The sequence below is a fragment of the Mobula birostris genome, chromosome 15 (genome assembly GCF_030028105.1).
Source record: "Mobula birostris isolate sMobBir1 chromosome 15, sMobBir1.hap1, whole genome shotgun sequence".
Classification (NCBI taxonomy): Eukaryota; Metazoa; Chordata; class Chondrichthyes; order Myliobatiformes; family Myliobatidae; genus Mobula; species Mobula birostris.
The window spans coordinates 61,454,787-61,568,215 of record NC_092384.1 but is presented as its reverse complement, the minus strand read 5'-3'; the positions used below and the strand labels follow the sequence as shown (position 1 = coordinate 61,568,215).

The following is a 113,429-nucleotide window of genomic DNA, read 5'->3' as shown; positions in this document are numbered from 1 at the left end:
GAGCAATTACAATTTTTATAATAATTTTGATCTGGTGCTAATCCACAATTGACCTCATGTATTGAATTCAGTTTTATAATGAACCATAAATGAACTCGATCCCAGGGCTGCTGTGTTGCTAATCTAGTTCTATAATCACTGCAGTACTCCACCTCCAATTTTGCTGACATAAGTATTATCATTTCACAATGAGCTCAGCACACTAATCTCATCAATTCCTTTTCTATGACTCTATTCATTTAATTAGGCATCCAATGGATTTACTGTTAACTACAATTTGGCCATTATTCAAATCACTCTGAGTAATCTAATTGGACAACTTTTCTCTGTGGTTCTCAAAGTATTACAGAGATCTATAGTCAGTACAGTGGGACACCATTTTATTGTAAACAGCAACCTCAGAGAGACAACAAAAACAACAAAGAATTTTATATAATCATAAACAAGCTTTTTACAATTAAGAGTTCTGACTCTAATGAAGTATTAACTAATGTTATAAGAAAATAGACTAGAATTTGCATTTCTTTAAAGTGGTTATACCTCAGTTAAACAGAGTCCAGCAGGCTTCTTGGCATTCTTCCAGCCTCAAATCAGTAGCTATAAATAGTGCCTTATATTCCAACATCATTTTGACATAAGAGCTGATTCCATAATCCAGCATTGCCAGCAAAAACAAAAATCGAAGTCACAGGCACCGCCTTTCAATAAACCATGTCATTGCAATGTAATTTTCTTCCATTTATCTTAATGCATAGAAAAATCAGGAATGGTGCTGCATGCTCAAGACTTGCTAGAAAGAACTCAGGATAAGCGGTTCCCAGACAACATGCCCTCAAAGGAATATCTGCATTTATATAACATTTTTCACAACTATAGTATGTCCCAATGAGCTTTATAGTATATTTAGTAGACCACACTTTGGAAGTGCAATCATTGAAATGTGTGAAATGCAGCAGCCAAAATGCACAGCATGGGTTGCCAAAAGCAGAAATACTTTTATTTTATCGGATGCTGGTTAAGGGATAAATCTTAGCCTACGGCTACCCAGAATAATGCTCTTCATTAGAACTGTAGCAGAGATCTTTTGTAATCCTCAACTTCAGAAATGGGACTTGAACCCACAAACTTCTGACTCAAAGGCTACACTAGAGCCAGGTACTCCTAAAGTAGATAAACCAAGCCTCAATTATTATTCAGTCTTTTGAGATCCTTTGACCAACCTTGTGTAACTATAAATTAACCTTAATCCTTCATAATTTCTTTGCTGGAAAAAGAAACAAGTGAGCCCAATTAATCAATTCTATTTCACAAATCATCCATTACTGGTAACCATAATGGATATTTTCTTCTAGGGAGCAACTCCACACCCCTCACCTAGCCTGACCAACCCAGCGGAAAGTCTTGTAAGCAATCTTTCATTACCTCTCCATTAAAATTTGCCATCTGGAAATTCCAGTCTATTTGATAGAATTTCTTGACATGTACACCTAGTTAAGTGAAAGTCTGTATCATTAGTGATCGACCTAAATCATATTCTCATTTCTGTCAATTTCCTAACTCTCTCATTCTCCCTCCCTCACATAAAATCGCTTCCTAACTTTATTTTTATTGATTCAGGTTTATTCATCACATGTACAGAACACTGAAACATACAACAAATACTCCCAGTGACGCGCCAGAGACAAGTGTTACCACGCATTTGGATGCTGACAATGTGCAGCAAAACAACACAGGCAGCAACAACAACAACAAAACCCTACCCACCAACAAGCATCCAACCCCAAGACTGGCTTCCTCTGGGCCTCCAGTTCTCGGCCCCAGACTCGCAGACATTGGGCCTCCAACACGAGAACAGGTTTTCCATATAAATTGTCTTCAAATAGTGGAAGGATTCCATGAACTCACATTGTTTCAAATACCCGTCTTATAAAATTTTCAGTGATCAGATCTTCAGGAAAGCTAATATTTGAAATAGGGATACAATATATATAGTTTTCAGTCTGTGGGTTTAGTTCCAGTATCTAGAATACATCTGTTTCTAGAATGTCCATCTAAGTAGTCATTGCAAAAATATTTGATTCCCCTGCTCAACAGGAGATGCATTCCAGATTTCAACCATCTTGAGAGAAATCATCCTTCCTCCAATCCCTTCTAAATCTCTCACATTTTACTGTAAACCTCTGCAATCAATGATGGACACTTCTTCAAGGCATAACCTTTTCATATCTACCCACATAGGTCCCCTCGCTTTCGACATCTGTATAGGAACTGTCGACCCCATCTACAAGCCCCTCAATTTTATATACCTGTCAGATCCACACCCCTCAGCTTCCTATACAGAGGGGAAACAAACCCAACCTATCTAATCTCTTCTCATAGCTAAAAATTCCATTCTTGGGAACTCCTTGCACTCTCTCCAGTGTTATTACATAATTTCTATACTTTGGTGACCAGACTGCAAAGACTACTCTAGCTGTGGCCTAACTTATGTTCTCTATAACTGAAGCACACTTTCCCGGTTCTTTTATTCTGTGCCCCAGCTAATAAAGGCAATTATCCCATATTTTCTCTTAATTAGCTTATATACCTAGTCTGTTAACTTCCAGTATCCTTGGTCATGTATAGCAATATACCGTACTTCTGTTCCTCAGTACCTCCTACAGCCCTCTTTTTATTGTGTATGGTCTAGATTAATTTGTTCTCCCAAAACACATCACCTCACATTTTTCAGTTTTAAGTTCTATTTGCCATTTCTTGCCCACTTTACCCACTCATCAATATCTTGCTGCAGGTAAAGACTAATGTTCTCACTGTAGATAACCTCACTAATTTTGGTGTCTATTGTACACTTATTAATAGCTACCGTATTCACATCCAGAGAATTACTGCATATAACAAACAGCCAAGGATATCAGTAGCAATTCATTTGATACATTGCTGGTCATAAGCTTTCTATCACAAAAACAACTCTTGACTATCACCCTCTGCCTTCTATCACCAACCTAGCATATAGCTTGTCACCCACCTTTTAGCCTAATACAGCTAATATCTCCTTTTTTAAAATGGTAATTTGTCTGAGAATTTCACCTCCCGCTTCCCGAATTCCCCAACTAAAATATCTTCTTCCCCATAGTGAATAGATAAGAACTATTTATTTAAAATATCACTGACACAGATTGACACTTTGGTCCCTAACGGATCCTGCTCTTTTTCTGCTTACTCTCTACAGCTTTATACTGTATACATATAATTAGGAATTTTCCTTAGTCTTGCCTGCTATTGTTACTTTGTATGCATTTCCTTGCAATTGCTAATTACCTTTCTAAATATCTCACTACATTTCCTATATTCCCATAAGGGTTTTCATGTTCTCAATTTTCTAATTCTGCCATAAACTACCTTTTGGCTTCATCCAACCCTTGTCTTACCTTGGAACAGGACTCCTTAGGCTTGTTGGCATGTATAACATCTCCACATCCTATGTAATCTGAAGGTATTATAGATCACGTTGCCAGCCCTGGCAGAAGTACCCTGTTGTTGAATAATCAGCTGAAGGCCAAAGCAATAAGCTCCACTACACGTTTGTGAAATGGTAGGGAATATTTGCACTGGAACCTTTTCACCCCTACGATGAATTCCTCCTAAGAATACAGAAGTGGGCCACACATTGTACTCAGAATGAAAGCAGTAAATATATCCAAAATTACCTGGCTTACATGGTACAATGATGAATGATAGATTCATATGAGCCTCCTCATTCGCTTAGAAATACAAGTTTCAAAAAAAAAATCGCAATATTCCAGAGACTTGTACAAATATTTAGTCTAATACTTCAGCTAATCTGTCAGATGTGTCATTTTTTGGATGATAATAGTCATAGTCATACTTTATTGATCCCAGGGGAAATTGGTTTTCGATACAGTTGCACCATAAATAATTAAATAGTAATAAAACCATAAATAGTTAAATAGTAATAATAAATTATGCCAGGAAATAAGACCAGGACCAGCCTATTGGCTCAGGGTGTCTGACCCTCCAAGGGAGGAGTTGTAAACTTTGATGGCCACAGGCAGGGATGACTTCCTATGACGCTCTGTGTTGCAACTCGGTGGAATGGGTCTCTGGCTGAATGTACTCCTGTGCCCAACCAGTACATTATGTAGTGGATGGGAGACATTGTCCAAGATGGCATGCAACTTGGACAGCATCCATAATGATAAACCTATTCCCTGTTACCCCTCAAATGGACATAAAAGGATTCCATTGTATGATCCGAAGAATAGAGGAGATCTCTTCAGTCTCCTTCTCAACATTTATTTACAAGATAACTCAAAAAAGGCTATTTAGTCCTAATTTAACTATTTTAACAATATTTTCTTGTGCATAACCTAGCTGCTACTGCACTAATACAAATGCTTTGAAATGATTGAAGCTGATTAAGGGAAATATTTAAAACTACCTCAAAGAAGCACCTCTATGTTTTCATCATTCCACCTGTTTTTCTTGAATTTCCTTTTGTAAAAGTTGCAGTTTACTTTTTCCAATCTTCCAGTATTGGAATTTTTCAATTTTTGAGCATTAACTTTTGTAAAATACAAATTAAATAATTCAGAATGTGGGTGTATTTTAAATATATTTGACGTCCATGTAATCCTCATCTCCAATGTTCACAATTTACATTGTATCTGTAATTATTTTTAAGATGCAGTCCTGAAGAAGGGTCTCGGCCTGAAACATCGACTGTTTACTCTTTTTCATAGATGCTGCTTGACCTGCTGAGTCCCTCCAGCATTTTGTGTTGCTGAGAACATGAGCTGTAGAGTTCTTAGAAGTGAGTCCGTAGGTGGTGGAATCAATTCAGCGTTGAGGTGAGTGAAGTTATCCACACCAGTTCAGGAACCTAAGGATTTAAGGGTAATAACTGTTACTCAGCCCAGTGGTAGGAGACCTTCTTCTGATAACAGCACCAACGAGAGCATGGACTGGATGTTGATGGATGCTGCTTTCTTATGGCAACATTCCTTGACGGTATGCTCAATGGTAGGGAGGGCTTTTCCTTTGATGTACTGGGCTGCATCCACCACTTTTTGTAGGCGTTTCTCTGGCATTGGTATTTTCATACCAGGCCATGATGCATCCAGTCAGAACACACTTCAGTGTGCATCTATAGGAATTTGCCAGTGTTTTAGATGACATACCATGGGCCATGACTCTAGAAATCCCTCCCTTAAAGTTCACAGTAAATTTAGTACATATATATCGCCATAAACAACCCTGAGATTTATTTTTTGTGGGCATACCCAATAAACACATAATAAATAATAAACATAATATAATCAACAAAAGGCCTCACCAACTTGGGTGTTCAACCAGTCTGCAAAAGACAACAAGCTGTGTAGATACAAAAATAAATAATAATAATAATAATAATGAACAATAAATATTGAGAACACGAGATGGAGACTCTTTGAAAGTACGTACTTAGGTTGTAGCAATGTTTCAAAGATAGGGTTATCTAACTGTTTGTTTTTGTTCTGCATCAGATCCAGAATGACAATTATTTTATTCTCTTTTACACTTGTGTACTGGAAATGATATTAAACAATCCTGAATATTTTGAAAAGTTTTTGGTGACATGCGAAATATACACAAACTTCTAAGAAAATGGAATCATCATGCTTTCTTTGAGATGACATTTCTGAATTGGACAGAACTTCTGATGTTAACACCAAGGAGTTTAGAGCTACTGATCCTCTTCCACCTCCATTCCTCTAATGAGGACTGGCTTATAGACCTCCAGTTTCTTCCTCTCGTAGTTGATAATCAGCTCTTTGGTTTTGCTGATGCTGAGTTGCTGTGGCACCACTCAACCAGGTTTTCAATCTCTCTCCTATATGCCAATTCCTTATCAGCTTTGATTTGACCAACAATAGTGGCATCAGCAGCAAACTTAAATATGGCACTGGGAGCTGTTCTTAGCTACACAATCATGAGAATAAAGTGACTGCGTTTAACTTTGTAGACGGGCTGAACACAGTCACAATAATGAAAGGAATGGATATTTAAAATAGTAGAATTTTGATGATTATTAGAGCTGCACTCATCCAGGTAGATAGATTTCATCAATTCCCTGACTCTTTCCCTGTGGGAATCAGTAGATTCCACTCATCATAGGACACTCTCTGTCTTTGAGAGGCAAAAGAATGCAAATGCTGGAACCTGGAGCAAAAAGAAAACAGCAGCTGGATGAACTCAGTGGGTCATGCAGGATCATGCTGCCAGACCCACTGAGTTCTTCCATCAGTTTGTTTTTCTTACCACTTGCAGCCTTTGACTTGCTCTTGTCATCACAATGGCTTTCACATTTGCTTCTGTTGTCAGTTACCTCCCACTCCTTCACTGTGGAACCCCATCCCACCAACCTGTAAAGAGGTACAGGAGAATCTAAGGTTCATCTTTGAATCTGGAATTACTTATGCTGGAAATGAATCTAAACACAAAATCAGAAAATATTTGATTCTAACTGCTGGGGAGTTGATTGATTCATGAATTCAGCACACTAATTCCACTTTTACATATTGACTTTTAATCTTGCATCATTTTAGACCATCAGCATTGGCAGGGAGTGTGGCAATATACATATGCTTTCATTTCCACTATCGTTAAACTTACATTTATTTGAAGAAGTGATACTGCTTGCATTAATCCAAAGACACAGTGGCACAAGTGCATACTTTACTGTGCATATTGTCTTGTTTATTATTTGTTGTAAAGCCTGCACTGTTTTGTGCACTTTATGCAGTCCTGGGTAGGTCTGTGGTCTAGTGTAGTTTTGTGTTGTTTTACGTAGCTCAGTGTAGGTTTTGTATTGTTCATGTAGCACCATGGTCCTGAAAAACGTTGTCTTGTTTTCACTGTGTACTGTACCAGCAGTTATGGTCGAAATGACAATAAAAAGTGACTTGACTTCTCTTCACTTGATCTGCTGCAAACCAGCATTTTTTTTTACTGCATTCCTTCTCAAAAAAAAAAGTGAAGCAGTCCATGCCTAATGTAACAAGATCTGGACAAAATTTCTAACCTTGCCAGTGACAGCCACATCCCAATCAATCAATAAGCCGATATAGACGCCCACGTGCATGGAGGATTTGGCGTTCTTTTATACCCAAATATAAAGCAAAGTATTTCAGGTGAAGATTTTTGTAAGTTTGAATTATGTCCTCTTCAGTTGCAAGTATTCGAAATTAAGAGGAAATGTGAACTTGGGAGGAATTGAAATGGATTCTTTACCACTGAACTTACCAACTACTGAGGCAAGGACAACAAAATACATTTGACTCCCAGTGGTTCCAACAGCAAATACTATACATGTCAACGTACTTGCTGGGATCAAACTCAGCCCGGCTGCTGCATTGAAAGTACAGCTGGAAAGGACTACAGTGAAACCACAGCGCATAGTAGATAAACACTGAATCTGTAACCCTTTACTCAGCAGTAAGGCAATAATAAGAACATTCCAAAACTACTACTTAGATATCCAAGCATCAGTTGGCTCTATTTCCTTTCTTTGATAGCTAATAAAAGTTACCTTAAGAATCATTCTAGTTTCTTTTTCCAACTTCTGGTTTCAAGTTCCATTTGTGGTTTGATTCTCTGCAGTATATGGTTTCTCTGAGCATTAAACTCCACTGGTATAGGAAGTAGCACCAAATAAAAATGATTAATTGGCTGAAAGGGGCCAGGGCTGGCTTCTGTCCTAGGAAGACCCACCCCATCTGCCTCGAGAACAGCTACTTTCCCTCAGCCACTGATCTTGAACCAAAGGGTAAAACTCAAATAACTACAGTGTAGTAACACTGCAACCACATTGCACTAAAATGCAGCTTTTTTAAAAATTCTAGTTCTGCTTTCTTGTAAAAATTGTGAACAATTTATATTTATGTTTTTCTTGTGAATGCTCCTTATATGATGCTGTGTGTCTGTGACGCTGACTGCCACAATTAAGTTTTTCATTGCACAAGTGCATATATGTAATTGTGGTTCTGATAATAAACTCAATTTTGAAATATTGTTGTAAGAAAATCAACGATGAAGATCTCAAGAAGACTGGAAAGACTCCTTGTTGTCTTCCTCAGACTGTGCATCAAAGACAACCTGGTGATTAAAAGGAGGTGGACAGCTCTGAAGTCCACTATAATTAGAACCTGTGAATAACTTCTGGCTTCTCCACTACATGATACCAGGATTAGTTTAATGAATATGGTCAGATTTGGGAGTTAAAAATTTAGAGTTGTAAAATTAATCAGCTCCAACATGGGTACTAGCCTCCATATTATCCAAAACATCTTCAAGGTGTGGCGGTGCCTCAGTAAAATGGCTTCCATCATCAATGACCCCCATCACCCAGGACATGCCCTCTTCCCATTGTTAACATCAGGAAGGAGGTACAGAAGCCTGAAGGCACACACTCAGCGATTCAAGAACAGCTTCTTCCCCTCTGCCATCTGATTTCTAAATGGACATTGAACCCATGAACACTACTTCATTTTTCTTTTTACTTCTGTTTTTGCACCACATATTTTAACTTAACTATTTAACATACTTAACATAATTCAGATTTTTTCCTCTATATTTATCATGTATTTCATTGTACTACTGCCAAAAAGTTAACAAATTTCATGACATATGCTGGTGATATTAAACCTGATTCTGATAGATATACTTTATTAATCCCGAGGGAAATTTGGTTTCGTTACAGCCGCACCAACCAAGAATAGAGCGTAAATATAGCAATACAAAAAACCCCAACAATCAAACACCAAAATACAAACTATGCCAGAAGGAAAATAAGTCCAGGACCAGTCTATTGGCTCAGGGTGTCAGACCCTCCACGGGAGGAGCTGCACGTTCGATGGCCACAGGCAGGAACGACCACCCGTGCTGCCAAGTGTTGTATCACGGTGGAATGTGGCCAAACTCCAACAGTAAAAAGTTCAGTATCCAGTCTGCAAACATGTTCCTCGATCGTAATATACCCTGGATTGCACCATCCGTTGTTAGCCAGAACAGTAAGCACCCAACTCCTTTACGCTTACCACTCTCAGTGCACTTCCGGTCAGCCGCAATGGTATTACCCACCGAACTCCTCTTCTCCAAAAGTCTCTGTTGTCTCGACCCGGTCCTCTTTCCTCGGCTTTGTGATCCCCCTGTGTGTTTTCCTCCGGATTTCAGCAGGGGTGTCCACCGCTCTGTTTGCTAAGCCGGCCGGTCTTTGTTGGTCTGTGGAATACACAATACGACCTTGCTTCTGTCCCGCGTGTCGGGATATAACCATTTCCAGCGCTAAAGAAAACCCAAATAAAACTCTCTCTACCAGCATGTTAGAGAGGGTGCAGCTTCGATGTGTTACCGTGAGAAAAAAAAATACAAAAAAGTAAAGTAAATTAAAAAGTAAGAAGAAAGTAAGAATAGATCGGAACGGCTGTACCAGGCTGCATGCACGACCGGCATATGCGCACTTCCAAATCACTGCAAATGCAAACTGTCCTCGGATTCAAAATGTTATCATCCACAACCTTAGGTGAAAGAATACTCTCTGAAGTACCCAAAAGAATACTCTCTGAAGTACCCAGAGGCTAAGGTATAGCAGAAAAATCATGACTCAAAGATGATGGCAGGTGGAAGAATGCAAGGCCCAGCAACTCACTGATTACCATTGTGAGTGTAATGTTTAATGTTGTCAATACCACCCATTGCCCAACTTCTCCATGGGCCTGCCCATTCTGAAAGCCAAGGAAAACGTATCAGTATCTGCTGTAAGTAAGACTTTAAATAAATCAACCATAGTTCTGTTGCACAGTAAACCATCCTGCGCACTACTACCACCGCCTCAGACTAATAAGATCGTACCAACTGAGAAACAAGGTAAAATAAACCTAATGGAATGTCAGGCACAAAATCATAAACTCATCTTCCACATCTGGGAAGAGAAGGATATGTCAAGAACACAAAAGTTCTCATAACTGTAACTATCTTCAAGAAAGGAGGCAAATATGATTATTAGATAGGCTCTCCATACGGTCTGCCACAGTTATAATCATTGCTTTCTCACCACCCTCTTCCTTCCAGTGACAAAAGGGCTATAGATTCTATCTGTCTGCAGGCACAATGTACATGATTTCCACCATGCCTCAACTCTAAAGGTGTAGGAAAAAAAAAATCAACCATTATACATGGTGTTCATTATATGGCCTCACAGTACACCTTGGATTCCAATCAGCTTTTTTCTCAAATTTGGCTTCCCACAGGATTTCGTCTCCACTTTACATCATCTTTATGCCAGGGAATAAACTATAATTTCAACCCGAGGTTTAACAGTAGTCCCAATTTCAGTACAGAATGATGTCTGACAAGGTTGTGTTGACTCCTTAAAACTTTTTCCAATCTTCTTCCAGTGTTGCACCTCATTGCTATCAAGCTTTCCAATGAAGTGCAGCTAATCTCCTAATCCAGTCACCTCTTTCATACCCATTATATACAGCCATTTACAAGGAGTGCTGTCACAGGTAAGCATCATTCATCAACAGGGATTCTTCACCACCCAGGCCATGCTCTCTTCTTGCTGCACGTTGGTTGCTTCTCTATCTGTCATGTGTGGTTTTTCATTGATTCCATGATACTACTTCCAATTTACTACAAATGCCCACAATAAGGTGAATCACAGGGTAATAAATGGTGACATACATGTACTTTGATAATACATTTACTTTGAACTATCCTGGGCAGTGCTTTCACATTTTTTGTACAAGTTATTTTGTTATTGTCACTTTGGCATTTCTTTTTGCACTACAATCTTTGAGAAGCACAAAACAACTTCATTCTGTAGCTTAGGGCTCATCATTTTATCTTTCATTGTATTTATTATAACCAAATTTACAGTTTACTCTATGCCCTTTATGGAAGCAAGGAATTTCATTGCATCTTGGCACATATACGACAATAAATTAATCCAAACTGGAAGCTGTTCAACCTACCTCGCTTTCTTTTCAAAACCAAATACGCTACAACTTAAATTGCATTGCATCGACAGTATTTGCACACACAAAACCAAACTGTTAACTACCATAGCACAAGAAAGAAATGGGCCTTACATGTAACATCTGCAAACATAAACCCCACTACCAACCAGTCCTTGTTCTACAACACCAGCGTCTATATATGAAGTTCCACAATAAGACATGGAAAACATGAGCCTCCTTCCCGCATTTCAAGCGTAAGCTCAAGCAAGGCAGACACTGATGGTGAAATTCACCAACACCTTCTGTGCCAAAGATGGATGTAATTATCTGTAAACACACTTAGCGGATTCACATTCTTAGAAGCAACATCTCAAGATTTATACCTAACTGCTTTTTGTTCTTACATTAAACTTTCCATATTCTATGGAAACTTATTTGTCACAAATGCTGCACAGGGCTCCCAGCTTCTTCTCACGAACCCGACCACACCCCGTGTGTTAGAGCTCAGCCGGCGATCGCTCCATGTTTTCCGAACCCACACGAATCCGCCCGACTTCCTCGACCAATTCCCCGCCTTTCTTTGGCTTCTTCCCCGAGTCCACACGAGCTTCTCCGAGTGCGCCCGAAGGCTCCCGAAGCCGTTGCGGAAGTGCGGCGCTCCGGCGCGTGTTCGGGGCTCGGTCGCTGTGGCGGAGAGGAGTTTCCTAGCACAGGGAGGGCGGGGGGAAAGATTAAAAAAAAATGGGAAACTCTTGTCGAAAGCGGTTGTGTTTGTTTTAACGTTGTTTCTATTTCAACTCATTTCCTGCTGCGGCATTTCAAGCTGACAGGTATGTATAATCTTTTGTATTGTTTGATTTAAGAAAGATCCGTTTTAATTATCGTTGCCCTGTCCGGCCTCACTTAATCTCAATCCGGTTTAGGCCACTGTCCCGCTTAAAATAAACAAAGTTTGATTATAATCTTTCTTTAAATCTCTGTTAGTATATTAGCATGCGTTGTGGAATCAAGCACAGTCTTATGTGCAATTATAATTTATTATTGGTTTTATTATAATATGATGATCTCTTCTAGTATGTGTCCCAACCTCATTGCAGCAATTCTTGCTTGTATTTCCCCCTTCTTTCTTTCCTAAAAGGGAACAGTTGGCTCTTTCGTCTCCAGTACTGAATGTGTGGCTTCGTCAGAATTCACAGATCTTTTCAGAAGAGCTGACTGGCTGCATCTTTGAATTCAGCACCAGATTGTAATATTTTCAGGTGTTTACACCTAAGAAATAATACCATGTAATTTACAGTGTTTGTATTGGCAGACACAGTGATTCCAACGTAAACTTTTTATGAATTCAGGATATTCTGCTTTATTTACTCTTATCTGACATGGATGTCAGATATATCATTAATCTTTAACTGAGTGTATAATTGTGAAAAATCTAGATTTTAGGTCACATATTGATTACATTCTTTGATCACATTCAAACATAAGCCTGTACAGTTTATTTCTGTAATCAACTATATGCGGTAGCAATCTGCATAAAACTAATTCGTTGGATTTACTGGAATAATGGACATTGATTATTTGTCAGGCATTGCTAACTTTTTTCACATTACCTGGCAAAGTAGAAGTAATTTATTATTATCATTTAGCATCGGTAGATCAACCTTATTTGACTGCTGTGATGCACAATGTTGGTGACACTCAAGAAGGTTTTATTATTTCAAACAATGTATTCTAAGAGAATGCAGCTTTAATAAATTGATTTTAAAATTAACATAGGTAGACATTATAGTAAAGGTAATTGAACCAGTGAATGGAATTGAACAGTGACTTTTACTGCACAAGTGTGGAACAATTTATATTTTCCAAACCTCTTGGTATATTGTTCTGTTTTCTTGACTTTGCACCCTACTGTATACCATTTAAAGTATTTAAATATTGACTAAGTGAAATAATATTGTTTGTCACTGCTTCAAAATTAAATTCTGGTCTGGTACCCCTTATTTTCCTCTGAAATTCATTGAGTGACTTTTTATATACCTCAACACCTCTTGGCAATCATCAGTTTTTACAATATGGCACTTCTAGTCATCCAGGATTGTATTTTGAAAGATGAAATGATTTGGTCTTTTAGGTTAGAAACCCATGGCATGATCATGGGGAATAGTTGGGGCAGTGGAAATAATGAAGGTCCAGCACATGATCATCACCAAATGGCCATATGTAAGATTCGTAATGTTGATAAAAACATAAGATTGTACGTGTGGAAGCTGGAACAATAGATGCTGGAGGCACATAGTGGTTCAGGCAGTATCTGTGGAGGGAAATGGACAGTTAATGTTCTGGGTCAAGACCTTTCATCTGGAGGTCTGCTGTCCATTTGGATGTTTTCAACATTGGGAGAGTGTAGGATCAAAGGGCACAGCCTCAGAATGGATGTCCCTTTAGAACAGAGATGAAGAGGAATTTCTTTAACCAGTGTGTGGTGAATCTGTGGAATTCATTGCCACAGGTAGCTGGGGAGTTCAAGTCATTAGGTGTATTTAAAGTGGGGGTTGATAGATTCTTGAATAGTAAACGGCATCAAAGGTTATAGGGAGAAAGTAGGAGAATGGGGTTGAGAGGGAAAATAAATCAGTCATAATTGAATGGTGGACCAGACTCAATGGGCTGAATAGCCTAATTCTGCACCTATGTCTTGTGGTCTTTTTGGTCATTGTCCTCCACAGATGCTGCTTTCAGTTGTTACAGCATCTTTTTTTGCTGTTGTGCTATAATTTTGTTGGTGCTTAAGCTAGGTAGCACATGTTCTGTTCTGCAGGAAGAGTAATAATCTAGGCTGATTGGTTAGAATGATGAAAAATATTGGGATGTATGTGTATGAAATTCCCCATTGAACTTCTCAATAGTGAAATCATATAAATTTAAGGTAATTGCAATAGAAGTAATAGGTGGTTGGGGGTTATGGTAGGTAGGTCCAGAAATCTATCTATTTTTCCAGTGTTAACAACCTTACTCATAAATTTAAGAAAAACACAACATGACTTTTTGTAGAGTCAGCTTCAAAAATGGTTTTGTGGACTCTCCTGTGTAATGTCATTCGATTTTAAGAAAATGGGGTGTTAGTGGTAGTACTTGTACTATTGAACTTTTCCTCAGAGCTCTGACCTCAGCATATAGCCCTTACAGGGTTATACCATTATATAACAATATTATAAAATTTACTAAGGATTGTTGGCAAGCAATGAATTCATGCTACAAGATGGAAGTTTGGTTGTAGAGTCTTGCTCAGATGGGCGTGGTGGTGGGAAGGAAGTCTGTGGATCTAACGTTGGTTTCTGAAAAACACATGCAAAAAGGAGGCAGTCTTGTGCAAAAGGTAACACGTACGAAGATGTCTGAGGGCATGAGTGAATGCTTGCATTGTAGTTAAATGTCCCTTCTGTGTCTGAACGCAAAAGCTTTATTTAGATCAAAAAGGAAGTTTCAGCAGCAAGCAGCAATGAAAAGCAAAATTCCTGACAGTGAGGGTGAGCCAAACTTTGAAAGTACTGCCGGTGCTTGTGTTTGTTTGCTCGGCAAAACCTTTTTACAATTTTTTTCTTTCTGGCATTCTTTCCACTAAATTTTGGAGGCACAATCTGCTGACACCAACTGGTCACTAAGTGGACATTTTTAGTGTGATAACTTTTTGCACCCTCATATCTTTGCCATTTTTAATTTGCCCAATTGACAACAATGATAATATTAATACTCAAACTGTGTTTTTGGTGAGATATGGTTGTGGCGATGAATTACAAGAATTCGCTAGTATGTTTATTGCACTTGGATTTCTTTGACAACACTCTGTAGAGTTGTTTTGCACTCTGCTTATGACTTGAAGAGGTATGCTTGATGACTCTTTCAGTAATGCTCAGTTTTAGCATTAATTAATAACAGCTATTTTATATGAGGTCAGTGTCAGTTGTGATTTAAATCAATATGGTTGAAAATCCCAGCAGAAACACACAATTTAGGTGTAAACATTACTATTCCTGGCATTTGGGCAGTGGGAAGCCAGGGGTGCCATGCTAAGGTACAAAGAGTTAGAACACTAAAAAGTCTGTAATTTTAATCACTTTTCTTAACTATTGGAATTGTGCTCTAAATTTGTTGGTGTGGTGCTAATGCAAATATGTCATGTTTTGTTTTGGATGTTGTGCATGTGAACTTCTAGGTCGTGATTCTGTTGGTTGTAATCAACAATTCCAGTGCAAATTTTATCCATCTTGATCGGTTGATTTTTTTGTGTGTGAAAACACACTTAGTTGCATGTGATAAAATGTAAAATGTCCCATGATCCAGTAATATTTTAAAATACAAGTTAAAAAAGAAAATTGCTTACAAAGATATTTCATGTTTATCTTTGGTACTTCGGTCAAGTTAATTACTGTTGCTAAAATGCTTTTTTGTAAAGAGCCATGTAAATCAGTTTCAATTAATCTTCTAGGAGTGGCTACCTTAAGTAATTAAAAGTTAAGATTTTTGTTTAGTAAACTTTTTCTTAAGCTAAGCGTTGATGGCTGTTTTCTTAGTGCATTGTTAAATTACTCTTTGAAAACATTTAATAAGGCATTTATTTGTGTGTTTTTAATTCCTAAAGTTTACTTTTATATTTTGATACATCCTTTATGGTTTACTTAAAACAAAGTATAAAAAATTTCAGTATGACTACTTCAATTAGGGATTATAGAAATGGAACTGAATTTCAGAAGTGGAGTATGCTATTATGCACTTGTCATGTAAGCATCCTCTAGGATCGCCTTCTCATTTAATTTCTTTTACACAGTTTCAATTGAACTTTTGTTTCCAAAGGGAAAGGCAGTTACTTTTCAAAAATATATTTTAAACACTTGTTTAAGATAAAATGTCTTGAATTTGAAATCTGCTGAATTATGTGTAATAGCTGAATAGTGAGAACTTCTGAATGGAGTGTTGTACACAGAATTGTAATTATAAACATAAGAAAGTCTACAGATGCTGGATTTCCAAAGCAACACTCACAAAATGCTGGAGGAACCCAGCAGGTCAGGCAGCATCAATGGAAATGAATAGATGGTCGACGTTTCAGGCTGAGACCCTTCTGCCTGTCATGCTGAGTTCCTCTAGTATTTTGTGTGCGTTGAATTATATTTATAATGGTATTGACTGTCTAAGCTCCCTGTTTTAGGAGGTGCAGTATTTAATTGGTTAGTTTCTATTGCCTTGTGAACCTGTAAAGACAAAGACAAATATGTTGAAGCTTGCTTTACTGAACCTGTCACACAGGAACACTCCCTTACAGAGCCTACTCCCATTTAGATAAGCAGGGTTGCCTGTGAGGATCATGTTTTTTGATTTCTCAAGTGCCTTGAATACCGTATGGCCCTCATTGCTGGGGGGAAAGCTCCATTCAATGCAGATCAGCACTTCCACTGTAGACTGGATAATGGACTACCTGACAGGCAGGCCACAGTTTATGTGGCTTCAGAGCTGTGGGTCAGACATGGCTAGAAGCAGCACTGGAGCCCCACAGTGACTGTATTAGCTCCCTTTCCTGTTTACCCTGTATACCTCGGAATCTAGATAAAACACTGAGTCATGTCACCTGCAGAAATTCTCTGATGACTCAGCAATAGGTCGGTGTATGAAGGGAGGATGAGGGGATGAATACAGGGCCCTGGTGGAGGACGTTGTCAAATGGTGCAAGCTGAAACATCTGCAGCTCAAAATCAGTCAGGCAAAGGAGATGGTGATGAACTTTAGGAAGACTAAGCCTGCACTGCTCCCTGTTACTTTTGATGGTGAGGACCTACAAGTACCTGGGAGTGCACCTTGAGTGAAGCACCAACACGGAGGCTGTGTACAGAAAGGGCTAGAGTCACCTGTACTTCCTGAGGAGACTGATGTCCTTTGGAGTACACAGGCCTCTCCTTCACATGTTCCACCAGCCTGTTATCGCCAATACAATCATCTCTGTGATGGTGTGCTGGGGCAAATACATCAACACAGATGATGCCAACAGACTCTATAAACCAATTAGAAAGGCTGGCTCTGTTATAGGAGTTAAATTGGACACATTGGAGGTTGTGATAGAACAAAGGACCCTAAGAAAATCCTGGCAATTTTGGACAATATTTCTCACCCTCTTCATGCCACCTTGGCTGAACAGAGGAGCACTTTTAGTGATAGGCTAAGACAACTGCACTGCTCCAAAGAGCACTATATACGGTCATCTTACCCTCTGCCATTAGGTTCTATAATGAGTCAACCTATAGCGAGGAAGTGATGACCCCTCCCCCCCGCCATTTGACTGTTTGAGGTAACTTATTTTTTATTCTTTCTTACTTCTCTTCTAATTGTGTATCTACACTTGTAATGCTACTATGACACTGTAATTTCCTTTGGAATCAATAAATTATCTATCTACCTGAAGTTTGATGCCAGGAAAAGGCAGTGCTCAGTTGGATTCTTGCAGTAGTCAAACAGATATGGTATGTCTGAATTAGTGATGTACATCTTTCAGTAACAAGTCCACTTTTATTTCAAGGTAGTTTTGCAATGTTGGTCTCTAGTCAGGTTGTTAAGAAAAGGAAGGACGTGGTATTATTTTTAGTGTCAAAGTTACTCAACAAATTTGATCGTGGTGATGTCATTATGATCTAACGATAGGGTTTGAATAATGTATTTAAGCTCTAACAAAGATGCTCGCACCACTCTTTTAGCACCTGCATATCAACCTCAAATTAAAATGGCACATTAATTGTTACTGTATTATAAAATAACCCTTGAATAAGACTAATTGAATATTTTTATAGATCACCTTTAATTCACGTTGTTTCAAAATCTGTCAATTGTTTTTTTTTCTTGATTCCATCTGTGTAATTTGCCTATATTGTTGGTGTCTAACCCCTCAATAGTTCTATACTGGCAAAGCTATTGAAGTTAGCAAAGAAGTTCTAAAAATCATTCTTGTTCTAAACATTTGGTGTAAACTAAACAAGCTTCAGAGCTGTGATTGATATGTGTAGCCAACTATAATCATTCCCCATTCAAGGATTAAACCAGAGACATTACTTGCCATTGATCTAGGCAATGAATTTGAATGTGATAAAGTCACTCATACTTGACACAACCTGCAGAATCCTCCATGAATATCAGGGAACTGGAGTCTAAATTTTAAGTGCTGTGCCACAACTAGTCAAGCAGTAGCCAGAAATTAACATATACTTCTGTGGGAATGTGACAGACTTTTTGCCATATTCTTTCAGTATAATCCCTGCCTATGTCCTGTCCTTAGCAGACGAGATCCACCACCAGAGATAGCAATGCTGTGACATGCATATTAGATGAGATAACCTTTGGAGCCTAACATTAAACCCAACCTAATGAATTTTCATAATAAAAATCAAACATGTGGAGGAATATGTTTTCCTGATTAGCACTTATTTTCTTTACCCAGCTAATGAATGTGCTTATCCTAACAAGATCTTGAAGGAACAAATGTATGCAATCTGTGTCCAGTTGTGACACCAAACAAGAGAAAATCTGCAGGTGCTGGAAATCCAAGCAACATACGCAAAATGCTGAAGGAACTCAACAGGCCAGGCAGCATCTATGGAAAAACATGGGCCAAGACCCTTTGTCAGAACTGGCGAAAAAAAGATGAGGAATCGGAGTAAGAAGGTGGAGGGAAGGGAGGAAAAAATGCAAGGTGATAGGTGAAACCAGGAGGTGGGGAGGAGTGAAGTAAAGAGCTGGGAAGTTGATTGGTGAATCAGATACAGGGCTGGAGAAGGGGGAATCTGATAAAGACCTCACCAATCAACTCTTTTCCATAGATGCTGCCTAGCCTGCTGAGTTCCTCCACCATTGTGTATGTGTTGCTTCCAGTTCTGATAACCTTGTTATAGTAAGGAAGTTGTTAAGCCAGAAAGGATGTTACTGGGACTATAGAGCTTGAGTTAAAAGGATATATAGGAGGAGATGTATATATTCTTGAGGAGTGTATATAAGGTGGATGGGTTACAATCTTTTTCCCAAGGTCTGAGAGTCTAAAAGTGGTGGACATAAATTTAAAGTGAGAGGGAAAGACTTAAAGGAACCCAAGGGGAAACTTTTTCACACAAAGGATGGTGAGTAAATGGAATGAGTTGCCAGAGGACATTCTGGAAGCAGGCACAACATTTAGATTTAGAATATTATAAGCCACGTGCAAGCAAACGAGACTAGTTTGGTAGCTATCTTAGTCAACGTGGATATGTTTGGCTGATTCTATGACTTCAGGATGAGGCAATGCCCATTTGGAATGGCTTGCTAACATCATCACTGATTGAATTCAGTCTGGGAAAACCATCTGCAGCAATTAATAAGCAAAATGATGTTACAAGCTGGAGGAGTTCAGCAGGTCAGGCAGTATCCATGAAGGGGAATAAACAGCATGATGACATATCAAATGGCTACACACATGCTTAATGTATCTGAGCTTAGTGATGCCACAACCAATGTAGTACATCAGTGCTTCACAGCTATGTCTCAATGTAAACATTTACAAGTTGAGGATGCTTCAGGAGCATCCTCTTCTTCAGTGATGTTTTGGCCCAGTTTCTAAGTACTAAAGAACTTTGCAATCATATTCATCCATGAGTACCATGAATAATCCATCTCTGCATCCTTCTGCAGTGTTCACCAAAGACATAATCTTGTCATCAGTCAATTTGATTTGCTGTCTCTGATATCTAGAAATAATTGAGAAATTGAATGTAGCACAGGCTGTTAGATGAGCCATCCTGGCTATAGTACTTGCACTCCAGTAGTACCCAGACCTGTAGCTTAGCTGTTCCAGTGTAATTACATTCTTGGGTAAGAACTAGACAATGTGTTAAACTCCTCTGATGTTTGCAGTTTACCAAAAACATGGTAATTCAAATCCATTCATTGCTTCACTATCTGTCCTCTCCCAATCATCAGCAAGCTAATGGAAGATGTCAGTAACACTCAAGCTGTATTTGACCACCAATGCCTGGTTTGGGCATTACTATGACCACTTGCCTCTAAATCTTAATTGACAAGGACTTGGACCAAACATCTGAATTCTAGCGATGCTTAAGAATGACTTCAGTGGAGCATTTGACATCAAGGAGCCTTGGCAAAATTGATGTCCTTGGAGACAACTGCTCAATTGGTTAAAGCCATGTATTGCCCAAAAGAAAATTAGTTTGGTTCTTGGAGGTGAATCATACCAACCCCTGGATGTCAATGCAGAGATCCATAGGTGTGTATCTTATACACTGCTGTTTTATCAATGAAGTAATGATGTTCATTGATTAATGCATCTTCAATTCCATTTGCCATTCCTCAGAAAATGAACTAAACAACATCTGTGGTAAAGCAAACAACACTCGGGCATGGGCATTTATATGGCAAATAATATCTGCAAGGTAAACCAGCAAGGCAAAGATCATATCTGAAAAGGGTTTCTGACCATTCAACTTTGAATGCAGTGATGTTACCATTGCTGTTTTTTTCACTATTAATGTCCTGGGGTCACCATTTGTTCTTTCAGAATGGCATTTAAATCCTGGAGCTCCCTAAGTGGGAATACTTGTGTGGGAAGGAATAAAATGGCTCAAGCAGGTGACTCGCAACAACCTTCTCGATGGGCACAAAATCTCTTTCTCAACTGGAAAGCCTATATCCTGAGAAATAAATTTAAGAGAGATATTTGCTCTATAGAATTTACACCTTCAGCTTCATACAAGAATTTTATTTTGTTCCATTTTGGTTGTTGATATATTGTTCGGCTTACCATAGGTTTCATCTCTCTTGAGGTACATTGACATTACAAAGGAAGCTAGGCTTTAGGTTATAATTACCAAACTAATGAATGGTGATCCTGTAAGAAATTAGAATCTTAATCTTTTGCCTCTAACAGAATAATTGGCTAGGTAAACTATCTTTTACTGGCCAGAACAAAGGGCAAAGGGAGCATTGTAGGCATGTGAAAATAAATTGTGAGTTCACAGGGAAATAAGAGAGGGGCTTGCAACTTCAGATTTGCTTTGCATGACCAGACTTTACAACCAAAATTACCTTCCCCTGTGTCAGTAAACTTAATAATTTATGTAGTGGTCAAAAATAAACAGTTTAAGTTGGACATATTCATCAGTTTACGAAAATCAAGAGAGGCGTTAGACAAGGGTGTGTTTTCTCCCCTGATTTATTTAATGTGTACAGTGAAACAGTATCACAAAAAATAAGAGACATCTTGGGAAACAAAGTTGGCAGTGAAAACATCAATAATTTCAGATATGCAGATGACACTGTTAATTGCAAGTACGGAGGAAGAAGTACAAAACTTAATTGATATAATTGTTGAAGAAAGTGCAAAAATGGGTCTATCTATCAATTGTAAAAAGACAGAATATATGGTAATATCCAAAAAGAAAGAGAATCCTATCTGCAGGCTAAGAATAAATGGGGAAGACATAAGACAAGTACAGAACTTTTGCTACTTAGGAAGCTGGGTGACATCAGATGGCAGGTGCGACATGGACATCAAAAGAAGAATAGGGATGGCAAAAGACACCTTTATGAGAATGAAGAGTATACTGACCAATACTAAACTAGGCATGACAACCCACCTCAGAGTACTGAAATGTTATGTTTATCCAGTTATGTTATATGGCTCAGAATGTTGGACAATATCTAGTAACATGAGGAAACGAATTGAAGTAGCAGAGATATGGTTTTTGAGGAGGATGCAAAGAATATCATGGACGAAACGAATATCTACTGAGGATGTCATGAACAGAGCAAACACAAAAAGAGAAATATATGAGATCATGAAAAGGCAACGTAACTTCACTGGACATGTGATTAGGAAAGAGCAGTTAGAATGCACCGTAATTATGGGAAAGATTGAAGGGAAGAAAGCAAGAGGAAGACAAAGACAAATGATAATGGAGACAGCAGCAAGAGAACTGGAAATGAATACCAACGAATTGATCCACCTCACCTGAAACACGAGTGTGTGGGCCACGGCAGACAAAGCTCAAACTGGACATGGCACCTGATGATGATGATGATATAGTATTGGAAGGTAAAAAGTGGTTTGATAATGGCAAGCCTTGATATGATCTCTTCGATTCTTTCAACTATTTTGTGATCATCCTCTGTTAAACTTGATTGAAATAAATATATTTGGTATACAATATGCATCACTTCCAGTGTTAGAAAGGGAGGGAGGGAGGGAACGTCGATTCAGACCAAGAGAGGCCTGCGTCGGGCATTTTCATGCCTTACAAGGCGCAGATTGGAAGTCTGTGGTACGCCACTCCTCACACAGACACTAAAGCAATGTGTGGTTAAGTGCCTTGCTCAAGGACACAAACATGCTGCCGCAGCTGAGGCTTGAACTAATGACTTTCAGATCACTAGACAAATGCCTTAACTACTTGGCCAAGTTCCCAACACACGTTGCTAGAAAAAAATGAATGTGTTATGTTTTCAAAGGTTGCGTTAGACCCAAGCCAAATAAAAGAAAGTAATCTTCAGGAGTTAATTGAGAACCTCTCTCACTGCTCATTGCCTTCTGACTCTTCAACCGTGTGCTCACCCAGACTCCCTCCTATAGCCACGAATCCTTCCTGGGAACTTGTCTTTGACACCATCTTGTTCTACTCGACTTCCAGCTCCAGCTCTTCGCATTTTCCACATATCACCTACGAGCCTTTTGCTTCATTCCTCCTCTTCCCCCTCCCCCCCCAAACCACCTGGCTTCACCTATCACCTTCTAGCTCAGAGGTTCCCAACCTTTTTTACGTCGGGATCAATATCATAAAGCAAGGGGCCTGCTTGTCCTCCTTCCCTCCCACTGTCAGTTTATTTTGCCATCTTCCCCCTTCTTCCCAGTACTGATAGAGTGCCTTGGCCCGAAACATTGATTGTTCATTCATTTCCATAGATGTTCCTGACCTGAGTTCCTCCACCATTTCATGTGTGTTACCCCTGTTTATTATTCGTGTGTTGTATTTGAAAGATTTTATGTTATTTCATGGTTATGTTTTTAAACCTGTTAATGAAGATATAAAAAGCCTCTTTGGGTTTCAAAGTCATCTGTAACCTACCACAGGATAAGTGATATAGGGTTCAGAATTTGTCCTCAAAAAAGCTTATTCGTTTTGCATCGTTTTTCAACTATATACCATTTAGTTATCTTCCAGGTAGCATAGCAGCTAGTGTGATGCTATTTCAGCTCAGGGCATCAGAGTTCAGAGTTCAATTCCAGCGTCATCTGTAAGGAGTCTTTATACCCTCCCTGTGGAATGGCCGGGTTTTCTCCGGGTGCTCTGTTTTCTTCCACAGTCCAAAGATGTACCAGTTAGTAGGTTAATTGGTCATTGTAAATTGTCCCATAATTAGGCTAGGGTTAAATCGGGGGATTGCTGTGTGGTATGGCTCGAAGGGTCAGAAGAGTCTATTCTGTGCTGTATCTCAATGAATAAATAAATACATGCAAGTCCATTAATTTGGCTCAATAATGAGACAGTACAACTTGGTTTGTGATGGCTACTTCTGTGCTTGTGGTCAATGGCATTCCTGGTGCCAAGTTATTAAATCACAGGAAGGTAATACTTGGCCAGCCATTTTGTCTGAGCAGGAAAGAATGTTTCTAAAAGGGTATACCACTTTTATCGGTTTACAACAGCTGATCAATGTGACCAGCTGCTTGAAGGAATCTGGTCTTTCCCACTTGGGACTTTGCTTCTTTCAGTCTTAAGAGCCATATGCACAGTGCACCCAAGACACCATTGACAGAAATTCCACTGGATTGCTGCTTTTCATCAATAATGTGATTATCAAAGTAGAAATATGAAACTTCATATTGTCAGTGCTGCACACATTCCTCTCAGGTCAGGATACATAGGCATCTCAATAAGAAAGTGGCGACGTGGTGTGAATGGATGCCTCCCCGATAGTGAGTTTAAAACAAAAATAAGGAAATTGCTTTTATTCCAAAATGGTGCCACAGTATTTTGAATTCAGTTTCTTCATTTCATTTTACCAGTTGCTAACAAGGCACTTAAAATCCTGTTCCTGTTGAGTAATTTGATGTGGCACTGAGTGGTCATTCGTGTACTTTAGAAGTCCACAGCCAAGGAACAATGAAGCAGGAAAAGAGGAAGAGAAATAACATTGATTTCATGAATTATAATTGATTTTTGATGAACTCAGCAAGGACAGAAACACACTATACTCTTTGTGATTTTTGAAATTTAGAAGAACACATTTGCAGTTGGTTCATTCATGCAGGACCAAAAGGTTTCTATGTCAGTAAAGGTAACTTGTGATATATTCAGAATTAAACCACTGGAACTACATACATTCAAATCTAAAACAGGAAGTAATTTTATGGAACATGTTCCTATCTTGATAAAGGTTTCTGGGATCTTCATGTTGTGATGTCTTTTAATCATGAGAATCTCTGCTGTTGTGTAAAGCCTGAATGGGAATTCTCCCTTCAACAGAATGATAAATTTATGTAAAAGGACCTTTCTGTTCAGTAATTCTTAGATGATTGTTGTATGGCCAGGTTGAAGAAGACATTTAATGTTGGTCTTGCATAGGCTAATTTCATTTTGTGAAGACTTTATGAACATGGTTGTAGAGCTGCCATGTGTTGGCTCAAAGTCATTCTTGGCTTACTGAATGCTCCCGGTGAGTCGGAAAATCACAGGGTCAAGGCCCACTCCACACAAATGCCTTGGAACCTTGCTGTTCTATCAAGCCGGATGGAGATGCGATCTTTCAGATGAGTAGTTCGATATTGGTCTCTATTTGCTGTTCTGAAACCATGCAGAGTGCATGTTGGCTCCTGTGCTTCCTTATTCTGACAGTATTTTACAAGTACTTCATCAGCTATTAAGTTCTGTTTAGATGCTCTGAGGTCATAAGTACTTAATTTTTTTTCTCACTGTATGTTTGTAGTGATGGTAAACTGATTTAAGAAGCTGTAAGTTTAAGATAATTATTTAACACATTTAAGATTTGACAGTACTGTAGGACAGCAGATGTTGCTTGTGCTTCACAGTTCCAAAAACATAGTTCAGTTCTGAAGTCCCCTGTATAGAATGTGTTTGCATGGTACCTCTGTGACTCTTAATGGCAGTTTTCCCTGGTACCACAGTTTTCTTTCATCCCAAAGACAAACTGTTTAGTATGTCATAAGCAAGATGTATTAATATGTGAAAGAATGGAAATAATAAATGAGAAAAATATCAGAAGATATGCTTATCACCTACTTTGACTCAACTCCAAGTTAATAAATATTTCTGTAACCACACCCACAGTTTAGTGTCAGTGTTTAAGTCATTGCAGATTTATGAAGTTACTGCGAGCAAACTCTTCGTTAAATTAGGTTCAGGTCAGTTTTTACCTACAATATTTTGCTTTTGGTTGTAAGTAACCCCATCTACCTGTGTTGATCTAAAAGAAGTTACCTTCTACCTGTTAACATACATTAAATATGATGAAAATTTGCTTATTTAATTTAAATATATAGTGTTGGCAGCTGAATATCCAAAATAAGCCAATCTTGTTTGTAAGATATTAAAGTGCCTTTGCATTTGTCTAGATGATCTTCAAAAGAGGATGTACAGCTATGAATTTTATTTCATTTGGGCTGATCCTTTGTGGCACAATTCTCATAGAATTCCAGAATTTTATGTTCATGTCAAGTTCAGTTATTCCTGTCAATACTTGGTTACTAATATATTTTTCACTAACATGATTATATTTATCTGAATAATTTGTCAGTTTGAAATTGCTATCCAATTTGCCTTCTCAGTGATTGCTAAAATTATAGAAAAGGTGAAGAGCAAATTGTGTGTGTTAATCTGTTGCCTAACAAAAACAAAGCAAATTGTAATGTACATGGAAGTGGATAGAAGCTACCGGTGTTCTTGGAGTCTCAAGGCTTGAAAGATTATTACTTCTAGGTTGAAGTAATAGTTGTTATATGTCTTAAACGGTAATTAGAGTTAAATTATAGCTGGTTGCCTGTTTTCTTCATTTTGGATAGTGGAGTTCATAAGTATCGCTATTTTTATGGTTTGGATCAAAAACACCTTGTGGTACAGCGCTTTTGTGCCCACAGATAAAGAAAATTCCGTTCCAATTTTTACATATGAGTTAACCAATGAGATAATTATTCAAACAATGCAGTATCAAGAAACTTCCAGAATCATACTTTGTACAGTAACCAGAGAAGCACACTGAATTTGCATATACATATTATGACCACTAGGAAGCATACTAAGCAGTTATATAAACAATTATGTAAAATACAAGCAAACAATTGTTAAACTGCAAAGAAAATATCAATTAAACAGTCTAAGAATTAAACAGTTGGATCCAATAGTGGTAACCAGAACTATTCAAAATATTCTAAGTGTGGGCAAATGAAAGTTTTATACAGCTGCAACATGGCTTTCTGATCTTTATACTCAATCCCCAACTGATGCTGAATTATGTTCAATGCCATCCTTATTACCCTAACTACTTGTGCCGCCACTTTCAGGGGACTATGGGCATTCCATCTCTCTGAGCGTTTGCGCTTCTAATGCCACTTACTGTATATTTTCCACTTGATGGGAGGAAGGAGTGGAAGCTGCCCACGAGCTTAAGAGGCTAAACTGCTCAGACCTGTCAGCTTGAGTGTAAGGAAGTTGGCTGGAGGACCATTATATACCCTGTGGAGGTAGGATGCTGACACTTCATTGACAAGATTACTCCATGAAATGGCAGTAACTGGAGCGACGCTCAGGAAGGCCACCAGAGAGATGGCTGAGGAGGGAGTAAAAGGCAGATTTTGGCTGTGGCTGAAGAGGAAGTACAGTAATTGGAGGATTGACTAACCCCCATTGAAAGTTGCAGGGGGTGGCAGGGAGATGTCCCTGTCATTGCTGGGTCACCAGGAGATGTACCAGCGCTAAGGCAGCAAGACATCAATGAATGGTGGTCTCTGGCTGATGACCTTGCAGCTGACCTAAAGACATTGTAGGAGGAGTGGCAGGCAGGAATTCCAAGCGGGAAACACCTTCCTGTAAATCTCACTGAACTTCCCAAAGTGTAATACCTCACACTTGTTCAGATTGAATTCCAGCTATCATTTCTTTGCTCACATTGCCAGCTGGTGTATAACCTGCTGAATCCTTTGACAACTTTCTTCATTATCCAAAACTGTCAATTTTCGTGTCATCTGCAAACTTAACAATCAGCTTACCTTTGTTTTCATCCAAATGTTACAACAGAGGATTCATCCTCTCATCCTCGAGGAAAATCACAGTTTCAGGCAGAGTAACACCTTTCCACTACTACCTTCTGAATTCAAAACTTGCTCGCCCAATCTACCAAATCACTGTGGATCAACCAATTTCCCCCGCGATCAATAAAGTATGACTATCTCATGTGCCGTAAAGTTCTGGATCAGCCTACCACGAGGAACCTTGCTGAACACTTTACTAAAGTCCATATACACAGCAACTAACTAGCCAGCCAGTGGTGTGGTGGCATCAGCAACAGACTTCGAGGCAAATGATCCTGAGTTTGAATCTGGTCGCTCACCTTCCATCCGTGTTTGGTTGAGCATTGAGCTAGCAGCGCGTCCTTGTACAAAGCAGTCAAATGCTACAGAAACAGGGGAAAAAAAACGCTGCCTGATGCACCACAAGGTGCGAAAAGGAACAACATATATAGAACATGTAACTGCTCTACCTTCATTAACCTTGTCACCCCCTCAAACAACCCAAACTTCACCCGACTGCATATACAGTATATACATTTTCCATACCACTGAAATGAGGCAGATCGGTTTATAACTTCCTGACTTGTCTTTAAGGAACAGCATTTGCTAATCTATAATCCTCTCCAACCTTGTCAGTGGCTAATGATACACAGATCTTTGTTAAGGACCCTGCAATCTCATTTCTTGCCTCTCAATAAACTGAAAAGATCCTATCCAGCTCAGCATACTTAGCTACTTTAATGCTCTTCACAAGTCCCAATAACATGCCCTCAATGACTTCAACATGGTCTACAATATCAGCATGCTTCTTCCTAATCTCACTATACTCCATGTCCTTTTCCATGATGAATACTGATGGTTAGCACTCCTTTTGTAGTTTAGTCACTTCCTCTGGCTCGAGGCATAAATTCCCTCTCTTTGTCCTTGAGTTTTCCTTCAACTTTGCTCACCAAGGACATTTGAAGTTCTGTCCTTTTTATGTTCCTCATAACCCTGTCCGATTTCACGATGGACTGTTTTTTATTACCGTCCTTACCCAATCATCATTGTAAATGTAGCCGTCTGAAACCTGTTATTGATCTGTCTGAGGGAGAAATACCAAGTGACAAGACCAGGACACAAGTGTTAATTCAGACCTGAGTGAAATACTGATCTAGAATGGCTTGACATGTTATGGTTAAAACAAAACATTAGCATATACTCCAGAGTTAAAATATTACCATATGATTTTGAAAATTTCACTGGGATACTGAATGCAGAACTTGAAATGTGTAGAAAAAGATAAAGACACCTTTTATTTATTAATGAACATTAAAGTAACAACATAGAGCACAGTTCTATAAGTTTTGTTAAATAACTGACATATTTAGAATAAAGAAATATAGGTGTAAGAATATCAGTGATAGAGCCAAAGACAAACCAATATGCTTCTGATGCTGTGGTTTATCACTAGTGCTGGAGATTGCAGGCAAAACTGTTTCAACATTGCAGAACTGGTAACGCAGCTGGATAGTTGAAAGTAAAGAAGGTAAAGGTGTATCAGAAAATCATGAGTACCTAGGATTAGACAAGTTGACCATGTGGAGGATACCCATCGTGAGAAGCTGGTTCAACTTTTTTTCTTCTCTTTCTTTCTTTTGTATTTGCACAGTTTGTTGTCTTTTGCACACTGGTTGTCCACCCTGTTGATGTAGTCTTTCATTGATTCTCTTATGGTTATTGGATTTATTGAGTATGCCCACAATAAAATGAATTTCAGGGTTGTAAATGGTGTCACATATGTTCTTTTATAATAAATATACTCTGAACTTTAAACTTTGGGCGGAGTGACTCTTTTGTAAAGTAATTTCTGTGTAGGTTGTAATTCTCTGTAGGTGGCATTTATAAACACCCATGGCTTGATGCTCTAATTGCTCTTTTACATTAAAGTCCTATCACAACATAATTTTGGACGCAGAATAGTGATAACTATTTGCAGTACAATCATAAATGATTGCTTTTAAGAATTTAAATTTGTCTGTTGAGATTCATTGAAGCTATATAACAGATGAGTTTAGACTATCATATCAGCATGATGTACGACTTTTAAAGCATAGCGTAAGGGTGATGTATTTTTAGTCATCACTCAGTTAAATGATAACAGTAGCTATGTTACACAAACAGCTGGGAAACTGTTGTTTGTGTAGTATAGCTATTATCACGCAAGAAATGCTGATGCTGGAAATCTTCAGCACATAGAAAATGCTGGAGGAACTCAGCAAGTCAGGGAGCATGCAGTGGAGGGGAATAAACAGTAGTCGTTTCAGGCTGAGACCCTGCATCATGACGGATGAAAGTCCTCGGCCCAGAAGATCTACTGTCTACTCCTTTTCGTAGATATTGCCCGACTTGCTGAGTTCCTGCAGCATTTTGTGTGTATTACAAAAGATTTTACATCTTCTTATTTGTACTATATAATGTTTGGCATGATTTTTCCATGTAATATTTTTGTAATTTACTTGTAATGACTATCAAGCTTTTAGATTGTTTTCTATAATCCAATTCCAGTAATAATTATAACCATGTGAAGAAGAATCTGTTGGGATCAAACTGACACAGGTGTTATTGATCTAAGTGGGGACTTGATCGGGGAGAAAGGATGGAGTCAAGTTAGGAAGAAAATACAGTTGCAAGAAAAAGTTTGTAAACTCTCTGCAATTCAATAGGTACATTTAATGTCAGAGAAATGTAAACAATATACATCCTGAAATTCTTTTTCTTCGCAAACATCCATGAAAACAGAGAAGTGCCCCGAAGAATGAATGAGTTAAAATGTTAGAACCCCAAAGCTCCCCCCTCCCACCAACATACAAACAGCACCATGGCAATGATCCCCTTCCATCCCAACGTATCGTCCCCCTTCTTCCCCCTGTCACAGAAGCGCTGTGGAACACTCATGTGGTCTTTTGCAAACTTAAGACATGCAGCAATGTTTTGTTTTGCAAGCTCAGTGGTGTCCTTCAATGAACACCATTCTTGTACGGTGTTTATTCCAATAGTGGACTCATGAGCAGCGACTTGAGCAAGTTCTGGAGATTTCTGCAGGTCTTTTGCTGTCACCCTTGGGTTCTTTTTCACCTCCTTCAGCATTACAAGTTGTGCTCTAGGTGTGATCTTTACAGGATGCCCACTCCTAGGGAGAGTAGCAGCAGTACTGAATTTCCCCTATTAGTGGACAGTTTCTCTTACTGTGCACTAATGAACACTCGAGTCTTTAGAAATGCTTTCGTAGTCTTTTCCAGCTTCATGTGGCTCTACAATTCTGCTTCTAAGGTTCTCTGACAGTTGTTTTGATTGAGTCATGGTCCACATAAACAGATCTTTCTTAAGAAGAGCAGGCTCTGTCAGTAACCTGACTGTGTGTCTTTTTTTTTATATAGAATAGGGCACCTCTGCAACCCACACCTCAAGTATCATCTCATTGATTGCAACACCTGACTCCAAAAAGCTTTGGTAGAAGGCGTTATCCTAGAGGTTCACATACTTTTTTGAACCTGGACTGTGATTGTGTAAATGGTGTACTCAGGATTGATGAGAAGTAGTACAGTTGTTTAGGAAGATTTTGTTTGTCTATTGTTGAGACTAAGATGAAGTTCAGACCACATTTTATGAGTAATTAATGTAGTAAACGTGTAGGTGTAAAGGGTTCACAAACTTTTTCTTGCAATTGTAGTTTGGTTGTGCTGAATCAGTACAACCAAACTCTAGGGTAGTCCTGCTTGTGGATTTTCATGTTCAAGTTTATTTTCATTCAACTGTACACATATATACAGCAAAATGAAACAATATTCCTCAAGGACCAAGGTGCAAAGCACAATACACACATCACGTACAGCACATAAAATGTTAACACAATAATATTAATAGAAAATATTCTGTAGATGTGCAAGTTGATAAAGTACATGATTTGTGGCAGAAGATAGAAAGTACTATCCAGGATTGGGATGCTGTAAAGCTAGAAACTCGAGAGAAGCAGCCCATGCATAACTTCTCAACTTGTCAACTCTGCCCTCCAAAGGTTGTCACCCTCAATAGGGTGGCAGGGGTATGTTGGTTCAAGTTCCACTATAGAGACCATTTGAATTATGCAGTGCAGGAAGAGGCCAGTAAGGTGACTATGAGCCAACACAGGCATATACACTCAGTGGCCATTTTATTATGTACACTTGTACACCCGCTTGTCAATGCAGCAATCTCATGGCAGCAACTCAATGCATGAAAGCATGCAGACATGGTTAAGGGGTTCAATTGTTCAGACCAAACATTAGAATAGGGAAGAAATGTGATCTATGTGACTTTGACCTCGGAATGATTGTTGGTGCCAGGTGAGGTAATTTGAGTACAGTCGGCCCTCCTTATCCGCGAGGGATTGGTTCTGGGACCCTTCGCGGTTACCAAAAAACGCGGATGTTCAAGTCCCTTATTCAACCTGTCTGAATGCGGTGGACCTTAGGACCCAGCGGAACCCCGGACCTTATTTAACTCGTCTCAGTGTGGTGGGCATTAGGACCCGGCGGCAGAGCTCTGAATCCGCAGTGATTCTGTTCACGAAAATAATCACAATCGCAATTTAAAATAAAGTGGAAATAATAAAGCAATCAGAAAGAGGTGAAACACCATCGGTCATTGGAAAAGCATTAGGCAACAGTCGGTCAACGATCAGAGCAATTTAAAAGGATAAAATGAGAAAGGCCCTGCTCGATTAAAGCTACAGTTATTACTAAGCAACACAGTGGTTTAATTATTGGGTTTTGGGGTTTTGGGTTTTTGATCTTCCACATCAACCTGGCAGGGATGGACAGCACGCTCTGGAGCGATCTGACACTGAAACGAACTCGGGAACTTCCGTTCCTGAGCCTGGCGCTGAAACATACGTTTCTTAAGTATTTTATATGCATGGAAAGGTAAAATATATACTATATACTAAGACAAACATTTGACTAACTGACACTAAATAATACCGGATGTACCTGTTCCAACTTGCTTAGTAAGAGAACTTCTGTTTTTTTTTCAATTCTGATCCATGATAACCCACGCACATCCTCCCGTATACTTTAAATCATCTCCAGATTACTTATAATACCTAATACAATGTAAATGCTATGTAAAATAGTTATACTGTATTGTTTAGGGAATAATGACAAGACAAGAAAGTCTGTACATGCTCGAACAGCAAATGCTGGAAGAGCACTTCCGGATTTTCTCAATTCGCGGTTGGTTGAATTCACGCATGCGGAACTCGTGGATAAGGAGGGCCGACTGTATCTCAAAAACTGCTGGTCACCTGGGATTTTCACGCACAGCAGTCTCTGGAGTTTACAGAAAATTGGTCGAGAAATAAAAAAAACATCCAGTGAGTGACAGTTCTGTGAGCGAAAATGGCTTGATAATGAAATAGGTCAGAGGAGAATGGCCGGGCTGGTTCGAGCTGACAAGGTGTCAGTAACTCAAATAAACATGTGTTCCAACAATGATGTGCAGCAGAACATCCCCGAATAAACATGTTGAACCTTGAAATAGAAGGGCTACTGCAACAAACGTACGTTCTGTGGCCCCCTTATTAGGTACAGGAGGTACCACTGTGTGTATTTTTGTCCCTCTTCGCAGCTTTTCCCCTCATACCCTTGTTTTTATTTTGAATATTCATCCTTTTTTTGTATGTTTTTGATCAATTTTCCTTCATCACCTTTCAGGTGTGAACTTGCTTTTAAAAAATAGATTGGTTCATTCTCCGGTCAGTTTACTGATTGCAAGGAAAGGAACCAAAGCAGATAATAAATATGTAGTGAGCAAGATTGTTCAAAAATGCTGTGCTACTGAACATTGTTTTCAATCTTGTGCTGTGGATTTGCAAGCAGTACAGTTTATTCACTGGGCAACATGAAATGGACTGTTTTACAAAATAAAGAAATAGGCTGATTATGTACAGTGTGTAAATAAGAGCTTTTAAATTTCATCTTGGGTATTTTCAGCTATATAAATGATGAGATGTATTTATCTCCTGTGTATCAAAATGTACAGAGAAATGCATTGTTTGCGTGAACAACCATCCCAACCTGAGGATGTGGATGGGCAGCCTGCAAGTGTGGCTTCACAGTCCTTTGCCAACATTGCATGCTCACAAGCCAACATAAATGCCAGCAAAATCATAAACAGCAGCAACAAAACTAGCTCTTTTTCTGTCCGCCACACACACATCCAACCGCAGGACACACTGCTGCCGGGCCTCCGGATTTACCGACCTAGGGGCTTTCTCGGTCTCGCTGACCTCGGGCTTCGCTTCTGTACTTGCTCACCTCTGGGGTTTGATCTCACGACTCACCAAAAATGCCTGAGATCTTGGATCTTTGTCCTCAGGGAATCGCTGGCCTCTGGCGTAGGAGTGCTCTGCCCTGAACTCCAACCCACGGCTCCCTTCTCTGGCTCTCCATTAATGTCCCTGACCCCTCAGTCCCCTCATCCATGTCCCCAAAAACCATCCCTACCACTCCAAAAAAAAGTTTGACTCACGAACCCAGCAGATATCTGCAGCTCAACACCATCGATTGCAAGATGCTTGACTTGCAAATAGGAACTCCATTACAATGACACAATGTACTACAAATTGTAGTTTTTAGTTAGCCAGTGGCATGATTAGGTTGTCCTGCTGGCAAAAAAAGTAGACTTTGATCTTTTGGCCTTCTAATTGTCAATAAATTGCAAGTGAATTTGATTGAATCAACCATTTTCTGTCAATTTTTTTTTATATGACAAAAAAAAAGTAATTTAAGACCAAAAATCACTGTCTTATTCTTTCCATCTGGCTTTGACCTTGTGTTTGGAAATCATCCAACTGCATAAAATTGGCTTAGCTTTCTTTTTAAAATATTTAGAACAGTTTTTAGCTACTGCATACAATTTTCTAATGGTATTAATCCAAGTTATCAACAGGAATATGTCTAACAAGTGAAGAAATATGTTTCTTTGATGTTCACCTTGAATGGACTAATCAATATTCATCATTATCATTATGTGCTATGTCAATCAGTATTACAATATTATATTCTAATTTATTGTCATGGGCATGCGTATCCAAGGTATAAATGCCATGAAAATGGGCTTTTTGCTGCAGCAGTACAGTACATTACAAATGTGAAAAAAACAAATTGGCATAAGCATATTTTACTGTAAATTATTCATAACACCACAGCCAAATAAAGTAAACATAATGTCATTAGTGCTAGTTGAGGGAAATATACTGTAGGGTAGTACTAGGATTTTTCAGGTCATTCAGGAACCTAATGGCAGTGGGGGAAGAAGTTGTTGTTGAACCCTAAGGTGTGGGTCTTCAGGCTTCTGCACCTTCTGCCTCATGGCAGCACTGGGAAGAAGGTGTAACCCAGAAGGTAGGTGTCCTTAGTGATAGATGTTACCTTTCTAAGACATTGCCGCTTGCAAATGTCCGCAATGATAGGCAGAGCTGTACCCCATGAGGAAACCTCTTGCCTTCCTGTGCATTACAGTTTCCATATCCGACTGTGATCCAGCCAATCAGAATATTTTCTACTATACGTTTATAGAAGTTTGTCAAACCCTTTCAATCTTCTTAAACCTCTAAGGAAGTAGAGATACCAACATGATTTCTTCATGGTTGCATCTTGGCACTCGGTCCAGGATAAATCCTCCAAGATATTGACACTTAGGAACTTGAAGGGAGTAAGAGACATTTCTTTTATCAGCTGTTCATGATGAGATACTTTGAGGATGTTAATTCACTTGATGGAGCAGTTCCATCATGTTTCAACATTTGGAGATTGAGATGGGGAATGCTGTTGCAACAGGATGCGCACTGGTATTCAAGATGCTGCTGTAGAAAAAAACACCAGGAACCTGCCATGGGGCATCCTGCTTTTCTGTCATTTACTGAGTTGTCTAATTATATCCTGGATCTCTGCACATGAAATAATTAGACAACCTGAAAACATAACTTTTCAGGTTGTATTTTTATGAATATATTTTTATATTTTTATAAAAATATTTTTGTTATTTTTTATGAATCTATGTATAGGTAGTGCTAGGGCCATCTCAAATAAGAAAGTGTCTGATATTACTTCAATTTAATGATACTGATATGGATGCAATGTTTGATAGGGTTTTCTGATTATGTAAGTGTTTTCAACTAATTTAGTTTGTTTTTTGGTTGAATTTTTATTGTAATAGGTTAGAGATTCAAACAAAAAGCCATAGAATTTCAAATTTAACTAATATTAAGTATGATGCCTGCATACCTGGGTTAATGCGTAATCTTCGAAAAAGGTGTAGGGCTGGTGAAATTTTTAGCTTAAATTTATTATTAATTTATTAATAGAAACAGGCTATTTTGTCCTTTTAAGCATTTTCTGCTGTTTTCTTAGAGTCTTTGTTGCTACATCTATCAACTCTTGTTTATCTTCCTATAAAATGTATATCAAAAAACTCTTTGTTTTAACACTTATAGTTTAATTTGACAAGTTTTGGAGAAACAAGTATTAAATTTCACTATTATTTTGTATGTTGTACTATTCATAATAATATATTAGTCAAGTTAATATAACTTGTCCTCCCTATTTAGTCCCAAGTCTTGATAGAATTTGTACTATATATCCTTCCAATATTTAATTCCTGGCATTCACCAAAGCTGATGTCCTTTAGATGATCAAAGAATGTAGTATAGTTTTTCAAAGCTTATTAATTTACTGTATGATATAGCAATTTAGAGTGTCAAGCAATGCAGTACAGTAAGAGGCACATTGCATAGAGTAGGCCCTTTGAGCCTGACTGCCCAGCAACCCCCATTTTAACCTTGGCCTAATGACAGAACAATTTACAATGACCAATTAACCTACCAACCAGTCCAACTTTGGAATGTGGGAGGAAACCCACCCGGTCATGGGGATAGTTCTGTTATTTTGTTCACTTTTTCATCTACTGTTAAAGAGAATTTGTCCAGGAGTTCTTATCTTTCAGCGATGTCATGAATGGGAATAGCTGTGGGCAATTCTCAATTCATGATATCATTTGAAAGCAGCTTACTAAAGAATGGATCCTGAGGGCGGCCTGAGAGTGTATTGAAGGGGCACGGCCCGGGTCTGGGTGTGAGGAATGAGCTGATGTTTGGACGATTTAAGCACCAGGCCAAATTGAAAAGGTCAGGATGTCGGAGCCGCAGGCAAGGGATAAGCTGATGTTGAGCTTGCTGCTTGGCAAGGTTTACTTGTCTCTGCGGTGAATTGAGGCTGTGGCCTGCAACTAACAGGCTCCTCAACCAGCTGCAGTGATGACTTGCTTTGTGGCTGTGAACTCACTTTCATGAACTTTAGTTCTGAATGTTATTTGCTTACAATTTAATGTTGCATGATTTGTTCTTTTTTTACACACTGTGTGTTTGACGGCCTTTTAATGGGTTCTATTGGGTTTATTTGTTTTGTGGCTGTCTGTAACGAGACCAATCTCAAGGTTGTATATAGTATACATACTTGAATAATAAATGTACTGTGAACTTTGAGATCATACTTGTAGTGCCTCCTCCAATACTTGATCACAAATTTCAAAAGCGCTAAAGAAGATAAATATCATGACCTTAAATCATGACCATTTGCTGCATGTAGAATTGTATCCAGTCAGAATACTCCAAATTTAATAATTGAACTGACAGTGGACTTTTGTTCACTGAGTAGTTGTACTTGGTTGGCTTAATCAAATGCAACTTCTCCGTAGTAGAAAAATTAATTTAACACTTGTTGCAAATTAAATTAATTAACTAGGTACTTTGTAGGCTAGTGCCCAAGATGGAGCTGACTAGATTTACAACCTTCTGCAGCTGCTTTCAGTCCTGTGCAGTAGCACCTCCATACCGTACAGTGATGCAGCCTGTCAGAATGATCTCCACGGTACAACTATAGAAGTTTCTGAGTGTATTTGTTGACATGCCAAATCTCTTCAAACTCTTAATAAAGTATACCTGCTATCTTGCTTTCTTTGTAACTACATCGATATGTTGTAGATATGGTTAGATCCTCAGACACCTTGACACCCAGGAACTTGAAACTGCTCACTCTCTCCACTTCTGATCCCTCTATGAGGATTCGTATGAGTTCCTTCGTCTTACCCTTCCTGAAGCCAACAATCAGCTCTTTTGTCGTATTGACGTTGAGTGCCAGGTTGTTGCGGCACCATTCCACTAGTTGGTATCTTGCTCCTGTACGCCCTCTTGTCACCACCTGAGATTCTACCAACAATGGTTGTATCGAAGCAAAATTATAGATGGTATTTGAGCTATGCCTAGCGACACAGTTGTGTGTATATAGAGAGTAGAGCAGTGGGCTAAGCACCCACACCTGAGGTGCGCCAGTGTTGATCATCAGCGAGGAGGATATGTTATCACCAATCCGCACAGACTGTGGTCTTCCAGTTGGGAAGTCGAGGATCCAATTGCAGAGAGATTTTCATTGATTCTATTGTGTTCTTTAGTATTTACTGAGAATGTTCACAAGAAAATTAATGTCAGGGTAGTATATGGTGGCATGTATGTACTTTGATAATAAATTTACTTTGAACTTTGCACTGGACAACAAATTTTTTTAGAAGTGTAGCTTCCTCAGATTTTTTTTCTGTTTATGATAGACTGCTTGAAGATGAACACAAATATCATTTCAGACTACTTGTATGTACGGGGTCTTTCTTTTGTTACATTTAAAATGGCGATTTTGTTATCTTAATCTGCGGAATGCGGCTTTGTTGTGTTTTAACGCTGCAGAGAGTTTGCGCTAACAGTTTGTTTTACTTTAAAATGATGATAACAAGGTTCTATTAGCCAATGGGTGGTTATGTATCATTTTGTTTTCGGATGCCATGCTGTATGATATGACTGTGGACTGGGTTTTGGCGGGGAGTCGGAGGAGAGACGAGGAGGACGGCGGACGTGTGGAGAGGCTCCGGTCGATCACTCGGTGGTCCCGAGCCGTGAGTCGACGGAATTTGGGTGGCCGTCTGACGTAGAATTGAGCTCCAACGGTAGCGCGCGAAGAACTTAGACTTTGATAAGTGTTGGCGCCTTTTTTTTTCCATTACTTTCCTCTCTGTATCAAATGCATATTAATGTCATAGAATTAGTAATATCTATAAAGTGTATTTGTTAAAATTTACTGGGTGTGCTGGCTGATGATTGATGTTGTGATTGATTCGGGCAGCGACTGACCCTGAGGGGAGTGTTGAAGCAGGTGCTGGGCGGGATTTCCCCTAGACATAGACGAGCCAATATAACAGAACGTTACAAATGGGGGCTACCGTCCTGGATTTGGACTTTTTCGGGGAAGTTGTACTTCTTGTTGCGGTAAGTGGTCTGAAGATGGATCGAGATAAGATTGTAAGTTGGTGTGAATTGGAGGAGGTACCAGTGAATCATGCGTGTGTGGTAAGCGGGGTCGATTATCGCATTTCGGCAGAGGTACTGGTGCGAGGGTTGAGTTTGATTAAAGGTATCAGGCAGGTAGAACTCGTAGCTAGAAGGGGTGAGAAAGAACTAGAGGCTAGCTGGATGTTGGTGCGGACGAGTGCCGATGTCATGACTTTAGAATTACCAGCGACAGTCCATGTCCAGGGGGAGGCGGGGCCATGGGGTCTCCACACTCTCCCCGAGGACGCAAGTGAGGAGGTGCTGGAGTGGGAAGGTTTGGCCAGGCCTCGCCCCCATGGGCTTGAGGAGACTGCCGAGTTAACGGCTGCCATTACCTCCCTGGCGAGAAGGATTGAGGGGCCCCGCCCGAAGCTGAGAAATTTCTCGGGAGCCAAGCCCACCCCGGAAGGAGAGGATGACTATGATACCTGGGTTGGAGATACATCCCAATTGTTAGAGGTGTGGCCAGTTTCGGATGAGGAAAAGAGACAGCGATTGGTGGAAAGCTTAAGGGGCGGGGGGCCCAGGTGGTCCGCGATCTGAGAGCGGCACGCCCCTTGGCTTCCCTATCAGAGTGTTTGGATGCTTTGGAGGAAGTGTTTGGACTGTCAGGGGATCCCTGGCAGCATTTAGCAGAGTTTCAACGGATGGGGCAGAGAAGAGGGGAAAAGCTCTCAGACTATGCTTTCAGGCTGGAAGGAAAGCTTACGGGGTTGCTGCGACGAGGGATAGTGAGGGAGGACGAAGTGGCGGAGTTAAGGATGAGCCAGATATGTAGCGGTTCCCAGAAGGATGACAGGGTGGCTTGGAGTGTACGGCAGTCATTTAAGCGGAGCTCCCCTCCATCATTCGGACAGCTGATCCGAGAGGTACGGGCCGAGGAGTGTGCTTTGGGCCGACCAGGGGGCTCAGACCCTCAGGGACGGTCTTCAGCGGTTCAGGAGGTGGTAGCCGGGGTGAGACCAAAGAAATTCAAGGGGTCCCCAGGGGCCCGTATCGGGAGGAGAGAGGCGGCGAGTAGTGGGTGCTATAACTGTAGGAGAGAGGGGCATTTCCGCCGGGAATGTGAGTGGCCGGGGGCGTGCTACCGCTGTGGGGAAGCTGGCCAGTTGCGGAAGGATCGTGAGAGACGAGATGCGCCGAGGGGGGAGGGCCCCCGGGCCACCAAGAAGGGAGAGGTATCGGGAAACTTAGGAGAGGCTCAGTGAGGGAACGGACTGGAGTCTCGGGAGGAACACGTTCCCAGAAAACCGCTATGGAACCCCAGAAAGATGTGAAAGCCATCCTTGACACCGGGTCTCAGGTTACCTTACTGTACCGGTCGTTCTACAACAAATATCTGAAGCATTTGGCAGTAACTCCGTTTAATGCATTGGAGATTTGGGGCATAAGTGATGGTGATTACCTGTATGATGGATACTTGTCAGTGAGATTGGAATTTTCGGAGGGAGATGTGGGAGTATCGGAAGCCTTTGAGACGCTGGTGTTGGTTTGTCCGGACCCGGTGGAGACCGGTGGTGCTGCCCTGTTGGTGGGGACTAACTCCCCTCTGGTGCGACGGCTCTTGGGAGCCTGTAAGAAGAAGGGGGGGGAGAACTTTCTGGAGACCCTCTCGGTCCACTCCATGTTCCGAGCGATGTACGAAGGAGTGGGTGACCCCCCAGGGGATGGACCCGGAGTACAAACGAGGGACGGTGTGGTGCACTCAGGCGAGGCCTAAGGTGATACGGCCAGGGGAGGCGGCATTAGTGATGGGGACCCCCAGATCCCCCGGATTACCGCCGGGAGAGGCCCTGCTAGTAGACGCCCCCGACGACCTGGAAAGGGAGTCCCGGTTCCCGGCTGGGGTGCTGGTGAGACCTGAATTGCAGAGACCCTCAGCTGTACAGGCACAGCGGATGGGGGTGATGGTAAGGAACATAACGGACAGGGAGATCGCCTTTAAGCGCGGGATGCCCCTCGCACACTTGTTCCCGGTGATGGTGATGTCCAGCGCCCCCGTGAAGCCCACTGGAGGAGAACTATTGGGAAACGGGAGGCGGCTAACCGAGGAGGCCTTTAATTTTGAAAACTCTTGGAGAAGATGCTGAAGTTAGGGGATGTCTTTTCTCAGGGCGAGTTTGATGTAGGGTGTTCCAAGAGCACTCGGCACACTATTCGGGTGACAAATGACACCCAGTTTAGGGAGAGGTCGCGGCGGTTGGCCCCAGCAGATGTGGAAGATGTGCGGCAGCACTTGCGGCAGTTGAAAGACACAGGGATTATTGCGGAGTCCCGAAGCCCCTATGCGTCCCCCATAGTGGTGGCAAGGAAGAAAAATGGGAAGGTACGCATGTGCGTGGACTATAGGACCCTGAACCGCCGCACTGTTCCTGACCAATATACGGTCCTGAGGGTGGAAGATGTCTTGGCCTGTCTGAGTGGTGCACAGTGGTTCAGTGTATTGGATTTGCGGAGTGGGTATTACCAGATTCCGATGAGCGAGACTGATAAGGAGAAGACAGCCTTTATCTGTCCCCTGGGGTTTTTCCAGTTCGAACGAATGTCCCAAGGTATCTCGGGGGCCCCAGCCACCTTCCAGCGGCTCATGGAGCGGACAGTGGGGGACATGAACCTGCTGGAGGTATTGGTGTACCTGGACGACCTGATAGTGTTTGGACCTACGTTGGAGGAACATGAGGAGCGGCTGCTGAAAGTGCTGAGTCGGCTGAAGGAGGAAGGGTTAAAACTTTCCCTGGATAAATGCCAGTTCTGTAAGACGTCGGTCAGCTATGTCGGGCACATAATCTCGCGAAATGGAGTGGCCACCGATCCGGGTAAGATAGCCGCAGTCACCACCTGGCCGAGACCTCAGAAGGTGAGCGCCTTACGCTCGTTTTTGGGGTTTTGCGGATATTACCGGCGATTCGTGAAGGGATATGCGAAAATGAGTCATCCATTGAACCAGCTGCTATGTGGCTATCCACCTGTGGGGAGGAGGAGGAAGGGAGACCGAGGGTCGGAGGTAGGAGGATACTTGAACCCGGGGGAGCCTTTTGGTTTGAGGGGGGATGCTCAATGTGAGGAGGCGTTCCAATCTCTAAAAAGGGCACTGACGCAGGCCGCAGTGTTGGCTTTTGCTGATCCCCGGAAGCCGTATGTTCTACACACTGATGCCAGTCACGACGGTCTGGGGGCTGTTCTGTACCAGGAACAGGGAAACGGCTTGAGGCCGGTGGCATTTGTCAGTCGGAGCTTGTCGCCATCTGAGAGAAACTATCCCACTCACAAGCTGGAGTTCTTGGCGTTGAAATGCGCGGTGGTGGACAAGTTGAGTGACTACCTATACGGGGCCCAGTTTGAGGTGAGAACTGATAACAACCCCCTCACTTATATCCTGACCTCGGCGAAGCTGGACGCTACTGGGCACCGGTGGTTAGCAGCCTTGTCTGCCTATGAGTTCAGCCTGAAGTACCGCCCGGGGAGTCGGAACATCGATGCAGATGCCCTGTCTCGTCGGGCACGGCCGAGGAGTGGAAGAGTGTCCCTGCCCAAGGAGTAAAGGCCATGTGTCAAGTTGGGAGCGATGGGGAAGTAGGAGCACAGATGAGAACGGATCGGGCAGTAGATCAACTGGGGGCTGACGATGACGCGTTACCCACTGTTTACTGTAATGTGACTGCTCTGAGGAACAGGCAGCTGCCGGAGTTGAGTCCCCAGGAAGTAAAGGCGGCTCAGCGTGACGACCCAAGCATTGGCACTATCTGGTACGCGGTTAGACAGGGGGATATGGGCCAGGTGGAGAAGGCGAAACATGCCTCCGTTCCTCTACTACTGAAGGAGTGGCCCCGGTTGAAGCTGAAGAACCACGTCCTGTACCGAGTCACGTCGCCTCCGGACCACCCCCGGCGCTGGCAGCTGGTCATGCCTGAGAAGTATCGGAAGGCTGTGCTCCAGGCTCTACATGATGATTCCGGGCACTTAGGGGTAGAGAAGACCTATGGATTAGTCAAGGACCGGTTTTACTGGCCCCGGATGAGGGGGGAGGTGGAAGAACACTGTAAGACCTGTAGCCGTTGCGTCAGGAGGAAGACCTTGCCTGCGCAGGCGGCTCCGTTATCCCACTTGCAGAGTGCGGGACCCATGGACCTGGTGCGTATGGATTTCCTGTCTATTGAGCCAGACACCAGCAATACCGCGAATGTCTTGGTCCTCACGGATCACTACACTAGATATGCGCAGGCTTTTCCTACTAAGGATCAGAAAGTGACTACAGTGGCGAAGGTGTTATGGGAGAAGTACTTTGTTCATTATGGCCTTCCCTGGCGGATCCACAGTGATCAGGGACGGGACTTCGAGAACAGGTGTATACATGAATTGCTGGATATGCTTGGGGTTGAAAAGTCCAGAACCACCCCCTATCACCCGCAGGGTGATCCTCAACCTGAGAGGTTTAACCGGACCCTACTGGACATGCACTGGGCGAGCACCTTGGAGATTGGACGGAAGAGTAGGTGGAGTCAGCACATTGCCCATTTGGTTCATTGTTACAATTGTACTCGCAGTGATGCTACGGGGTACTCGCCCTACTATCTGATGTTCGGACGGGAAGCGAGGTTGCCCATTGATCTGTGTTTTGGGACTGAAGCGGGGGAAATACCTTCAAAGCCATGTCTGAAGTACATGTCGGATATGAGGAGAGAGTTGAAAAAGGCGTACGAGTTGGCTGAGGCGGCAGCCACCAAGCAGAGCCAGCGGAATAAAAGGAGGTATGATCAGAAGGTAAAGTTCGTCCAGCTATTGCCAGGAGACCAAGTCCTTATCTGGAATTTAGGGCTACAGGGTAAGCACAAGTTGGCAGACCGTTGGGCAGCCACCCCATATGTGGTGGAGAGTCAGATGCTGAATCTCCCGGTTTACCGGGTGAGACCTGAGGGTGGGCAGGGGCCTGTCAAGGTACTCCATCGGAACCACCTGTTGCCTCTGGGTCGAGAACTGAAGATGGACCCAGAGCCCGAATGGGAGTTTACTCCTATTACGAGGACTTTGCGAGGGCACGGGGCACGGGAAGAGCCCACTGCGAAGAAAACGGGGCCGGTCCCCACCTCGAGAAGGGATATGTCATCGGAAGATGATGATTCGGACGTGTGGTACCTGCTTCCGTTCGCTGATTCCCCGGTGCCGGGAGAAGAAACTCTTGGCTCTTCCATCACTGAGTCAGGGGAACCGAGGGAGGGTGTTGCAGAGCCGCCTGTATTACAGCCAGGATTGGGGGAGGAGAGGGTGGAGGCAGAACCCGAGCCAGAGGGCTCACAGGGGCAGAGGGATCCCGGTGAAGGGGAAGGTCTGACAGATAGGCCCGAGGGGTCAACTGGGGTGTCTGAACAGGGAGAGTCAGCAGAGGAAGTACAGAGGCCTCAGAGGAGTAGGCATCCCCTGGAAAGACTCACTTATATAGCGCCGGGAGAGCAGGGTGTGATCTCTACTGCCGTGCAAAGTTATGTCACTGCTTTATGCACCTGGGTTGGGTTTTGTGTTTTACAAGGAGTACTGGTGAACTCTGTTAATGTCATGAGGGTATGACTTTTTGAGGTGGGGGGAGAGTGTACGGGGTCTTTCTTTTGTTACATTTAAAATGGCGATTTTGTTATGTTAATCTGGGGAATGCGGCTTTGTTGTGTTTTAACGCTGCAGAGAGTTTGCGCTAACAGTTTGTTTTACTTTAAAATGATGATAACAAGGTTCTGTTAGCCAATGGGTGGTTATGTATCGTTTTGTTTTCGGATGCCATGCTGTATGATATGACTGTGGACTGGGTTTTGGTGGGGAGTCGGAGGAGAGACGAGGAGGACGGCGGACGTGTGGAGAGGCTCCGGTCGATCACTCAGGGTGGTCCTGAGCCGTGAGTCGACGGAATTCGGGTGGTCGTCTGACGTCGAATTGAGCTCCAACGGTAGCGCGCGAAGAACTTGGACTTTGATAAGTGTTGGCGCCTTTTTTTCCCCATTACTTTCCTCTCTGTATCAAATGCATATTAATGTCATAGAATTAGTAATATCTATAAAGTGTATTTGTTAAAATATTACTGGGTGTGCTAGCTGATGATTGATGTTTGTGATTGATTCGGGTGGCGACTGACCCTGAGGGGAGTGTTGAAGCAGGTGCTGGGCGGGATTTCCCCAAGACATACACGAGCCAATATAACAGAACGTTACATGTATCACGTAGGAATTCGGAGAAACAACAAATTAACTTTTATTGAATATAATGTGTTTAATTGCATAATGGTACTGATGCTTTGCAATAGTTCAACTAAGTTAAACATATTTTGTTAATGATTTTCATTTGTACTCAGTGTCTGAGGCATCTCGCTTAAGTGTCCAACAATAATTCGCCAGCATTGATCTTTTCTCCATGACCGCAATGTCCTGGTGAAACCTTTCACCATGCTTGTCACTAACAGCACCAAGATTGGCAGGGAAGTAGTCTAAATGGGAATGCAGAAAATGAATCTTTAGTGACATATTTTATTTCATGGTTTTATATGCTTGAAGCGTGCTTTCAACCAGTTGCATGTAATTTGGTGCTCTGTAGATGCCAAGAAAAATCTCAACGATTTCCTTCAAATGCCTTCCATGTGATTTTCTCCGGTCCCACCAGAAATTCTTCAAATTGCCTGTCATTGATGACCTGTTTGATTTGTGGACCAACAAAAATGCTTTCCTTAATCTTAGCATCAGTTATTCTGTCTCAAATATCAAAATCCTTCATAGAAATTTTTGTGCCTGGTGATAGTAAATTCCATCCTTACAGTCCTGAACCCAATAATTATTACTAAAACATGTCCTGCCATGCAGCAGCTGCGCCGCCTAAGCATGCCCAAGCATACCTGGACAAAATAGGAAACTTTCCAGCTTACATTGTAGTCAACATTTTAATTGACTGGAATTATGAATTGAAATAATAAGCATGAGTGATTTCAAAAAATGGTGCGTGATAGGGAAATTTCATGGTGATTTTCATGATCAGTAGCCCAAAATTCATAAGATACACCTAAAGGTATTCAGGAAGCAAAATCTTTGTTGTCCAGTGTTATTAGAATGTAGCTTGAGGATGGTTCTGAAGGTTGATCTGTCAATCTGGCAGCAGTATTATAATGAAATGAAATTGAGGATTCTGCTCTAGAATATAGCAGGATGAGGGTGGAGTGGTGAGCATTTTGTTTTCCAGCAGTATGGAAAATAAATCCAGAAAAGTTTTGTCAAGGTGTGACTTAAAAAAAATTGGAAGGCACATTTTAAATGTTAAGCTTTTCAGCGAAAGTAGGAAAGTGAAGCAAGACTTTTCACCTACAATAAAATGGAATAATTGAGAGTGGAATGATGGAATAAACAAATTTGGACTTTCCTAAAATGAATCAACTGTGGCATTGCTCTTCTCAAAGCTAGTTGAGCATGCCACACTGATAACAACAAGGTGGAGCAGAATCCAAGTAGTGAGTGAGCTTTGGCTGGTATCCCCTGCTCATCTCTCCTCATAGACTTTTTATAGCTCCCTTCTGGAAAGCACTATAGGGCTATTAAAGCAAAAACATCACACCATCTTAAAAGTTTCTTCCCCTAGGCAGTTGATCTAATCATAAAAGTTTCCCTGTCATGACAGTGCACTGTAGACACTTTAAACCACTTTTTATAATGCTGTTTACATTGTAAGTACATGCTGGTACTTGTGTTTGTGCACATTTTATTCTACGTCCATCCTTTAAGCTCTAACTTTACTTTTTATTTAATCTTTATTCTTTATAACTGTTGAATATCTTTTTTTGTTGCATGCCGCGCTGTGACCAGTACACCACAGCAAATTCATAATACATGTCAGTGTATATGCTAATTAAAGTTGATGCTTTATTCTCAACAATTTTTAAATGTTTGGTGTAGTTAGATATATTGTAGTCAAGTACAATTGGAAAAAGCTTGCTAAAGTATTAATGAGCTATATATTCAAACATTAAAGTACCAACATATAATTACCCTTTTCGAAAGGCTGTTCATATGCCAAATCTTCCTGGCATAAAGCTGAAATGTATATCTGGACTTCCTTAAGTAAGTCACTGCTCTGCCACCAGACCTGATGAATCCAGTTGCAGAACAGACAGATTGATGCATGGCATCTGACTAATGGCGTGTTTTGCTTTAGGAACATCAAAGTGTCAAGGCGCAATGAAAGTTAACCTCATTAATGGACAGATCCATCAGATTCAAGCCAAATTAGTTAATGATGGTAGATTTACTTCCCTGAAGGATTTTCTTAAAAGTACTCTAAAATGTATTAGCCTTTTGTCCATAGTTTAATGGAGAATTGTCTACGTTGTATCCCTTGCAGTTTACCCGTTTCACAGATTTCCTGAAGTTGGGGGTAAGTTAAGAGGTTAAATGCTACCACATCTGACCACCTGCTCTGCAGCTGGATTCTGCTGAGAGTCCAGGGATGATATTGAACTAAGGAATCAGATACTCTTTCTTATTTGGCTCTTCAGCTTTATGCCAGCTCCGTGCCATAATAAACACCTCTGATTAGACCAACTTCTACCCAATCCATGCCTTCATATCCACTTTCCTGACCCCAGAACATCAGCTTTAACAAAAAATTGTTGCAGGAAGATCAAAGTTCTCAAGGACTTTATAAAGGCAACGCTTCTCAGGCAATCAGCCTGTTGACTTTCAGCCGGTGTTCATAGCTTGAAATCCATATTTGTCTCCTGTGGGGGGACTCTTTGTCTCTCCACCAAAAGGAACCAAGACTAGTTAGATGAGAATAACCAAGAATCTAAGGAATTAATCAACTACAAATGTGAGTCATTTGGCTTTTGGATTGTGGAAAGAGTAGCCATCCTACAGACAGCTGAATCGAGAAGTCCAGCAAGAATTCTGTGCTGGATGGAGAAAATTCCGATGATTTGTAACACTAACAGTCAGGGCACATGTTTGACGTACACACCATGAAGGTTATTTCCAGTCTATTCACCCAATATTTCACATAGAGCGAAGAAGTATGTGTGCATTAGGGACAAAGAGGCAGTTAATTTGAACACCTCATTTACCCTAACTCCACCCACATTTGAGCACCTATAATAACTTATTTTATCTAGCTTTTGCTGCAACTACTGTCAGATAAGATGCTGTAGAAACCATGGAGACACAAAAGACTGTAGCAGCTGGAATCTGGAACAATACAAAAATTGCTGGAGGAAGTCAGTGTGTTAGGCAGCATTAATGGAGAGAAATGGGCAGTTGATGTTTCTGGTCAAGACCTTCATTTGGACTGAACATACAAAAAAAGTAGTGCTTCTTTGATCCTAAGAGGCTGCTTTGCATCCAGTCATCTTTTTTCCTGGCTTCAGTGTAACTTTAAACTCTAAAAAGACTCTAGGCAACCAACATTTGCATTTTATTTTCTAATCTCAACACTTGACTTGGAGCCAACTGTTCCATCAGCTGTTTTCTCAAATTAAAAATTTAACTATTATCGTGGATGTGTTCCTAATTACATAGACACAGTGGCATATCTCTTGTTTTGTTGGCTAAAGGGCCAAAAACATTAGTTTTATAATATTAAAAGGTTTTAGTATTGGGTATTAATGCTATACGAGATGCAATTTAGTCTGAAAAGACCATCAATGTGTATTGTATTTAAACTGAATATTGTTCATGAGTAGTTATTTTTATTCTAGGCAATATTTCAGTTGTATTACAAATATTGTTATGTACGGGTAAAGAAAGAAATCTATAAGAGATACAGCTTTCATCTTTGTCATCCTGAAACCTTAGTGTAATGAGATTAAAGAACATTACTGATTTCTTTAAATGAGGGAAATGATAGATTGGATCGGGGTTGGCGTATGCACTCAAACCACAAAGAAAAGGAAAGTCAATAATACTTTCTGCTCTGAATGGATAATTAATCATTTACAATTTTTTTCCATTGCCCGAATATTTAGATTTCATGCAATTTACTGAAATTTGACAGGAATAAAAAAGCAGTTTGAGTTAGCATTTTCAGTGTTTTCTAATGTATTCATAGGCACTTTTAACAAGAGTATAAAACTGAACTATAATAAGTATTTATTTTGTGCCATTAATTAAGTAAAATGGCCTGAGCCACTTTGCAGAACTGTTATCAAACCAAAATTTGGCAATGGGTGATTTAAGGAAATAATATGACAGATGGCTAAAGCTCAGTCAAGAAGAGACATTTAGGGAGTGAAATTCCTATTTTGTACTAGTCAAGAGGCCATCTTGTGCAGGTTTCTAGGGCCTGAAGTGATTCCAAGATTAGAAAAGGACGACAGTGTGGAGAATTTGAGAACAAGGAGGACATTTTAAGATTAATGTATGCAGATCACTATGCACAGACTAGGTGGATAAATGGTGCATGTTTGGACACACAATAGAGTTTGGAGGGTCAGTCAGTGGTACTTGAGAGTAGTCGAATCAAGGGGTAATAATTGGATAGGCGATCCTTCCACCAGAGATGAGCTAAAGAGCAGACAGCGACACTCACCGTGAAAGAAATAGCTATTAATGGTGAACTGAAGTTAAATGTTTTGTTCATTTTATGGAGCTAGCCATTAGGGAGTGTTTTCTAGTTAATACAAAGCACAATACTGAATTTTCTACAAGATATATTTTCATGGGACCTAAAATCTAATTGCAAGTCTTTTTATCAGTAGATAATTAAAATCAGAATGACTTTGCATGATCAGTGATTTCACAATTGTATCATTATTGATATTTTCATTGCAATGATGTTTATTTTTTTATTTCAAATATTTTTATTGTTTTTTTTAAATAAAGACAGCATAGTATAAAGAAGGTTTGCGCAGTTCATAACAAATGTATCAAATGTACAATTCACATCTATGAAAGAGATGCACCCATAGTACAATCATGCTTTGGTTGCCTCCCTGCCCCGACCCACCCCTCCCAATCCCCAACTCCAAGCCATTGTTGCATTAGCAAAAAGGGTTAGACAGAACCTTTGTCCCCACAGAGCTGCATTGGTATAGAGAGGGTGTATTTTCCTAATACATAGACTGTTGTATGTTTACAAGTCTGGGTCCGTAGAATTTTACCGGTAAATGCTGGAAGTCATGGATTTATGTGCAGAGGAAAAGCAAGAAAGGATGGACCTTTAGTTTGGCTGGGAATTCTGAAAATCTTCAAGGAAGGGTCCCTATACCTTTTGGAACTTTATGTCCGAATTGAGAACTGAGTAATGGATCTTCTCAAGGTGTAGACTGGACATGATGTCCCTGAGCCACTGAGCGTGGGTGGGCGGGGCGGCATCCCCCCACCTGAGCAAGACTGCGCGCCTGGCTAAAAGAGAGGCAAAAGACAGTGTGTGACATTTGGTCGGACTTAGGTGCATGTCCCCCTCTCCGAAGATGCCAAAAAGAGCAATCAAAAGGTTAGGTTCCAAATTATAATTAAGTATTTGGGATAGAGTTTGGAAAACAACTTTCCAGTATTTTTCTAAGCTAGGGCATGTTCAGTACACGTGAATAAGGGAAGCCTTGCCCCTTTTGCATTTGTCGCAGCAGGGATTAACATCTGGGTAAATGTGAGATAATTTAGCTTTAGCTATGTACGACCTTGAACTGTAGCAAGCAGTAGCGGGCACATATAGAGGTTGAGTTAACTAACTTAAGAACTGAATCCCATACATCTTCTGACAGTGAGAAATTTAAATCTTGCTCCCAGGAGTTTTAGTTTTGTCGGGGGGTGGGGGAGAGCGGTCTGGCCTCAGGATGGCTAGCTTGTTGCAAATAGTAGATATTAGACCTTTGCGCAATGGATTCATGCAGAGAAACGTATCACTGATGTTTGTGTCAGGTGCCTCAGGGAAGTTTGATATCAAAGGGCTGATAAAATGTCTAATTTGCAAATATTTGAACAATTGAGTGTTGGGTAGGTTAACCTTTGCAGATGGTTGTTCAAATGATGCAAAGCAGTTGTCTATAAAAAGATCTTTAAAGCACCTGATGCCCTTTCTGTACCAGTCTTGAAATGTTGGATCATGTATAGAAGGCTGGAAGAGATGATTATATAGTATAATCATCTGAAAGAGAGAAGCCATGGAGACTACTATGCTTTCTGAACTGAGCCCATACTCTCAGGGTGTGCCTCACAACAGGATTAACAATTGGTTTAGGCATAAGGAAAGGGAGTTTGGATCCAAGAAGTGCGGAGATGGAGAAATTCTTAATAAGAGTTCAGCTCCATTGCCACCCATATTGCGCAGTCAGGTTGGGTGTAAAAATGAGACCAAAAGATCAGACAGCGTATGTTAGCTGCCCAGTAATATAAGCAGAAATTGTGCAAAGCCATGCCCACAACACTTTTAGATTTTTGAAGATGGACTTTATTCAGTCGGGGACACTTGCCCTTCATTAAGCAGGACGATATGACTGAGTCTAGTGAGTCAAAGAAGGCTTTAGGAATGAAAATTGGTATGGATTGAAAAAGGTGTAAGAATTTAGGAAGGATGTTCATTATGACAACATTAATTTGGCCCATTAGGGACATAGACAGGGGTGACCACTGTGCTAGGCTCTGTTTTGAATGATTTAACAAATTAATGAAATTTTCTCCAAAAAGACGCTTATGTTTCCTTGTTACTGTGACGCCAAGGTAAGTAAATTGGTTATTCACTGCCTCAAAAAGGAGGTTGTGGAACTCTGATGCTTATGCTTCTCCATTTATTGGAAGAAGTTCATTCTTATGTAAATTAAGATTGTATCCTGAAAACTGGCTAAATTTGTTAATGAGTGAGAACATGGGGGGTAAGGAGGTGATCGGGTTTGATATAAAAAGTAAGAGATCGTCAGCATAAAGAGAGACTTTGTGCTCAACTCCCTCCCTCCAAATCCCCGTCAGATCCGTACAACTGTGGAATGCAATGGCCAAAGTAAAGGGCTTAAAGGGCATCCTTGGCGGGTTCCACGTTTGAGGATGAAAGTTTGGGATTGCTGAGAGTTGGTTAAAACAGAGGCGGTGGGATGCGAATATAACAGCTAAATCCACTTGATAAAACTTGGTCCAAAATCAACTTTTTCTAAAACAGCAAAGAGGTAATTCCATTCTACGCGGTCAAATGCTTTCTCTGCGTCATAGGAGATGACACATTCAGGGATCCCAACTGAAGGTGAATATAAAATATTTAATAGACAGCATATGTTTAAAAAAAAGGGGAGGTGGTTTTTGACAAAACGGATTTGGTCTTTAGAAATAATTGAGGGTAGGATGTTCTCCAGTCTATGGGCCAAAACTTTAGCTAAGATTTTGACATGGACACTTAACAGAAAGATTGGCCTGTGTGAGGAGCACTCTGTTGGATCTTTGCCTCTCTTCGATAGAAGAATGATGCATGCCTCATTAAATGATGCTGGCAGTTTACCTTGATAGAACCAAGGTTAATTGAGGTAAGAGCAGTGACGAAAATGATTTAAAGAATTCTACAAGGAACCCATCGGGTCCTGGAGATTTACTAATCTGCTGCAACGAGATGGCTGAGGATATTTCCTCTAATGATATTGGCTCATTCATTCGGTCTCATTTTGAGATCAGGAGAAAGTGTGGGGATATTTAAGCTGTTTAAAAAATTCTGGACCGAAATGTTATCATTTGGGGATTCAGAAGTGTAAAGTCGGGAGTAAAAATTCCTGAATGTGTCATTAATTTCAGAATGATTCGAGTTGATGCTTCCATTTTCCATTCGAATTTTTGTAATGTGTTGTTTGGCTTTGAGGCACCTTAATTGGTTGGCTAAAAATTTACCAGATTTGTCACTATGGATATTGAACCAGCTCTTGCTCTTCAATAGTAGGCGTTCAATTGGGTGAGTGGAAATAAGATCAAATTTAGTTTGGAGTTCCACTCGTTTTTTGTACAGCTTCGGATTTTTAATTTGAGCATTTTGTTGGACTATTTTTTTAATTTGATTGGCCAGATCTAGTCGTTCTTTATGGGTCTTTCTTTTCACGTTCGCAGTATAGGAAATTATTTGACCCCTGAGGTATGCTTTCAAAGCGTCCCAAACAACCAGGCTTGAGGAGTGACATATTGGTATTAAGGAAAACGGTTGCACCCTATCCTCGTTATATGCGTCTTCAGATTATGCAGATTCACAGTTATGCAATAACCTATTTCTACCAACGCTTGTTATATGTGTCCAAAATTCACAGTTATGCGAGGAGCACTGCCTTCCCGCCAATACAAGTCACGTGCGCACACCTCAGTCTCACTGTTGGGATGAGAAGCATCGCTTTGCTGCCAATACAAGTCAGGTGCGCGTGCCTCAGTTTCACTCCCGCCACTCTCGCATTGGTTTTGGCAAGGTGTGGATGCGTGATCTGAAACTTTTGTTGGTTTTACCTACGGTGCAGTGATTTTGTGCTTGAAATATTTAACTATGCCCCCTAAGCATCCGATGTCATGTCTTGGGCCGTCAGCCAAGCAGCAGGGAACCGCTTTAATAGTTGAAAAAAAGTTGGAAATTATAAACAGCGCGGCATCAGCTGACGGTAACACAGCTCTGGGACACTACTGCCAGGAACAGAATCTTGCCTTTAAAGTTCTTTTGTTGCTTGACAATGCACCAGCCCATCGTAAACATTTGGACAGCATTCATTCTAACATAACAGTGCGTTTCCTGCTGCCTAACACAACATCGCTGATTCAACCACTGGACCGGTGTGATCCACATTCAAGGCGTACCTATTTTTTTTTATGGCGAACTATCTCTCAGATGCTGCAAGCAACAGACGATTTTGAAAATCCCGGGAGTTTACCAACGGTGAGGGAATGGTGGAAGTCGGAATACTTGGCACAAATGGCGATGGACATGGACCCAAGTTTAGAACAGAGTCAGCATTTCAGTTGTTCCCTGCCATCAACCCTTCTTCCCTACAAGCAAATTTATGCTGAAAAACAAAATGCTGCCAAGCAAACAACCCTCACCACTTTATTCAAATCGCTGTAATCTTCTGTTGCCGGGAGTTCTAAGATTTCTGTGAGTCTTCCTTCACCCCTTGCTATGCTTGATATGATCCTGACGACCACAACCATCCACCTTATCTGTGTAAAGCTGCCCAGCACCACAACAACCACTCATCTCCCGGAGCGAACACACCTGCCACTGTTGATGAGTACTGTACACCAGAGGATGTTAACTTTCTATGATTTATTACATTGAATATTACTTTAAATTGATTAAACATAATACAAATATTGTCTTGTCGTACTGCTTTTGCGTCATATTGGTATGAAAATGTGAATAAATTATAGATAAAACATATTTAGGAAGCCCTCTGGAACGCATCCCTATTTTCTCCATTTAAATAACTATTCACATTATGCATCAACTTCAAGGAACATATCCCTTGCATATAACGAGGATAGGATGTATCTGGTCCTCCATAAATTTTACAAAATGATTATCTGACAGTAAGATCTAATTAAAACGCCAATGCTTAGTTATTTGAGGAAGGCCAGGAAGAATTATAGACAGGACAACAGTAGCATGGTCTGATATCACTATACTCTGATAAACACAGGAATCAGCTGGCTATCGACTAGAAAGTAATCAATTCTAGAAAAGGCATAATGGACGTGTGAGATGATTATTTGGGTGGAGAAAGCGCTATACATCAGAGATGCCATAGTTGGAGAAGAAGGACTGAATTAATGAGGCAGATTTGCTTAGTACTCTGGGAATAGGAGACGATCGATCCAGCACTGGATCTAACTAACAGTTGAAGTCTCCACCTAGTATGAGAGAGTATGAACTCAGATCAGGCAGTGCAGAGAAAAAACGTTCAAAGAAGTCCACATCATCCGAGTTAGGAGCATATATGTTAGCCAATGTATTATATAATTTCCCCGAAACAATGACAAAACGGCCGTTTGTATCTGATATTGTATTGTGGAGCTCAAAGGGAACATTTTGATTTATGAGAATTGAGACCCCCCCCCCCCCCGGCTTTAGCCTGAAAAGTGGAGTGGAAGTGCTGCCCCGCCCATCGTGACATAAGACGGGAATTGTCAGAATTGCGAATGTGTGTTTCTTGTAGAAATGCAATTGCTGTATTAAACTGTTTGAGATGTGAGAACACTTTCCTTCTTTTAACAGGGTGATTCAGCCCCTTGACATTCCAGTTTGCAAATTTAATGGACTAACCATTCTCCTTTAAAAGAGATACAGGTTGATAAGAATAAGCGGTGTCAAGATTTCGAGTATCAGCTCTGAGGCAAAATGTAAAACAGAGAAACAGGGCAGAAATAAATCCTGTATAGCAAGGACTTCTAAGGGTTCTTAAAACAGTACCGGCATTGGAGTACCCTCCCCCCACCCCTCCAACCCACAACAAGATAGCTGCCAGAGAGCGTAGCGGCAAGCTCTTAAGAACAATAGTCATCCAACAGTACAACTTCCTGTCACTCGTAGCGTCATCTTCAACTCTGTTATTGATATTTAAAGGAAACAGTAAGCATTCCATACTCCTAAACTGACCTTGTGCTTAGTGAGAGATAAAACAATTCCCCCAAGGTTTATTAAACATCGCTCTGAAAAATGAACCATAAAACAGAAATATAAACTGATATTTGAAGAAAAAATAAGAAAATAAACCAACTTTACCCAGTGCTCCTCCCATGGAAGGTTGTAGGGTTCACTGAATTGAAGGTAAAAGGAAATACTCTCTCAACAGAGCAGTCTGAATGAATATTATTCCCCCATTGTAGTAGTCAGTACCTAACCCGGCCAAGCCAGACCAGACCTCGCTATCCAAGCACTGCTAACGTTACCTGGCAGAGGGTATGGGAGAAAAGTATTTTATGAAGAATTCGGTGTAGTGGGGAGGCTGTCGATGCATTTCCGTGCTTCATCTACCGAGCGTAGCCACCTCTTGTCACTGCTGGGTAGTGTGATACAGAGCCGTGCAGGGTATAGTAGGGAAGGCCTGAACCCTCGGTTGTATAGCTCCATCATTACTTCTCTATACTCGGCTCGCAGGCTCAAACCTTCGGGAGAGTAGTCCTCCACAACCGGAATCTGCTGGCCGTGGTATTCTAGCTTTCCTCTCTGCCGGGCCTCTCTAACCAGGAGATCTTTAATCTGGTAGCGCTGCAGGTGAAGAATGACCAGGCGCGGTCTCTGTCCTGGGGCTGGTTTAGCTGCTAGTGAACGGGGATGGGAGCATCTCCTTCCCGAAGTTCTCACAAGGCAGACTGGAAAAAAATTCAGTAGGACGCCCGCCTTCAATAGATTCCGGCAGGCCTAGGATGCATAGGTTCCACCGTCTGCTCCAGCCCTCCAAGTCAGTAACTTTAGCCATTAGCTTTATATTGTTTTCACGTAAGCTAGAGCAGATGTTTTCCAGCTCACTTACGCGCTGGCTCAGGTCGTCCATAGCGAGCACGAGAGAGAGTGGGCGTTGGCCATGGTCCTCCACTTTGCATTGGATTTGGTCGAGTTTCATTTCCAGCAGACTGAAAAAAGATTTAAATTCGGCCACTAACGCCTCATGGTGTTGGTCTAGCAGCGTGGAGATAGCCTCAACTGTCAAGCCAGCCGCTGAATCGTCTTTTTTTTCAGATTTTGTACCCTTTGAGGTCATTGTGAAGTGAGCATAGTCGCAGGCCACCGAATCGTCTTTTTTCCCGGATTTAGTACTCTTTGAGGTCATCGTGAAATGAGCATAGTCGCGAGTAGGGGGAGAGCAAAAAGTCCAACAGTTTGGTATGAGAAAAGGGGGAAGAAGGAGTGTGGAAATAAAAGGGAGGGAGCGCTGGTTCTCTGCGACTACTCCATGTGGCTGTCAACCTGAAGTCTGCAATGATATTTATTCAGTTAGATTTTGCAGATATGTGGAAACTGAGGCAGGTTGAGAGCCTTACCCTCTGCTTCTGCAGAGGACTTGATTTCAACCCATGAGAAAGAATGCAGTTTGCATCAGTTTAAACTATCTCGTAGCAGAATTAAAACAACTAGTTTTATCTGTGACAAAATAAATTTTACCAGTGACTGCTAATCTTTGTCAACTGAAAGGAAATGAGATTTAAGATAATCTGTCAGGCTTAACATAGATGCAAGAGCTCAAATTATAGTTTTAAGTTGAGGCAACTGCATGTTGTCAACAGAAAGAACTAAACTGAACAATCTGATGGCAAAAAATATGAGATGTGGTTTGATAATATCTGTATGTTGTGGTCAGCTTCAGTGTCAAATTGGGGAAAATATATCTGTGGGAGAGAAATAGAGATAACATTTCGGGCTAAGTTTTTTCTACCGACACTTCCCTTGTCTTGGAACTTGAAAATGGAAACTGCCATTTAAAACTGCTGTTTATAGCAGTGATTTTTAAATAAATGTTTATCTGCTCAAACAATATAAGCAACAATTACTTTTCCTGATCAGTATTATCACTTTTCCTATACCCTTAATCGGATGCCCACAATATTATTTAATATTACCACCATGTTTGCCATTTTGCAGAATAAATGTACAAAACTTGGACCATAAGACATAGAAGCAGAATTAGGCCATTCGGCCCATTGAATCTACTCTACAGTTCCATCATGGCTGATTTATTATTCGTCCCAACTCCATTCTCCTGCTTTCTCCCCATAACCTTTTATACCCTGTCTCATCAAGAACCTGTCAACTTCCACTTTAAATATACAGAATATTAGGCTCCACTGCGATCTGCAGCAATGAATTCCACAGATTCATCACCCTGTGGCTAAAGAAAGTCCTTCTCTTTTCTGATCTAAAGGGACATCCCTCTGTTCTGAGGCTGGTCCTTCTGGTCCTGGTCTTCCAACATTATAGGAAACAATTTCTCCACAGCTACTCTATCTGGGCCTTTCAATATTCGATAGGTTTCAATGAGATCCCCTCTCATTCTTCTAAACTCCAGCTATTTTAGCCAACATTAAAGAATGAATGTTTATGATTGAATGACAGTCGCCACTTATGTTTTTTGCAGGTTTCCGACTAATTTAATAAAGCAGTTTGATTGGAAGCAACTTAATGGAAAAACTTGAAACTTTTAGGTAAGTTGTTATTTCTGGTTGTACTTGCCAAACAGCAGGAACAAAGTTAATAACTAAATTTACATACCAGTCTTTTCCAATATAGAACTATTGAATAAAGTTAATGGATAGGCATGACTAGCATATCTGTGCAACACACAACTGGTGAGTATTAAATCAGAAACATTATCCAAATATATCAACATTATGAAGTTTAGGATGTATTAAAATACACATGGATGTAATGTTAAGGACCATGGTGCATGCAATGTTCACCAAACATGTCCCTAATGTAAATACTGGATTTAGAATAGATTAATCTATTCTTTAAGTATGCCAAATGGAAGATTTGAACCGTCATTTTTACCGTTTCTTTTTTTATCTTTTTTAATTTTTTTTTGCTCAGCATAACAAAACTTCCAATTTACACATACATTTACATTTCTTCCCCTCACAGATATCAGCTATCAGAACACTTCCATCAAAATATAGACGTCACCCCAACATCCTATACAAAAGCCCTTATTGATATAGCAGACAGGTTTACATCTACATATTGCAGAAAAGGTTGCCATGTTTTATGAAACTATTTGTTTTTGAGTGTACCATATATGTCATAAAGTCCAAAGGAATGCATTCCATGATTAATTTACGCCAACCAAAAAGTCCAGGGGACTTATCGGATATCCAACGAAGTAAAATGTTCTTCCTCACACAAAAGGTCAGGATGTTAAAAAGTTCTTTCTGATGTGCATTAAGAATACGACTGCTGGGTAAACCTAAGAGATAAAACACTGGGTCCAGTTCAAGCTCCATCTTCAGAATCTTTTCCATTTCACCCAAAATATCACTCCAGTATGCCTGAAGCTTGGAACAAGTCCAAAAACAGTGGGTAAAAGTTACAGTATTTACTTTACATTTAGAACACATTGGAGAAACCCCCGTCTTAAATTTCGAAAGATGATCTGGAGTCAGATGGACTTATGCAGAATTTTGAGTTGCAGTGCTTTAGTTCTATTACAAACTGAAATTTTCTTTGCATTATCATAGATGTCTTCCCATGCTTCAGCTGTAATTTCTACGCCCAACTCTTCCTCCCAGACCTTTCCCAGCTGCTCAGCCTCTCCACAAGAACATTCCCCCAGGATGTTGTAAAAAGTACTGATGGAGACTTCACCCTTGGAACGAAGCACCCTCTTTTCTATGTCAGAACTATAGAAATCAGTTAACAATGATTTTTTTCTGTATATAATCTCTTATCTGAAAGAAGTGAAAACGATCCTTTTTGGGTATGTTAAATTTCACTACTATTTGACTAAAAGACATCATCGTTCCTTCATCAAACAAATCTCCTAGATGGAAAATACCCTTAGAAATCCAAAGTTTAAATCCAGAATCCATTATGCCAGGCTGAAAATCTAGACTGCTGGTTACTGGAGTGAAGGGTGATATTTTCACTGCACCGCCCTCCAAGCCGTGACTGTATTAATTGTTATTGGATTGCGACAATATTCCTTAACTAGTTTCATCTTATTGAGGAAAAGCAAATTAATAAGAGGGCATTTGCTTGTGAAGCTTCAATGTCTAGCCAAATTGAGGAGGGGCCCCTGCAAACCCAGACAACCATATAAGATAAAAAGGAACTTAATTGATATTTTTTGATGTCTGGGAAATCCAGACCCCCTGGACTACTGGGAAGCTGTAACTTAGACATTTTAATACAGGATATTTTTTTGTTCCAACAAAGCAGCCATTTATTTTTTTTTAAGTATTTGTTGGGTAAAAATGACTGGAATCATTCATATTGAGTAGAGCAGACGAGGAAGATGGTTCATTTTGAGCAAGGATATTCAGCCAAGCCAAGAAATGGGAAGAGTGCTCCATCGCTGAAGATCCTGACTGATTTTGTCAAATAACTGTGTAAAGTTAGTAGGTGTGATAAATATGCTTAAGTAAACGAAATCTGTCTGTGACCATTTAAAGGGGAAAACACCCTAAGTGTCAGGTACCTGCTGCAGATTCCCCAGAAGCATAGCCTCTGATTTAGTAAAGTTGATTTTATAACCTGAAAACATAGAAACATAGAAACATAGAAAATAGGTGCAGGAGTAGGCCATTCGGCCCTTCGAGCCTGCACCGCCATTTATTATGATCATCCAACTCAGAACACCGCCCCAGCCTTCCCTCCATACCCCCTGACCCCCGTAGCCACAAGGGCCATATCTAACTCCCTCTTAAATATAGCCAATGAACTGGCCTCAACTGTTTCCTGTGGCAGAGAATTCCACAGATTCACCACTCTCTGTGTGAAGAAGTTTTTCCTAATCTCAGTCCTAAAAGGCTTCCCCTCTATCCTCAAACTGTGACCCCTCGTTCTGGACTTCCCCAACATCGGGAACAATCTTCCTGCATCTAGCCTGTCCAATCCCTTTAGGATCTTATACGTTTCAATCAGATCCCCCCTCAATCTTCTAAATTCCAACGAGTACAAGCCCAGTTCATCCATTCTTTCTTCATATGAAAGTCCTGCCATCCCAGGAATCAATCTGGTGAACCTTCTCTGTACTCCCTCTATGGCAAGGATGTCTTTCCTCAGATTAGGGGACCAAAACTGCACACAGTACTCCAGGTGCGGTCTCACCAAGGCCTTGTACAACTGCAGTAGTACCTCCCTGCTCCTGTACTCAAATCCTCTTGCTATAAATGCCAGCATACCATTCGCCTTTTTCACCACCTGCTGTACCTGCATGCCCACTTTCAATGACTGGTGTATAATGACACCCAGGTCACGTTGCACCTCCCCTTTTCCTAATCGGCCACCATTCAGATAATAATCTGTTTTCCTATTTTTGCCACCAAAGTGGATAACTTCACATTTATCCACATTAAATTGCATCTGCCATGAATTTGCCCACTCACACCCAACCTATCCAAGTCACCCTGCATCCTCTTAGCATCCTCCTCACAGCTAACACTGCCACCCAGCTTCGTGTCATCCGCAAACTTGGAGATGCTGCATTTAATTCCCTCATCCAAGTCATTAATCTATATTGTAAACAACTGGGATCCCAGCACTGAGCCTTGCGGTACCCCACTAGTCACCGCCTGCCATTCTGAAAAGGTCCTGTTTATTCCCACTCTTTGCTTCCTGTCTGCTAACCAACTCTCCACCCACACCAATACCTTACCCCCAATGCCGTGTGCTTTAAGTTTGCACACTAATCTCCTATGTGGGACCTTGTCAAAAGCCTTCTGAAAATCCAAATATACCACATCCACTGGTTCTCCCCTATCCACTCTACTAGTTACATCCTCAAAAAATTCTATGAGATTCGTCAGACATGATTTTCCTTTCACAAATCCATGCTGACTTTGTCCGATCATTTCACCACTTTCCAAATGTGCTGTTATCACATCCTTGATAACTGACTCCAGCAGTTTCCCCACCACCGACGTTAGGCTAACCGGTCTATAATTCCCCGGTTTCTCTCTCCCTCCTTTTTTAAAAAGTGGAGTTACATTAGCCACCCTCCAATCCTCAGGAACTAGTCCAGAATCTAACGAGTTTTGAAAAATTATCACTAATTATCACTAATGCATCCACTAAAGGTGCTAAATGAATTGATGCACTGATATAGCAGGATTTGATAAGAAAATTAGAACATCATCAGCATACAATGTAATTTTATGTGACTTTAGTCCTATGTCTGGAGCAGATATTTTGGGATCTCGCCAAATAGCCTCAGCCAATGGCTCGATCACTAGTGTGAAAAGTAGTGGTGATAAAGGGCAGCCCTGCTGGCTGCCCCTCAGAATACTAAAATTATCCGACCTAATACCATTAGTGAGAATCGCAGCCAAAGGGTCATTATAAATAACTTTCACCCACTTGACAAAATTATTGCCCAAACCAAATCGTTCTAAAGTGAAAAAAAGATACGGCCATGCAACGCGATCAAAGGCCTTTTCTGCATCTAAGGAAACCACCAAGTCATCCACTGCCTGTTGCTGACAGGCCTGAATCACATCAAGTAATCTTCTGATATTGTTAGATGATCTACGGCCTTTTACAAAACCCGTTTAATCCTCTTTTATGATGAAAGGTAACAGTTTCTAATCGCGACACTAAGGTTTTAGATAAGATTTTAAAGTTAACATTTAACAATGAAATAGGACTGTAGGAGGCACAATCTTCAGGGCTCTATCCTTTCTTATTAGGGAGATACTAGCTTCTTTCAATGATGGTGGGAGGAGATCACAATTCAATGCATGATAGAACATGTTTAGCATAGACGCTGATAATAACCCTGTGAACTCTTTATAGAATTCACTAGTGAGTCCATCAGGACCAGGGGCCTTCCCACGTTGGAGCTGTCTCATGTATAGATAACAGAGCATTGAGAAGGGACTCTTGTTCAGAAGAAATGCCTAGGAGATCTAAATTTCTGAAAAATTCATCATTACGTTGCTCAGATTGATACAATTTAGAATAAAAATTCTTAAACACAACATTAATTATTTTAGAATTACTGGTGAGGGCTCCTGTCCCATCCCTAATCAAAACAATAGTCATTTTTCTTTCTAGCTAAATAAGCTAAATACCTACCTGGTTTTTCACCATGTTCAAACAATCGTTGTTTAGCAAATGTTAGTTTTCTTTTGGCTGCTTGTGTAAGTAAAGAATTTAGTGTACAGCGTAAGGCTGTGATATTCTGTAACTTGGCTGCAGAAGGCTTATTAATATAATCCTTTTCAGCTGCCGCAAGCCTTGCTTCCACTAGGCACTGCTGTTCCGCAGCTTGTCGCTTCTTACTAGTAGAGGAGGAGATAATTATCCCCTTGCATAGGCCTTAGTGGCTTTCCAGAGCATCGATAGACTACTGGGGAATATCCATCATTTTGGATATGTTCTCCGTAACTTCCTGAACTACTTGACGAAAAGCAGGGTCCAACATGTTAGCATAGCAAGCAGTAGCAAGCTCCACAGTCCCGGGAGAGCGGTCCGTGCAGTCCATCCTGGCCGCCTTTTTAGTACCTTTCGATGGCATGGTGTTGAAGCAGCTCAAAAAAAGTTCATGTCATTAAATCGGACACTTGGGCATTTTAAAAATAAGTTGGAACAGATAGATTTATATGTGAAATTATTAGTGTTGTGGTGCTGAGTTCAGCAAGCAGACCTTTCACTGCGCCGCCATCTTGAAAACCCTCATTTTTACCATTTCTTTATAGTTTAATATTCTTAAACTATAAGTAAAAGTTGGGTTTTGGTTTTTATGTCTAGTACAAATGGAAACATATTTAGAAAGAGGATAAGAGTGTAAGAGTATACATGCGCTTTTTTCACCAATGCTCTTTTTTAAGTAAGTTTTAATACTCACTAGATGTGAACCTGAGAAATTATTAGGAGGCTGGGTTTTCCTTTTCCATTGCGTCAAATGCGTTGCCCATCCATTTGCTGTGACGTCTCTTCCCACTCTTCCTTTCAACTTGACTGGTTAACTGGGATATTTATTAAAAAATCTACAGATGCTGGAAATCCAATGCAATACACACAAAATGCTGGGGGCACTCAGCAGGTCGGGCAGCATCTATAGAAATGAATAAAGTCTACGTTTCAGGCCAGGACCCTTCTTTAGAACTGAAAAAGAAGGGGAAAGACACCAGATTAAAATGATGGGGTTAGAGGAAGGAGATAGGTGAAGACAGGTGAGTGGGAAAGGTCAAGGACTGGAGAAGGTGGAATCAGATAGGAGAGGAGACTGGACCATAAAAGAAAGGGAAGGAGGAGAGGAGTCAGGGGGAAGTGATAGGCAGGTGTGAAGATGTAAAAGGCCTGAGTGGGGAATCAAAGAAGACGAGGGGAAGGGGGAAAAAATACCGGGAGGGGAAATCAGTATTCATGCCATGAGGTTGGTGGCTAACCAGACGGAATATAAGATGTTGCTCAACCCCGCCCCCCGCCCCCCGCCCCCCCCCCCCCCACCAACCCTGAGGTGTTTTATCTCAGCACTAGAGGTGGCCATGCATTGACATGTCAGAATTGGAATTGGTGTTAAATTGTTTGGCCACTGGGAAGTTCCGCTTTTACCTTACTGTGTTCGTGTAAAATATGAATTGAAAGCGAGCTGAGGTACACATATAAAAAAAATAATCCTGTCCAGAGAAATATTCTCAGTCCACCAGCACCAAAGTTGCAAGTATCTTGGGTTATTCAAAGATCACTATTTTGGAAATGAAGTATTTGTGAACTATTGATTAAGAAGTACCTTAAACTTGAACCAATAAAAGTTGGAAAACTGCAGATATTGGAACTCTGAAGCTAAAGCAAAAAATAGCAGAAATACTCAGCAGGGAAGGTAGTATCTATGGAAAGAATTTTGAAAAGAGTATCTTTTAACCTGAGGTTTATGTTGAGTTTATTGTCATCTGACTGTACATATATACAACCGAATGAAATGACTTCCCTATAGACGAAGGTACACCCACAAAATATATATCACACACGACGCATAAAAGATTGCTATAAATAAGTTAATAAATTATAATTCAAAATGCATTGTCTGTAGAGCACAGGTAAACAATATGCTGTACAGTAAACAGCTTGCTGTCGTGGTGATGAGACCTTAGTGGTGCAAGGTATGCATTTGTCTCTCAGCCTGAGGGAAGATGCTGTTACCCAGTCTGACAGTCCTAGTCCTAATGCTTCTGTTCCTGCTACCTGATGGAGTGGGTCACATTATGTAACTGATGGTAGGGATCCTCAACAGTGCTTCGGGCCCTTCATGTACAACATTTCCAGGGAAATATTACAAATAGGGGGAAGGAAGACCCCAATCTTCCTCTCGGCAGTTTTTACTATCCTCTGTAGGGTTTTGCCGTCCAATGGCTTGCAGCTTCCGTACCGCATAATGATGCAGTCAGACAGGACACTTTCAATGGTGCACCTGTAGAAAGTTATTAGAATGGGGATGGGGACCCTTGCACGCCTCAATCTCCTCAGAAACTGTAGATATTGCTGTGCCTCATTGACTAATGATAAGTCAAGGAGGTGTTGTGGGTCCAGGTTAGATTGTCTATTACATGCACACTTAGGAACTCGGTGCTCTTCACTCTCTCTATGGCAGGCATTAATGTGTAATGGAGCATGGTTGACCTGTGCCTTCCTGAGTCAGCAGTGTGAATAGCAGAGGGCTGAGCACACAGCCCTGAATGGGGGGGGTTGGCGGGGGAGGGGGGGGTCTCCAGTCCTCAGCATAATAGAACTTGAGATGTTGCTGCCAAATTGGACTAACGAAGGTCTTTCTGTCAAGAAGTCCAAGATCCAACTACAAAGAGGGGTATTGAGTCCCAGTGAGGACATGTTACCCACCAGCCTCTGAAGCATGATTGTGTTAAATGCTGAGCTGAAGTCAATGAACAATATCCCTGCAAATGAGGCATCATTTTCTAGGTGGGACACGGCAGAGTGGAAGGCCAAATCTATGGCATCATCAGTGGTGCGGTTTGAGTCGTAGGTAAACTGAAAAGAGTCCAATGTAGCTGGAAGATGGGGTTTTATATGATCCACTACCAGCTGCTCAACGCACTTCATGTTTGTTGAAGTCATTGCCACTAGGTGGTAAGTGTTTAGGCCAGTTATTGTAGCTTTCTTGGGCACTAGAATGATGGTGGCTGTCTTGAAGCCTGCAGGGGTAGTGGACTGTTTTAAAGAGATATTGAAGATGTTTGCTAATAGCTCTGTTGGCTGGATCATACAGTCCCTCAGCACCTGTCTAGGTATGTTGTCCGGCCCCGCAGCTTTGTGTGGGTTTACCCTGGCTAGGATCCTCCTCACTTCAGCTGCGGCCAAACAGGGTTCCTGTTCCTCAAGGGAGAGGAGTGTTCCCCAATTTCACATCATTCATTGCGTCAAATTATGCATTGAATCAGCCTGTCAGGAAGGCAGGTATTGCTGTCGCTGATGTGCAAGGTAGACTTGTAATCTGTTATGGTTTGTCTACCTTGCCACATGCGCTACGTGCCTGTGATGTCACAAAGGTGTCTGTGTATTTTATGTGTGAACTCGTGCTTTGCCTTTCTGATTGCATGGGGGAGCGCAGCTCTTGCCAACCTTGGATTCATCCAGTCCCTTGATCAGAACACAGCATACCCATCCCTGAGTAGTGCATGAACCTTTCAGACAACCGTGGTTTCTGGTTTGTCCTGGCAGTATAGTGCTTAACCACAGTAAGTCCTCAATGCATTTTCCTATGTAGCCAGTTAACAGTCTTTCATTTTCATCAATGTTGATGTGATGATCATAAGTAGCAGCTTCCTTGAATATGCTCCATTCCTTGCTTTCAAAGTAATCCCTCAGTGCTGAAGTGGCACCTTCTGACCAGGTCCTCATCTCCCTATAAACTATCTTGACTCGGTTAACCAGTGCTCTCTATGCAGGGATTAGCAAAATGGATATGTGGTCTGAGAATCCAAGGTGAGGGCAGGAGGCAGCCTTGTAGGCTTCATAAACTTTGGTATAAACCAGCTCTAATATATTCTCTGCACTGGTTGTGGAGTTGACATGCTGCTAGAACTTTGGCAGGACTGTTTTAAGTTGACGTGAATGAATACACTATTGGGGTGACTGACTTCAAGATCGCAGATGGCACCGTAGAGCTCCTGCGGCGCTTCCTCAGCCCTAGCACGAGGGTTGGGGTATTGGGTCTGTTTCTCTTTCTACAGATTTTTCCCACAGATTTTTATGTTTGTTATGTTTAGTGACTAAAGTGAAAGTGCAGTGTGATAAGGAAATCATATAAGGGTGATGTGAGAAAGCTACTGCCTACTATATTATTTTTAAAAATTTTGATGTCACTTGCAGCTGTTATATATCTTTCCTGAAGTTGTGATTTAAGCAAGAGTTCAGCTATCCAGTCTAAATGCTGTTTAAAATTATCCATATCTTTTAAAATTTTGTTTTAAAGTATGACATTGAGTAAGTAAGTAAGTACTGGCATTTATTTCACACATCTCTTTCTCAATAGATGAGACTGACAGATCATGCAGTCAACAGGGCACCGATTCCGGGATGTTGAGCATCATCCTTTGCTGAGTTCCGAAGATGACTTTGAATGCTCACCTGCCAATGTGGAGACGGTGGATCGGATCTGGTTTATCCGAGATGGATGTGGAATGATTTGCGCTGTCATAACTTGGCTTCTGGTTTTATATGCTGACTTTGTGGTGACTTTTGTAATGCTGCTGCCTCCCAAAGACTACTGGTACTCACTGATAAATGGCATTGTTTTTAACAGTCTGGCAGTGCTCGCTCTTTCATCCCATCTGAGAACAATGTTAACAGATCCAGTAAGTACGCATCAAATATGTTTTAAATATATTTTTTGCGGCTTCAGGTTTGATTTCAACATTTATGAGAAATTTTGATCATGGAGGGGAGGGTTATGGAGTGCTACAGTCTAGGTGCAACTCGATATGACTAAGCAGAATAATAGTTTGACATGGACTAGATTTGCTGAAGGGCTTGTTTCCATGCTCGGGTGCTCTATAACTCTGACAGTGGCGTCTAAGTTAAACAGTTCAATTGGGAAAAAGCTTATACGTCTGATCATTCAGTGAGCTGAGGAGCTGACCCAGGGGTCTTGAGTCTGGTGTGCACCGAGTTCATTCAATAGCAGGAGGTCTGGATTTACTCTTTGTTTTATTGCTCTCCCATACACCATGTAACACACTTATTTTCAGAATTCAGTGGCTGAAACTTGTGTGGCTCTCAACATTCAGTAGCCTGCTGCGCCTATCTGCATTCATCCATCTGGAGTGGCTCTTTCAGCCTATTTCATGGGAGAAGGGGAAGTAACCAAAATCCAAGAAGCTGTCTATGGAGAAAGTAGCTGATATCAAGTGGAGAAATGTGCTAAAAATGTAAAGCAGAAACCAGCTTCTTGTATTGACTGAAGCTTCCCCCGCCCCCCCCCCCACTTTCTCTTATAGTTCATGGATTCTTGCTTTGTTAATTTTTTGGAAGGATCTGGGCATTGCTGCCATGACCACCATTATTGCCTGTCCTTTACTGCCCTTCAGAAGGCAGTTATTAGCTGCCTCCTTGAACCACTGCAGTCCTTTTGCTAATGTACTTTTGGATAAGGAGTAGCAAGAGTTAGACTTCGCAGTAATGAAAAAGTGGTGATATATTTTCAAGTGTGCGAATTGGAGGAGAAGCTGAACCTAGTGATGCTCTCCACCTGAAGAGACTGTCCTTGAGTTGTCATGAGTTTGAGGTACTGCAGTGTATTTTGTAAATAGTTTGTACCACAGCCATTGTGTGCCAACAGTGGAGGGAATGAATATTGAATGTGCTGAGCTCCATTGACGGGTGGTATTGGGCCTTTTGAGTGTTGGAGCTGCATGCAAAGTAAAAAATATTCCCTGACATTTCTAACTTAGGCCTTGTAAATAGTGGCAAGGCTTGAGGACATCAGGAAGTGAATGACCTGCCATAGGAACACTAACTAAGCTCGTGGTTAATTCAAGTCAGTGGTGACTTTCCCCTCCCCCACCCCCTCACCCCATCTAAATCCACCAAGGGTGTTGATGTTAGACAACTTGATGAACAACTTGAAATATTTTTTCCAGAAGATTTTCCCATTGTCCATAATTGTAAGCCAAAACAAAAAATCTCATTTTATGGCGTGTTATCTACCACAAAGCATAAATCGATATTTGGAGCACATTTTTGGTTCATCCATTTAAAAGGCGAATAGACACCTCATTACATGGCAATGTAGTATAGTGTATATAGTTATGATATTTTGCAAGTGTTGAAGCTTAGTTGGTGGAATTCATGAGTGATGCTTAAAGGTATGCAGAGTATTTTTGTCGCTGCTGTTTTCATCTGGATCAAGGGTACCCAACCTGGGGTTCATGGACCCCTTGCTTAATGGTATTGGTCCACGGCATCAGAATGGTTGGGAACTCCTGATCGAAATAAAGGTTTTTTCAACTTTGGTTTATTTCTTTCAAAACAAATATTTGGTATATTTCTCTTAAGAATCTTCACAGTTGTTTTTGAAATAGGAGGCAGATAAAGCTCTGAGGAATGAAAGTGGAGACATTCTATCGTGTGTGTTGCAGTCAAAATCAAATAAGGCAAATGCTTTTAGCTGTTAATCTAATAAAATTTGACTGAAATCTATCTGTTACTTTGAACAAGAGTAATTCCATGAGCCAGTGTTCCTAGTGGGAGCAACATCAGAGAGAATGCTTAGAGAAAACATTCTTCTTGAAATATCTACATTATTGTTATACTTGACATTTACCTGGCCATACTCCCAGAATAAATTGATCACCAGAATAGTTGTTGTTTTAAAAATTAAACTGAAACTTGTGTTTAGGAAGCATTTTATATATTTTTTTTAAATTTACTAAGTAATTGAATACTGTATCCCACTCAAAATAAAAAAAAAACAATTTTTAAATATCTTATTTTTTTGGCAGTTGTGTTAACATGATTCATATATTAATATATTGCAGCTATTCACTTCTCTATTTGAACTCTATATACTTTTAAGGTGAAATGGGGACTATTCAATTGAATTATTTAGATTCCATGCCAAGGTGAGGTGTATTAAGGCCGAGCTGAGTAATTATTATGCACAGGAGTTCTTTGATAGTTTATTAAATATTAATGTTAACGTTAGTGTCAAAAATTCATACATTGGAAATGAACCAAGTTAAAATTTGTATTTTTCAGATATGGAAATTATATTATTTTTACTGTTGTATTCATGCCATTCAGAACACTTGTCCCATGTTGTTAAAACAATCTAACACAGATGTTTTTATATATAAAGTTCAGTTAAATAAATAGTACAAAGTGAGAGGAAAAAAAGTAGTGAGATACTGTACATGGGTTCAACGTCCGTTCAGAAATCTAATGGCAGAGGGAAAGAAGCTATTCCTAAATCATCAAGTGTATGCCTTCAGGCTCCTGTAGCTCCTCCTTAATGCTAGCAATGAGAAGAAGGCATGTCCTGGATGATGGGGGTCCTTAATGATGGATGTCGCCTTTTTTGAGGCATCGCTCCTTGAAGATGTCTTGGATGCTGTGGAGGCTAGTGTCCATGATGGAGCTGACTGAGTTTACAATTTTCCATGGCTTATTTCGATCTTGTGCAGTGTCCCCTTCACCCCCACCCCCACCCCCCGCCCCCATACCAGATAGTGATGCAACCAGTCAGAATGCTCTCCACAGTTCGCCTGTAGTAATAGCTGAGTGTTTTTGTGACATGCCAAATCTCCTCAAACTCTTAATGAAATGTAGCTGCTGTCATGGCATCTTTGTAACTACATCGATATGTTAGGCCCAGAATAGATCCTCAGACTGTTGACTCCAAGGAATTTGAAATTGTTCACCTTTTCCGCTTCTGATCCCTCAGTGAGGACTGGTGTGTGTCCCCTCATCTTACTTTCTAAAGTCCACAATCAGTTCTTTGGTCTTACTGATATTGAGTGCAAGGTTGTTGCTGCGACACCACTCAACCAGCTGATCTATCTACCTATATGCCTTCTCTTCACCATCTTCAATTCTGCTGACAGTAGTTGTGTCATCAGCAAATTTACAGATGGCATTTGAGCTGTGCTTAGCCACACAGTCATGGGTGTAGAAAAAGTAGAGCATTGAGCTAAGCACATATCCTTGAGGTGAAATATCGGTGTTAAATATCATTGAGGTGGAGATGTTTCTTGTGATCCACAAAGAGGCCCAGGTTTTGGAGCTTTTTGATCAGAGTTGTGGGAATGATTGTGTTAACCATTGATCTGTAGTCAGTAAACAGCAGGCTGATGTAAGTATTAGTATTGTCCAGGTGATCCAAGGCCAAGTCAAGAGCCAGTGGGATCGCATCTACTGTAGAACTGAATGTTCCAAAAAAAATGAAATGTCATCCCTCTTATTTGCAAACTTGATCCATTATCAAAATATGTGGCAGCTTTATTGAAAATAACCATTTTCCTCTGCCAATTTCCTCCCAATTTCTGTTTTCCATTTAATTTCATGATCTTATGATAAATTAATTTTGATCATCAACCTCAACAAATTTCACATGACATTGTATGTACTGGACTGTGCTTGAATTATTGAGTTGATATATGGTACTAGTTAACTGTAGGATTTGCTTGATAGTTGTATATAATGTTTATAGTTACATACTTTGTAAATAAAATTTAAAACAATGACTGAGAGTGCTGTAAATTAAATTACATATTTAGGAGAGTTTTACAAAATGAGGCATCAAATAACAGTTTGACACATTTAAGGAATACCAAGCTGGCAAATCAAATGCTGTAATATTAATAAGGAACAATCTATTTAATTTAAGAATTGGGAATGATCAGAAAATTGCATAGCTGAGATGAATCTGGATGATTTTAACAATGCATTTAGATATTTATCATAAAAGCTGAAAAGCTAAAAAATCACTCAAAGGTGTTTAGGGGAAGCTCAGAAAAGTAGCATTGAGGCCCTAGTTAAATTGTGATGTTGCAAAAGCAGGCCTTTACTGTAATAGGCTGGATCATATGACTATTACTTATTCAGTCTTGTCTCACACTGGCTTTGGCTTTGATATTGGCAAAGCAAATATTTTGCTGTTGGCTGGGCTGACCACAGACTTGCCTGTTTGTCCAGCAGACTCAACATTACAACCAAGCATATCCCTGCATTGGAGTAATGGTCTGCAGTACACTGAGAAATCTACATTGATGGATTAAGAAGCAAGATGCTTCACAGACATGATAAAATGGCACGATTGTGTTTATATAAAAAAAATTAAGCTACTTCCCTGAACACCTCTCACAATTTAGAAAGGGCATATGGTACATGTCACTTAAATAATACCTGCTAATATAAAATTACAGCTGTATCTCTAAATAAAAGTAAATAAAAAATAAATTCATAATTCTCAGACAGTGAAGCATGTGAATGAGTTTGAGTATCAAGGTGTCCAAAATGAAAATGCTCTGTAAATGGAGAAAAGAGCATAAATTGACTTTTTTTTCCAAGTAAAGACATAGTATGAAAGGATAAAGATGTATTAAATAATTTCATGCAAGATATGGGTTAACCAAAATTACAGTGATGTTCAATTTTCTGCTTCTAAAGAAATGGTCTTCACACCCAGGGTACTTCTCATCAGGAAAACTGTATTTTTGAGTGGAAACTTGAAATGCAGAAGTATTTTAATGAAACTGAGAATGTTAAGGTAATATTTAATAAAATTTTAAATTTTGATGAAGTCACTGGAGAGTCAGACAGCAAGGTAAAAATTTAAGACAATTATTAGAAAGTGACAACAGACACAGAGAGAAGTTTCATAAAGAGGTAATGAAGAATGCTGTGAAAATTGTGGGGCTGTAAGATGCCTAACTATATACCTAATTTTATAATTGTTGGTGGGAGAAAAAAAGTCTAATTCTTTTAGCTTGCTTTATGTTTGAGTTTCATACGATTGATGACTGACTTGTTCATTTATTTACCTGGTGTGGACTCATTGATGGTTTCTTTCCACAGGGTGCTGTGCCTAAAGGCAATGCCACAAAAGAGTATATGGAGAGTCTGCAGCTGAAGCCAGGGGAAGTAATCTATAAGTGCCCAAAATGTTGCAGTATTAAGCCAGAGCGAGCTCACCATTGCAGGTGTAGAAATGATATCTTTTTACTAAAGCTTCCAAAGCAATTGTGATCTCTGTGCCTGGTCATTCCATAATGATAGTACTATTGACTGTAAACTTAATCATTCTTGAATTACTTAAATTTGGTTCCATTGTTTGATTACAACAATTTACCTTTAATTGTTTTCTTGGTATTGCATTCAAAATTAACATATAACTCTTGCTTGTGAGAAGAGTTGATTTACAGCAGCATCACTGATTACAACCTCAACTATTTTACATTGGAGAACAGGACAATTATTTCTGCAAATTGATAATATTTATATGTTTCATTGATCTATTGATTATCATGTACCTTTGAAGTTTGAACTAGATGTCAGTTGCTGGGGAATTCAGCTTTATAGCTACTCGATGTATGTTCAATGTTCCATTCCCATTTAGACATGTCGGTCCATGGCTGCCTCTGCTGCCACGATGAGGCCACTCTCAGGTTGGAGCAGCAACACATTATAGCCTCCAACCTGAAGTCATGAGTATTGTTTTCTCATATTTCTGGTAATTTCTCCCCTCCCCTTTTTTCCCTTTTCGGATTCCCTGTTCTGCCTCCCCTCTGACCTCTTTTCCTCACCTGCCTGTCACCTCTGTCTGGTGACCATCCTCTTCCCTTTCTCCTTTGGTCCAGTTTCTTCTCCTATCAAATTCTTTCTACTTTAGCCCTTTACCATCACCTTCCCATTTGTACTCCTTTCCCTCCTCTCACCACCTTATGCAGGCTTTAATCCCATTCCTTTCTGCTATTTGCTAATGTAGGGACTTGGTCTGAAAGGTTGACTGTTTGTTCCTTTCCATAGATGCTGCCTGGCTAACTAAATTCCTCCTGCATTTTCAAAATTCAAAGTATATTTATTATCAAAGTACATATATGCCACCATATACAACTCTGAGATTTGTTTTCTTGCAACATACACGGTAACTCCTAGAAACACAATAGAATCAATGAAAACCTCATCTGGGCAACAGGATGGATGAACAACCAATGTGCAAATACAAAAGAGAAATAATAATAAATAAGCAATAAATATTGGGAGCATGAGATGAAGAGTCCTTAAAAGTGAGTCCATATGTTGTGAAAACAGTTCATTGATAAGGGGAGTGAAGTCATCCTCTCTGGTTCAGGAGCCTGATGTTTGAGGGATAATAGCTTCCTGAACCTGGTGATGTGGGTCTTAAGGATCTTTCATCTTCTTTCTGATGGCAATACTGAGAAGGGAGCATGGCCTGATGATGGGGCTCCTTGATGACAGATGCTGCTTTCCTGTGACAGCACTTTGTGTAGATGTGCTCAGTGGTGGAGGGCTTGATTGACAGGGCTCAATCCACTACTTTTTGTAGGACATTTCATTCAAGGGCCTTGGTGTTTCCCTGCCAGGTCATGAGGCAACCAGCCAATATACTCTTCACCACACATCTATAGAAGTTTGTTAAAATTTAAGATGTCATGCTATGCTTTCTTCATAATTACACTTGCATGCTAGGCCCAGGACACATCCTGTGAAATGATAACTCCAAGGAATTTAAAGTTGCTGACCCTCTCCATCTTTGATCCCTCAATGAGGACTGGTTCATGGACCTCTGGTTTCCTCCTCCTGAGGTCAATAAAAAGCTCCTTGGTCTTGCTGACATTGAGTAAGAGGTTGTTGTGGCACCACTCAGCTAAATTTTTCCATCTCCCTCATGTATGCTGATTAGTCACCACATTTTGTGACTGTTACTTTTGAATTTTAATATGGGATTAATAAAGCACTACAGAAGAGAAATTGTCTACAAATAAAACTGATGCTGCATGTAAGCAAGTAATCTCTATTGAATGTCTGAAATTCTGATAAGTGGCTTGTAACATTTCAGTTTGCTGTGCTGATTTGACTCTCCAATTGCTTGATGATTTCAATATGGGCGTCCCGCTTGGTGGCGCAATAATATCAGGGCTGGACTCTGGAGCGAAAGTTCCCGAGTTCGAATCCAAGTTGGGCTGAGCGTTCAGCTAGCAACTTGGCCTCGTAAAAACAAGAATAGCTTGCTACGGAAACACCGTCATGACGATGCCTCAATAACTCCACTGCCAAGTTAAGGGCTATTTGTCTTCTTCTCAATACGGGCAGGCCAATGGGGCATAAATGTTCATAATCAATTACGTGAATAAAGTTGGCTATGAAAAATTGAGGTTTCAATTTGGAATAGATTTCTAAGTTGTCAATGGATAACACATAATTATATTCAGCTGTTTCCTGTATCTTATGATGTAGTAATGTAACTGGAGAAAATATGTGTTTTATTTATTTACTCATTGAGATACATTGTGGAATAGGCCCTTCTGGCCCTTCAAGCTGTGCAGCCCAGCATCCCCCAGTTTAACCGTAGCTTAATCATTGGACAAATACAGTGATCAATTTACCTACTAATCAGTACATCTTTGGACTGTGGGAGGAAACCAAAGTACCTGGAGAAAACACATGCATTCCATAAAGTGGACATACTAACTTCTTACAGATAACTCCAGAATTAAGCTCCAAACTCCAGTGCTCCAGGCTGTAATGGCATTGCACTACGCTACCGTGGTGCCAATATACTTTGCAAGCTCCTACAAACAGCAGTAGGATAATCTTATTTGGTGATGTTGATTGAGGGACCCTCTGCTATTCAGAATTGTGCCTGAAATGGCAGATGAGATCTTGGTTGTAAAGTCCCCATTGGAAACGATAGTTTCCTGAATACTCAACAAAAGTGACAGTCTGGATTTTTGTGCTCAAGTTTCTAGAACAGGGCATGAATCTAGAATAGAGCCTTAGAGCAATACAGCACAGTTAAAGACCCTTTGGCCCATCAAGCCCATGATGACCAGACTCCCCACCCACCTAGTCACAATTTCCTGCATTAAGCCTATATCTCTTTAAGGCCCACCCGCTTGGGCTTCTTAAATGATGCAGTTGACCTGGTTCAATCACTTCTTCCAGTAACTCACACCATGTACTGATTAACCCCTATGTGAGAAAGTTACCCTTTAAGTCCCTTTTAAATCTTTCCCTCTTGCCCTAAATTGAGATCCCCTAGTTTTGGACTCCCCCTACCCTGGGGTAAAGATTGTTATCGTCCAGCTTATCTAATGCAATTTCCATAAAGCTGTCCCTTATTGTCCTACATTCCAAAGAATAAGAACCTAGCTTAGCCAACCTCTCCACATAACTCAGGCCCTCAAGTCCCGGTAAATCTTTTCTTCACTCTCTCCAATTTAACTACGTCAGCATGGATTTACGAAGGGGAAATCATGCTTGACTAATCTTCTGGAATTTTTTGAGGATTAACTGTGAAAATGGACATGGGAAAGCCAGTGGGTGTAGTGTACCTGGACTTTCAGAAAGCCTTTGATAAGGTCCCACATAGGAGATCAGTGGGCAAAATTAGAGCACGTGGTATTGAGGGTAGGGTACTGACATGGATAGAAAATTGGTTGGCAGACGGAAAGAGCAGGGATTAACGAGTCCTTTTCAGAATGGCAGGCAATGACTAGTGGGGTACCACAAGGCTCAGTGCTGGGACCGCAGCTATTTACAATATACGTTAATGATTTAGATGACAGGATTAAAAGTAACATTAGCAAATTTGCAGATAACACAAAGCTGGGTGACACTGTGAAATGTGAGGAGGATGTTATGAGAATGCAGGGTGACTTGGACAGGTTGGATGAGTGGGCAGATGCAGTTTAATGTGGATAAATGTGAGGTTATCCACTTTGGTGGCAAAATCAGGAAGACAGATTACTATCTGAATTGTGTCAAGTTAGGAAAAGGGGAAGTACAACGAGATCTGGGTGTCCTTGTTCATCAGTCACTGAAAGTAAGCATACAGGTACAGCAGGCAGTGAAGAAAGCTAATGGCATGTTGGCCTTCATAACAAGGGGAGCTGAGTATAGGAGCAAAGAGGTCCTTTAACAGTTGTACAAGGCCCTGGTGAGACCCCACCTGGAGTATTGTGTGCAGTTTTGGTCTCCAAATTTGAGGAAGGACATTCTTACTATGGTGGGAGTGCAGCGTAGGTTCACTGGGTTAATTCCAGGGATGGCGGGAGTGTCATACGTTGAAAGATTGGAGTGACTGGGCTTGTATCCACTGGAATTTAGAAGAATGAGAGGGGATCTGATTGAAACAAATAGAGGCAGGAAACATGTTCGCGATGTTGGGTGAGTCCAGAACCAGAGACCACAGTTTAAGAATAAGGGGTAGACCATTTAGAATGTAGTTGAGGAAAAACTTTTTCACACAAAGGGTTGTGGATCTGTGGAATGCTTTGCCTCAGGAGGCAGTGGAGGCCAATTCTCTGGATTCTTTCAAAAAAGAATTAGATAAAGCTCTTAAAGATAGCAGAGTAAAGATATATGGGGAGAAGGCAGGAAGAGGGTACTGATTGTGGATGATCAGCCATGATCACAGTGAATGGCAGTGCTGGCTCAAAGGGCCAGATGGCCTACTCCTGCACCTATTGTCTATTGTCTGTTGTCTTTCTTACAACAGAGTGAGTAAGACTATACACATTAGTCCAAGTGCAGCCTCACCAACAACGTATGTAACTGCAACATTATGTCCCATCTCCTATTCTCAATGTCTGAAGAAGGCCAGCATGCTGAACACCTTTTTTACCACCCTGTCTACCTGTGCCCCTGTTTTCAGCAAACTATGCATTGGTTTCCCTGAGTCACTCTGTTCCATTGCACTCCCTACCACTGCGCTACTAATACCCTAGCAGTACCCTACTATTCATTGTATAAGTCCTGCACTGGTCTGACTTTCCAAAATGCAAATCCTCACATTTAACTACTGAAATCCTTTTGTCAATCTTTGGCTCAATTCCTTAACTAAACAAGATCCCCTTGTAATTTACGATAACCTTCTTCACTATCAACACTATCAACAAATTTACTGATAAAGCCTTGTGAATTTGCATCCAGATGATTTATAAAAATAACAAATAGCAAGGGTCCTTAGCATCAGCATCCATTTTGAGAAACAGTCTTTAACCCCCACCCTATGCTTCCTACATCCAAGCTAATTTTGAAAATACCTAATTAGTTCTATATTTATTCCATGAGACCTACCCTGTCTGAGACCAGTCAACTATGTGGGACCTTGCTGAGGTCCAAATAGACAATATCCTCTGCTTTACCCTCATCTTCTTTTGCTTACCTCTTAAAACAAAAAAACTAAAATATTTGCCAAGCTTGACTTTCCATGCACAAAGCCTTATGAATCCTAATTGGACTAACCAAATACTGGTTGATACTGTCCCTCAGAAATCCCTCAAATAACCTCCCCACTCCCGATGTCAGGCTAATTGGCCTGTATTTTATTACCTTAACCTTCGACTCAATCTTCTGATTCAGTGCTGTAGGGCTGAAGTAGACACACAGACTGTACGACTTAATATGAAGTTAATCTGCTTAATGGCTTATGCTCCACTGTGTAATAGCACAATTACATTTGGACAAGAAGTAAAAATTAAAAGAGAACATTTAAAAATAATTATTTTCCCTGTATTGATTGATAGCAGCTTCATTTCTGAATATGAGGTAATCTGTCCTTTGAACAATTATCTGGAAGTATTATGAGATGTATTAGTTCCCCATTAATCAGGAATTGAGTTCAAGAGTGGTAAGGTAATGTTGCAGCTCTATAAAATACTGGCTAGACCAGACTTGGAATATTGTGCTCAGTTTTTATTGACTAAGATTCAGCACAGTGTAGGCCCTACTGTCCCCTTGAGCTATGCCACCCAGCAATCCCCCAGTTTAATCCCAGCCTAACCAAGGGACAATTTACAATGACCTACTAACCGGTAGGTTTTTGGACTGTGGGAGCACCCGGAGGAAACCAACGTGGTCATATGGAGAATTTACAGGCAACAGTGGGAATTCAGCCTGGATCACCTGCATTGTAAAGCGTTGTGCGAACCACTGTGCTACCATGCCACCCTGGTCTGGTCACCTCTTATAAATGAATTGAATTGACTTTAATATTTGCATCCTTCATATACATGAGGAGTAAAGATCTTTACATTACGTCACCATCTAAATGCGCAATGTGCAATTTATAATAATTTATAATAAATAGTATGTACAACAGGACAGTCAATATACATAGAAATAGAATTGTATCAGCATGAATTAATTAGTCTTATGGCCTGGTGGAAGAAGCTGTCCCAGAGCCTATTGGTCCTGGCTTTTATGCTGCGGTACCGTTTCCCAGTTGGTAGCAGCTGGAACAGTTTGTGGTTGGGGTGCCTCAGGTCCTCAATAATCCTTAGGGCCCTCTTTACATACCTGTCTTTGTAAATGTCCTGAATAGTGGGAAGTTCACATCTACAGATGCACTGGGCTGTCCACACTACTCTGCAGAGTCCTACAATTGAGGAAAGTATGGTTCCCATACCAGGCAGTGATGCAGCCAGTCAGGATGCTCTCAATTATGCCCGTGTAGAAAGTCCTTAGGATTTGGGGTCCCATACGAAACTGTAGAAGCTTTAGAGAAGGTGCAGAGATTTACCAGGATGCTGCCTGGATTAGAAGCCATGTCTTAATGAGGATAGGTTGAACGAGCCAGGGTTGAGGATGAGAGGTGACTTGATGGAGATGTACAAAATGATGAAGGACATAGATCGAGGGGAATGCCAGAGGCTTTCCCAAAGTCAAGTGGCTAATACCAGGGGGGCATAATTTTTAAGCTGACTGGGGGGAAAGTACGGGGGGGATGTCAAAGGTAAGTTCTTTACTCAGAGAGTGGTTAGTGCATGGAACACCAGGGGTATTGGTAGAGCAGATGCATTAAAGACATTTAAGAAACTTTTAGTTAGTTACAAGGATGATAGAAAAAGGGAGGGCTATGTAGGAGGAAAGGGTTGTATGGATATTAGAGTAGGTTAAAAAGTTGGCACAACATGGCCTCTACTGTGCTGTAGTGATCTATGTATTACTGCTTGCTTGAAAATTTCTTAGCTGATCATTTTTGCCGTGTAATGACTTATTATTTCTACCCCATATTAGTATTTGTAAAAGATGCATCCGGAAGATGGACCACCATTGTCCTTGGGTGAACAACTGCGTTGGAGAGAACAATCAAAAGTTCTTTGTACTCTTCACTGTAAGTTTAAACATGCTCTAGTACAAGTTTTGAGCAATTAAAAGTAATACCTCAAGGAGTTGAGAATTTAGCATTTGAGCTTTTGTTGATTAGATTATGAAGACACGCAGTCCTCTTTTATTGTCATTTAGTAATGCATGCATTAAGAAATGATACAATATTTCCTCCGGTGTGATATTACAAAACACAGGACAGACCAAGACTGAAAAAAACTAACAAAACCACATAATTATAACATATAGTTACAACAGTGCAACAATACCATAACTCGATGAAGGAAGTCCATGTGCACAGTAAATGTTCAAGGTCTCTCAAATGTCCCACATCTCACGCAGATGGGAGAAGGAAGAAAAGCTCTCCCTGCCATACCCAACCACGGTCCGACTCTGAGTCATCCGAAAACTTCGAGCTCTGATCAGCTCTCCGACACCGAGTACTGAGCGCCATCTCTATCTGAACGATTCGACCTCCATCTGGGTCGCCAACAGCAGGCAAAGCCAGGGATTTTCAGGCCTTCCTTCTGAGAGATTCCGGACTGCGCAGTAACGACAGCAGCGAATGAGTGTTTCAGAAATTTTTCCAAATGTTCCTCTGTGCTTTCACGTCCCTCTCCATCAAATCAGAATTATCCACGGCCCCTATTTAATGGATACGATATCATTTTCACTGGAGAGCTGCTCACGCACGGCGCGCTGCTATCGGTTCCTCCCGCTGTTCCATTGTTATGGATAGTGTATAACTATGTTTGCGCTAAACGGTGTTAACCTCACTAAGTGCTGCAAGGGATTCCTATTCTCCCATACTTCATCATAGATACTATAGATTTTACATTTTCAGTACATTGTTGTTGATGAGAGATAGAGGAGCTTATTCATTGAACCTGTGAAATCTGCTTTGTTTTCGAGCAGTCTTAGCAAGCAGATCAACTTGAATGGTGACAAAAAGCCATTTTGATATAACAAACAGTAAACTTTATTCACTTCTGGTTAGGGAATAGAGGTGGAATATTGTCATTTAAAATGTATCTCTGGTTAAATTTAATCAGTGTTGAAACAGAAGGAGTTAGCTTCAGCGTTATAGTTGAATTCTTTTCCCACCTCTTTTGGAATTTGACTTTAATAATTAATTATTTTAATTAATTTAAAAAATAAATGAATCAAATAAATAATAAAAATGTAATGTTTATATTAATCAACATGCAATATGACAAAAATCTTGGTATGCTAATTGATCTCGTCTCGTGTAGTCAGGTATCCTTATAAAATTTTAAACAGGATTTTTGTGCTATATGAACTTGTTTTTTTTAATTTCTATAAAATATCACAATGGGCTTTTTGTCTTATTGTTTGAAGAGTTGCAGTTGGAATTGCTGTACAAAGTAATTTGTACTCATCAAAAATTCAAAATTAGAATTCTAGAAAAGTCTCTGCCTAGAGATTCATTTGCATAATGCTTTTTATCCAGCCACAGGCAATTATTTATTTATTTTTGTCCAGAGTGAAGCAAAATAATGACCATTTTCTGGTCTTATTCTAGACATTTAACTAGGCATTCTGAATTGAAACTGCAACATGACTTGTGCATCAGAAATGTCACTGAGATGTCACGGCCTTTCCCCAGGCTGTGTCACTATCATTTTGTCTCAGGAACAGCCATTTTTGGCAGTCCCAGCAGTTGAGCTGAGTTTATTGTCATGTGCATGAGTACAATGGAGAACCTACAGCAACATCACAGCCACAGAGGTACAGACAATACATATAATACATATTTTTTAACAAGTATACATAAAATTATACCATACAGTGAAAAAATGTGCAGAAGCAATACATTATTCCAAAGTAAAACAAAGGCCTAATCAAAGGCAAGATCATGGTAATGCGTCATTTTGCATTATGATTGGTTCTTCATGTTCTGCAGATGACGTATTTCATAATGAAGAAAACATTGTATGATTGAAGTGACCTCTGTCAGTTAATGGGATGTAAAATTAGTAATTATTACTAACAAAATTACAATGACATTTGGCTATCTGCTGTTTTAACAAAAAGTATAAATTATTTTAAAATAAGCCAACCCATGTCTCCATAAGATTGTCTCTTGCAGACATTGTATTTATTGCTTATATTCCTAAAGATAATGTTGTCACTATTTTGAGTAATTATTTAATCTGTGCATTATATATTTGTAACTCCAGTAATGTTTGTGAATTTGTGATATTAAGTTATTAAAATTTCAAAATATGTATGTTTGGAACTTGGGCTAATTTGTTGGACCTGGAGAAAAAGAGAGTGTTAAGTCGAGTCAAGTAACTTTTTATTGTCATTTCGACCATAACTGCTGGTGCAGTACACAGTAAAAACGAGACAATGTTTTACAGGACCATGGTGCTACATAAACAATACAAAAACTACACTGAACTACGTAAAACAACACAAAACTGCACTAGACTACAGACCTACCCAGGTCTGCATAAAGTGCACAAAACAGTGCAGGCATTACAATTAATAATAAACAAGACAATAGGCACAGTAGAGGGCAGTAGGTTGCTGTCAGTCCAGGCTCTGGGTATTGAGGAGTCTGATGACTTGGGGGAAGAAACTGTTACATAGTCTGGTCGTGAGAGCCCAAATGCTTCAGTGCCTTTTGCCAGATGGCAGGAGGGAGGAGAGTTTGTATGGGGGGTGTGTGGGGTCCTTCATAATGCTGTTTGCTTTACAGAGCAGAATCTACAACAATAATGGCAGTATACAGAGAAATATAATATTTGACATTTTTATACTTTTGAAAGAAGCATTGTGGTGCTCTTTCAATAATTGAAGTTGCTTTTAATTTTCATGAATATATGAGCTTCTAAGATACTAGACTTAAAATTAAATTGTGGTATATTTTTATTGCTGTGTTTCTTTACATCGGGAATATGGGAGTCAGACCTTGCCTTTGAAGCTGAATAAATAGTTTTTGAGAAGTGCGCCTTTAACACTGACAACATTGACACAGAGAGTGCATTACACAAGTTCTCATACTGCATGGAATGGCTGAAGAGAGTAAGTCTAACAAATAGCAAGTTGTGATCCATAAGCAAGTCGTTTTCCATTTCACCAATGTGTCTCTGCATCTGTTATTGTATGTATATGAATTTTATATGGAAAGGAAAGCTTGTCATGTGTCTGAAGAAGTTGAATATTACCTTATGGGGAATGTGCCTTTTAACAGTACACAAGGCGAGTTTCAGGATCTCTCATGCACAATAAAGAGACCAGCACTGCACAGGAATCGCCAAAGGGAACACTGCCAGGCTCGTGTTAGTTTGATGGGGTCACTGAAGGGTCACTGAACAATGTACATTGTGGCAGCTACCTTCAAGCAGGAGAATTGGTGAACAGAAGGACAAATTCCTGCTCCATTAAATTCATCCTTGATTTCACTCACAGTCAAAATTGAACCTTTTTTTAAAATTTGTACTATATATTTCTATGATTGGAAAAATACAGTAATAGATATTATTAACTTTTCACCTCTATTACTCACAAGTTTTAACTTTGTAAGTAACTTCATTAAACTTGAAATGTCTTTGGAACTTGCTATTTATCATACTCTTAGTTTTTTTTTAATGTGACGGAGCAGGTGAAAACTTTCTTTCAATTGAGTTCACAATTGTAAATTCATTACTAAGCTCCAAGATAATCTGCTCATCTCCATGAACTAAAGTGACAAGTATATAATAATCAACACCGTATCAGTTGTTCTAGCAAAAGCTTAATATTCTCTGAATGTTAGCAGTGACTTTCTGTAAATTTCTGTCCTCCTTTCTCTATCATTTGCCAGATAGAGAGAAGGCAAGGACAGAAATACAAAGCAGTACACACACAAAATGCTGGAGGAACTCAGCAGGTCAGGTAACGTCTAAGGACATGAATAAACAGTTGACATTTTGGGCCAAGACCTTTCAGGACTGGAAGGGAAGGAGAGAAGTCGCCAGAATAAAAAGGTGGGCATAGGGGAAGGAGGATAGCTGGACAGTGATAGATGAAGCCAAGTGGGTAGACAAAGTGAAGGGCAAGACAGGAGAGTGGACTATTGGAGAAAGGGAAGAAAGAGGAGACCTGACGGATATGATAGGCAGGTGAGAAGCAGTAAGAAACCAGAGGGGCAAATAGAAGAAGGGAGGAAGGGGAGGGATTGTTTTTACCGGAAGGAGAAATCAATATCCAGGCCTTCAGGTTGGAGGCTACCCAGGCAGAATTTAAGGAGTTACTGCTCCAGACTGAGGCTGGCCTTGTCATGGCACAAGAGAAAGCCATGGACCGACATGTTGGAATTGGAATTAATATGTTTGGCCACCCGGAAGTTCCACTTTTGGCGGATGGAGTGGAAGTGCTTGACATGGTCTCCCAATTTATAACCAGTCTCAGCAGTGTAGAGGAAGCCGCATCAGGAGCACCAGACACAATAGACAACCCCAGCAGATTCGCAGGTGAAGTGTTGCCTCACCTGCAAGGACTGTTTGGCACCCTGAATAGAGGTGAGGGAGGAGATGGATGGGGTGTAGCACTTTGGCCACTTGTAGGGACGTACCAGGAGGGAGAATAGAGGGGAGGGACAAATGAACAAGGGAACCATGAAGGGAGTGATCCCTGTGGAAAACAGAGAGGGAAGAGGTGAGAAGGAGAGGGATAAGATGCCTTTGGCGATAATGTAAGTTGCAGAGAATAATGTGTTGGATGCGGAGGCTCAAGAGATGGTAGGTAAGGACAAGAGGAGCTCTATCACTGTTAGGGTGACAGGAAGATAGGGTGAGTGCAGATGTCCGGGAAATGGAGGAGATGCGGGTGAGGGCAGCATCAACACTGGAAGAAGGGCAACCCTGTTCTTTGAAGAAGGAGAACATCTCTGATGTCCTGGAAAGGAAAGCTGCATGCTGGAAACAGATGTGGCGGAGGTGAAGGAACTGAGAAAAGGGATAGCATTTTACAGGAGACAGGGTGGGAAGAGGTATAGTTCAGGGTAACTGTGGGTATGGGTAGGTTTATAAAAGATATCAGCAAATGGTTTGTCTCCAGAGATGGAGACAGAGAAATCAAGAACAGGGAGTCTGAGGTCAAAAGTGGAAATACATTCTGCACTGATTTATAAAGAAATTAGCATTGATTTGATCTGAGAGAGTAAAAAGAAACATTAAATGATAAATTTGTTACAGTTAAGAGAATATGCTTAAAGATGTCATCAGAATCAGGTTTATTATCACTGACACAAAGTCATAGAGAAGCACAGCACAGAAACAGGCCCTTCGGCCAAGCATTTAACCAGCCTACTCCCATCGACCTGCACCAGGACCATAGCCCTCCATACCCCTTCTATCCATGTACCTATCCAAACTTCACTTAAGCATTAAAATCAAGCTCACATGTACCACTTGTGCTGTCAGCCCATTCCATACTCTCACGACCCCCGAGCGAAGAAGTTCCCCTCATGTTCCCCATAAACTTTTCACTCTTCACTCTTTACCCATGATTTCTGTTGTAGTCCCACCCAACCTCAGTGGAAAAAGCCTGCTTGCATTTACCCTATCCATAACCCTCATAATTTTGCGTACCTCTATCAAATATCCTCCCATCTTCTACATTCTAAGGAATAAGGTCCTAGCCTATTCAATTTTTCCTTGTAACTCAAGTCCTTCAAACCTGGCAACATCCTTGTAAATTTTCTCTGTACTCTTAAATTCTTATTTATACCTTTTCTGTAGATAGGTGATCAAAACTGCACACAATACTCCAAACAGGCTGTACCAACGTCTTGTACAACTTCAGCATAACATCCCAATTCCTGTACTCAGTGCATTGATTTATGAAGGCCAATGTGCCAAATGGTTTCCCTACGGCTCTATCTACCTGTGACACCACTTTCAATGAATTATGGATCTGTATTCCCAGATCCCTTTGTTCTACCACATTCCTCAGTGCCCTACTGTTCACTGTGCAAGATCTACCCTGATTTGTCCTACCAAAGTGCAACACCTTGCACTTGTCTCTGTCAAGTTCCATCTGCAATTTTTCAGCTCATTTTTCCAGCTGATACCGATCCCTCTGCAAGCCATGATAGCTTTCATCACTATGTACTACAACCCCAATCGTGGAGTCATCTGCAAATTTGCTGATCCAGTTAACCACATTGTCATGACATTTGGTGTTCTGTGGCAGCAGTACAGTACAATATATAAAAAATACCAAGTTACAATAAGAACTATATTAAAAAATAGTGCTATGTGCAAAATAGTGAGATCGTGTTCATGGACTGTTAGAAATCTGATGGCGAAGCATTTTGCCAGTATTGATGAAACTAGAATATGCATTTTCAATTATATTTCGAGAATTTTTTTGTCTCTCCTACTCTTCCATTCTAATTTTTTTAACAAAAACATTTGTACAATAATCCCACATTTATTGCGTAATCCCCATTCAAAATCAAACTTTAAAGCTTCGCTGTTGATTAAACATCCAATAGATTTCTTGAGATTTTGGAATAATGCAAGTGAATTTAATATCAGTGACCTGTTGTCATTTTTAATGTGCAGATTACAGATATGTTAGCAATCAAATGTTAACTAGTTTATGATCTTGGTAGTGAGTTTGAAATAATATACAGTATTTTTAACCTGCGAAACACAACATTTTGTCATGGTCAACAGTCTTTCATTATGCAATAATTAAAAAATCCTTTATTGTCATAGACTAATGTAACCCACTCAAAGCAGCATTTTATTATTCACTAAGGTATATATGTACATCATTGTCAAACTGGCTAGTGACATAAATTAGAAGCTTTGTATATATACATGTTGACCTTGAAATGTGTTGAATCAGTCTGATGCTGTATTGTCATGCTTGATTATGAAAGTGATAGTGACAGATGTTGTGCAGTAATGGCCCTCTTCATCCACTTGCAGATGTACATAGCACTGATTTCAGTCCATGCACTGATACTATGTGGCTTCCAGTTCTTCTTCTGTATCAGAGCACAGTGGAGTGGTGAGTAACTACATATGTTCAATAGGTTGAAGTGGTTTAGTGACAAACCTTGTGATTAAAAAGCAGCAATTTGATGTATGCTAGGTGACCGAAAATTTGGGCTTCAAATTGGCAAGATTTTGCATTGTCCTACACCAAATATCCGATTTGTGTGCTTGTGTACACAATTCCTTTAAGTAGCAATTGATACCCAACATCTTACGTTCTTAACTTTAGAGAATGCAAGAAAATAGGAGCAGGAGCAAACCACCAAGTATAAAAGCCTGCCACGACATTAAATATGGCCTGTACTGGCTTTAACTCTTGGCCCAGTACCCCATAGCCTTCAATTCCTCAATCTTCCAAATATTTATGTTTCTCAATCTTGCATATATCTAAGTGTCCTTGGGGACAGAGAATTCCAGTAATTTACTACCCTCAGAGAGAAGAATGTTCAAGTATTGAAAGGCCTAGTTAGAGTGGATGTGGAGAGGATGTTTCCTATACTGGAGGAGTCTAGGACCAGGGGATACAGAAGCATGTGTCTTCAGAACAGAAATGAGTTGGAATTTCTTTAGCCAGTGGATAGTGAAACTGTGGAATTCATTGCCACAGATGGCTGTGGAGGCCAAGTCATTGGGTATATTTAAAGCAGATGTTGATAGGTTGTTGATTATTAAGGGCATCAAAGTTTACAGGGAGAAAGCAGGAGAATGGGTTGAGAGTGATAATAAATAAGCCACGATGGAATGGCAGAGCAGACTCAGTGGCCAAATTCAGCATCTATGTCTTATGGTCTAATGTTGAATAGTAACATCTAAAAAAAATCATTTGGCCAGGTACATGGATAGGTTAGAGAGAAAGTGGCCCAAACAGGGAAATTGGGACTAGTTTAGATGGGCATCTCCTTCAGCATCGACGAGTTGGGCAATAGGTTCTGTTTTCATGCTCTATGACTCTACATTTCTACACTTAATATTAAATGACAGACTTTATTTATAGGTATTTGCTTTATTTATCACACTCCCATTAAGTAAAACTAGTTTTGGTTTATTCAGCAGTAAAACATTAGCTTTCTCCTTTTTCTGAGTTAAACATAAAAGGAAGAAACAAGTTGATCAAAAGTGCAATGAGCTCTGAACTGTGCACTCAAGTTCCCCCACCTACTTACACAGGATAGTTATGCAAATGTTTGTTCACAAATGACAGATTTTTTTTAGATTATCTGTTGTTCAATTTAAACCATGACTAGTTGCTTAATGTTTTTGACTGTAGGAAATGTGGTCTTTAGTAGTGATTTCCTTACTCTCCAAATCACATAGCTTTATTAATTAGAGTTGAGATGAAGTGCTGAATCACACCTGTGATTCACTGTGGTGCTGTTCACAAAGCTTTCATTTGGACCAAGTGAAGTCTGAGGAGTTACTCATTGCGGTGACATGTTCTGTGAGTGAGGGCAAGAAAGTGCTGGGTTAGAATTAGCTTTACCTTGGTTCAAGGAATAGTGGAGAGCTACTCTGTTGGAGCTGTAGTTACAGAATGCGTCCATAGTGAAGGCAGTTGCAGCTAGAAAAACAGTAAAGTGGTAGAGAGTGCCTTCTTGAGCTAACAAGTGTTGCTTTGAGAATTTATGTAGCATATAACCATGTTCATCATCTCTTTGGAATTTGAGGAATATTCTCTGTTCAAATCATAATCAGTTTTACTCATTCACCCCTCACCTCTTCTTTCCAATTCAACCTCGGTTGTATATCCTACTCTCACCATGAGCATTGAATTACCACTTCCACTTCCATTTCTTTCCATGGTCCATTTCCAACTCTTCTCTAATCTTTCTCAACATTTTTTAATAGCTAGGCATAGTTTAACGTTCACTGTAAACCCATTAACTCCTAAAGCTATTATGTCTGTACTTCACCCTACAGTCTTTCCTTTTGTATTCTCTCAGTTTCAATGACTAGTTAAGAGGCCCCAAGATCTCAGATCAGGGTAAGCAATGAGGCTCAATGGCAGGAATTGGTTAGAGGTTGAGATATCCAGAAGGGGGAAGGTTGAGGTATCCCATTGGGTTGGGAGATTGTGACCTTGGATGGGTGGTGGATTGTAGGGACAGGGAATTTCTGTAACTGGGCCTTCAGGTGGGGTGGTTGCATATTCAGAAGCTGCCAGGATGTGGGTTTGTGAAATATCAGGTGAAGCCACAAGAATGAAAGATAAATAAGGATCTTACCTGAAAAATTTCAGTTCATCATTACATTGGGAAGACCAGGTGTCCCCGTCATGGCAAGCAATATTGCTCCTCAGGGAATTTAATTCATTCCCTGCAATACTCCAAAAGAAGTAATAATTGGCTCGTGTCTGCCCTCACCCCACATTCCCACCACCCCACCAGGGGTATGTTCTTCATGTCCTCACCTACCACTCCACTAGCTTCCATATCCAGCACATAATTCTCTGTAACTTCTGCCATCTCCAACGGGATCCCACCACCAAGCACATCTTTCGCTCCCCCTCCCCCCCCCCGCCTTTCTGCTGCTTATGCATTTCCTTCGTCCATTCATCCCTCCCCACTGATCTGCCTTACCCTTGCAAGTGGAACAATTGCTACTCCTGCCCCTACACCTCCTCTGTCACCACTATTCAGGGCCCCAAACAGTACTTCCAGGTGAGCCGACATTTCACCTGTGAGTCTGTTGGAGTCATCGACTGTATTCGGGACTCCCGGTGTATCCTCTTGTATATTGGTGAGACCCGCCTTAGATTGGGAGGCTGCTTCATCAAGCACCTATGCTCCATCTACCAGAAAAAACAGGAGCTCCACTTCCCAATTAATTCCACTACCCATTCCAACATGACAGTCCATGGCCTCCTCTACTGTCATGACAAGGCCACCCTCAGGTTGGAGGAGCAACACTTTATGTTCCGTCTGGGCCGCCTTCAACCTGATCATCAATTTCTCAAATTTCTGGTAATGCCCCCGCCCCCCACCTCACCATTCTCCATTTCCATTTCCCTATCTCACCTTATCTCCTCACCTGCCCATCACCTCCCTCTGGTGCTCCTCCCCCTTTTTTCAATGGCCTGTCCTCTCCTATCAGATTCCTCCTTCTCTAGCTCTGTATCTCTTTCACCAATCAACTTCCCAGCTCTTCATTTCACTCCAAACCCCCCCCCTCCACTTTTCACCTAGTGTTTCTTCCTCCCTTACCCCCACCTTCTAACTCTGACCTCTCATCTTTTTTTCCTCTAAATCCTAACGAAGGATCTCGGCCCAAAACATCAACTATACTCTTTATCACAGATGCTGCCTGGCCTGCTGAGCTCTTCCAGCATTTTGTGTGTGTTGCTTGGATTTCCAGCATCTGCCGATTTTCTCTTATTTGTCACTTAGCGAATGACATGATTTTATGTTAGACCAGCAAAGGTCATGTGTGAGGATGAGCATCACTCATAAAGTTGCCTGATCAAATTTGCAAGGTGATGCAAGATCACCTGGGCATAGGTTTTACCATGTTCCATTCAAGGAAGGGGAAATATATCAATGCTGATAAGAAAATGCAATTAAATTTTAAGAAATATAAGAACTAACTTTTGGAAACTTTAGATTTCTTTTACCATGATCATCCAAAATGTTTGTTTTTCTCTCATTAGCTAATAAAGGTTGATTTCAATTTAGTATTGTAGAAATGTGCACAAACTAACCTTTTTGTCATGTAGTTTCACTGAATTTGGTTGCCAGCCAAAAATTCCTCAAAACAGTGCAGACAATTTCAATCTGCTCATGTTTTGATGTGGCTTTACCAACACTGTCCCATTAACACTAAATTCTGACACATTAACTACAATACAGTAGGTATATGAAATAGCTGCTTGATAATCCCAATCAGTGTGGCAAAAGAGCATCCCATAAGCATCACTCAATAGAACAATTATTTGAAAGGCTCTGTGTGTGTGTGTGTGTGTGAGTATATTTTTTTACATTGCATATTACTTGGTAAGTTATTTTAAATTAAAATGGATGTAAAAGGGTAATTATAAGTGGGTGAAAGAAAATTAGAATTTATTATATGTTAGAAATATTTTAATATATTTTTCTCTCCACAGAATGCAGTGGCTTCTCACCTCCTGTAACTGTAATCTTAATCATATTTTTGTGCCTTGAGGGGCTTCTGTTTCTCACGTTCACCTCAGTAATGTTTGGCACACAACTTCATTCAATATGCAATGATGAAACAGTAAGTTTTATTTTTATGATTTTTAGTTGAAGAAACCACATTGAATGTTACTAGAGGGAGAATTTGTCACTGTTTCTAATGGCATTATGCAAAAATAATCCCAAATAAGAGCCTTTTATCCTCTGCTTGGTTTGTCTGAACATTATTTTAAAAGTATTTTGGTAGTTTTCTGATATGCAAGTACAAAACCCCTGAGACTAGGAAAGATTTGCTCGCTTTTAGAGTCATAGCGTTATACAGCACAGAAACAGAACTTTCGTCCAAGTCATCTTTGCTGACCAAGAGTTAGACCCATTGGCCTGCACTTGTCCCATGTTATCTGAACCTTCTGAGTCCATGTGCCTGTCAAGATGTCTTTTAAACGCTGTAATTGTACCGCCTTGCAGATCTTCCTCTGGCAACTCATGCCATCTTCCATCATCTGCATAATGTGCTGAAACAAGTTAAACTTGGCAAAAATTCTTGTATTGAAAACACTTGCATACATGCTTTGCCAAAGATTGATTTTTAAAGTAGTAAAGTGTATTAAAATGACCTTTTGTACATCTTAACTTTTATAACATAAAATCATAGTAGGTGCTAATGTTGGTTTCATTGGTGAACTCAGTTGTTAGTATTTTGAATTCCATGCAAGTTGTGGGTAAAACCCTGTCAAAGAGAGTAAACATGGAATGCAACTGAACTATCTTACTATACAGGATAAGTTCAGTTTCATCAGAGGGATTGTCTTCTGCATGAGATGTGAAATTCATATACTCTGCTGTCAGATAAGAGCCTAAAGCAAAATGCAGTTGAATGGAAAAATGATTCTTTGCAACACAAACTAGAATTGAGCTGTTTTTCCCCCCATCACATTGCCATCAACCCCACCCTGCTTTCCCTTCCTACTTTTACAACCACTTCTAACCACAGAAGAAGAAAACTCAAGGTGGAAAGGCAGAGTAGGAAGTTGGTTAAAAATTGTTACACCCATTCAATGGCCATGGCCCTACCAAATTCCAGTTGAAAGTATATGCACAAGGCTGCTAAATGGACTATGTATTAACATCTAGGTTTACATGCAGAGAAAATTAGTCTAGGCAACTGATTCTGCAGCATGCATGCCTCTGTTCTACGTGCATTGTACAGAAAAATAACATTGCAAAAACTATCAGGTTTTTGCATTGCTTTGCTTTGGAGCATTAAGCAAGCTGTTCAACTTAGCTCTGTTGCTGAGCAAATTAAACTCCTTCAGTGATACTGATTCTGCAAAAGGTTGATTAAGTGCAAAATCATGCTGAACTTTATGCCCATTAAACAAGACAAATGTTAAAAACTGAAGGTAAGTTAATTCACCCGGGTTTTTTAAATTTCCAAATTCAAACTTTTGCTGGACTCTGAGGTCAATGGCAACACGGCTAGTTAAGATAAATATAAAAATTCTCAAAATTTCTTCTTCATGGTAAATTGATTAATTCAGCAACAACCCCCTCCACCCCATCCTTCTAGTGAAAAAGGAGTGAATATTTAAATGTTTACCCACCATATAATCATATTTAATCAATGTGGTGTTGTGTTTATCATGCAGGAAATTGAACGGTTAAAAAATGAAAAGCCTACATGGGAAAGGAAACTACGATGGGAAGGAATGAAGAATGTTTTTGGAGGACAACCTTCGTTTCTATGGATTAATCCTTTCTCAGGCATTAGAATAAGGCGACTCCTTCCTAGACCGATAAAGGGAGGACCAGAATTTGCTGTTTAAGAAAAACTTTTCTGAGAAAGTAGTCTTTCTAATATTAAAATTAGCACAACAAGACTTCATTCTTTTCCACAGTCTGCCTTTAAGGTACTATGGATTAAATAACTGCTGCCTGTTAACATTGCACATAGTAACCTAATTCTGAGCAAATCTCATGAAGTCTGGAACTAGTGAACTGACAGAAAGCTCCATCGGCCATCATACGAATGGATTGGAAAGATCAAACTGTAGCTTTGAATGGACAGTTAGACATCCTAACTCTACTGTACAAAGTTGCTCATTTTGTAATATTGCATCAATGTACTATTTGTGACATAATCACAAAATATTTGGGTGTAAACCACAATGAGATTGATGTCATTTTAGTAATATTGCTTAAGAATGTTCTTAACATAAAATTTGTCCATTTAATCATTTTCAATCCATTTAGCATTCATGAAAATACGTTTCAGGTTCCATACTTAAAACTGTTAAATGAGATAAAACATCAGTTGGCATTGAATAATTTCTTTATCTGTTTTATATTTTTATATGTATATAAAAAGAACTCTAAAAAAGGGGAAACTTTATTTTTTCAGTTCATGTATATTTGTGTTTATTTTTATTTCATGAAAGCTTTTTCCCTTTGACTGTGGTATGGGTGTGCACTGTTACAACTCAAAAGTTTACGTTTTCACTTCTATTTATTTCTTTGTTAAAATACAAAGATGAATTGTAAGTGTAAGATTGTTGATGCTTCTGAAATTGAAATGAACTATCTTCATTACAAATCATCTCATTAGTTTAATGTAGAATGATTGCTCAGTATATGGAATAGAATAAAATCTATTGTTTCTAATTATTTGAAACGTAAAATTTGGTTGAAACCAACATAGATGCAATGATTTACAGTAATTTCATTGTTGCAGATCTTGTGTTCATGTACAGTTCAACTTCGATACGACTTATTGTGATGAGGTGGATGAAATATGCTTTCTGCAGTCTAGATCAGCAGAAAGTATAATCCTGTCAACTAATAGGCTGTATTAATTTTTCAGCTGACTTAAATCCTTCAACCCTCAAAGAAACTTATCAGAACTCAGCTGATAGAAAATAAATGTTAATGTTTGATTCCTGCTCCTAAGGTAAAGCATCTAGTATATAACCTACTCCCCATATGATATGATGTATTGAACAAGTATACAAAGGTGCAAGCATTACACTAACAGAATGTAGTGACAGTTTGAGCATTAAATGTCAATTGAATGTAACTTATGATTTAAGAGTTGAAGGGTCCTTTTTATCAGTAATAGTGTGCGTGTCATCTTATTTGTCTTAGTGAGCTGTTACACTGTATAATAGCCAATTCCGTAATGCTGGCGCTGTTTCTGGAATGTGTGTTAGGACTCCATAACAAAACTGAGAGTCGGCTTTCAGGTAAACGGGGCTGGTATCGTCTCTGTAGTGGGAAGGTGGTGGGTTTGGGTTGTTGAAGAGAGAAAGAATGATAAAAGCAACAAAAGTAGACAGAATAATGCAAACTACCAAGAAAGATGGATTGAGGGAAAAAAAGTTGTTTCAGTGATCAGATTATTACTAAGTAGACTCTGACTCTAGCTTTGAAAATGCATTCAACTACTCCCTTCTATTTTCTTTCCTCTACTGTTTCCATCTGCACATTTCACTTTCCTTATTTGATTCCATGCTCCATTTCTCTTTCCTAGCAGATTCCATCAGCTGCAGCCCTTTATTGCCTTCACCTATCACCTCCCAAACTCACTATTTCTAATCTTCCGACCCCAAATTGTCCATCAACCCTCGTTAACTGGATTCACTTTGCCGATGTCTGCTCTATGGATTCCCTTCACCTCTTTTATTGTCTTATCAATCCTCTACTTTTTAGTCTAAATGAAGGGTCTCAATCCCAAATATCAGTTATTCATTTCCTTCCACAGATGCTTCCTGAGTTTTTCCACCATCTTGTTTGTAGCTCCAGATTCTGACATCTGCAGTTTTCGATGTCTCTATTCAATTGGTCAATCCTTACTTTATTTACTGAGGAACTCGACCTGAAAGTGCTCTTTTAATGCTCCTTGAATGCATTCACATTTACAATTTTCCATTCGGTAACCTTTTGAAGTATAATTCTGGAGATGGATGTAGCCAAGCAGAAACAAAGGAAAGTAAAACTATTTTCTGGAGGTAAAGTCCAATTCTGAATTAGGCTACAATTTATAATTGTCCTCAAACAGTAGGGACTATTGTTGATACTTCAAATGGTACAAATATGCTGAACGGAATCCATTCAGTGGGAACTTGCTTTTATAAAAAAGCACCATGAACTTTTTAAAGATGAGAATCATTGACAAAATAGAAAGAAAAGGCATTTGTTTGTTACAGCAAATATTTACAGGGCCTATTTCTGTCCTCTGGTTGCCCCTGAATTTACTTCAAGCTTCAGTAGGAGTTTTAATGTTTTATGTTCCAGGAACATCCCACAGCTGGATGAAAAACTGCAGAATAGCAGAATATGCTCAACTGCAGTTGAATAATTGTGAAGATCTTCATTGTCAAGTCTTACACATGATTGATAACATTTGGGTAAATGCTGAAGGGTTACTACAGCTGTGGATCATACTTAAGCTTTGGAAAAGCTTGGACGGCTCTGAAGTACGGTAACAAGAGGAACTCTGCAGATGCTGGAAATTCAAGCAACACACATCAAATTTGCTGGTGAACGCAGCAGGCCAGGCAGCATATCTAGGAAGAGGTACAGTCGACGTTTCAGGCCGAGACCCTTCGTCAGGACTGAAGTACGGTGTGGTGTATCATGTGTTTTTGAAATTCCCTTATTCAAATTTTCTCTCACGCCCTTATTGGTCTTTAAACAAACAAATGAGTATTTCACAGGCCAGCGACCAACAGTGACATTCTCCAGGCAGCTCACAAAACTACTAGATACTCTAGCAGATATGAACTGTGATCGCTGCAACCTGTAAATTCCCTATTATGGATGTTCTTTCGAACCAACCAAGTGATCTTGGGCTTTTGTGATCTCTTGGGGATTTGGAGTACTAGACCCTCGAGAGGGCAGGTACAGTCGAGGCAGCTGTCGCTGGGGGCGGACGCTGCACCGCAGGCTGGTGGCGGAAGATGAATTCGTGGACGTCTCCATTTCTTTGTGAAAGTTAAAGCGTCAAGCGAGATTAAACTTTTCGAGGACTAGAACTAAGACGAACAGGTGTTCAGCACAGTCTGTCTGCCCTCGAGAGGTCTTCCTCTTGCTCCCACCGACGGGCAGGAGGTGCAGGCGTCTTGGGTCTCGTAAGGCCAGATTCAGGAGCAGTTCCTCACTCTCCTCAGCGCACTACCCCAGGAGGTTTACTGGCTTCAGCACTGAACAGATTCCGTGGCTCTGGCCCGCTCCTGGACCGGCTTCACTTGCCTCAGTGCGGAACTGGTTCAGTGGCTGCGGTTACTTAAAGGGACTCTGCGGTTAATGTTCTGTGTGTTATTTGTTTACTTTTTTTTATTGTTTGCATGATGTATTTTTTCGCACATTGGGTGTTTGACGGCTTTTGTTGAGTTTTTTTTAAATGGGTTCTAATGTGTTTCTTTGTTTTGAGGCTAAGAAAACTAATGCGAAGTTTGTCTACAGTATACATGGATAATGCTGTAAATACACTCTGAACTTTGGCATGGTTCTCAAGTAGATGATGCTGTGGTTTAGAAACTTCTAAGGAAATAATTACTCAAAGAACAAGAGTGTCTTGTTATGTAATTATCTGCCAAGGCGGCCAACTAGCTTTTAGGAACAACATTTGTTCACCTTATATCAGTTTTCAAATTCATTACACTACTTCTGGCTGGCTACCTAATCCCCTCCTTCATATTTTTCAAGTAATTATCCAATTCTCATTTATGCAATGTGTTCTTACGCTGGTTTGGGGAGAGAATTCCAAGCTATTAGCCTTTTGTTTCATCATTTGTATTTTCTCCCTGGTTTTAATTTGGATGGTTTTAAATGTGTCAAGCTGCAGCTCCTTAGGGACCGTGTTAGGGAACTGGAGATGCAGGTCGCTGACCTTCGTCTGGTCAGGGAAAGTGAGGCGGTGATAGAGAGGAGCTATGGGCAAGTAGTCACCCCAGGGCCTCGAGAGACAGATAAGTGGATAACAAGAGAAGGAAGGGTAAGAGTCAGATACTAGAGAGTACCCCCGTTGCTGTCGCCCTTAACAATAAGTACTGTTCTTTGAGTACTGTTGGGGGGACGACCTACCTGGAGGAAGCAACAGTGGCGCACCTCCGGCACAGGGTCTGGCCCTCTGGCTCAGATGGGTAGGAAAAGGAAGAAGGCAGCAGGAATAGGAGACTCTATAGTTAGGAGGTCAGACAGGCGATTCTGTGGACGTAGGAAAGAAACATGGATGGTAGTTTGTTTCCGAGTTGCAAGGGTCCGGGATATTTCTGATAGCGTCCATGATATCTTATAGACAATAGGTGCAGGAGTAGGCCATTCGGCCCTTTGAGCCAGCACCGCCATTCACTGTGATCATGGCTGATCATCCACTATCAGTATCCAGTTCCTGCCTTATCCCCATAACCTTTGATTCCGCTATCTTTAAAAGCTCTATCCATCTCTTTTTTGAAAGCATCCAGAGACTTGTCCTCCACAGCCTTCTGGGGCAGAGCATTCCATATATCCACCACTCTCTGGGTGAAAAAGTTTTTCCTCAACTCCGTTCTAAATGGCCTACCCCTAATTCTTAAACTGTGGCCTCTGGTTCTGGACTCACCCATCAGCGGGAACATACTTCCTGCCTGCAGCGAGTCCAATCCCTTAATAATCTTATATGTTTCAATAAGATCCTCCCTCAGCCTTCTAAATTCCAGAGTATACAACCCCAGTTGCTCCAACCTTTCAACATATGACAGTCCCGCCATCCCGGGAATTAACCTTGTGAACCTACGCTGCACTCCCTCAATAGCAAGAATGTCCTTCCTCAAATTTGGAGACCAAAACTGCACACAGTACTCCAGGTGTGGTCTCACCAGGGCCCTGTACAGCTGCAGAAGGACCTCTTTGCTCTTATACTCAATTCCCCTTGTTATGAAGGCCAGCATGCCATTAGCTTTCTTCACTGCCTGCTGTACTTGCATGCTTGCTTTCAGTGACTGATGTACAAGAACACCTAGATCTCGTTGTGCTTCCCCTTTTCCTAACTTGACTCCATTTAGATAATGATCTGCCTTCCTGTTCTTACCACCAAAGTGGATAACCCCACATTTATTCACATTAAACTGAATCTGCCATGCATCTGCCCACTGACCCAGCCTGTCCAAGTCACCCTGCATTCTCATAACATCCTCCTCACATTTCACACTGCCACCCAGCTTTGTGTCACCGGCAAATTTGCTCATGTTACTTTTAATTCCCTCATCTAAATGATTAATATATATTGTAAACAGCTGCGGTCCCAGCACTGAACCCTACGGTACCCCACTAGTCACCGCCTGCCATTCTGAAAGGGATCCGTTAATCGCTACTGTTTGTTTTCTGTCAGTCAGCCAATTTTCAATCCATGTCAGTACTCTGCCCCCAATACCATGTGCCCTAATTTTCCCCACTAATCTCCTATGTGGGACTTTATCAAAGGCTTTCTGAAAGTCCAGGTACACTACATCCACTGGCTCTCCCTTGTCCATTTTCATAGTTACATCCTCAAAAAATTCCAGAAGATTAGTCAAGCATGATTTCCCCTTCATAAATTCATGCTGACTCAGACCAATCCTGATACTACTATCCAGATGTGTCGTAATTTCATCTTTTATAATTGACTCCAGCATCTTTCCCACCACCGACGTCAGGCTAACCGGTCTATAATTTCCTGTTTTCTCTCTTCCTCCCTTCTTGAAGAGAGGGACAACATTAACCACCCTCCAATCCACAGGAACTGATCCTGAATCTATCGAACATTGGAAACTGATTACCAACGCGTCCACGATTTCTAAAGTACCTCCTTAAGTACCCCGGGATGCAGACTATCAGATCCTGGGGACTTATCAGCCTTGACCCAACAGCCTATCCAACACCATTTCCTGCCTAATATAAATTTCCTTCAATTCATCCATTACCCTAGGTCCTTTGGCCACTATTACATCTGGGAGATTGTTTGTGTCTTCCCCAGTGAAGACAGATCCAAAGTACCTGTTCAACTCATCTGCCATTTCCTTGTTTCCCATAATAAATTCACCGGCTTCTGTCTTCAAGGGCCCAATTTTGGTCTTAACTATTTTTTTTCCTTTTCACATACCTAAAGAAGGTTTTACCATCCTCCTTTATATTCTTGGCTAGTTTACCTTCGTACCTCATTTTTTCCCTGCATATTGCCTTTTTAGTTACCTTCTATTGCTCTTTAAAAGTTTCCCAATCCTCTGGCTTCCCACTCATCTTTGCTATGTTATACTTCTCTTTTATTTTTACACTGTCCATTACTTCCCTTGACAGCCATGGCCTCCCCTTACTCCCCTTAGGATCTTTCTTCCTCTTTGGAACGAACTGATCCTGCACCTTCTGCATTATTCCCAGAAACATTTGCCATTGCTGTTCCACTGTCATCCCTGCTAGGGTATTGTTCCATTGAACTTTGGCCAGCTCCTCCCTCATAGCACCATAGTTCCCTTTGTTCAACTGCAATACTGACACCTCCGAGTTTCCCTTCTCCCTCTCAAATTGTAGATTAAAACTTATCATATTATGGTCACTACCTCCAAATGGCTCCTTTACCTCGAGGTCCCTGATCAAATCTGGTTCATTGCACAACACTAAATCTAGAATTGAGTTCTCACTGGTAGGCTCCAGTACAAGCTGTTCTAAGAATCCATCTCAGAGGGACTCCACAAACTCCCTTTCTTGGGGTCCAGTACCAACCTGATTCCTCCAGTCTACCTGCATGTTGAAGTCCCCCATAACAACTGTAGCATTACCTTTGCGACATGCCAATTTTAACTCTTGATTCAACTTACACCCTACATCCAGACTACTGTTTGGGGGCCTGTAGATAACTCCCATTAGGGTCTTTCTACCCTTAGAATTTCTCAGTTCTATCCATACTGACTCTACGTCTCTTGAAGTTGAAAGGTGAAAAGCCAGAGGTTGTGGTAAGGTGTCCCCCGCTTATCGAACGTTCGCTTTATGAAACTTCACTGTTACGAAAGACTTACATTAGTACCCTGTTTTCACTTTCAGAAGGTGTTTTCACTGTTACGAAAAAAATCAGCACGCGCCCTGAGCAGCCTCTCTCCCCAGATTCAGAACAGCATTGCTTTAACATGTTGCATTGAGCAGCCGTTTGCAAGATGAGTTCTGAGGTATTGGAAAAGCCTGAAACAGCTCGTAAGGGTGTTACATTTAGTGTAAAACTAGACATAATTAAGCGTTTCGATCGTGGTGAATGAAGTAAGGACAAAGTGAGTTTGACTTGTGGAAGCTGACGAAAATGACGTTGAAGAGGTTTTGGCATCCCATGACCAAGAACTGATAGATGAAGAGCTGATGCAATTGGAAGAGGAAAGGATAACAATCGAAACCGAATGCAGTAGTGAAATGAACGTGAAGCCACTGCGTGAGATTTTCGCTGCAATGACAAAGTACGGCTTTAATTTTGAAAGGGTACGTCTGTTTAGGGGATATTTGCAGGATGGTTTCAGTCCTTGCAAAGAACTGTATTATAGAAAAATGCTCGAGGCTCAGCAGTCAAGCAAGCCTTGCACATCAGCCACAGCAGACAACGAACCTCAACCTTCGACATCGGGGCGGGCAGTCATAGGAGAAGATGAGCCGCCTGCTCTAATGGAAACAGATGATGAGATGACACCCCAGTGTCCCACCACCCCAACACCCAGGCCGCGGACAGATACAGTACCAATTCGCGGAGAATGCAGCAATAGCCAGGAAACACACAGCACATCTTTAAGAAAAAAGCCGAAATAAACATTCTAATTAATTAGGTGCCGCCCCACACATAAATGTCGGCCCAGATCAGAGGCAATGCAATCGGCACTGATCTGAGCCGACAATTACATGTCGGGCGGCACCTAATTAATTAGCATATTTATTTCGGCTTTTTTCTTAAATATGTGCTGTGCGCCTCCCGGCTACCGCTGGGCTCCTGCATGCTTCGCGGCCATGTATCAGTCGGCGGCCTGGAGGGTGGGGGCCACTGCACCACCAACCTGCGACGACTCAGTCCAACACACCATCATCAGTGTGCTCTGCGCTGAACCAATTCCGGTAAGTGATACTACACTGTACATACATTATTTCTACTTTATATCGGCTGTGTATTTTTACGTGTTATTTGGTATGATTTGGCAGCTTCATAGCTTAAAGGTTACTGGAGAGCACTTGCGCCGTGGTTCTGTGGAGAGCACTTGCGTGAGAGTTTCTGCCGGCAGCGCTTGCGTTACATTTTCGCTACGGAGAACAGTGCAGTAATGATTGTGGAAAAGTATTTCTACTTTATATAGGCTGTGTATTAATCATATCATTCCTGCTTTTACTATATGTTACTGTTATTTTAGGTTTTATGTATTATTTGGCATGATTTGGTAGGTTATTTTTGGGTCTGCGAACGCTCACAAAATTTTCCCATATAAGTAAATGGTAATTGCTTCTTCGCTTTATGACATTTCGGCTTACGAACCATTTCATAAGAACACTCTACCTTTGGATGGTGGGGGAAACCTGCATATTGGTACCAACGATGTAGGTAGGAAAAAAGAGGAGGTCCTGAAAACAGACTACAGGGGGTTAGGAAGGAAGTTGAGAAGCAGGATCACAAAGGTTGTAATCTCAGGATTACTGCCTGTGCCACGTGACAGTGAGTATAGGAATAGAGTGAGGTGGAGGATAAATGTGTGGCTGAGGGATTGGAGCGGGGGCAGGGATTCAGATTTCTGGATCATTGGGTCATCTTTTGGGGCAGACGTGACCTGTACAAAAAGGATAGGTTGCACTTGAATCCGAGGGGAACCAATATCCTGGCGGGGAGGTTTGCTAAGGCTGTTGGGAGTTTAAACTAGAATTGCTGGGGGGTGGGAATTGAACTGAAGAGATGGAGGAAGGGATTGTTGGCTCACAAATAGAGAAAGCTTGGAGACAGTGAGAGAGGGGGGATAGGCAAGTGATAAAAAGGAGATGCGCTCAGACCGATGGTTTGAGATGGGTCTATTTTAATGCAAGAAGCATCATGAACAAAGCGGATGAGTTTACAGTGTGGATCAGTATTTGGAGCTATGATTTTGTGGCCATTACAGAGACTTGGATGGCTAAGGGGCAGGAATGATTACTTAGAGTGCCAGGCTTTAGATGTTTCAGAAAGGACAGGGAGAGAGGCAAAAGAGGTGGGGGCGTAGCACTGTTGATCAGAGATAGTGTCATGGCTGCAGAAAAGGAGGAAGTCATGAAGGGATTGTCTACTGAGTCTCCGGGTGGAAGTTAGAAACAGGAAGGGGTCAATAACACTACTGGGTGTTTTTTATAGACCACCCAATCTTAACAGGGACATCAAGAAGCAGATAGGGAGACAGATTCTGGAAAGGTGTAATGATAACAGGGATGTTGTGGTGGGAGATTTTAATTTCCCAAGTATTGATTGGCATCTCCCTAGAGCAAGGGGTTTATATGGGGTGGAGTTTGTTAGGTGTGTTCAGGAAGGTTTCCTGACACAATATGCAGATAAGCCAACAAGAGGAGAGGCTGTACTTGATCTGGTATTGGGAAATGAACCTGGTCAGGTGTCAGGTCTCTCAGTGAGAGAGCATTTTGGAGATAGTGATCACAACTCTATCTCCTTTACCATAGCATTGGAGAGAGATAGGAACAGACAAGTTAGGAAAGTGCTTAATTGGAGTAAGGGGAAATATGAAGCTATCAGGCAGGAAGTTGGAAGCATAAATTGGGAACAGATGTTCTCAGGGAAATGTACAGCAGAAATGTGGCAAGTGTTCAGGGGATATTTGCGTGGTGTTCTGCATAGGCACATTCCAATGAGAGAGGAAAAGGATGGTAGGATACAGAAACTGTAGTGTACAAAGGCTGCTGTAAATCTAGTAAAGAAGAAAGGAAGAATTTACAAAAGGTTCAAAAAAACTAGTTAATGATTGAGATCTAGAAGATTATAAGGCTAGCAGGAAAGAGTTTAAGAAAGAAATTAGGGGAGCCAGAAGGGGCCATGAGAAGGCCTTAGTGGACAGGATTAAGGAAAACCCCAAGGCACTCTTACAAGTACGTGAAGAGCAAGAGGATAAGACGTGAAAGAATAGGACCAATTAAGTGTGACAGTGGAAAAGTGTGTATGGAACTGGAGGAGATAGCAGAGGTACTTAATGAGTACTTTGCTTCAGTATTCACTACATAAAAGGATTTTGGCAATTGTAGGATTGACACAGTGAAGTGAAAAGTTTGAGCATTCAGAGATTAAGAATGAGGATGTGCTGGAGCTTTCGGAAAGCATCAAGTTGGATAAGTCTCTAGGACCAGATGAGATGTACCCCAGGCTACTGTGGGAGGTGAGGAAGGAGATTGTTGAGCCTCTGGCAATGATCTTTGCATCATAAATGGGGATGGGTGAGGTTCAGGAGGATTGAAGGGTTGCAGATGTTGTTCCCTTATTCAAGAAAGGGAGTAGAGATAGCCCATGAAATTATAGACCAGTGAGTCTTACTTCAGTGGTTGGTAAGTTGATGGAGAAGATCCTGAGACACAGGATTTATGAACATTTGGAGAGGCACAATATGATTAGGAATAGTCAGCATGGCTTTGTCAAAGGCAGGTGGTGCCTTACGAGCCTGATTGAATTTTTTGAGGATGTGACTAAACACTTTGATGAAGGTAGAGCAGTAGATGTAGTGTATATAGATTTCAGCAAGGCATTTGATAAGATACCCTGTGCAAGGCTTATTGAGAAAGTAAGGAGGCATGGGATCCAAGGGATCTTTGTGGATCCAGAATTGGCTTGCTCACAGAAGGCAAAGAGTGGTTGTAGATGATTCCGCATGGAGGTCGGTCACCAGTGGTGTGCCTCAGGAATCCCTTCTCTTTGTGACTTTGATAAGTGACCTGGATGAAGAAGTGGCGGGATGGGTTAGTAAATTTGCTGATGACCAATGGTTGGGGGTGTTGTGGATAGTGTGGAGAACTGTCAGAGGTTACAGCAGGACATCGATAGGATGCAAAACTGGGCTGAGAAGTGGCAGTTGGAGTTCAACCCTGATAAGTGTGAGATGGTTCATTTTGGTAGGTCAAATGTGATGGCAGAATATAGTATTAATGGTAAGACTCTTGGCAGTGTGGAAGATCAGAGGGATCTTGGGGTCCGAGCCCATAGAACACTCAAAGCTGTTGCACAGGTTGACTCTGTGGTTGAGAAGGCATACAGTGCATTGGCCTTTATCAGCCATGGGATTGAGTTTACGAGCCAAGAGGTAACGTTACGGCTATATAGGACACTGGTCAGACCCCACTTAGAGTACATTTTCAACCTCTCACTGCTACGGGTAGAAGTTCCCACTTGCTTCAAAAAGGCCTAAGAAGAATAATGTGGACTGTCTTAATGACTATCACCCGGTAGCACTCACATCGACAGTGATGAAATGCTTTAAGAGATTGGTTATGACTAGAATGAACTCTTGCCTCAGCAAGGACCTGCACCCATTGCAATTTGCCAATCGCCACAATAGGTTAACTGCAAATGCAATCTCAATGGCTCTCCACACAGCTTTAGACCACCTAGACAACACAAACACCTACGTCAGGATGCTGTTCATTGACTATAGCTCAACATTTAATACGATCATTTCCACAATCCTGATTGAGAAATTGCAGAACCTGAGCCTCTGTACCTCCCTCTGCAATTGGATCTTCAACTCTCTAACTGGAAGATCACAGTCTGTGCAGGTTGCTGATAATATATCCTCCTCGCTGACTATCAACACTGGCGCACCTCAGGGGTGTGTGCTTAGCCCACTGCTGTACCCTCTGTATACACATGATTGTGTGGCTAGGCATGGCTCAAATACCATCTATAAATCTGCTGACGATACAACCATTGTTGGTAGAATCATAGGTAGTGAAGAAAGGGCGTACAGGAATGAGATATGCCAACTAGCGGAGTGGTGTCGCAGCTATAACCTGGCACTCAATGCCAGTAAGACGAAAGAGCTAGGGATTGTGGACATCAGGAAGGGTTAGATGAAGGAACACATACCAATCCTCATAGAGGGATCAGAAGTGGAGAGAGTGAGCAGCTTCAAGTTCCTGGGTGTCAAGATCTCTGAGGATCTAACCTGGTCCCAACATATCGATGTAGTTATAAAGAAGGCCAGACAGCGGCTATACTTTATTCGGAGTTTGAAGAGATTTGGCATGTCAACAAATACACTCAGAAGCTTCTATAGCTGTACTGTGGAGAGCATTCTGACAGGCTGCATCGCTGTCTGGCATGGTGGGGGTGGGGGGCTACTGCACAGGACAGAAAGAAGCTGCAGGGGGTTGTAAATATAGTCAGCTCCATCTTGGGTACTAGCCTACAAAGTACCCAGGACATCTTTAAGGAGCGGTGTCTCAGAAAGGCAGCGTCCATTATTAAGGACCTCCAGCACCCAGGGCATGCCCTTTTCTCACTGTTACCATTAGGTCGGAGGTACAGAAGCCTGAAGGCAGACACTCAGCGATTCAGGAACAGCTTCTTCCCCTCTGCCATCCGATTCCTAAATGGACATTGATGCTTTGGACACTACCTCACTTTTTTTAAATATACAGTATTTCTGTTTTTGCATTTTTTTAATCCATTCAATATATGTAATAGATTTCCTTGTTTATTTCTTACTATGTTTTATTTTATTTATTATCATTATTTTTTTTTCTCTCTGCTAGATTATGTATTGCATTGAACTGCTGCTGCTAAGTTAACAAATTTCACGTAACATGCCGGTGATAATAAACCTGCTTCTGATTCTAATTCTGTGCTCAGTTCTGGTTGCCTCACTGCAGGAAGGATGTGGAAACTATAGAAAGGGTGCAGAGGAGATTTACAAGGATGTTGCCTGGATTGAGGAGCATGCCTTATGAGAATAGGATGAGTGAACTTGGCCTGTTGTCCTTGGGGCAGTGGAGAATGAGAGGTGACCTGATAGAGGTGTATAAGATGATGAGAGACATTGATCATGTGGATAGTCAGAGGCTTTTTCTCAAGGCTGAAATGGTTAACATGAGAGGACACAGTTTTAAGGTGCTTGGAAGTAGGTACAGAGGAGATGTTAGGTAAGTTTTTTATGCAGAATGTGGTGAATGCGTGGAATGGGCTGCTGGCAACAGTGGTCGACGCGGATACAATAAGGTCTTTTAAGAGACTTCTGGATAGGTACATGGAGCTTAGAAAAATAGGGGCCTATGTGTAGCCCTAGGTAATTTCGAAAGTAAGTACATGTTTGGTACAGCATTGTGGGCCAAAGGGCCTGTATTGTGCTGCAGGTTTTCTGTGTTCTAAATGTATACCTTCTGGTCATCTGCACAAAAATAATTTTTTAAAATTAATTTTATCTCACCAAGGCTTTTAACTTTTGTATACCATTGGCAGATTTCGTAATCTCCATTATAATTAAAATAGCTTTCATAAGAACATACGAAATAGGAGCAGGAGTAGGCCATCCGGCCCATCGAACCTACCCCACCATTCAATAAGATCTTGGCTGATCTGTCCATAAACTCAGCTCCATCTACCTGCCTTTTCCCCATAACCCTTAAATCCCTTACTATGTAAAAACCTATTTAACTGTTTCTTAAATATACTTAGTGAGGAAGCCTCAACTGCCTCCCTGGGCAGAGAATTTCACAGATTCACCACTCTGGGAAAAACAGTTTCTTCTCATCTCCGTCCTAAATCTTCCCCCCGAATCTTGAGGCAATGTCCTACAACTTTATCCTATTTATATGACCTAGATACTCTTGTGTATGTGTTTTGAAATGTTATCAATTTCTAATGGTTTGATCTGAATCTACATGTCTGACATAAGTATTTGTAATTCAAAATTTGTTTTTATATCTGGATGGAATTTAACCTGACATCTCTGCATGGTTTTGGACACTCTCTGTTACATGGTCAACTAGATTTCTGTATGATAAAGTCCTCATCAATAATATATGGATACTGTTAAAATGGGGATAACATACATTAACCTGAAATTCTCCAGCACTTTGCACATTAACCACTACTGTCTACTTGCTGTGCTTTAGCTAACTTTTTACTCATACTTTCAAAGCAGTAATTCTAATATTGTGGTTCATCTGTTGTTACTGAAGTTAATCTTAGTTACTGAAGCTGTTGACTTTTTCCTCTTGTGTCACACAATCTGGGTATCATAATCGAAACTCACTTGTACCCTCTCTGCCAGGGAGAATTATATGCAATAACTACCCTTAGTAAAACAGGTTAAGGAAAAGGAATGAAGAATATTCACCCTGAGAAGACCACTCATTACTTTATTTAGAAAAAATTTCCTTTATCTCTTACCACTGGGAAACATATTGTCAGTTATTGTAGATCCCTGTGCGTGGATCGGTAGATTCTAGTTAAGTCATTCTGTTATCCATTATGGAGATCATTCTTCAGGGGAAGCTTGGCTATAAATTATTGTTTTAAATAAAGCTGGTAAACTCTATTTGAGTTGTAGAAATAGTAAGATATTATTTGTCAGATACTGCTTTAATAGAGTCTGCTGTTGATTATACTTGGTTTGCTCCTTAATTTGTTGTTCTTAGTTTTTCTTTGTGTGGTAAGTGATGATGGGGCAGGCAGGGAAATGGGGCTTTTATATCCTGAAAGAATAGATCAAGCAACTTCATCTGCTGAACCAACAAAATTAAATTATTGTGAAATTAAGAGCATGAGAAGGAACTCTGAATGCACAGCAAAATCAGAGACAGAAAGAGAAGCTAAATCAAAATTACAACACAGAGGACAAAGGGCATTAATTTTTATTTTAATTTTTAACACTTTCAAATGATCCACCAGCACTATAAAAGGAATGAGACTCTGCATTTAATTATTATTTTTTTAACACAAAAGGTTGATGAGTAGTAATTATGCAATTTTTCGATTAGAAGGGTGCATGTATTTCCTGTGCTGCACTTATATTATGTCTGCTGCGAAAGCATAATTTTTGCTGTTCGGTACACTTAATTGGAAAGACAGCAAACAGTTTTTTCCAAGCAGGACTTGGGCAGCAACTTCTGGATGTTCCTTTAAGCTCTTAGCTAATATAACCATAGTAATTATATATGGTTCTAATTGGTACATGTAACCAGCCTCACCTCAAATTGCTTTTATTTTTCCATTCTGCTTCCACACTTCAGAGAAAAATACTCACCATCTGAAAACTTGTAGAGACTGCTGAACAACCACACTAATGTTCAGAAGTTCAGGAATCCCTGCTTGCAGGCGAAGCTCCATTAACAACTTCCCTGCAGCTTTATGGTGGTGGAGACTACACTGAGTGGTGCAACAATGCATGAACTTGCTGGAGTTCCTGAGTAGTTAAAAGGAAAAAGATATCTGCTGAATTTCAACCAAGATCAGCAAGCCTGTGTATTTGAATGGAGAAGAATGGCCACAGGGAGAAAGGGCAAGTGCAAGGTAATATAATCAATAGAGTTTGTTTAAGGTTTTTGGTTTTCTAAGTGTTTAAGCAATTTCATTTAATATCTTATAATTATATAATTATTTTTTCTAATGTTGCTGAATATCAAAGGCATTTATAAGAAGTCAAAACCCTTGACAACTTTCACAACCAGGAAAGCTTATTGCCATGACTTTCCCTCCTTTCAGGTCTTTTTTTCAACTATTTCATAGTTGGGTCTAATTTCTGTGTAATTAAATTAAGTGATAAGTCTGTAGTTGCTGCTATGGCAGAAGAACATATAGGCAAGTTTTCACTGTTGGCAAGCTCTGGTCCATTGTATGTTGATTATGTCACTCTATTTTCTGAAATATATTTTGGTTGTACTGTTAAAACGTTATGGAGAAAGAGGCATACTCATAAAGCTCTGGCAGAGGAGCAGGAAGTGCAGCAAGATCAGACATGGGTAGGTAAAGCCAAGTTCAAAGCAGAGTAAAGCTCCATTTATTCAACATCGACCACAATTTAATCCATTTCCATTTGGAAGTACTCTGCTACAGTCATATCAATGTTATCACTAAATGGATTGTCAATGCCAGGTTGTGCTGTGGCTCCATGACTACCAGTAATGGAGTTAAGATTTCACATCTTGTACTTATAAAGGATAAAAGATATTTCCATGCCAGATTTGGATTTTAACAATCTATGCAGTCCTGTAAGTGAAGAGTCATTATTCACATTAATACATAGATTCATATAGCTGAACTTGTCCACGCAGACTTGAGATGTTTGCATTTGCCTGTTTACCCCCACTTCTATCTAAACCTTATCTATCCATGTACCTATCTAAGTGCTTTTAAAGGTTGAAATTGTACCCTGCTCCACAACTTCATCTGGCATTTCTTGCCATATACTCACGACCCACCTTGTGGTAAAACTTGCCCATTTAGACCCTTTTAGTTTTTTTGGCCTCTCATCTTAAACCTGTGCCTTCTACTTCTCAGCCCATGTCAATCCTCACTGCTGATTCTTCCCCGAAAATGTATGAGTCACTGTTTCCCCATGACCTGTCCCTAATCAGTCCTTGCCTTACCAAACATAGGTATGTCCCTCCAATAATTTTCTCATCACTGATATTAGGCTCATCAGCCTGTAAGTCCTTGACTTGTCTTTGAAGCCCCCTTAAATAAAGAGACAACATTCATCTATGGCCCACAATGGTACAAATATCTCTGTCAAGGCCTGAGCAGTTTTTTTCCCTTTGTTTCTCACAACATCCAAGGATACTCTTGGTCAGATCACAGGGACTTATCTAACTTTATGTGACTTAAGTCTGCCAGCACCTTCTCTTTTATAAAGTGAATATATTTTAAATCATCACTATTCTCTTCTGATTGCCCTAGCTTCCATGATTTTTTTCCACAGTAAGCAGGTTACAAATACTCATTTAAGACCTCATCCATTTCCTGTGGCTTCACAAATAGGTGGTCACATTATCTTTGAGGGGACCTATTTTCTCCCAAGTTCCTCCTTTGTTCATAATATTCTTTAAATTATAATTACTATAAATATTATTATCTGCAGAACTATTTCCTGTCTTTTTGCCAGCTTAATTTACATTATTAGTGTATTGCAACATACCTTGTACTTAAAGGATTTGCTTGATCCTCGCCGCCTGACATATGTCTCCTTTTTCTTAACCAGAGTATCAATATCCTTTGACAACCAGGGTTCCCTAATCCTGCCAACCTTGCCCTTCATGTTAAAAAGAACACATTGGCCCTGAGCTCTCTCTTCCTCACTTTTAAATGCCTTCCATTTCTAAGACATCCCTTTACCTGCTAGCAGCTTTTCTGAATCACCCTTTGCAAGTTTGGGTATAATGCCATCAAAATTAGCCCCTTCCCAGTTTAGGACTTTAACCTGTGGACCCTTGCTATCTTTTTGCTTAACTAGTTTTAAAACTATAAAAGCTCTGGTCACTGGTCTCAAAGTACTCCCCCATTGAGATTTCAGATACTTGCCCTGTTTCATGTTCCAAGAGGAAACCGTGTATTGATGTTCCTCACGCACCCTCCAGGAGTGCCATCTTCATATTGTTTGAGAAAAAATTCTTGAACATACTTTAATTCCATCCCATTTAAACCCTTAGCTCTATAGTAGTCACAGTGAAAATTAAGGAAGTTAAAATCACATACTATAAACAACCTATTATTCTTAACAGCTAATTGTCATTTCCCTGCATATTTGCTCCTCCAGTTCCTGCAGATTATAGGAGGAGAGGCCCTATAGTACAATCCCATCAATGTGATCATCTCCTTCTTATTTCTAAGTTTTATCCCTTATTGCCTCACTGAACGGTCCCCCGGGAATACACATAAAAGTTGCCAGTGAACCCAGGTCCCCCAGGAATATCCTCTCTAAGTACCTTTGTGTCATTCTCTCTATTCCAATAGCGCAGCTTCCCCCTTTTGCTTTCGCCTCCACCTCTATCACACCTAAAGCATCTGTAAGTCAGAACATTGAGCTGCCAGTCCTGCTCATTCCTCAACCGTGTTTCTGTAAAGTTATAATATCCCAATCTCATGCCCCCAGATCATCTGCCTTGTTTTTCAGAATCCTTGCATTAAAGTAAATACAGTTTAGTCTATCAGATCTTTCTCATTCTCTGTCCTGCCACTGCCTGTCTGCCTACTAAACTTACTTGCTCTAACTTCTGCACCTACCTCAATGTTCTCATATGTCATTCAACTACTTTGGGTTCCACCCTCTACCAGTCTAGTTTAAACCCTCCCGAATAGGTCTGGCAAATCTCTCCACCAGGATATTGATCCCTCTTCATTCAAGTGCAAGCCATCCCTCAGAAGAATCACCAATAATTCAATTACCTGAATCTCTCTGCTGCGCCAGTTGTTCATCATGTATTCACCGCCCCTATCCTTTGGTTCTTACCCTCACTGCTAAAATGGCACCAGGAGTAATCCAGAGTTTAAACCCTTGAGAGCCCGTTTTCTTAACCTTGTGCCTAATCCCCTGTATTCATTCTGCATGACCTCATTCCTTTTATAGATAGATAGATAGATATACTTTATTGATCCTGAGGGAAATTGGGTTTCGGTACAGCCACACCAACCAAGAATAGAGCATAAATACAGCAATACAAAAACCACAAACAATCAAACAACAAAATGCAAACTGTGCCAGATGGAAAATAAGTCCAGGACCAGTCTATTGGCTCAGGATGTCTGACCCTCCACGGGAGGAGCTGCAAGTTCGATGGCTAAAAGCAGGAACGACCTCCCGTGCCTCCCAGTGTTGTATCTCGGTGGAATATGACCAAAGTCCAACAGCAAAAAGTTCAATATCCAGTCTACAAACACGTTCCTCGATCGTAATATGACCTGGATTGCACCATCTGTTGTTAACCAGAACAGTAAGCACCCAACTCCTTTACGCTTACTGCTCTCAGTGCATTTCCGGTCAGCCCGAACAGTCTGGAAGCCGTCCATGGAGAAGTTTTGATCGGGTATGTCCTCGTGCAGCCCCATTCCAGTGAAACACATAACACTGCACTCCCGAAATGTTCTCTGACGCCTGGCTAGCGCCATGAACTCATCCATTTTATTACCCACCGAACTCTTCTCCATAAGTCTCTTTTTTGTACTTGTGTCATTGGTACCAATGTGTACAACCACTGGCTCCTCATCCATCCCCTTGAGAATGATCTGTACCCATGAGGAGACATCCTTGACTCAAGAGGGAGAGGGGGATGGCATGGCTTAATATTGTTTAATGAGTTGGTTTAAAAAAAAGTGTGTTCTATATCCTGAACGAGGCTTATCAGAAATATTGAAAATGCATTTTCCACTTTGATTTTTATTGATAATGCCACACAATTCATGTTAAAGGTTGTGGCTGATAAACTACAGACATTGCAATTGCATTTCAACTATAGAACCCTCCTCAGTTGTTGACACTTTGTTTTCCCCTTCGCCCTACACCATGGCCATTTTACTCACCATCAGCCAAAACTAATGGTGCAGCTGTTCCCAGTTTCATGTGATGCTGATGACTTGTAACTTCTAATTTATGTTTTGATGGTTTAGCTATTTAAATGTATTGTTTAAGCTATAATTACAAAAGCACATGCAGCTTCTAATTACAGTTATTTGGATTATGCCATGATTGAATCTTAAATGCAGGCTTCTCAAAGTCTGAAGTCTGAGATGACAGGATTTGTAAAGAAAGCTTTTTTAGTGTAGGTAATCATTATTCATGGCTGTTTTCACAAGAATCACATTGATTTTGAAATTTTAAAAAAGCCTTCAATATACAGATCTTTTTTAGCCAAACATGTCAGTTGATATCAACTGAAGATTCATTAACACATCAAGGGGTAGTTCAAGATTCAAAGTTCCGAATTAGATTTAAATATGTGAGTGTTTTAAAAATCAATACTTAAATCTAAGCTTTGCTCTATGTGAATCCTAAAGTAACGTTCACAGTGTTTTGGTGGTTGGAGCTTTGTATAAAGAGTACAAATGTAAACACCCTAAGGATGTCATGCTTCTTCTGATGTGTTATAGATAAGAATATTTAGATGTAAGTAACGATCTAGATAAAGACCTTATCTCAAATAAACCATCCCTTGCAACCACTGGAATAATTTATAATTTTGTTTTCACAGTAATATTTGAAAAGGCAGAATATTGTCAAGACTATAACTTAAAAGGAGAATTACCGAGAGAAAACATGGCACTAATCTGCCAGGTTTTTAGCTGATAAAATAGAAGGACATCAAGCACAAAGTCAGTGGAAGTCCAAAACCCAATCAAGATTTCACATTCAGTCTAGCACGGAGGTATGTTTTGGTTAATAAAAGATATTCTCTGCCTTCCTTTTGGTGATATTAATGTTGATTTTAGAAAAATTGTGACATAATTACCACAAAGTTATTAAGGAATGGATTCCTTTCCCCAGGAGCAATACAGAAGTAGCCCTGTTGCTTGTTAACTATCCACTAAATAAATAATTACTGAGATTTTATCCTCTAGCCCAGGGGTTCCCAAGCTTTTTTTATGCT

The 113,429-nt window shown here is 40.6% G+C and overlaps 1 protein-coding gene and 1 long non-coding RNA gene across 4 annotated transcripts; one reads left to right on the top strand and one right to left on the bottom strand.

Annotated features, from left to right (window-relative positions):
* Positions 1 to 397: 397 nt before the first annotated feature.
* On the bottom strand, positions 398 to 11,699 carry LOC140210698 (uncharacterized). Of its 2 annotated transcripts, none has more exons than XR_011889273.1 (3): positions 11,423 to 11,699; positions 6,319 to 6,422; positions 398 to 4,900 (listed from the first exon to the last, which is right to left on the bottom strand). It is a non-coding gene; the product is annotated as an uncharacterized lncRNA (long non-coding RNA). The 2 variants fall into 2 exon arrangements; XR_011889274.1 differs by lacking the exon at positions 6,319 to 6,422 and having other exon boundaries at positions 398 to 3,641; positions 4,460 to 4,900; positions 11,423 to 11,698.
* On the top strand, positions 11,682 to 93,933 carry zdhhc7 (zinc finger DHHC-type palmitoyltransferase 7). Of its 2 annotated transcripts, XM_072279893.1 has the most exons (8): positions 11,683 to 11,848; positions 57,816 to 57,882; positions 66,885 to 67,206; positions 72,425 to 72,549; positions 79,613 to 79,709; positions 86,653 to 86,734; positions 90,818 to 90,948; positions 92,516 to 93,933. In XM_072279893.1, exons 3-8 carry the CDS (start codon positions 66,901 to 66,903, stop codon positions 92,690 to 92,692), a joined length of 918 nt encoding a protein of 305 aa, XP_072135994.1. In that variant the 5' UTR covers positions 11,683 to 11,848; positions 57,816 to 57,882; positions 66,885 to 66,900; the 3' UTR covers positions 92,693 to 93,933. The 2 variants fall into 2 exon arrangements, with proteins under 2 accessions (XP_072135995.1, XP_072135994.1); XM_072279894.1 differs by lacking the exon at positions 57,816 to 57,882 and having other exon boundaries at positions 11,682 to 11,848.
* The last annotated feature ends 19,496 nt before the right edge of the window (positions 93,934 to 113,429 follow it).

What these genes read in the sequence shown, in the direction of transcription:
- zdhhc7 (XM_072279894.1), top strand. Translation starts at nt 66,901, where the DNA reads ATGCAGTCAACAGGGCACCGATTCCGGGATGTTGAGCATCATCCTTTG. An exon ending in GAACAATGTTAACAGATCCA is followed by an intron (nt 67,207 to 72,424) that starts GTAAGTACGCAT and finishes TTCTTTCCACAG; the next exon opens with GGTGCTGTGCCTAAAGGCAA. An exon ending in GAGCGAGCTCACCATTGCAG is followed by an intron (nt 72,550 to 79,612) that starts GTGTAGAAATGA and finishes ACCCCATATTAG; the next exon opens with TATTTGTAAAAGATGCATCC.